The following is a 141,260-nucleotide window of genomic DNA, read 5'->3' on the forward strand; positions in this document are numbered from 1 at the left end:
CTCTCTCCCTCCTAAAAAAAAAACAAGTAGGAGAGGAGAGGGTGAAAAAAACAGCAGTGACGGAAAAGAGAGGAAGAAATGTGAGTGAACCTGAAGGATAGCAAAGACGGAGGAAGAGAGAGAATGAAGTTTTAAGATGATGGAGGGATGCAGGATGAGAGAATAATGAATGAAGGGTAATGAGAGAACATTCTGTCTTGATTCTCTCTCTCTCCGTTCGTCTGTCTCTCAGTCTCTGCACATCACGCTCCGGCAGTTTTCATGAATGGAACGTGATGCAGAGCAGCCGCAAAAAATCAGTCTGAGCTCATTTCATTTGCTTTGCTCGTTTATCACGAAGCTCTCGGACTTTCTCTGCTCGACAGTTTGACCACGAAAACATCCGGAGCTCGACATCCACTGACTCACCTGCTCCTGCAGCTTCGGACCCGATCACAGGCGTCATCGACATTTGTCAGCTGCTGTTTCCAAGGTTAAAAGTTACCGTTTGAAGATGAAATATCATTAAGGGGGAGAAAGGCTGGATTTTCGTTAGCGGCTCCATTTTTATACGACATCAAAATGACTTAAATCTGACAAATACATTCGTGTTCATTTGTTTTTAGGGTTTAATCCTGAAAACAGTCTGAACAGTTGCCAAGCTAAGAAAATAATCTGATTTTAAACCTGTTGTATGTTTTTTGGACGAGGTCCAGTCCGACCCATCATCTGCCATCTTGAAAACCTCCCTGCTGACAGCCAGGCCGTGAATCTGCTGAAGACCTGGTGATGAATGAATCATCGTCTCTCGGCTGAAGGCTGCTGATGGTTGAAATAGTGTCCATTATTTATGGCGGCAGGGAGCAACACAAAGCCTCTCGGCATCCAGACAGCGGCCGATCGGAGCAGAGGCCGATCGAGGAGGAGAGTAACGATCTGCAGGAGTGACGGGACGTTAACGTGACTCGTGGACGCGTTTGCTGCCCGAGAGCGTGAGCGTCAAACTGTCGTATTTAGGAAGGAAGTTATATTTAGCGCCGACGGCTGAGTCACAGCTTGGTCTTCTGATAGATGGTTTCAGATGTTCTCGGCCCAAAGGCTCTTATTTATTCATGCTCGGTGGGGAACGGCCTTTGACTGACACTCGGTGAATGAGCTAAACACACAGATGATTGACTGAGGAGGATTCTGTGCTGGAGAGATGGAGATGGAAAGAGGCAGGTGTTCAGCGAGAGGAGCAGAGAACATCTCCACAGGGTTCTCACTACAACCTGTAGCCAGGAAATCAGATTTCTGACCCAGACTCTGTTCATGAAGTTAGTCTAGTTATAGTTGGTTTCAATAATCAATAAAGTATAAGTTCCTGTTCATTAACTCTTAATGTAGCTGAGCAAAGTAAAACTGTATATTTAGGGTCTTTCTCTGAATATCACTTCCTAATAATCAATGCATATTGTTTGAAAATCAATCAAAACTGCTGCAAAAAGATGCAAAATGTCCACAGAGTCACAAAACTAACAAAGTGAAGCGAAATGAAAACAAAAAGACGACTTCATATAACAACTACGGAGACGATAAACAACTATAATTGAGCCAAAGAGTCACAAAGAGACTCCCAGATGCAGAAAGGCCTCAAAGAGAAACAACCATTTAGAACTTTTCTCTGCTTAATGGGACCAAATTCAACAACAGCGAAATAACATAATAACATTATTACCACATTCAGTTGCTCAAATTCTGCCTCGCTCTTCGAGACCCATTGTGAAAATAAAACCCCAAATTGCACCATTTGGCTCAATTAGCTCTTTGCACAGCGAACATTCAGAGGCTGTTATCACGTCTGGTCGTCAGTGTCTCTCTTTGCTCTTCGGTCGCTCAGCCAGATCCATCATTTGTGTGTTTGTGTTGTTGATGTATAATTAATTCGAGCCACAGCAGGAGGGACACGACGGGAGACAACATGGACGCAGGACAGGAGGAGACATTTGGGACAAAGAGCTCACGAGAGGAAACAAACACAGAGACGCAGACGGACAGATGGTGAACGACTGTGTTTGTCTTTGATTTTTAAATTGCTGCATCGGTTTGTTCTCCACAAAACAAAAACAAGTAGTTATTGAGTTTGACGACAGAAAAGCCGCCCGTCATCGACTCTGTCTGTACGACGAAACACTTTCCTTTTGTTTAACGCTGCTTCTGTTTGTTTGTCGATCAATTGGATTCATTTCCCGTTTTGACTCATTGATTTTTTGGGAGTTAGTGTTTTGCATCTGTCAGATTTAATACCTCTCTCAATGACATCACTCTGCGGGCGGAGATAAAGTTTATCAGTAACCTGCATCTTTATGGACTGTGGCTATAAAACATGGCTGACGGCGTCAAAACAGAAGCTGAGCCGCAGGTCGCTGAGGAAGTCGAGTGGGAACCTGCTGCCTCCGATGACTCACTGGATTAACGCCGTCCCAGACGAGACATCAGAAGGACAGGAAGTCCAACAGAGCAGCAGGCTGTACGTCACTCTGGATTAAAACATGACGGCAGAAGATGTAAAACATAAACACGAAGGCTTCTCGTGACAGCAAAAGCTCTTCAAGCTGAGGTGAACTCTCGTTAGCGAGCGCTGTGAGATCTGTGGATTTAATGGTTCTGCTCATATTCAGGTCGATCATTTAGATTTGACTGGAGAAGGTTTAAGTGCTCTTATGTTCAGAAAACACATAACTGTCCTCGTAGTGTCCGTGGCTGCAGCTCCTCTTGTCAGCCTCTGTCTCAAAGCTCCTGTTGTGATTGGTCAACCACTTCCAGCATCGAACCTTTTACAAACAAACAAAAAAATCCATATAACCCACTGAAGAAAAGTAAAACTGAAAAACCATCATATGTCTCCGTTAAATAAACTTCGAGTATAAGAACCAGCATGATGAGAAACCCAGAAACCATTAAGACTGTGGTTCCGTAAATTGCTGGTACTCACCAACTCTCCCGGTGCTTTAAACGAGGGGTCTCAAACCATCGGTTAGGGACCACCCTCGCTCCTCAAAGCGTTTTAATATTCATGGAGTGGAAACATGCATTGTGTTGAAATTAGCACCAGCAGTTTAGTGGAGTTCATTTCAACCCTCCTGGGAGTTTCTTTCCCATTTTTTTTTATAGCCGCATTTATTAGCAAGCGGCCTTAATTTGTTCATTCTCACTTTGCCCCCTGGCTTTAATTTGAGTATTACACTAACAATGGAGGAATTTGTGGCTCTATGACAGAGTGGGGAAGTGAAAGTGGAGAAGTGTATGGAGGTGAAGGCGGAGAAACGGGGTAATATTTAATTTGTTATGTAAGAATTAAAGCAAAATGTGAAAACATCGTCCTTTACTGAGTTTTTGACTGAACTTCTTCTGTCACTTTTACTGAGCAACAGCGCCCCCTGCAGCCACTGGTGGTGATCAAGCTGCTGGTTTCGGGTCAAAAGAGTGATGCTCTCAGAAACTGGATTCCAGTCACATTGAGTTTCCTGCATGTGAAGTAGAAGAAGTCTTCTCTTCCTCTTGCTGACCTCCCTGTTGTTGTTCTTCCTCTCCTCCAGGTGAGGGAGGAGGAGGAGGAGGAGGAGGAGGGAAATTCCACGGCGTCGACCTCCTCCAGCACTCCCCGTCCCCGTCTCCGTCTCCAGGCGACCCCTTCCCCCACCAGCCCCACTCCCTGGAGCCTGTCACGGACACCCCCCACCAGAGCCTCCCCCTGAGGAAGACGCACTCTGACCTCGACACAACCTTACCTGCAGGTGTGTGTGCGGAAAGACTCCGACCCTCCCCCGGTGTTGTTTCTCTTAAATCCAGTTTCCTCTCGTGTTCCCCGGGTGGAGATCTCGTTACAGCTCACGTGAACTGTGCTTCACCTTCAGCCAGAGACAGACACGAGGGACCAGGAGGGACGTTTGCTGTTTGAGAAGATGCTAGGGGAACGTTTTGTACATTCCTGCACATTTTGAAACGAGTTTGAAATATATTTCACCTGCATTTTCCTGTGTGTTTGTGTTTAATCCCACATTTGAAGGACTCACTCTCTCTATCTACTTTCCACCCACCTGTTTTTATTTCAACAAAAGCTCCACACAGATTAATGAGGTGCTAATCACTTCCATCCCTCGTGTTTACCTGGTTCTCTCAGTGAAAGGTGGAGTTGGTGGTAGGCAGGATCTTTCCATGGCTCATTGATTTATTCACTGCTAGGGTTGCAAAATTCCAGGAATTTTCAAAGTTGGAAACTTTCCATCGGAATTAACGGGAATTAACGGGAATATACGGGAATATACGGGAATTAACGGGAATTAACGTGAATTAATGGGAATAAACTGGAAATGTTGTGGGTAATTTATTCTAACTGTATTTACCTTTTCATATACAGACATAAATATAAACATTTTGTTGTGTCTTAGGCTGATTTGAGCCCTAAAGGAAACTTTGGGCACTTGACTATATGCTTCTGCATCGTTGTGTCATTCTTAACATAGGTCTTTGCACAGTATTTGTAAATGTACACAGCCTTTCCTTCTACATTGGATGGGGTGAAATGTCTCCACACATGAGATAGTGCACGTGGCATTGTTCTGTAGAATAAGATGAGAAAAAAGTTTGTAAAAAAACACTAATGCAATGCCAGAGATATAAATAGTTAGCCAAACAATTGGAATCGTCTGTAAAAATATTTTACAATTGATGGATAAATTATAATGGAAATAGGCTAGATGAACAGATGAACAATCCTCAATCAGCATGCTAATATATTTTCCCAGTAATATCATGGAAACTTACCTGACTAGTCCTGCACACTACAACAGGCCTCAGTAGCCCTGCTGTAGAGTGAAGGATGCTGGGAGTTATCTGTGCGTGTGATGGAAGAATGCACAGTGGAGGGTTGAAATTCAACATGCAGCTTGTGCTGCATTCCATACATCTTTAAAATAGAGTTTTGAATGATGTTTTTATTGCTCAGCGTTTAATTTGCATAGTTTTTTTTTTTTTCAAAATTCCCGTGCTTAATATTCCCGTGGAAAGTTTCCGGAAAGTTTCCGGAAATTTACCGGAAACTTTCCACCCCTTTGCAACCCTATTCACTGCAACAAGAACAGTTTTTAAGTATGAATCGTTCACACAAACAGTTTAACCTGAACAAGGCCTCACGTGCAGAAGAAGCAGAAACTAAAACTGTAGAAGATAAGCTCAGACTTTTGTCAGGCTACAGGAATGCCAGCTTCTCTGAAAAGGCTTTTTGTTTCGAGAGTCTGGTCGTAAAAGCTGTTTTCTAAATAATCTCTACCTTCCCTTCTCCTTCACAGATAAAGCTGTAGAGCACCGTGTCTCCAACCAGCTCCACCCAGGCATTATGGACCACTCTGGTCTCCTGTGCTCAAACACACCCTCGGCTTCCTGGAACGGACCAAAGGGCTCCACCTTTTCTCCCGGGGCGTGGAACGAGCCGTACAACTACAGCATGAGCAAAGGCCCGGCGGTCCCGCCCAAGCAGCACAGCGTCATCGGCCACGCCGGCGGAGGGCTGCAGGACGGCGTGATGCTGGTGAGCTCGGGACAGTCCATGAGCTCGCACGCCAGCTCCTTCACGTCTGTGACGGACTCTTCGGGGAGAGGAGGGAATATCGTGCCGGGGATTTCACTGGTGACGCCGTCGATGGGGAAGCGGAGCGAGACGGAAGGAGCGGCGGCGGACGGAGGGAGACACGCTGGGGGAGGGGGAGCTGGGGAGGCTGGGAGAGGGAGGGAGAGGTCGGCGCGTTCCATAGCAGCACAGAAAGCCTTCAAGTTCCGGGAGCGTTCCCTGTCCACACCCACGGAATCTGGCTCCTTCACCTTTGCCGAGGGTGGAGTGGGCCAGCCGGACGGGAACCTCATGTCCACTGGGAACGGAAATGCTTTGGCAATAACAGACCACCAACAACAGCACCACCACTTCCTCGGTTTGAGCGAGAACTACGCCCTCCTCTACCCGAGAGGCAGCTCCGAAGACAGCACCAGTACCACCGATACGATATCCGTCACGGCGTCGGACTACAGCGCGGACGGCCGCCTGCGTCTACGCTCCCGCTCCATCTCGCTTAAGAAATCCAAGCGCAAGCCGCCGCCTCCAGTGAGGAGTGTCTCTTTAATGAAGAACCTCGGAGAAGCCCAGGGACGAATCCACCATGAAGGTGGCCTTTATCGGGACGGACGCCCAAAGAGCTTGCATATCCCGAGGGATCACTTCCCGGACTTCCAGCCGGATTTCCTCCTGCCCAGCTCCTCCTGCTCCTCCAGACCCAGTGTCGGTGAGAGGGAGCTGGGACATGGAGGCAGCGACGGACCCCCGAGCCTGGAGGTTCAGCCCCCAGAGAGGGAGGGAGAGACAGAACTGACCTTTCCTACTCACTGGCAGCTAGGGGACTGGAAGAATGACCCCTACAGGTAGAAAATAAAACTACACTTGTTATGTTACGTCAAGTATACATCTTTATACTTTGTTAAAAATACACTGTTCTGTTTTTCAGGTCTCTCTCAGGCTCCAGCACAGCGACTGGTACCACAGTGATTGAATGTATGAAAGTCCGAAGCAGCTCCGAGTCACTTCTTGACTCTCCCTCCACATCCAGAGGCCCCTCCCCCTCGCAGCTCTCCATGGAAACTGAAATCAAGGCATCCTCGCCCTTCAAACCCCCGGGACTTATGTCACCATCGAGTGGCTATTCCAGCCAATCAGAGACTCCCACTTCAACTGTTCCACTCAGCCATGTGGGCGGTCAGGGGACACTCGGGACGTTGGGGTGTAAGTTGCGCCCAAAGATTCCAGAAAGGAAATCGTCCCTTCCTTCACCCAAGGACCCGTCTGCCAGATCCAGATTGTCCTTTGAGATGCCGGGGAATGCACATCTGGAGCTGTGTTCCATCAAGCCCAAGCAGAAGGCCAGCAGACGGCATTCTGACACCTCCACAGCAGCCAAACCAGGGAAGGTCAGCCCGAGCTCTTCACACACTTTGCCTGTCGTCACCCAGAACGAGCTGAAGACTATTCGGCTTCGCTCTGTCTCTCGCGGAGACCTGGAGGACTGTCCCGATGGTGCGTCTGACACCATTGAAGAAGAGCAGCACGGCCGAGACTTCTGTGAATTCCCCAGTCCTCCGCCCACTCTACCAAAACCCAAACCACCCGTCGCTGTCAAGCCCCCTTTGCCCAAACGACCAATAAACCTCCTCATCAAGGCTCCTTCCCCCTCCTCTACGTCCCCTCTTGCCCTGGACTCACCACCCGGCTCACCCGTGGACCGGCCTGTACCCTTGGGCAACATCTACAAAGTCATGAGAAGACCCAAACCCAAAAAACCTCCTCCTCAAACTTTATCGAGTCCTTCTGGTCTCCCAGATTCAAATTTCCCTTCCAACACACAAACTGGTTATGATCATCCCTTCCTCCACCACTCCCAGTCCCTCTTCGATCTCCCTCCGCTCCCGGATCCTCAGCCTCTCCTGGAGGACCCGGTGTTAGAGCCTGAATTTGAATCCGACCACGAGATCCGGCTTGGGCCTGAAGACGGAGGTTCACTCCCTTCTCCGTGCAGTAATCAGGAGGTCCAGGAGCTCCCGGACAAGAGCAAGACACTCCCCTCCAGGATGACCATCTCCTGTCTGTCAGAGCTGTCGGACAAAAAGAAACCCAAGGTGAGAATGATCCCTCATCATCCAGGGACCAACAATGTAGATGTTCATCACTGCTGCAGAGAGGTGATGTTAAAACATTCAAATCTCTTCCCCAGGTTCCTCCTCCAGTCCCCAAGAAGCCCAGTGTTCTTCTTCTCCCCACGTCGGTCCACTCCTCCTCTAATGGCAGCGCCGAGCGACAGCCGCCGCAGGCCGACAGCCCCGTGGGCCTTCGGTCTCCGGTTGGAACTTTCCCACCGGACTATCTGTCCAGCGTTCCCTGTGTTCCAGATATGCCAGAGCTAGATGAGAACCACTTGGAACCAGACGAGGAGAGTTCCAAAGAGTCGTCACTTCAGTCCACCGTGCAGGATTCCTCTTTCACTGAGCTCGAGGGGAAGATGGCCGCCACTGGGATCGGAGCAGGTAGGTTTATCGTACCCTAAGAAGTTATCTATCGCCTCTAAATGGCTTGACTAGCAACAGTGAGTTCATTTAACCAACCCCTGGAGCACTTCTTTATCTGCATTTAAACATGAATCATAATTTTCACATTTAAGCACAGAACCTTTGGAGCTCCTCACCTCTTCCTTATCTCTCTGTGTGCATGAGTTTAATGATAACCGGCCTCGGCAGATTCATTTGATTCTTTCCCGCTGAGTTTGATGCTTCCGCTCCTGATTCTGCCAGAAGACGTTTCCCAGGATTTTAAGCGAATCAAACTCGATCTCTTTAAAGTTGAACCAAATCAAAACACAGTAGTTGTACACTGTTTTGCAAAGTCAGCTGGGATCTGCACATTTTAATTTGTCGTAGAAAATACATCATGCAATTTAACATTTGAATATGATTTCTCCGTCGTGTTCAGATGACTCCGAGGAGAAGACTGTGCTCCACATCGCCGAGGAGACGGATGACGACCTGCCGGCCACACCGACATCGCACACCACCGAAGACCTTTTCACTATAATACACAGGTTTGCACATGAACACACGCACGTTCACCCAATACATATTTCATTCTGGTATTTATAGACACAGATATTACAGCTGAGGGCTTTCTTTAAAAAAACTGTGGGAAAGGTAAAGAGAGAAATTGCCTAGGAAGTTATTTTTACTGCACAAATGTTCTCAGCCATTACCGAGCTTTGCCTGCCGGCTCATTATAGCCGAGAGCCGAGTTGTCTTGTTGAAAGGATTTGAGGCGGACAGACCAAAAGGTTCCCTAGCAACGACTTCACGTACAGAGGATTACTGGATGACCAGCAGCACACACACACACACACACACACACACACACACACACAAGCATATATGCAAGCACACACAGAGAACCACAAGAAAGCTTGTCTCTAAGCAACTAGTGTTCATGATGTTACCTGAAATTATGCTGAAAATAGTTTGAAGGCAGAGTTATCGAGAGTCAGTGTTTTCATTTCTAACAAGACAGAATGGAATCCCTTCGGTTGTGACGAGTTAAGATTTCTATCGACTAAAGTGAGAGATCTTAATCGTCTGAATTGATCTGGACTCCTCCCCTTTTCTTCAGGTCCAAGCGAAGGGTTCTGGGTCGCAAGGAGCCGACCGACTCCTTCGGCAGCCGGCAGAGCCTGGTGTCCCCCGTGAAGCACAGCGCCGGCAGCACCGACCTCCGGACCATGACCTTGGGCAGCACTCAGAGGTCGAGCTCCCGCAACGACAACTTCATGGCCCTGCTTCAGAAGAAAGGCAGCAAGACTTCCAGCGGAGGGGCCAGAGTTTCCGCCATGGAGCTTCTCAAAAGCACAAACCCTCTGGCACGCCGGGTCACCGAGTTCTCCACCGCCACGTCCACGTCCGCGGAGGGAGAAGAGGCGGCGCCTGGGAACGGCCAGGCCAGCGACCAGTGAATGGAAGTATCATTAGAACCAGGTCCGATTGCTGATGACAAAGCTACTAAACAACTCTACAATGCGCCGCCCTCTGCAGGTGGGACCCTCTGACCAACCAGATCGCTCCAACTACTGATCGACCATTTGCACTGTCCAATCAGAGTGGAGCACAGTTTTGGACGAAATGGTCTCTTCCATGGTTGGAGCGCTGCGGTCATCTGTCAAAACCGGTCCCCTGTTGGAGAGAGAGGACGTTGTGGAGAACGATTCAGGTTCTCACAATATTGAAAAGGTGGCGGCTGTGAGGTTGTGTCTCGACATGTGAACCCTGTTCTCCTCACTGGGAGTTGTCTCAGTGTGGAGGTCGGATGGATTAACGAGTTCGTGGAGCAGACGTTGGGGATTATGTGGTTCTACCGTGGATCTATTCACTCCTGGCTCCTTCTGGATGACGAGTGTCCCCGATGAAGACAGTGGTTAATGAATCTTTAACCAGTCGGACTGATCCGCAGATGATCAGTCATGAAATATATCCAACAAACAAATGGAATAACAGACAGAAGACTTCAACATTCTTCTTCTTGGAACTTGAACTTTCCAGCCAGTAGCACCACAGCAGCGACACCTGTGGACTTACATGGAACAGAAGGGTAGGTTCCTCATGGGCGTGACGAGGCACCTGAGAAAGAAAATGTTCTCAACACCTCGGACATCATTGAGAAGATGAAGCGGAGGATTTACAAAGAGAGACCACCAGGGGGCTTTTCTCCAGCGAGGATGAGACACGAGCATGTCACGTGTTCTGCTCCTCGGGCTCTGGACCTGGACCTGGACCTGAACCTGGACGTGGACCTTCACTAAACATTCCACGGAGGCAAACGGACGCAAGCACTTTTTTTCTTCTCGTTAGCGTTGGAGCTCGTTTACACGGTGCAGCCTTTGCATCGCCACGTTTTCTCCTTGAGATCCTCCTCAATCATTATTTTTTAAAGTCTTTGTTTCGATTTTTTTCTTTTTGCATATATTTTGTTTTGCTAGATTTTTGCCATAAACTGTACAAGTTCGGTTGGATTGTACTTTGTGTATCGTGTACAAAGACCAGAGTCGCTCATCTATCAGTCGTTTGCATTCAAAGATCATGTACAGACAAACTGCCCACGGAGGGAAAACACACACAGACTCAAGAGGGAAACGCCTCGGAGAGCTACACAAGTGTGTGTCTGTACGAGTGTGTGTGTTTGTACGAGTGTGTGTGTGCAGATGAGATCTTGCCTGTTGATTTTCTGATCGGAGAGCATGACGCAGGCCTGGTTATTCAACAGGGTTTTTATTCTTGTTTCGGTCTCTGGTGACGGGACCAAAGGACTGTTAGAAAAACTACAAACAGACCAGAGGGGACCGAGTTGTGCATATGTGTGTGTCTGCACTCGTCTTTGTGTGTCTGTGTCCGTGTGTGTGTGTGTGTGTGTGTGTAGAGGGAAATGCCAAGAACAAGGAGGGAGGGAGTGCATGAACGTATGTCTCCAACATGTGTGCGTATTCTGGCTTGTGTGTGTTTGTGTGTCTGCAGTTCCAGAGTGATGTCACAGGGTCGTTCCTTTTTGTTTTGTCCTCCGTCTCTATCGTCTCAGAGAGGAGATGGTGGCCTGCACCGCCCTCCTTCTCCTCCTCTTCCTCCTCTTCCTCCTCCTCGCCGCTCGCTCCTCGCCTCCTTTCATCACTGCTGGTGCCTCTCTGCAATTAGCATCATCTCTCTCTCTCTCTCTCCCTCCTGCAATCTCTCGCTCTCTCTCTTCACCGACGAATAGCAGCTCTCTGTAAGCGCCGCCTCCATTTTGCTCAATCCTTATCTTCCTCTTCCTTCCTCTCCCCACCTCTTTTGACCCTCTCCCACTTTCCTTTAACCTTCTCTTGTCTCTCCCGTCCTCTTTCCTCTCGTCCTCTCTTCCTCCCCTTCACCTCTCTTTGGATTCAGTCTTTGCATCCGAGCTCGACAGACGACAACGACACCGGATGAATGTCAATGAACGACTGTTACGGACGTAGACGCTGTGCTTCGCTTGATGGTGCATGAGACGTATTTCTATCAGTGCTTATCTTCTGCCTTCTCTTGCTCTTGCTCTATGAGTTTTTATATGTTTTTTTTTACCTTTTCCTTCACACGATCCACAGACAATGGAATGAACGTGGATGAATGAGTGAGAGAGAGAGAGAGAGAGAGAGACAGGATCTGTGCACAAACAGACTTTGGGACTGTGGACAGAACGCCCTGTGCTCCTCACTCCTGGACGACCCTCGGTTCTGGATCAGTGATTGGACGCTTCCATCAGTTGCTCAGCTCTAAAATCAAGACCTACCCCCCCCACCCTGCATGAACGGACCCCCGTAGAGAGAGGGGAGGGCAACCTGTCGTCTCGTGACTCCCCCCTGGCAGCAAAACTATCCCTTGGTGCTATTGAGTCAGAGCTCCCCCTATTGGATGGAAATGTACACAACAACAGCAGCAGAGTTAAAAAAATAAACTGTCACACACATCCTTCAGGTAAACAATCATCCTGAAAAAAGATTTTAAAAACTGAAGAAATGAGGACTCGTCGAGTGACGCTTGTTTTAAATATTTAGTGAATGAAAAAAAAGAAGAACCTATAAAACTCTGTGTCTGTTTGCCTTGTGAACTGAATTATGGGCGTGTTGCTGCGGCGCCTCGTGTTGTTTCTTTATGTTACATTTTAATTTTTTTTATTTCAGCTGCCTTGATGGTACACACACAAACACAACTTTCTCTAAATCAGGCCAAAATAACGTTTTGAAAGTAAGAATCTGGTGATTGGGACGTTTCAAAGCAACACTACGCAGCTTTTGAAAATGAGTTTGATGGTTGAGTGGCTGTGAATCAGGAGAAAGTTTCCTCCTTCTTTCCCTGAGCGTCTGTTCTGTGTAACTCTGGTGAATGGGTTCCGTCTCCTGTGAGAAGAACTGACTGAGAGTCACAAACTGTCACAAGCAGCTGCAGCTGAAGAGTGAAGCTGAACTGAAATAAGTTAAAAACACTCTGAAGTTATTAAAAACCAGAGTTTATCTCCAATATTCAGCCGTTATTACATCGTATATGATGTTTTTCACTCGGACAGGGAAGTGGCCAGAGTAAGTCAAACTTTTATTCGAACACACATGTGATCATGAAACCGTTGTGTTGCTTTATTTTGTGAACACAACGAAAACAAGGGTGTTTATCTCTTCTGTTGAGATACTTTCGTTCTTTGCAAATATTTCTCAGGCTCTGAGCGGCTACAGAGGCAGAAATAATCCCGTCATTATCAATGGGCGGAGCAACCCAAAATATAAGTCCCGCCAAATTTGTGCCATATTATTGCATTGTTTTTCTAAAATGCAACTAACGACAAATTCAGAGACAATAGGAGCGATATGTTAATGTCCCTCATGTGATCATCTGGTTGCTCCACGTTGAGTTTAACTAAGCTCGGCCTCCAAGAGATTTCTGTAATGCAAAACGTCCGGCCTCTGAAACATGCTGACGGTATATCACATTGAAAATGTCATTTCTATAAAGTCTGAGGGTGAGAGCCGGCAAAAGGAAGATATTGAATATTTAATCCATTATCCCGTCTTTGGGAGGACGAAGTGGGGAAAGAGAGAGAGGAAGGAGGGGAGGATGAGGTGTTCGGCTGGATTCTGCTGAATGTGAGGATTACCACGCCGGAATTTATACGTTTCTATTCCTTCACCTCCTCTCTCCCCCCCCCCCCCCGTCGTCTGAGGAGTAATCACGTTAAGAGCTTTCCCCTCTCTCTCTCTCTCTCTCTCTCTTCCTCTTCCCCTGCTTGGCGATAAAAGGTGCAGGGAAGCAGATCAAGCAATCGCCGGGTAATTAATTCCGGTTTAATTTTGCAGTCGGCGTTGAGCCACCTGTTGCTAAGAGACACAAATGTACAGTTGAAGGTTAAGTTGGAGACTTGGCAGAGATTATTTTCAGAGACGCCGACAGAAAGAGCAAAGTTTATCTGAAGAAGATGTGTGTGTGTGTGTGTGTGTTTGTAAGGTTTAATGAGTAAAGCTTCTATAATGAGACCAAATGGCAGAAGAGCAAAGACAAATCAAACGTCCCCTCAGACTTAAGAGTCCAGAACAAAGTCAAGTACCAGTAAGGACGTTTAAATATTATATCGGCAAACAGCTATGATGATAAAAAAAGCTATTATTTTTATGACTGTATAGAGAAATCTGCCCCAACAGCTTTAAAATAAATGCAATGGTTCATATTTTGCAAAAGCACCAGAGCAGATAACGGAGCTGAGAAGACAACTGCACTTTTAAAGAGTTTAGGTCGTTTTTACTGCGGGATATTCCCCCCCCCCCCCGGCATAAACCACTGAACTATGAAATTCACAAATCTGCATTTTGAATTACAACTGAACAGGTGAAGCATCAGTTCACGGTACAAAAAAAAGAGTTTCAGGTCCCGGCAGAGCTCAACCGCAAACAACGACTCTATTTTTTGCCGAGCACTATTTCCAGCCAACGTGCAGCCACCTCCTGACGAAACCCCGAGTTATCATGAATAATCATAACGTTATATTTGGATGTTTTATTCCTATTGTTCTGGCACTTTTGGGGGGAAACAACAGATGAGATTCACTGGCTCTGTGCACATCACACATCCAGGTGTTTGAAGCCGGGCGGGTGAAACCGGGTGAATGGTCAACAGAGATTTAGATTTGGGCCAAAGAGCATCTTTGACGGGTGAGGTTTACTGTAACTGTACATTTCATGAGTACTGTGGAGGAATGGAAAAAACTGAAAAGCTGGTAAACTCCACCCTCCTGCCACGCCAAGGGGAGTAAAACAAAGGCCCTCGTTTGTCGGGGGGGGGGGGGGCTGTACAGTCGGTGTATAAAGACTTAGAGAGAGAGAGACACGGACGAGTTATTGGAATTATTCTATTTTTGTTATTCCTCATTGACAAAGACATATTTAAAGGAATATTCCGTGTATGTATTGAATAACCTTTGTGTCCCCCCCCCCCTTCCTGTGGCGTCACACACAAACGCTTCCCCATCCGCAGCTCTGCAATGCCAATGTGATGAAATGATTATATCATTATGAATAAATTATTTTCTTGCTTAAAAAGAGCTGTTATGGTTTGTTGTTGTTTGTGCCCGGACACGTCTCCCAGTGAGAATCTGGACTAACGAGTTTCCCCGGAGTTAATTGGATGTTTGTATTGACGCAGTGAAGCAGGAAGTGGAAACTAAAAACTCTTCATGCAAAGTTTAATCACGATTTACTCGTTTAGATCGAACGTGTTCAAAGAGCAGAAGCTGATTCATGACAGGAAACTATTAGATTTGTGTTTCCACGTGACAGGAACCGGCTCGGATTCTGGATTAATGAACTTTAATCGTTCCATAGACATAAGATAAGATAAGTACAGAATAGATAGATAGATAGATAGATAGATAGATAGATAGATAGATAGATAGATAAATAGATAGATAGATAGATAGATAGATAGATAGATAGATAGATAGATAGATAGATAGATAGATAGATAGATAGATAGATAGATAGATAGATAGATAGATAGATAGATAGATAGATAGATAGATAGATAGATAGATAGATAGATAGATAGATAGATAGATAGATAGATAGATAGATAGATAGATAGATAGATAGATAGATAGATAGATAGATAGATAGATAGATAGATAGATAGATAGATAGATAGATAGATAGAAAGATAGGCCTTGGTATCCAGGTCTTAGCAATACAGGTGCTTGACCAATGAAGAATCAGTGTCAGATGTCAATCATATCTGTTTTTGTATCATAAAAGAAAGAAGACACATTTTCTCTAGATCATATTTCTTCTTGATCTCCCTGGTCCATCTCTGAGACTCAGTGTATGTTTGTGTGTTTGTTTGTGTATGAATAGGAAGGAGGTTATTAACTGAGAGGATGTCATTACAGAGCTGGAACATCCCTGATCGAGCACCTGAATCCACACAAGCACTTGTTGACTTCTGACTGTACGTGAGTCACGATTCGTCTCCAGAACTAAAACCACGATTCATCCACTGGAACCAGCTCAAGCTTTAGAAAGATAATTTATATTCTTTATAGATAATAAACTTTACAAGGCAAGTTTGTCCCTACAAAGATAGAAATATGTTCTGTTTCTGTTTTCTTGTGGGGATCTACCTCCATCTAGTGGCTGATTCATGTCAGTGCAAACACTTTATTTAACTGTAATCTATCAAACTGCTGTTGAAGTTTAATATTTTTACATCATGAGCAGAACGAGCAGAATGTGATTAAATGCAAACAAAGACAAACGGATCCATCACACAGATTATCATATCATATTCAAACTGACCATGTGATAGTGTTCACATATAGAAATTAGAAAAGGTCATGAACTGTAAGCACTTTAGAGTGTGTTTGTGTGTGTGTGTGTGTGTTTGTGTGTGTGTGTGTGTGTGTGCGGTTTGTGTGTGTGTGAAAGCTTGTTCCGCAAAGTGATTACTGTAACAGCTTTGTAATAAAAAGCTTGAGTTTAATTACATTTCTTTAGCTTGCTGCTGGCCCACATGTACACACACACACAGACACACACAGACACACACACACACACACACACACACACACACACACACACACACACACACACACACACACACACACACACACACACACACACACACACACACACACACACACACACACACACACACACACTAACCCACAGGGGATGACTCTCTCATCGGGGCCAAACCACCAACATCCACTCTTCCTGTTTCTGACAGTGGAGAGCACGACATGTTATCTATGACACACACACACTCACACACACACACAAACCCCCACCCACCCCCACACACGCACACAGACACACACACACACACACACACACACACACACACACACACACGCACACAGACACACACACACAGAATCAACAGTGACAGAACGTTTTAGATGGAAAAGAAGAAATTCATTTGCTCTGGAAGAAGAGAGGGAAAATGAGAGGTAGTGAAACCAAACATAAAAAGGGAGGGATGATGGAGTGAATTCATGTGGGGAGGAAAGAGAGAGGGAGAACAGAGGGAGGGGGGAGGGAGGGAGGAGTAACATCAAGTGCAGAGTCAGAAGAGAGGAGGAACATTAGAGAGAAGGAGAAGCAGCAGAAAGAGAAGAAGGAGGAGGAGGAGAAGACGGTGGCTCTTATAAACATCTTGACTGTTTTGGAGTAACTGTGAGGACAAGAACGGACCACACACACACACACACACACACACAGAAACACACACACACACACACACACACACACACACACACACACACACACACACACACACACACACACACACACAACATGGACCAACGCTGCTCACACACACACCTCCAGCTGTGCACAGATCGACCTGTGGGACGAGACATGCACTTCTACTACGTGGTGGGTAACAGATGGTCATGCATGTGTGTGTCTGTGTGTGTGTCTGTGTGTGTGTGTGTGTGTGTCTATACCTGTGCAACCGATGTGATGTAAGCAAGAAAGCAGTGAAAGAAAATAGAAAATGCATTCTTTTTCTGTTGAAACTTGTTAATTTTGGTAAAGAAATGTGTTTTGTTTGGTGACAATAGAGTTAATATTGCTTCACCTATTAAAATTAATAATTCCATATATAGAATAATATATAGCATGTGTGTGTCTGTGTGTGTGCGTGTGTGTGTGTGTGTGTGTGTGTGTGTGTGTGTGTCTTTACCTGTGCAACTGTTGTGATGTAAGCAAGAAAATAGAGAAAGGAAATAGAAAATGCATTCTTTTTCTGTGGAAATTTGTCTATTTTGGTAAAGAAATGTGTTTTGTTCGGTGAGAACAGAGTTAATATTGCTTCACCTATTAAAATTAATAATTCCATATAGAGAATAAGAAGCAGCAACACGAGCCTGTTGTTTAAAATTTTAATTTATTACATTAATCCCATCTTGACTTATTTCCCAGTAATCTTGAATTATTCCCGTGAATAAATATCCAGCTTTACTGTAAAACATGTGAAGACGTCGTTCCTGAGGATCAAAAAGTCAAAACACTTCTTCTTCCTCGGTTTGGTTTGGAAAAGAATAAATCTCCATTTAATGGCAGGAATCCAGTCGGTCTTTCTCTGGCTTTGTGCTTATCCACCGAGTTTCCAGATTCTGAAATGCAAACATGGAAAGGACAAGAATTACAACTGCAGGGGAAAAGGGAGTCGAGCTCCAATTTGTTTCCTCTGCAGCTCTAATAAATTGTGAAAGGTAGGATAACCTCTGAGTTTCCTGATTCTTCCACGTGAAGCTGCAGCCGAGGAACATAAACTGGACGTTTGACAGATTCAGCCTCAGGTGAATTAGATGAGATCATTTTAATAGGAACCATTGTGAGAGTGGCACAGGAACATTTCAGCTCCGATCCACCATTACACAGGAGATCTCAGTTTATCTTGATCATCGTTATCCAGGTTCTCGGAGCTAATGATCAAACTCTGTCACTCTCCATCCGTCATGAGCTTTGTGTTGTTCATGCAGAAACACACAGATTCTTCTCATTGGATTTGATAAACACAGGAGGTGATGGAACAGGAGCCTAGTTTAATTTGGGGAAACTTCGTTATTTGATCAAATAAAAACAGGGAGAACCTCCATGATTGTCGACTGATCTGTGATTCGCCGATTGTGTGATTGTTAATGTGCCGACTCCAGCACGAGGAAGGAATTGGATCTGAGTTGTGTAACTTTATTTACAGTTCATAGTGATCAGGGGTAAATCATCACGCATGTTTCTTATCAGCTTTACGTAACGACAATAAAACAACTTCAAACGATGCTAACGTGGCTCCGTGCTGGTGTTTTGTGTGTGAAACTACTTCATGAGCTCATGTGTGTGGTGTTTACAGCTTGTTGTGTTGTCCTCAAATGGCCCGAAACACTCAACACAAACATTTAAATGCCAAAGGTGCAGCAGTCGCCTGGTGCACGCTGTGTGCTGCAGCTGAATGAAACATGGAGGTTTTCCACGAGGGGGGGGGGCAGACACACACACACATGTTTTATCACCTCGTTACACTTTGTGAGTCTCGGCTGTTCCTCTTGGACTTTATAGAGTTGTTGTGCGAGGCCGAGATCAAAGTTTAATCGATGATGCAACACTTGTGATGTGTGTTCTCAGATCAGTCTTCCTTCCTCTGTTCATCCCTCTCTCTCACACTTGTCCTTTTCCTCTCTCTCTCCCTCTCTCTTTCCCTCTCTCTCTCCGTCACGGTTTCGTTCTGCCTGCACAGTCATGTTTCTCGCTTGTCTTCTTGCTTCATGAATCTGGGTCTGAAGGGTTATTTAGCTTCATTAAAGAGGATGAATCCAATAACTAGATCCTATTTTACATGCATCTTTGAGTCTTTGGTGATTTGAATGGATCAGAAGCTCAGGCGCAGAAGAACCAACATCCAATAATATCCTCAAGTCCCACTGAGGAGGATTCAAACATGTTTTTAACTTAATTTACGTGAACTGACCCTTTAATCACTTCTCAAAACTAAACTTGACTCCTGTTCAATCACATGTTTCCGTCCTTCAACGTCCTATTGGTTTAAAATCCAAGAGGTAACGACCTCCTGCTTCACTTCAGCCAATCAGGTGTCTCTAATGCACTCAGGAGCCAATCAGAACCTGTCTCCTCAACATAATGAGCTGCAGGGGTTGAGCAGCTTTGACAAACATTTCACCTCCGACTCCTTCTTGAATCCATCTTGATTCCTGAAGTAGATGAATGTTCACAACAACATGGAAACACAGATTAAAAGAGAGAAGGAGAATAAAGAGGAAACAGTTTCTTCACATTTCTCTTCTGCTCAAAACACACAAATTAAAACTCTCCAGAAAACCAGAGGACAACAGTGACTCTGGTAAGAGTTTTTATTTTAGAGTATATTAATGTGAACATAATCAGGATTTAATGAAGGTTTACAAGTTACATATTGTGTCCAAACAACTTTCATAAGAAATAAGATTGTTTTGTGAACAGTTTAAGAACAAAATGATGAGTTAATGACCTAAAATTAACTAAAAAGTATCTTGATTCAATTCTAAATTAAAGAACTAATATCATTTCATGTTTAAATATTTCCTTTTCTCATGTAGTGCAGTAAAAAGACAATTTAAATGATCTGCAGTTTGTGTCTGGAATCTTGTTTGTGTTTGATGGTTCTGCTGGTTCTGCTTGGTGACGTGATTTTAATGTGAATATAATCAGGATTTAATGAAGGTTTACAAGTTAAATATTGTGTCCAAACAACTTTCATAAGAAAATAAGATTGTTTTGTGAACAGTGAAGAACAAAATTATGAACTCGAATGTGAACTAAAAAGTATGTTGGTAGAATTCTAAATTAAAGAATTAATATAATTTCATGTTTTAATATTGTCTGCAGTGTTGTTCTGGAGTCTTGTTTGTGTTCGATGGTTCTGCTGCTGAGGATTCTGCTTTAACGTCTTTATGAAAAGCCAAATGTGTTGAAGATGGTGACGTGTGAATGTTGTTGACGTGAGACCACAGATGAAACCTGAGGAGAAACGTGACTCGCTCAGAGATGATGTTTTTTTGCTTTCGACCTCCGGCTTCGACCACCTCGACCTCCTCGTCCTCTCGGGTGTCTCCTCCCGTTCCTCTCAGGTTTCTTCTGGGTCAGAAACTTGAAACTTCTGTGTCAGATAGAAAACCAGGGAGCTAAATCTAAATATCTGCGCTCAGTGAAACTCTGTATTCATGCAAATCTGGAGTTAATTTCTTATTTTTATAGAAACCATATGATAGTTATTTTATTTTCCACAACACCTTCAATCAATTTCCTCTTTTCCAGGAGAATGTTTGCTTTTCTCCTGAGTTTTGTGAAAAACCATGACTTCATTTCGAAGCCACTTATTCATTATTGTTCTGAGAATAATCCAGAGTTTATTTCTGTCTTCACTCGTTCTGGCTCAGCTCCACCGGCTCCGTGTGGAAGATGTTCCACAGCCACTCAGATCCCAGGATGAATTTATTTGTGGATGTTCTTGTTTCCCTTCAGAGAAGTTGAGGAAAGGTTATTAATTCTGGCGGAGTGTTGAAAACTGGTAAATAATTCTGCTGCTACTCATCTTCTCCGTCTCTTTAGGGTTTTTTTCTGATGAATTGCACAGGAAAGTTGTTGAATAACAGCTTGGCTCATAAATATTTTAAAGGCTCCAGAAACATTAATCCAGCATTAAAAGATAAGTTATCGATTATGATGATGATTATAGATTAATTGTGGCAGCTTGTTATATCACAGACTTCATTGAACCTGATTATGGGTCAAACATTAACGTACATTAAGTGTTGAGTGAATTTAGTAGAATCATAAAGTTGATATAGATAAACATTAATATTTTAATTATCAACCGCTACACGAATCAATTCTCTCCTGTCTGCTCTGCTTCTCTCTCTGGTGAAGTCTTCAGTGAGTTTCTGTGCATTCGGTGGGTTTAGTCGACTGTGTGTGTCGGTGAGTGTGTGTGTGTGTGTGTGTGTGTGTGTCTGTGTGTGTCAGTGCCTTCAGGGTGTCCTCATAAACAGCCTGTAATCTCTCATCAGCTTTGAGTTATGTAACCAGCGCTCAGTGGCCACTTCCAGCTGCAGGTCCAGTCTCCACTGCACCAATAAGAGATATGAGGAAAATCTGAACTGGGTTAGTCTGAGGAGCTGGGACCTGATGATTTTAATGTTCATACCAGGAAAGAAAATAATTTGATCATAAAGTCAGGGTTGGATATTTTTGAGTTCTTTAATCTTAGTGAAATCTCTTAATCTTCTATATTATATTCTCTATCTACTATGTTTTGTGAAGAAACCATTAATAATTCACTGTGCTATTTAACCAGTTGGGCTCCAGATGTTTGATAGAAAGATCAATACTAGGGCTGGGCAAGTTAACTCGTTTTAATCGAGTTAACTCAAGTGATGAGTTAACTCGATTGTTTATCCGCCAATTATTTTCCTTTTTCCTGTTCTGCAGCAGTCGGCAACAGACTTTCACAAAATAAAAGCCTGACTTTCACAATAAAACAAATAATCAAACCTGAGTTAATGCGAGATAAAATAATTAATCGAGTTAACTCATCACTTGAGTTAACTCGATTGAAACGAGTTAACTTGCCCAGCGCTAATCAAAACCTATTAACAAACTATCACACCAGTTTTATTCGTGTGTCTGTGGTTCCGGAGGCAGAGCGAGTCGTCCATTAACCAGTCAGGTGTTCGATTCCCGGCTCCTTCAGTTCGCTTGGGTTGGATGTTGTCGTCTGTAACGATGTCTAAGAATACGTGGGTCACATGTTGTATAGATTAAAAAAGCTTTTAGGTAGATCAGTGATATCCGGCTAAAACTGACGTGACGTTAAAGTTTGGAGCAGCTTGTTAATCAGCAGCTGAGCAGACGTGTATTTCTGCTCGGGTCAGGAAATGATAGATAACATCTGTGTGTGTGTCTGTGTGTGTGTGACGTGTGCATTGTGGAAGCACGTCAAAAGAAACACTTCCATGATCGCAGAGGTGTGTGTGGTTTGTGTGCACATTCCTCTGTTTGTGTGTGTGTGTGTGGAGAGCTGTTCTTGAGTTATGACAGGAGAACCACAGGATTCCCTCTTCTCAGTGTTTGGTCTCCCTCTAAAATCTGAGGTGAGGAGCAGACACCAAACATCACTGGAAAATAAGGAAACCGTTTCCATCTTTCCCTCCATCTGTGTGTTGATGTGGTGTGAAGTGAGTCAGAAATCCTCTCTCAGCACAGATCCATCTCCACGTGTCTGAGCCAGCTCTGTGTGCGCGTCGGGGTTGTGACTTTGTGACGGATGGCGTGCTGCTCCACAGAGAACGTCAGCCGGGGTCTGAGTTACTGAGGCGTGAGGCCGGAGGATCCTTCTCCACCTCGGCTCACACGCCAGGCGGGAGCAGAGCCATGCTGCTTCGGGGATCTGGTCCCAGGTCTGGGCTTCAGGCTGAATGTGAAGGAAAAGAGATGAAACTGGAAAGAATGCATTCTGAAGGAGAATTCCTCTGAAATGCTCTGAAGCGTTTTCGGTTTCAACTGTGAAATATTAAGCCTCAACTTTATTTCTTCTTCATACGGTTTCAATAACATCATTATCGGCTAATGTCAGTGTTGTTGCTTTTTTTATTTCTGTTTATTATTTAAATGGAATTAGACAAGAACCATGTTACTAGAGTCCACTTCATGAAATCGTGTGTTTGGATCCAGTCTTTACTAATCTGCGCCGTGAGCAGTTTGCTTGGTTTTAAGAGGATTTGCTGTGATCGCAGTCGTTCTAATGAAGTTAATGTTCTCTGTGGAGAAATCCTCTTCTTAACGTGACTTAGTCGAGTTACACAAGCTGCAGGCAACTGGTCAAAGACGATAAAAGTGTCACTTTCCATGAATTCAGTCTAAGACGGGATGAGGAGTTGTCGTTTTCTGGGAGATTTGGTGCAGAAGTTGTTGTTTTGCGTTGTCAAGAGGCATTCTGGGAAATGTAGTCAATCGCTCTCAGCAGCAGATGAAGTAATTGCACCGGTTGAAGAAGTTATATGAGAAATAACCAAACGGTGAATTGATCCCATGACGGTGTCGGCTCAGAGGAGACAGAGCGGCTCCATCTTCAAAGCCCTGGTCCACGTTTACCACATTTCCTGGTTATTCCCTGTAGAGGAATCCCTGCCTGCCCCAAAATGGCGTCCACATCCCAACACGGCTCTCATCCTGTGAGATGGATGGTCATGTCCGGGGGTTGATCTGGTCGGAGACACTTCCTGTGACCTCGTATTGATTCCTCATGACATAGGGGGAGGAGCTTTCTCTGCCACTCGTATAGTTTGATTTTGAATACATCAATGAAATGAAACACACAATCTGCACAGGTGTCACTAACACACGTTTGCGTGGCTGCTTTTATTCATGTTGTGTGTTTTATATTTCTTTTGTCGTATTTTCATGCCTCAGCTGTGAGGTGAACAAGTGAAAATATCTCAATTCAAGGTGAACTTGCACTTTGTAGCGGCGGTGTTGAGTTTCCATGGAGACACACACTCGACCAATCAGGAGTCAGCCTCGATCAGCATTAATTAACCAATTAAATTAGTGATAGAGGCTGTTTCTATCTCTGATATCAAATTACCTTCGTATCAGATCGAGGCTTTATTGAAAGTCTGGTTTCAACCAAATTGAGATTTTATTTCCGATGCATTATTCCTGAACAGCCTCGCTTCTTGTTCTCCTCTCCCCACTTCTCCTCTGCTTCATATCACTGTCGCAATAAATAAAACAAACTTGGGGAAAAAGCATAGAGGATAAAGGGAAGGGGGGGGTGGTGAAACTCAAGCCTCATATGAACTTCCAGCGAGTAAATTCTGTCTGACGGAAATAAAACGCTGCTCGCGAGCGACTCAGTTTCATGTCAACAAGCCGTGTATTTCTAAGTTTGTAATTTGAAATGAATGCTCGGAGAAGTCTGGTTTTGATTGAGGCTGTAGGATTAGTGGCATCTAGTGGTGAAGCTGCGTATTGCAACATAACCTCCTCGCCTCATCTAAATGTGTAGCAGAACCTAGAGTGATGATCAGGTTAGATAAAAACATGGCATTAGAGTCCAAGGACTTTTTACTTTCACAGATTAGAGAGTGAAAGATGAAACTATGAGGCCTGAGTGTCGAAGTGGATGCTAACAACTTTAAGATGCTAAATTTGCACACAAGCTATTCAATGCAGCAAGCGGACAAAACAGTTTTCCTCTGAAATGCAAAGCGGAAAATCTCAGGTCACAGGCCGGTGACCTTTAGTAATTCTTTACAAGTGAGACGTTCTTCCTCTTATCGCATTTTTCACAGTATTTAAGCATAAAATCCGTAATGATGATAGATTCTGAGGTATTTCTGAGCTAGCCTTGCTTGGAGTTTTGATGTTTATCTAAAAAAGATTAAATGTCATCAGCATTCTGACCTTCTGTCTGTGAATCGTTGTCTCTGTGTCCTGGTCACAGTCGAATCTAGATTCTCCGACCGTCTCATTTGGGTTTAATTTGGTGGAATTCAGCAAAGTGCTCGAGCAGGACCAACGTGTCAGAGTCGCTTCGATCTCACATCTGAAACTTTAAGACTCGAAGTCGGTGCCAAGCTCCTTTTGGATTTTACTCCTGACAAACAAACGCGTATTATTAGTGTTTGGAAACTGACGTCATCTCAAATGTTGTGGTTTGAGAGTCAGAAACAAAAACAGATGCTTTATCTGAGCATCTCATCAAACAGGAATCTGTAGAACACTCTGAACAAGACGCTCACGGGAACAATCTGTCCGCTGTACGTTAAACTGTAAAAGTATTTACAGGGACATTTTTGTGGCAGTACGTTTTTTGGAGTCACATAAAGGCTCTTTGATCGAAAGCAGAAGTGTTGAATCAAAACATCAGAAAAGAAAAACACATTATTCACATTGTGCCGTTTCCTTTCTGGGAGAACAGCCTGTGACTACTGGATATTTACTCTGCCTGAGCCAGAGTCTCCGTCCAAGTGAGATCACGTCTCCAGAGGGTTTTTTTGCAACAGGCAGAAAATATGATCCACGTTTTTCAATGTTTATCAACTTGAATTTTCCTCTTTATTCTGTTCGTCTTAAATCTGTCTGTAAATTCTTTCTCCTGACGAGTTTCTTTAAAGTGTTGCACAGACATTCTGAGCAGGTCTTTGGTTTCTATAGCACCAATTAACTAATTAAAACGAAACTAATGAGAGAAAGTGATCTCTGGAACATCAGTGTGTCCATATCTGCTAACATGGAGGAGGCAGGGTTAATGAGCTCTACTGCCACCAACCACCAGGGGGCGATTAAGATTTGGCTTCACTCTTTCGTAACTTTAACTCCGGTCGTTGCATCAAACTCGTTGAACCTCAACACTAAATAGAGCTAATGGAGAGTTGACGTCATCATAGACTAAACTGTCGACTGGTTTCCTCTCTCAGCAGGAAGCCATTCACTCGTTATCGGAACACAAATTAAGAGAGGAGGATGGTTTCAGGAAGTTGTCAGAGAGCGTTGACGAGGGGTGTGGACGTGGACGTCCTGTTTGGAGACGGAATGAGAAACACTCGTTATCGATGTCCACGCTGGAATGTTGTTTCCTCTCTAGATGTTGGCGTTTCCTCTTTTCCTCTTTTTCAAAAGCTCTGAAGAACAAACACAGAAAGAGGGAGACACCAGACGATGGAGGGAGGACGGAGAGGGAAGTGTAACGTGCTGATTGTAGAGACTCAACAAGGCAAAGGAGGAAACTCAAACAGAAACATGGCGCCAAGTCCAAGTCTGTGTCCAGTTCATTACAAATTCCTGAAGTTAAAGACCCGTATAGAGTAATAATTTTCCTTTTTCCCACAGATTTCCCTGTTGTTTACTAACTGATGCTTGTGATATTCATGATAAAGCTTGAAATTACTAATGCAGTGCTGTTTAAAAACTGGAATCTCCCAGTTGCCCACTAGCAGATGTTTCTATTAGCCAGTTAACAGATGTTGGTGGTGATGATTGTAATCTAATGAACCCAAAATGCTCTGTTAACTCCAGGTGTAAATCACATATCAGACATCGTGTCCTTCAGGGAATCTGTTGATCTGTGAAACGCCGCCTGAACGCCGTCACATGACCTGGACTCAGCCAATCTGACTGTAATAATGAGTCAATGCTTCCTTATCTAACCCGAACTCGGCGACCTTCCAAATAACCCGTCTGCAGAAAGAAGGTGTTATCTGCCATCGGGTGCATTACAGGAAATCACTTGTGTTCTTGGGCCGAGCTGCTGAAAGCCATAAAGTGATAATGATCAACCGGCCGGGGGGGGGGGGGACGTGGTCAGAAGAATGGAACAGAGGCGTGGAAGCAAGAGCGAGAACGTTCCTCAGCTCGTTCCTCAGCTCGTTCCTCCTCAGTGGGTTCGCTTGTTCGGATGCTCGGTCACGTCTCAGCGTGAGAACAGGGACACTTAGGGTTTCGCTGCTATAAATATCCCTGTACCTGGTGTGTGTGTGTGTCTGTGTGTGTCTGTGTGTGTGTCTGTGTGTGTCTGTAGCGTCACACCTCAGTGCACATGAAGTCCTCTGCTCCTGTTCCTCTAATGAGCAGCTTGTCCACAGTCTCAGGAACCGAAGCTGTGGACTGTGTCCTCTCAGACGTCTGGGAAATCAAAGTTGCATCACATTCAAACAATGTTTTACTTTAACACTTTCACCTGGAATCCAGTTTTACAGTTTGTACTTTAAACTCCAGGTCTATTAAACATCTTTAATGTGGCGGCACAAGCTGCTGTAATCAACATTCATTTCAACAGTGGTTGATAATGTGAACGGGTTGCAGGACTTGACAGCACATGTCGATAAGGGTCTCAGGTGATTCTAAATAAAGATGGATGACGTGTACAATAATCAATCCAAAATATCCCGAATACGTTTGCTGTGAAGTTCTGATCTCTTCTTGGAGAACACGTGCACAACTTAAGCTTTAATTTCCTTTTCAGACTCTTCTAAAGAAGCTGGGAAAAGACCAGAAACTAATTCTGAGTCGTGTTGTGGTTGTGAAAACATGTTCTACTTCTTTCTGCTGACGAGGTTAACGAGTCGAGGAGGAAATCCACCTCCTGTCTTATGGGCTTTTCTTTCTTTTCATTCCTGGAACGTTCACATCTTGATTAGTTTGACACTAATTGGATTTAGGACCACAGGGATGATTTTCTGTGCATCTTTTCCTGTTTTTAGTTTGAATGTTTGGATCCTGTGGTCTGGTTGTACTCGTGTTTGGACACTAGGGGGCAGTGCAGTCAGTGAAGTTCCACATGCTGCCCTGTCAGGGATTTCCGGCCTCGTCGCCTCTTCATCATCCATCCTGTTTTTTAAGGACAGTCGGAGTCAGCACATGAGTTTGAGGACGAGATGTGCGACTCGACGCGTGACCTTTGACCCGTGCACGCATGGCGCCCTAGCAGGAAGTGGACAGGATCAAAGGCGGTCGGGTAGAAGCCGGAAGAGGAGGCGGAGAATGAGCTGACACACAAAACACAGAGACTCTGACCGAGGTGTGATATCCATGAGCTCAATGGAAAAGGACGGGGCAGGGGTCAGAGGTCAAGATGGGTTTCTACTGTAATAAGCAGATTTCTATGCAGCAGCTTGATGCTCCTGGTATTATTATACTGATCAGTTTAAGACATTTTCTTCAAAGACAGATAACAGATTTTATTTTGTTATTTCTATGGACTGGAAGGAACCAAATTAATTGATTTATTGACCACAAATATAAAAGCATGTCCACAAACATCACGGTGTGTTCAAAGTCTTTGGATCCAATCAGAAAATCTATAAAAGAAGTAAAAGCAAAGTTTAAATGCTCAGGAAAGTGTAAAAAAATAACACAGCTTCAAGAAATGTTTGATCTTTCGCCAAAAGCACGTTGGTGATATTAATTATCTCGTTCTATCTCAATATTTCTTTCAAAGGTTCCTGCTTCTGGTTCTTGTTTGTGTCCTCAGGTCGTTAATGTCCCCATGAGACAGAAATATCCAGGACATGACCGAGTCGTTCCCTGGAGTAACTTCACTCACCGGAGGCTTAAAAGCATTTTATTGTTTAGAGAAACCAGTTGGTGAAAGGTTGATGGTTCAATCCCGGCTCCTCCAGTCTGACTCACGACTCTGTGACAGTAAATGATTCCGGGTCCTTGAGTTAATTGTGTTAGAAATCGATACCAGTGACAAAGAAATACGACGAAATAAAAGAAGTCTAAGTCCAAATCCCTAAAAGATCCAGAAGCTGTTTAGACTATAAATATGAAACTGATCTGGGAGGTCTGAGTGATTTATTTGGCAGCTGAAGTGAGGTTTAGAAACGAGAAGGAACTCGTTGTCTGGGTTTGAATTCGTCTGATCTGAAGCTTCTCTGATTCTCATTTGTTTTTTGTTGAGTCTCCGTGTGTGAGCTCGACGTTGTGTTTGTTTTGTGAGACTTCCTCTCGTGCTGTGTGTTGTTTTAAAGTTAGTTGATTAGTTTATTAGACAACGATGAAATCTGTGGTCTGTAGGGGGGGGGGCCTGAGCTGAGCCGAGAGGTCACCAGGTCGCGGTGTCGTTCCATTTCTGTTGTTTTGGGTCGCACAGCTGCACTGCTGACGGACACTTTCCAGGCTTGTTGTGACACGTGCACACACACACACACACACACGCACTCTGTGGCAGTGGGTCTGAAAGATGCTTTTATTTTGTAGTCTCACAAAATCCTGTGTGCTCTTTTTCCCACCGACTTGTGAATATGAGAAAGAGAAAGTGTCGTTCTCACATGAAGCTTTACTCCAGTTGTTGGTGTGAGAATCAGGATGAGGAGCAGCAGATCTACTAGGAAATTCACTTCTCTCCTTTTTCTTTCCTCCTCCTTTCTTTCTCCTCTTCTTCCTCCTCCTCCTCCTCTCTTCTCTTCACCTGCTCGTCTGTCCTTTTTATAGAGCTTTTATTTTGGTCCTGTTTTAATCCTCCTCCTGCTCCCTCCCTCCCTCCTTACCTCTGCTCCCTCCCTCTCTCCCCCAAACCACCTCCTTCTCATCCTTTCTTCTGCTCTTTCTTTTTCTTCTACTTTTTCTCCTCCCTACCTCTTCTCTCCTTTGTCAAATCCTTACCTCCTTTTCCTCATCTACTTTTTGCCTCCTCTCCTTCTCCAGTCCCGTATTAAATCATTTTCTTACTCCTTACTCCCTAAATTCTCCTTCTCTCCTTCCTACCTGTTTCTCTACTTCCACTCCCCTCTTTCCTTTTTCATATCTTGTTACACCTCCTTTGTCTTCCGTCTCTTTGCTTCCACACCCCCCCCCCCATTAATTCCCTCTCATTCTTTCCTTCACTTCCTCATCTTTCATCCTATCTCATCCTCTTCCCTCCTTTCTCTCCTCCCATCTTTCTTTTGTTTATGTTGCCAGGTCCTAATGTGGAGCCTAAACACTGCTGCTCCTCCTCCTCCTCCTCCTCTTCCTCCTCCTCCTCTCTTAATCTAACTCGCCTACCAGCCTGACCCAACCTCCCCCCCCCTCTCTTTTACTCCCTGTCTCTCTCTACCTCTCTAACTCGCTCACTCACTACTTCTCCTGCGACTCTGCTCTTTCAGCTCAGTGTTGATTTGTGTCTTTGAGCAAAGTCTGGATACACGGAGCCGAGGAATCTGCAGGAACTTTAACTGAGAGTAAGTGACGACCTGTGTGTGTGTGTCTGTCTGTGTGTGTGTGTGTCTGTGTGTGTCTGTGTGTGTGTGTGTGTGTGTGTCTGTGTGTGACTAAACCTGACCTAACTGATGAGCTTTAAATGTTGCAGACTGTCAGTGATGTCTTACAATGAGATTTATCAGTAAGTCCTTTTTTATTATTATAAATTAACTGAGGTAAAAAGCTGAATCTCCTTCAGGGGTAAGAATTAAAGGATCAGTTCTTCTCTTAGAATCTTTCCAGTTGTTTCTCATTTTTTCAATAACTCCTTCCTTTACAATGTGGTTAACTCAATGTAGAAGATATAAGAATGTGGAAAATTTAAATGTAGAATATATATAGTCTGATTCTGAGCAAAACTTTATATATTTAAACATGAACCTTCTCATTACATAGCACAACACTGAGATGCATGCACAAGCAAACACACACACACACACACACACACACACACACTCGCACATAAACACCACACTTGCACATAAATAAGCATTTGGCATCATCCCACTAATCCGCTCCTATTAGCATTCATCTGACCTAACGTTGAAGTCCAAACAGCAGAGTGTGTGATGCCCGAAAGTGTGTGTCTGTGTGTGTGTGTGTGTGTGTGTGTGCACGTTGCCAGTTTAGTCAGAACTGACACAATACCTCTGCTGTGTGGACGTGAGACTTGTTTCTGTGGCTCAGCCTGAAGTGTTTAGCGCTGCCAAGGGGCCTATTAGTGCTGCCTGTCTGTGTGTGTGTGTGTGTGTGTGTGTGTGTGTGAGATTGTGTGTTATTTCTGCTCAGTATTGGCGTGAATATAGGAACGCACCTTTGCATACTAATGCATTTGAGGCTCAGTTGTGATGTGTTTTGTGAGAACGATTTAATGAATAATGACAAAACACTGTTATCTCATTATAGAAACAATCTTTCAGGAGAACAGAACATTATTCATGTGACCATCACGTGAAATATGAAAGGGGAGGAAAGATAAAATATAATTATGTTGTCAGGGACAATGTTTTTTTCAAAGATGCGTGCTTGTCTTGTTGAGATAATGTTTATCACATGTGTATTATATCTGAACAGGCTCAATTCATGTGTCCTCTGCACAGCACATGTACATTTGACCAGGCAGCTCTGCAGTTTCCCTTTAGTTCTGGGGAAACAGGTCAGTTTATTATAGATTTGAAAGATGGAGCCTATATAATAAATCTATTGTCCATCACCCATGAAGCAGCAGAACCCTGAGGCCAGAACAGGAGACGCACAAGTGGGATCGTATGTAAAGTGTTAACTGGAATGAACTGGGAAACACAACCGGTTCATTTCTTACACAAGATCGGAAACAGATGGTTTAAGGAGTTTGTTGTGATACGTTTTTTAACATAAATACAAGGATGCAATGTGTTTAATTAACTTGTCCATGATTGGGTCGTACAAACTTATCAGAAACAAACACGTGATAGTGATGAGAACTTCACCCATCAGCTAACATGGAGGAGGCAGGAGGCAATCGAGATGTTCTGCCCCGAGGATCCAGTTCCCGAAAGCGATGGTGAAAAACCACAGTTATGTTAATTGTAATGACGACAATTAAACCTTTTCCATTTATTCAGGGAAAAACAAATTGCCTCATGAAAGACAATGAGTTGCATTTCCAATTATGGCTCATTTGCACAATCATTGCCCAGAAGTGGGAACATGTTGTCCGGGTTTAATGATGAGCAGAATAGAGACTGAGAACAGGGGATGGAGGAGAGATGGAGATTTTAAATACAACATCTGTTAGCGATCACACTTTAGCAGCCGAGGGGAAAACAAAAACACACAAACACACAAACAATAGCTCGATCTGAAAATATGCCTCTAATCACAAACACACAATTTCTTACACGTTTCGCCTCGTAACTTGTTTTTAATGCAGAGTTTGGACACAGTGAGTTTAACAGGTGCAGATTTGTGTTGGACAAATCGCTTCTCTCTGGATTTTGAACGTGAGCTTGTCGCCATAACACAATCTAGAAAATTGTGTTCACCTTGATCTGTGAGCTAGAACATCCAGAAATGTGAAAGAACAACAGTTTGTAATATCAACATTGTCTTCATGTTAAAGAACTTCACGTTAACATCTGGCAAAACTGAAATAGTGACTCATCAGTTAACTCTCTTTTCTGGAGCATGTGTTTCTGTGCAGAGATGTTTGGGTGAAGTGTAGTTTTCCTTCATTCCTCCGTCTTCCTGTGTGGTTTCTCCGTCATGTGGTTTGAATCCTCTCTCTTCTTCGGGTCCTGCAGTTGGACAGAAAGCAGGCGGCCGGGAGCAGGACTTAAATTGTCTAATCTTCTCGTCAGATCTCTGAAAGTCGACCCCCGAACTTCGAAGAACCACATCAGTGTAAAGAATCTCAAACACGCAGTTGATCCCTTGGAATTTGGGTTTTTATTTTCTCCTGAATATTCAACAAATATCACCTCAAAATCCCACGTGAGAGTTTCCTGGTCTGTGTTCTGGTTTATTGGAATGTTTTTGTATTAAATTACCGTCTGTTGAAATATGATTCTGCACCGCAAACAAACAAAAGAGCCAAACAACAATGTAGCGTCTAGACTTTTCATTGACCTTTCTTTGCAGAATGACCTGAAGGATAATCTGTTACATTTTGGATCAGATCTAGGATTAATTTTCCACTTTTCTTTAAACATGGCAAGTTGGGATCAGATCAGCTTTTGCGGGGTTATGACCTCTGAGTGGTCTCCTCCTTTTATAATCATCTCCTCTGTATTAAAGGTAATATCACGGTTATGAGGAAGTTTGAATCTCAGGACATTCAATACGCTGAAGGACAAAACAAATTGATTATCTCCCAGAAACACACAGAGGTTTGAATAACTTGCTTAAATAAACCCGTTAGTTAAGGTTAAGTTATGTTCAGCCACAGACGTAACCCGACTCTGGAAATGGAAAAACCCTGTTGTGAGTTAGAATAACTACTCATAACTAATCGTCATGCAGCTGTGACGTTGGAAAACTCCATGAACTAATAAACTGTGTCCTGCTCGAGTGATTCATGTTTGAATTTTCACCACAAGGAACGAACGAGGTCTCAGTGACGCTCGACAGAATCTGGGCTCTGATAGAACATCACCTCAAATATTCTGTTACCTAAGAAAGAAGACGAATATATCAAAACGATAACAGAAGCCTAATTTAGTTTTTAGAATCTTTTGAATGCTGCACAGACTTCAAAATAAAAGCAAACTCACTTCCTGCCTTAAATATATACCAGTGACAACCAGGCGGTTTATTCTGAAGGTCGATTCTTCCCTTAGACACCAAACCAAATCTGTGCATTTTTCTTTTTACACGCGTGACGATGTCGACCTCTGAACCAACGCACAAGTTCACCGTCTCTAAAAAAAGCCCGAGCGTGAGTCGTGACACTTTCCCTAAAGGTCACGACTAACCGACGACCTTTCACAGCAGAAACCATCGTTCCCACAGCTTCGTTTACAGCTGAACCACTTTGTCACTTTTTAACAGACGACCTCTGTGGTTCACCCACTTTCACCACAGTCTGCTTGTCTGGTTACGTTTAGCATTTAGGGCCGAGGCAATTTTCCCCAATCAGGCTGAGCTGTGGGCTGAGACCCCCCCCCCCCCCGCAATTACAGACATAAGACAGTCACACAGATGTATACGATCACATAATTGAAGAAGAGGAGGATGAGACTGAACTTCAATGAAGATAAAGTGAAGTAGAGAATAACCCTGGAAACGAGACTTTTTGAGGAGTAGCGTTAAATCGATACAAACATAATTAAGACCTACTTTAACTCATTTAAGTTCTAGTTCGTAATATTTCAACATATTTAAGACCCTCAGAAATTCGGGTTATGAAACTTTTCCTGCTGCGTTGGTTCATTTAAATCTAAAGTTCCTTCTGCCTGAGTTCCCGTCCTCAGCAGTTTCCCGTGTGTATCGAGGTCATATAGATTAGTCAAAGATTAGAATAAGAACTCTTATAGTCGGGAAATGTTTCCGTCAGGGTTTTAAAACTCACATGTGTGTGACTCCAGCTTTGTGAGTAAAGACAGAATCCAACAATTAAAAGCTTTTCAGCGATGATGAAACTCGTTCCACACGTTTCAGCGTTTCAGCTTCATTCCTCAATCAGTCGCATCTTAATCCTCGTTACGTAAGACGAGTTCGAGCGGTCGCTCCCGGCGCCGTTCATCAAAAGAGACTCTGTGGCTGAACGGCAACGAATGATGTCATCACCCTGATCCTCACTCACACGTGGGAACTCGGCTAATTTCACACAGAAGGCTCTGTCTTCTATTTAGGACGAGTAGGAATGTGTGAAAACAGATGTGACTGTTATTTAATAACACAAACAAATAAGACGGATATCATCCCCATCTGTTTCTTAGATCGGATCTCTATGGAGTTTCACCATATTTTGAATATACAGTCAAATGCAAATTAATTTTAAATCCTTTGTGCATGAACATGAGTCTGTAAAAAGCCTGTTTCCCTTCAACTCCAGTATATTCCACTCTGGTATCGATTAGTTGGTTCTGGCTCCTCATTGAGATCTTTGTCGTGTTGCAGAGTTAGATTTTCATTTTCTTTGGTTCTTTTACGTTTAGAACTCTGTGTTCAACAACCTTCTAATTAACATCGAGCCGCCCACGTTGAATTCCTTCTCTGTTTTGATTTAGATGCTTTTGAGCAAAACTCCTCAGATTCAATTAAAAGTTTCTCTGGGTTCACTTTTAGTCTTTATGGTTTTTATCACAAAAACCATAAAAACCCATTTGTTTTGTCTGTTTTGTTGAACATGTTGTGAATCTCTGACCTCAGATCTGGTTTGTGTTTGTCTGGATCTCGTTAACCAGCGGTCCCACACTCTCGCTGCCACTCGACTCCCACACTCTCTCACATTCACTTGTGATTTTTTCTGTTCTTTTGTTTCCACCGTCTCTGTTCAAACCTTTAATATCCTGCTTCACCTCCCAGTTCTTCATTATTCTCTCCGTCATGGCCACAGCTGCTCGTGATGGTCCCGGTCCACCTGCAGTTCAGTGAGGAGCTGGTGGTGAAAGCCTTCAGAATAAAGCTCCATCCACACTAATGCAGATGTTTAGCAGTGTTTTAAAAGAATGATCAGAATATCTGTTCAAAATCGTATCTGTCGTAAAGCTGCAGGAGAAGAAAAAGCCTTAAAACGAATATCCTGAAACATTGTTAGAAGGAGTTCAGTCTGTACGAGATTATTTACTGTTCAGAGGTTTCCACAGAAAAGGAGAAAACTGAATGTTGGTCACTCAATGTGTTTCACGCTTCAGGAAATCAAACCGTCCACCAGAGAGTTTCTACTGTTTTCTGTTCTGGTTGCTTGACCCTGATTTCAATGGTTTTCATTAGACCCCAGAGTCTTGTCCACAATGGAGCATGTTTTTCTTTCACTTCCTTTATTCGAGTCTTTCCCTGGGATTGTGATGTGACTGCTGATGTTGGGGAACGATAGATTTTCCGTCACTGATGCAATAGAAATGTTCTGTTTTCGCCGTTTGAAGCTTTTGTTCCTTTAAGAACTTGATGGTTGATTGATTGTGATTAACGACTCACAGAACCTGTGTTGTACGGTTGCTTGGTCGTCATTTGTCTTTGGAAATCCTCCATCTACCTTTTTTAAAAGTCTTTCCCTGTCCCTGCCTCGCTAACCCGTCGCTCTCGCCCCCCCGCAGGGCGACCACACGTGGGCGACCATGTTGGGTCAGAGCGTGCGGCTGCAGCCGGTGACCATCCAGAGCCTGTCGGAGCTGGAGCGAGCCCGGCTACAGGAAGTGGCCTTGTACCACCTGGAGGAGCGAGACCTGGACTTCAAGATCAGCATCCCTAGAGGTAAGAGAATAAACATAAAGGGCATGATGGGGATTTTGAATTGTTTCCAAATCATATTTATGGTCTATTTGACTCTTAAAGGGACTCTTACCTTTGTTGCATTTTTACACTTTTTGTGGATAAGGTAAAATTGGTATTAATAAGGTAATGACACTCTAAAATGCAAGACAGACCCACCAGGAGTAAAAACAATTATTTCACTCTCATAATATTTAGTGAAAACTTCAACCAATAAAATTCTTCGGACCGAAGGACCTTATTGGCCGACAGACCTGTCTGTTTGCTGCATGGACATGCAGGTTTTCCGTCTGCTTCTTGTGGCGCATTCGAGCCCGCGTCATCAAGGCGTATATATATATATATATATCATATATATGTGAATGTAAATGTATATAACTTACCAGTGCTTCTGAATCCGAATCCATTGCTTTGGTAAACAAAAACTCACGTGCGTGCGCGGAGGCAGTAGGTTGTAAGTCTGCTTGTAAATAAAGTTTCTTCAAAAAAACACCGCGGATGGGAACGAGGGGGTGGGGCATTGGAGGAAGGCGGGATGATTTGAATGTGCTGTAATTCTCAAATGCAACAAAGGTAAGAGTCCCTTTAATGGACCATCATTTACTAAATGAAGGCTTGAAACTTGAGATTGAGACATAAGCTCCTGAGGAAAAGTTAGTCATTTTCAACATGGCGTCACTTCCTGGACCCGGAGTCTACGTCCATGTTTATAAGAGGTTAAAACACAGGGGTCGCGACCTCATGATAACGTGGGTGTAATGTCATCAAAGTGAATGTAAATAGTTCGTCCTGCTCACGATGACGAGGTCGACTCGGCGCCAGTTGAAGGATAAACATCCGTCTCAGAGTGAAGTGAGGAAGACTCCGGTGAGAAGCTTGTGCTCAGAGACGACTTCTGTACTGGAGTGAACGAACTGAGGTGTCGATTCTGATTAGAAAAGAGCAAAGATTTGTTTATTTATCTGGAAAATACCTGAACTATCTCTAGAGCTCAGGTCAGTGTTGAGCCTTCTGTTATCTGGGAGGCTGATGAGGACACTTTCTTTAATTTGTGAGGATTAAAAGCAGATATTTGATTTAGTTTTTTTTATTAAAACAGATTTTCAGTGATGTGAAGCTTCTTTAAACTCCAGAATCAGTGTTGATGCTTCTCTGGTTTGGATGAAATGATATAAATTCTCCTTCACATGATCTCATCTGTTTTTACTTTGATAAGGACACATTTTAATCTCATGGAGTTAAAACAACTACAACTCAGTACCATTAAAGGAAAGAACAGTGATGAAGGACGAGGACGTTCCAAAGATAACATGAGGAACATGATGATAACACGTTAATCTGAATAATTCAATCCGACATGTATCACGGAGTAAGGGGAATAATTCATGCACTAGAAGTGTCCTATTTTCGGAGATTGGATTCATAAACAATCAGGATTCCTTCAGGTTTACTACACATCCAGTATTTCTTCTAAACTCTGGCTCAAGCTGTTATTTATAATCTTTAGTGACCTTGTTTTAGTCTTAGGAGAAACTTCCATCTTACATTTCAGCAGAACTTTATTATCTGAGACGTGACATTCGATTTACAGTCACTGACTCAATCTGTGTTTGTGAATCTCTTTCTCCAAATCGGTTCCGGCTCACAGATCTGTTCCGACGGCAAAAAACCAGAATCACAGGATCGATGTTGACTTGTTTGTTTGTGAGAACGGAGCTTTGAGGCTAAACTCCCACTGACCTTTGACCTTGCATTGATTTTAAAGAGGATTTTTTTTGAGTTTATCTGTCTGGTTTTGAAGACATTAACTTGTCTTTGTCCATCTGAACTCTGAAGCACTAAATAGATCCAATGAAGCGAGAGAGAATCACCAGGAAACCGTGAATCTGTCAAACACCTCAAACGACTGGAGAGACCCCGAGGGTTTCACTCGTGTTTATCGGGGGTGAAGGTCACAGGGGTCACAGTGTAGAGGCAGATTCAAGAAGCTGATTGTCGGAGTGTGTGTGTGTGTGTGTGTGTGTGTGTGTGTGTGTGTGTGCCAGCAGCTTTCTCTTGTGAGACAGTTGGTATGTAAACCTCTTTTCTCAGACTCTACCGCTCTCTCTCTCTCTCTCTCTCTCTCCCTCTCCCATGCTGTTGTTCTCTCTCAGGATGATTAACCTTTGACCTGCTCTGACCACGTTGCTCTTTCAGACAGCGCCGCTCGGTTATAACCTCCTCGGTCGTCCCAGCGACTGTAAACAATCAAACCGAGCGTGACGGCTGCAGAGTTTCAGTTTTTACAGTTGAATAATAATTTCCACATCAGTGCCTGGTCTGTTCCTTCAGATCCGTTTTTCTAAGTGTGGGAATCGTCCTCCTCGGTGTCTCCCCTGAGGTCGAATCTCCGCGGTCCACTCAGAGTCTGTCACGGCCTCATCCTCACCCCCTTCCCCCCCCACCACCACCACCACCACCACCACCACGCCGCCCGCTCCTCGCTCCTCTCCTCTCTTCCCGCTTCTCTCCATCCCACAGATCTTTCTTTAGATCCTCCTCCTCCTCCGTCTTGTTCACTTTCCTCTTGAGGAATCTGCGCAATTAAATCCTCTTGGGGGTGGGGGGGGGGGGGTTTACTAGCATATTTATGTCCTGCACATGCATGGCCTCACGCGCTGGTATTTTAATAAACGGTACGTGTGCATGAGTGTGTGACTGCTGTGTGTTTCCTTGCTGACAGGTCGGTGGTTGTGAGACGTATTAGTTGTGGTGAAGAGTTCGTTCTCATGCCCCTGGTCCTCTGGTTCTCTACTGGGACCAGCTCCCTCTCCCAGTGATCCCAATTCTAACTCAATACATATTAATAGCCAGATGCAGAATGATGGATTCAGGTGACTGGAAACCAGTTCATCACCCATGATGCATTTCACCAAAACCTTCTGCCAAGAACGAACAATGATGCAGGAGAAATCTATTTGAGTCTGTTTTCATTGGACGCTCTGCACCGGCCTGTTCTCCTTCATCCTCTCTGCATGTGTGTGAGTGTGTGTGTGTGTGTGTGTGTGTGTGTGTGTGTGTGTGTGTGTGTGTGTGTGTGTGTGTGTGCGTCACGTCATCGCACTTTGTTCATACATGTGTACAAACACCCGTCGGCTGGAGGTGGCGTGTGTGTGGAGGGAGGGGCCAAGCGCTTTGGAAATAAACCTCAATTTCCTGCAGTCATGGGAATTTGACCCCTTTTTATCCCGATGGAACACACACACACAGACACACACAGACACACACAGACACACACACACACACACACACAGACACACACAATCGGTTCTGACTTTCCCTGTGATTGCATCAGTATCACACGTCTTCCAGGACGAGCAGGGAACTCCGATCCGCCCTTAATAAGGAGAAGACCCAACTGTTGGATCATTGATTTCCAAACAGCAGCTTCACGAATCCAAACAATGGCTCCTTCCACGTAAACCCGGACCGAGGAGGATGCAGGGCTCGTAAAGAGAAAAGAAAAGAGAGAGGGCTGTAAACACAGACTCACACTGAGCTGCTATAACAAATGTCTGACACACAAACACTTACTGCTATAAAACGTGACTGTTGCCGAGCTGGAAAAGGTCTCCAGTTATTTATAGAAATGCCAAACACGGAGAAATGCAGTTTAATGTTTACATTGCAGCGTACATGTCTCCTTTTATAAATCAGTGTCCTATTTAGATTCATATTGTTTTTCTACGTCAACACAGGAATTCTCTTCAAGTGGCCGATCAAAGCATTAACATCCCAAATGTTAACTTTACATTTTCCTTTACTTTCTTGCCCGTAAACATAGGTTTTCACTGTTTATTCCCCTTCTTCTTTGGACTTTCCTCATCACGTGCACAAATAATCACACACACACACACACACACACACACACACACACACACACAGACACACACACTCCAAATCCCTTTGTCTCTCACGGCTGTTCAAACAAACTCCGAGGTCTCGTCCATTGTGGCGGCTCGACTCTATTCTTAGGAGCGAGAGAGAGAGAGGAGCAGAAAGATAATAACTGAAGGAGAAAAGGTCGTAATGAGGTCTGTGTGTATTCTAGAGAAAGAGGGGGATGTTAATAAAAGAACGAGGTTCCGTTGTATAGATGAGTATTTGTGTAGTGATCCTGCATTAGTGGGCGATACACATGGAAGAACTTGTGCTTGTGTGTATATATACACACTTAATAGCTAAATAAATAAGACAGGAGACCAAATAGAAAACAGTTGAATCATCGTAGACAGAAACAAATGATCTCTGGGATATTTTAGTCTTATTTTTGTACAACGGGAGCAAAATGGATAATATCAGATCTTCTGGGAGAAACCAAGATGGCAGAACTCTCATTTGAAATGTTCTAACTTCATATTGAGGCGATGGGAGGAGGTGGAAAGGTGTCGTCCATCTTTTGTTTACATTCTAATCTTGTCTTTTCTCCACAGAAATCCACAAACGGAGAAAATCCCTGCGCCGGAAGTTCGACTCCTTCTCGAAGGAGAAGAAGGAGCGAGGTGAGTTTCACACGTAAACACAGACGTGTGGTTTGTCTGCTTCTGATCATCTAGGTTCCCATGTGACTGTGTTGTTCTTCCATAAAGCTGCTCTATGACCCGACCCTGTTTCCTCCCAGTGAGAATCGGTCACAGGACAAAGTCTCTTCTGTCGCCTGGACCGGTTTCACCACCATCGCTGACGTCCACTGGGTTTCTTCTTTCCCACTAACGGTCTCACACACACTTGAAACGCTGTGTTTATGCAGCTCGAGAGGTTTGAGTCTGACTCTGACTCACGCTGGGTTCACTCAGTCCTGCTCCACTTCCATTGTTCCCATCGTCTCTCCTGCGTCGTTACACACAAACCGAACAAAGAACGAAAAACAAACAACCGCTGATTCAGAAGAGTTTAATGTGGTTCCTGGAATAAACAAGCTCCTGGTAAAATACGTTATTTATCACTCCTACACAGATTAAAGGTTCCTGTGCCTGTTTTGCATCTGAGGTAGTTGATTAAAGTTTGTTTTATCGTCTGTATTTTAGTGATGAAACAAGCGACGGCCTCTTGATTTATTGGATTCAAGGTTTTGGGGAAATCAAAGGCACAAATCATGAGCTGGATGATTGTGCCTTTGTTCATTTGTGTGTTTATTTTACATGGAAATTTGTGGAGTCACATTTAGGAGACTGATATCGAGTAATCGCGCTGGAGAATACAACTTTATTCTTGAAATCTCAGTTATACTTAGGCTTGCAAATAGGCGGAAAGTTTCCGGTAAATTTCCGGAAACTGTCCATGGGAAGTTTAGCACGGGAATTTTGACAAAAAAAAATATACGCAAATTAAACGCTGAGCAATAAAAACATCATTCAAAACTCTATTTTAAAGCTGTATGAAATGCAGCACACACTGTAGGTTGAGTTCCAACCCTCCACTGTGCATTCTTCCATCACATGCACAGATAACTCCCAGCATCCTTCACTCTACAGCAGGGCTGTTGAGGCCTGTTGTAGAGTGAAGGACTAGTCAGGTAAGTTTCCATGATATTACTGGAGAAAATATATTAGCATGCTGATTGAGGATTGTTCATCTGTTCATCTAGCCTATTTCCATACATTTATCTATCAATTGTAAAATATGTTTACAGACGATTCTAATTGTTTCGCTAACTATTTATATCTCTGGCATTGCATTAAGGCTTTTTTATAAACTTTTTTCTCATCTTATTCTACAGAACAATGCCACGTGCACTCTCTCATGTGTGGAGACATTTCACCCCATCCAATGTAGAAGGAAAGGCTGTGTACATTTGCAAATACTGTGCAAAGACCTATGTTAAGAATGACACAACGATGCAGAAGCATATAGTCAAGTGCCCAAAGTTTCCTCAGGGCTCAAATCAGCCTATGACAAAACAAAATGTTTATATTTATGTCTGTATATGACAAGGTAAATACAGTTAGTATAAATTACCCACAACATTTCCTGTTTATTCCCGTTTATTCCCATATATTCCCGTTAATTCCCGTTAATTCCCATGGAAAGTTTCCAACTTTGAATATTCCCGGAATTTTGCAACCCTAGTTATACTATATATTATTTGTACTTTCAAATGAAAGAAAAACCAGAAATCTCATCTTTCCTACGAGCCCAAAACAAACCGCCTCCACAAACCGTCTCCGTCTCGCTTCACGCAGATTACAGTTCCCACGGTGTAATCCCCTCACATGTAATCTGCTACCTGCCGACCCCTGGGGGTCACGCAGCCGCGGCCTGGTAGTGGAGGAGCGGCGCCAGCAGGAGCGGCGCCAGGTCCCGATGTTCTGAGTTTTGATTAGCAGGGTTAGCTGCAGCTAAGAGGCTGGAGGCAGGATTTACAGACATCCTGGGAATGTGTTTGTGTGTCTGTGTGCATTGGCTCCTTTTCTGACCTGCCGGAGGTAATCGCCTGAGAATCGAGAACATCTCTTTATTAGAGGTTTGGGGAAACATTGGCAGATGATTCCCTGCATGTGTCTCTCACTAAGAGGAGAGGTAAAGAATAAAGGAGATGGAGAATAAACCGGAGCAACATATCAGGGCTGATATCAACATTAATAAGATCCTCTGTGTTTCTCAATTTGTTTTATATAGATCATGAAACGCTCCTGACTCCTTGTTACTTAGAGCTGAACTCATGAATCTTGTGTTTGGGAAACTCCTGTGACGTCAGACACGTGAGTTCCAGACGCACGGATTCCTCAGCTTCTCCGTGCCTCACCTTCTCCTCTTTCTAACACAACACAGTTTTCCCTGCAGCCTTACGACCGTTCCTCTGCTTCCTGTAAAGTCGCTGCTTTGTTTTCCCGCATGTTTCCCTGGAGTTTACCTAGAGGACAGGCCGTGTTAACCAAACACCAGCTTTTTAAAAGCATTGATCCCCGGAGGAGCAATTTCCGCGTCCAGCTGCTTCTGTGGAGACAGACGGAGACGAGCGAGTGCTGAGCAGCTTCTAAATTTATCTCCTCCATGTCTTCCAGGAACAGACAATGAGCTGCAGGGGAACAATCAGACGTGAACTTTTCACTCACGTGCAGCTGCTTCCCTGTCGGACGTTTAGTATTTACTGTCCCGGTCACTCAGGACATGCATGTGTAAACCATGTAGCTTCAGAGACATGATCTGAAGTTGTACATGTGTGTGTGAGCAACTGGACCTGCTTGTGTTTCCTGAAGATGTTTCACTTCTCGTCCAAGAGGCTTCTTCAGATCTCACCAACTTATATCTTTATTTATCTGTCGACAGAAATAGATTTTTATCAATCAACACAAAGACGTTCATTGTGCTACAATAAGGTTTTGGTGGAAAAGTCACTTTGTGTTTTAATACCATCATTAATTAATAAAGCATTTCCAATATCGATATATTGACTTTTTAAAAGATTTGAAACATAAGATATCGTTATCAAACCCTCATGAAAAATACATTAAATTAAGGATTGAAAGTGATATTGATATTAACCATAAGCTTAATTGTTAATAACTGACATTAAAGGAGATAACATAAATCTGCGAAAGGCTTATTTGCTTGATCTTAATCGGCCAATAAGGCATAAAGTGGTCTGGCTCTATTCCTAATTTCTGAACTAAAGGAAGTCATATATAATAAAAAATCTAAGCAGTTTCATGATGATTTTACAGAAGAAAGTTGCCAGTAAACTTTGAGCATAAGATAAGCATAAAAATTAAACAGAATAAATTTGGAAACATGTAAAGCTACGATTTAGACAAATATTCATCTCCTGAAACTAAATAGTGTAAAACTCCACTGAGAAACTAGAACCATTGAGTTTCTGCACCGCTGCTAAAGAAAAGAACGAATCAGATCAAAATCCCCTAATGAACTTTGTGTAATTGAAAGATTTGTTAAGTGAGAACTTGTCCTTTGTGTCCTGAACATGTGAAGCTCGTCCTGACGCTTGTTTCCACTTTAACTCTCTGTTGAATTTATCAAACTAATGAAAAGAGGATCAAATCTCCGGCCAACATTTCTCTACCTCTGCACTCACAGACGTCCTGACTCTGAGAAGTGAACACGTCCACGCCGCTGCAGCCGTTTATTAAATCCTCAACCGTTCATTTCCAACGCGTCCAGCAGGAGCTGAGCTGCCGCTGCCAACAGACGTCAGGCCTGAGGAATAATCACCAGCTTACTGATCAAACAAGGCCATCAAGTGCAGCTGGAGATACATTAACCTGTGACATGAGCCCGGCGCCTTGGCAGGACCGAGTGTCTCCTGGGGACCGCAGGAACAAAACATCTTCCAGCCAAGTTGAAGACAAACGGATCCATCAGAGATCAGAGCAAATCAATCTGCTTTAAGACAGATAGATAGATAGATAGATAGATAGATAGATAGATAGATAGATAGATAGATAGATAGATAGATAGATAGATAGATAGATAGATAGATAGATAGATAGATAGATAGATAGATAGATAGATAGATAGATAGATAGATAGATAGATAGATAGATAGATAGATAGATAGATTACTTTATTCATCCCTGAAGGGAAATTAAGTTTAATAGCAGCTGGTATATTTGAATACAATAAAATACAATAGAATAAAATAAAAAATATTGAGGTAGAAAGAATAAAAAACAGAAACACAAGATAAATAGGTAGATAAGGTGCAGTGGCAAGATGATGGTAATAGTACTGATGATATGATGGTAATGTTATTGTTAGACAGTATATAAAAATAGTACAGTATATATAGTATAAAATATAACATAATATAACATAATATATATTTATATATGATAGTAATTATACCAATATAATAGCAGTATATAGTAATAATGGCAGCAACAGTATATATAATTAATATAGTATATATATTTAATAAAGAATCGCTGATATTAAAGCTCAGAACATGAAGGGGAAGTGACGTCCGTCATAAAGGACAAAGGTGCAATCCCTGCATCGTCCTGCAGGGTTCGTTCCACCTGACCCAGGAACCACTGAGAACAAATCTGAGTTTCTACCAAGGAACCAAGGAACCGAGGTTTCTCTGCTCTGACCTCAGAATGCTGTAATTTATTCATCTTTTCATAGAGAAACAAGATATTGCATCTATCGCTTTATTTAATGTCACAAACCATCAGGCCCTAGCACTGATCAAAGGTCAGGTGAGGCCCTATTGAAATTGTAAGGATTATTAATATTCAGGCAAATGAATTGGCTTTTTGAGGGCTTTACCATGCTCAACTTCTTACCAACATTTGCAGAAAGTTAAAAAGTGGTAAAAATGTACGTATTCTGAAGGAATTTTCAATGGGCGTCGCAAAATGGCTCAACGGTGCCCCCCCGAGACCCCTGGAACGTGTTCACATTGACCGATCTTCACAAAAATTAATTTTACTTATATTTCCTCAGTTCTCTGAGTTGTTCCCGTGTCACGTTCTGATCTAAGTCTTTGTTGTGGTGCTACCTCACCTCTCTCTGGACTCTTACTGATCAGGAAGTGCGTTCGCTTGTTGTGGTCATGTGACGCACCCGAGCGAAGGGATTCCCGGGGGTTTTGGGCGAACTCCTGCAGCGGCGGCGGCCGGCGACCTCGCTCGTGTCGCGGGTCGCTGGCGCCGCGGTTAAGCCCGTATCAGTCTGAGTGCGATGTCTGCTCTGTGGCCGCGGCGGCTCTAACGGGATTAACCTGTTGATCGCCCGCTTACCCGCTCGCTCCGGCCACGCTGTCTATTCTTACACCGCTCGGCCACCTGACCCGGGAATCCCTGTGTGAAAGGTCAATGAGGTCTTTGTAGTAATAACGTCTTTCTGTTTTGAAAGGAGGCGATTAAATATCCTTCCATGATGTCAGAGGTTTTAAATGTCCTCTTTCTAACATCGTGTCCCTTCTCTCTCTCTCTCTCCTTCCATCAGAATCGGCTCAGAAGGCGTTCGGCATCCCGCTCTCCCAGGTCATCGCCAACGACCGGGCCTACAAGCGGCAGCAGGACGCCCTGAAGGAGAGCCGGCGGGACTGCCTGGACCTGGAGGCCAGCGTGCTGCGCTTCCGGGCCGAGAAGCGTCAGTTCTTCAACGGGAGCAAACCGCTGGTCGGCGCCTCGGCCATCACGGGCGGCGGCGGCGGCGTCCCCGGGTCGCCCTCCACCAACTCCGTGGCCCCGGCGCCCATCTTCGAAAACCAGAACAAACCGATGTCGCCCACGTTTCTGGATAACAGCGGCCGGGGGCAGAGGAGGGTGAGACCACACACACACACAGACACACACAGACACACAAAGTGAAAGTGATGCAGAAGGAGGTTTTGACCTTTTCACTTCACGAGGTTCAGTCCCTGGTTTGTTTTTTAAATTCCTGATTTAATCGTTCAGTGTTTTTCTTTTTCCTTTGTTTGGTTTTTTGTGGTTTTTGTAAGAGATTCAAATTCTCTTATCGGTGAAATGAAAACTGGCAGCACTGTTGTTCCTCTTTGCCAACTGTGTGTGTGTCTGTGTGTGTGTGTGTGTGTGTGTGTGTGTGTGTGTGTGTGTGTGTGTGTGTGTGTGTGTGCGTTCTGTAATGAAGGTTTCCAGTTCAGCCAGTTAATCTCTGGCTTCATCTCCAGCTGTAAACATTTTCACAACCAATTCCTCAGTTTCCAAAGTTGTGTGTTTGTGTTGTGGTGCTGTGTGTGTGTGTGTATTTTTACCTTTTCTGCACTGATGTGAAAGCAGTGGTTACGTTGAGCCTGTAATAAGTGTCATTACAGCCTCATAGCATCTTAATGGAACCTGAAGCAGCCGTGAGATGCAGCTCACTGAGGAAAACACACACAGACACACACACAGACACACACACACACACACAGACAGACACACACTTGGCTGGACAGAGTGAAGGATGATGCAGCAGCAGCTCGGTGTCGTTTTGGTTTCTGCAGATTCAAGCTGGAGAATAATGAACCTTTCTGTTAATGATATTTATTTTTATATATATATATATATATTGATATTTGGCCACTTACAGCAACAGAATAATATAATAAAACCCTGAGTTGTGGGTTTTGAGCTTTTGTAGATGATCTCAGACAGAAAAGATGGAACAAATCTTTGTTTTGTTGGCAGACGGAAGATTATTGGGGCCAGGAATACGAAAAAATGAAAGATTAAAGCCAACAAATCTATTTGGAGCCGTGACTTTCATGCTCAGGAGAAAGTCGTCACCACTAGGGTTGCAAAGGGGCAGAAAGTTTCCGGTAAATTTCCGGAAACTTTCCACGGGAATATTAAGCTCGGGTATTTTGGGAATGTTGGAAAAAAAAAATTATACGCAGATTAAACGCTGAGCAATAAAAACATCATTCAAAACTCTATTTTAAAGATGTATGGAACGTTGAGTTTCAACCCTCCACTGTGCATTCTTCCATCACATGCACAGATAACTCCCAGCATGCTTCACTCTACAGCAGGGCTATTGAGGCCTGCTGTAGAGTGAAGGACTAGTCAGGTAAGTTTCCATGATATTACTGGGAAAATATATTAGCATGCTGATTGAGGATTGTTCATCTGTTCATCTAGACTATTTCCATTCATTTATCCATCAATTGTAAAATATGTTTACAGACGATTCCAATTGTTTGGCTAACTATTTATATCTCTGGCATTGCATTAGTGTTTTTTTACAAACTTTTTTCTCATCTTATTCTACAGAACAATGCCACGTGCACTCTCTCATGTGTGGAGACATTTCACCCCATCCAATGTAGAAGGAAAGGCTGTGTACATTTGCAAATACTGTGCAAAGACCTATGTTAAGAATGACACAACGATGCAGAAGCATATAGTCAAGTGCCCAAAGTTTCCTCAGGGCTCAAATCAGCCTATGACACAACAAAATGTTTATATTCATGTCTGTATATGACAAGGTAATACAGTTAGTATAAATTACCCACAACATTTCCAGTTTATTCCCCGTTAATTCCCGTTAATTCCTGTATATTCCCATGGAAAGTTTCCAACTTGGAATATTCCCGGAATTTTGCAACCCTAGTCACCACAGACTTTCTGCTCATTTCTTTTCATTTTGAATAAATCTCTTCTCAGTTCTGAGTTCCACTTGGTTGCTGCTGGAATTTCCTCTGTCGCTCTGCGTTGGAAATGATTTTCAGGTCTCAGACAAGATGATTCATGTTCCTGTGGAATATTAGTTCTCAGCTCCTCTGATATTTATTGGATGGCAGCGTGAAGGATGAGGGATGAAAAAAAAACACGGACATCCATCATAAAACGTTCTTTCCATCTTCTGCTGCCAGTTCATCCATTTGTTTCTCTTCTCTCTCTCCGTCCTGTCGTCTCCATCGTGTCTGTTTTTCAAATGTCCCGTTAATCTCCAGCGTCTCACGTCCACACTTTGTCCTCGTCCATCATCAGGACCTTTAATAAATTCATCTCTCTTGCAGGTGGAGGCACACGTTGCTTATTAGGAATATAAATTCATACCCTGGGTTTTATTCCTTATTTAATGCAATTCTTTTTGTTTATAAAGTCTTTTTCAATTTCGACTTTTTCCATTTCCCTAAAAATTAGAGCACTGTAATGTTTGAAATATGAACTATTTAATGCAATTCGAAATATATGAAAGCAAAAATGTCTGGTATCAGATTTGAATATTAATATCTGAAATGTATAACCTGGTAAATATTTAAATCTTAAACTCACCTCAGGTCCATTTATAAGTTTGTTGTGGATCTTTCAATAAATAAAAATAACTAAGTGAACTTTAAGGTGAAACTTTTTGTTTATAAAGTCTTTTAAATTGAGATTTTTTTCCATTTCCCCAAAAGTAAGAGCACTGCAGTGTTGGAATATGAACTTGTTGCCATCTAGTGGAAAAATTAGTTATTGCATTTAGAGTATCACTTGTATACAGAAATATATTATTTAGTAAAGAATTGACGGCTGGATTCAGAAAGTATCACAAAGTTTATTTAATAAAATGAGAAAATCCGCACATCCAGAAACTCTTTAATTAATCAGAGTTCTCTCCTCCTCCTCCTCCTCCTCCTCCTCCTCCTCCTCCTCCTCCTCCTCCTCCTCCTCCTCCTCCTCCTCCTCCTCCTCCTCCTCCTCCTCCTCCTCCTCCTCCTCCTCCTTCAGGGAGGTCTGTCGGTGGACTCCATCTCCGACCTGGTGGAGTCCCAGTCCCGGCTGCTGGAGGCGCTGCAGCTCTCCCATCCGGCCGAGCTGGAGCTGAAGAAGTCTCAGGCCGGCGGCTCGTCCGAGGGCCGGACCCAGACCAAGCTGAGCCTGAACCCCATCTACAGGCAGGTGCCCCGGGTGCTGGAGCGGTGCTGCAGCCACATCGAGAACCACGGTCAGAAATCAGCCTGTAGAGACTCAAACTGTAGATCCAGATGTGTGGATTCACAGTAAAAGACATGATTCTTAGATTTAATCTGTGTAAATGCACATTAATAAATCGTGGATGTGGATTTTGTCGCCTCAGGTCTTCAGACTGTCGGGATCTTCCGGGTCGGCAGCTCCAAGAAGAGAGTGAGACAGGTGACGAGTTCATTTATTCACAAATACATAAGTAATAAAACACGAGCACGATATAAAACTGACAAAACAACAGAGGAGAAACGTGTGATTTACTTTAAAAGTTTTTATTTTGGAATTGGAGAGAGAGAGAGAGAGAGAGAGAGAGAGAGAGAGAGAGAGAGAGAGAGAGAGAGAGAGAGAGAGAGAGAGAGAGAGAGAGAGAGAGAGAGAGAGAGAGAGAGAGAGAGAGAGAGAGAGAGAGAGAGAGAGAGATTACTTTATTCATCCCGAAGGGAAATTAAGTCATCATAGCAGCCGGTATATTTGAATACAATAAAATACAATACAATAAAATAAAAAATATTGAGGTAGAAAGAATAAAAAACAGAAACACAAGATAAATAGGTAGATAAGGTGCAGTGGCAAGATGATGGTAATAGTACTGATGATATGATGGTAATGTTATTGTTAGACAGTATATAAAAATAGTATAGTATATAATATAACATAATATATATTTATATATGATAGTAATTATACCAATATAATAACAGTATATAGTAATAATGGCAGCAACAGTATATATAATTATAATAGTAGTAATAATATAATAATAATAATTATAATTATAACATACACATGTATAAATATGTGTATATAGACTTATATATACAAAGAAAATAAAGAGAGTATTATATAATATATGATATATAGTAGAGGTATAGATATAAGTATTTGACTATACAATAGGTAATATAATATACTATGACTGTAAGAATATGTAGATAAACAAGTCTTCATAATCTGAGTTACATTATATTCTATCTGATCTATTCCTGTATTATTCCATTTCATTGTAACCTCTTCATCTGTGAAGTGGGTTAATGATGAAGACGATGATGACCTGTAGATGTGTCATCATCACATCATGAGTTCATTTCCCCGTCGTGACGCTCAGGATGAACTCTCCTCTGATTCGCTCTCGTCCAGTTTCCTGTCGACTTCGCTGGAATATCAAAAATAATCCTCAAGTGTCGACGTGTGAGATCCTGTTTTTGAGAAATCGCCTCCGTCAGGGGAAAAGTGGCCTCGGCGTGGGAGTAACGTGTGTGTGTGTGTGTGTGTGTGTGTCTGTGTGTGTGTAGCTGAGGGAGGACTTTGACGTGGGCGTGGACGTCCAGCTGGACGAGGAGCACAGCGTCCATGATGTGGCGGCGCTGCTCAAAGAGTTCCTGAGGGACATGCCCGACCCGCTGCTGCCCCGGGAGCTGTACCCGGCCTTCCTGCACGCCAACCGTACAGAACACCAATCACTACACTTTATATAAATATACATAAAGAACGCTTTATCTTCTATACATAAATCCAAACTTGTGATATGAAGACGTTTGATACATTTCTTAGCAGAGATTTGAAAAGGAACTTGTAAAATCACGTGAACATGTGTGAATTTGTGATGGACGACGTCACAGCTCCACAGGATTGAAGCCAAATCGCCCCCTGGTGGCCGGCTGCAGTTAATCAGTTTAATCTTTATTCTCTTCCTCCTCCTCTTCCTCCTCCTCCTCCTCCTCCTCTTCCTCCTGCAGTGCTGAGAGGAGCCGACCAGCTCCAGTACCTGCAGCACCTCCTCTACCTGCTCCCGCCCTGTAACTGTGACACTCTGCACCGCCTCCTCACCTTGTTACAGACGGTGCAGAGCTTCGCCCAGGACACCGTCGGGACCCAGGACGAGGAGGTAACACTTCATCATTCATCATCATGTCAATGGGGAAAAGCACTTTGTATTATTTATTATAATAAAAAGCTGGAATGCTCCTTTAAAGGACCATATTTGTTTTTTTAGGTTTAAACTCAGATATCTCACATTATCACCTCTCAACTTCTGAAAGGTCAATTCACACATATCTCCTTCCTCCTCCTCCTCCTCCTCCTCTCCCTTCCTCCCTCTTCCTTCCTCCTCCTCCTCTTCCCTCTCGTCCTCCTCCTCCTCCTCATCGTCCCCTCCTCCTGCTCCTCCTCCTCCTCCTTCCTCCTTCCTCCTCTCACCCTTCTCCTCAACCTCTCACCCTCTTCCTCCTCCTCCTCCTCCCTCCTCTCACCCTCCTCCTCCTCCTTCCTCCTCCCTCCTCCTTCCTCCTTCCTCCTCCTCCCTCCTCTCACCCTCCTCCTCCTCCTTCCTCCTCCCTCCTCCTTCCTCCTTCCTCCTCTCACCCTCCTCCTCCTCCCTGTCCTCCTTCCTCCTCCCTCCTCCTCCTCCTTCCTCCTCCTCTCACCCTCCTCCTCCTCCCTCCTCCTCCTTCCTCCTCCTCCCTCCTCCTCTCACCCTCCTCCTCCTCCCTCTCCTTTTCCTCCCTCCTTTCTCCTCTCACCCTCCTCCTCCTACTCCTCCTCCTCCTCCTCCTCCTTCTCCTCCTCCTTCTCCTCCTCCTCCTCTCCTCCTCCTCCTCCTTCCTCCTCCTCCTCCTCCTCCTCCTCCTCCTCCTCCTCCTCCTCCTCCTCCTCCTTCCTCCTCCTCCTCTCCTCAGATCCCGGGGAACAAGATGACAGCAGCGAACCTGGCTGTGATCTTCGGGCCGAACCTCCTCCAGAGGGAGGGGGGGGGGGAGGTGAGTCCTCACTCCATGGGGATCGAGGACAGCTCGGCCGTCATCAGCGTCACGCTGCTGCTCGTCCAGAACCACAGGAGACTCCTCACGGTACGACCAGACATATTATATATATATATATATATATATTATAGTCTTATGATCATATCTGTTATTGATAGACATGAACACGAGTGGATCTACTTGCAGAAATGTGTCATTTATTAAAGTTTCAATTCTCTCAAATCATAGAAAAACTTTTAATTTAAATTTAATCGTGCAGATTTAAAGGTTTTGATGTTGTGCACTTTGGTATTTTTCTTATTCTGGCAATTTTTTAATAGTTTTAATAAGGGCTGGGCAAGTTAACTCGTTTTACTCGAGTTACCTCAAGTGATGAGTTAACTCGATTAATTATTTTATCTCACATTAACTCAGGTTTGATTATTTATTGTTTTATTGTGAAAGTCAGGCTTTTATTTTGTGAAAGTCTGTTGCTGACTGCTGCAGAACAGGAAAAAAGAAAATAATTGGCGGATAAACAATCGAGTTAACTCATCACTTGAGTTAACTCGATTAAAACGAGTTAACTTGCCCAGCCCTAGTTTTAAAGCAACACTATGGAACTTTTACTGAGCAACAGCGCCCCCTGCAGTAGCACTAAGTGTGTGTCTGTCTCTGTGTGTGTGTGTGTGTGTGTGTCTCTCTCTCTCCAGGTGTCTGCCGAGGTGCAGCAGGAGGTCCTGATGAGTCTGATCCAAACCGACCCGGACATCATCGACTACCTGCTGCGCCGGAAACTCAGGTAACCATGACAACCAGTCCCTCATTATAATAATAACCGCCAGCTCTGGCTCCGCCCCCTGTCCTGACTGGTTCCTGTGTCTCTCCCACCGTTCAGCAGCAGCCACCTGACAGTAGAGGGCGGCAGTGAGTCCGGAGGGCGCCGGGACACAGGGGCGTCTCTGGACTCTGTGGGGGGCGGGGCGTCCAGCGGGAGTCTGTCCCCCCTGGAGCCCCCCTCGCCCCTGTTCCCCCCCGACGGCAGCGGCGGCGAGGGCAGCCTGACCAGCGAGGTGTTCCTCAACGTGCTGAAGCTGAGCCAGACCCGGAAGCGGCAGGAGACCCGATTCGGTACCTGGATTTACTGGAGTCCATATTGTTTTGAATCTTTTGTTTAACAATTAGGGTTGCAAAATTCCGGGAATATTTAAAGTTGGAAACTTTCCATGGGAATTAACGGGAATTAACGGGAATTAACGGGAATTAACGGGAATTAACGGGAATTAACGGGAATATACGGGAATTAACGGGAATTAACGGGAATTAAAGGGAATAAACTGGAAATGTTGTGGGTAATTTATACTAACTGTATTTACCTTGTCGTATACAGACATAAATATAAACATTTTGTTTTGTCATAGGCTGATTTGAGTCCTGAGGAAACTTTGGGCACTTGACTATATGCTTCTGCATCGTTGTGTCATTCTTAACATAGGTCTTTGCACAGTATTTGCAAATGTACCTTTCCTTCTACATTGGATGGGGTGAAATGTCTCCACACATGAGAGAGTGCACGTGGCATTGTTCTGTAGAATAAGATGAGAAAAAAGTTTGTAAAAAAACACTAATGCAATGCCAGAGATATAAATAGTTAGCCAAACAATTGGAATCGTCTGTAAACATATTTTACAATTGATGGATAAATGAATGGAAATAGTCTAGATGAACAGATGAACAATCCTCAATCAGCATGCTAATATATTTTCTCCAGTAATATCATGGAAACTTAACTGACTAGTCCTGCACTCTACAGCAGGCCTCAATAGCCCTGCTGTAGAGTGAAGGATGCTGGGAGTTATCTGTGCATGTGATGTAAGAATGCACAGTGGAGGGTTGAAACTCAACGTTCCATACATCTTTAAAATAGAGTTTTGAATGATGTTTTTATTGCTCAGCGTTTAATTTGCATTGTTTTTTTTCAAAATTCCCAAAATTCCAGAGCTTAAAATTCCCGTGGAAACTTTCCAGAAACTTTCCGCCCCTTTGCAACCCTATTAACAATAGGAATCAGTACAAATGTTGCTTCAGCACCGAGGATGTAAAACTCTCCCGTCTCCTTCCCACCAGGTGACGTCCCAGCAGCTAAATCCATCAGCCACATTCGCCAGTTCCACTCCCACCACAACCTGCTGAGCCTGGCCCACTCCTCCCACCACTCCTCCTCTTCCTCGGACCCTCACGACCGCCGGGGTCCGCTGGGCGCCGCCCTCAGCTTCTCCCTCGGCGGCGGCGGCAGCTGCTCCAGCCTCAGCGGCTCCAGCGACAGCAGCATCTGGGTGAGGCAGGCGGCGCCGCACGACGACAGCAAGCCGTCGCCCGCCGCCAACTTCTGGGACTTCTTCACCGGGAAAGGGTCGAGCTCGGAGACGATGGTATGATGAAGGGCGGGAGGAAGAGGAGGGGAAGAGGGGAGAGGAGGTGTGTAAGAGGTCAGAGGTCAGAGGGAAAATGGTCCTGTGACATTTGCAGAAAAGGAAAAGTATATTTTCAGGATTCAAAATGCGTCTCAGTCACATCAGACGTCTCAATTTTGATGAGAATGCTCCTTGTTGGAAGTTCTCTCTCCTCTGACCTCATTCCTGAACGAAGAACATCAACAAGGGAAGAAGGAAAATGTCTGAAAAACACTCGAAACATTTTTTAAAGACAGTTTGAGGCCAAACATTTGAAGCACGAGTTGCTCGGACCAGGACCAGGACCAGGACCAGGACCAGGACCAGGACCAGGACCAGGAAAAAGAGATTCAATAAAAACCACCATGAGATCATCAGGAAGTGGATTGCAGTACTAATGTAATACAATGTGTATATATAATGTGTACATGATGTATTCCTAAGTTTACAAACCTTTTGTCTTTACTATACGTAGACGTGTGTAACTGTAGCTTCACCTGTAACCATTTCAGCTCCAGAGGAAGATTTCAACCTTCAGACGATTCATTGTCAATAAAACCGATCAAACACAAACTATATTAAAAGAAACAATATATTTTAACTGCGTCTCTTTCCTGTTTGTTTGTTGGTCTGCAAGATTTTCTCAAAACTTGGTGTAAAGCTGTGATACGAGTCAATTCTATTTTTCTATATCAAGGTTTCAGGATCCACAGCTTTCCTTATAAATCCTCCTATGATCAAAAAGCAATTAATACTTTATATTTCATTATAAGGTTAAGATTTAAATCAGGTTTGTGTGACCTGATGTCTGAGAAGCTTTCAAGCTTCTTCCAGCTCCTAGAAATAAATGTTTGAGGCTTCCAGGAGTGCATTGGCTTCGTTCCGCCACAAGAGGGAGACATTCACCACGTTAGCTCACTTTGCTCCTGAACACTTTTTGATAAGCATGTTTATGTTTTGGGGGGAAAAAGCCAAACAGCTGAAACTGAACCGATGTTTATGTCTGGAGTCTATATCGTTTACAGTTGAGTAACTTCAGGCCCTGTCCTCAGAGCATAGTGGGAGTATAAAGTTTGAAATGCACAAATTGAACTTTGTCTGGAAACATCTGTAAAATAAAGCACAGCAGAGGATTTCACACAAATTAATCCTGAGAATCCACAGCAGAGAAACACACGAGAAGACTCTTTAAAACCAGTTTGTGTTTTATTTCAAACGCCATCAGAAACCAGTCGTCTGAACCTCAGCTGCACAGACACAAACTCACAGGAGACCAGGATCCACTTTGAATCCAGACTCTCACAATCCTCACTTCATTTAACAAGATACTAAATCAAGAAGTTTTCTCTTTCTTCCTTGGTTAACTTTGGTGTAAATAAGTTGTTTCCTGGTGTGTGTCTGTGAAGCTGTTGTGTTAACGACTCGTTCTCGTCCGTCACATGATTCAAACATTTACATTCTCGTCTTTAAAAGAGGAAGTGATGTGAAGTCCAGACATTTCAGAGGAAACAAAGTTCAACTGTTAAAGGAAAAATCCATCTGCGCTTTTTTTATCCAATGACTTTGTGGCTAAATGTTGGTGTTGACAATTTACTACATTTCCCATCATGCCTTTCTACAAACATCTCATATTTCCTTCGTCCTTACGTCATTTTGAAGAACAGAGATATTCTCTCTCTTTGCAGATGACAACTTATTTTAAATGAGAAACAATAGTTTTTCTCGACCCTTTAGAATTTCTAATTTGTTGAATTGTCGTTAACAAAATCTAATTTGTATGAAAAGTTTTGCAAAGAAAGTTATTAAACCAGATATTTGGAAGCAATACTGAACTGTTAAGGCTGAATCAAAACATTTTGATAAAACATCCATTTGACATTTAACATTTCAAGTAAATTTTTGATTAACCTCCGACTAAATATTTTACTGTTTCTAAACAAATCTTTGGAATGTCTTTGCTGTAACTGTTGATAAATCAGCTATAAACTAATTTAAGTTCTATTAATTATTGATCAAACTAATTATAATACAAGTCTGTTTATAACTTAAAGTGGATTTTTCCTTTAACACAGTGATTCTCTTGACAGTTTTCGGTCAGTTTCTTATAAAACGTCTCTTCTTCTTTCTCGTTACAATACTTCGACCAATCAGTTTTATCTGGGGCTGTTTGTTTTAGTATCCTTGTGATGCCACATGGGTGGGGCTTATCATTTGTTATAATTAAGCCCCAGACATATTCATTCAATTAAAAGTAGAGACAAAAACATCCATTAACATTTTCCATCTAGGGTCAGTTGATTATTTCCAGCAAGCAATTAATTATATTCCAATAATTACATCTGTATTTATGTACACGTCAAAACAAAATAAATCATCAAAACATCCGGAGCTGCCTACACAAGAATGGTAGACTGTTAAAATTAGTAGAATATATCAAAATCAAGAGAAACATCTAAGAAAATAAGAAGTTAATATAAACATTCATATTTATTAATAATATTTAAATAAAAAGTTACTATTTTGGGCGCCGACGACTTCCGTGAACGGTTTTATTTCCTCGTCCGACTGAATTCTGAGGACTTCATCTCAAACGAGATCTTTTTGTGCTTGTTACTGTTCTTTTACATCACGAGAGCGAAGGAAACTTTCTTTTAAAAGGTTTAAATTCAACTTCATTTTTGGAGACTTCGCAAAGTAGATCAAACCCAAAAACTTTGCAGGAAATAGCAGCGCAGGAAAGAAGGTAAATAGTGTCGAACCTGACAGAGTTCGGGACGAGACGTCTGAAGTCGCCTTCTCTCCTTCTGAAATTCTCTGATTTAAGCTGAGGGAGATTTGGATCCACGACTTTCATACGACGCATGGAACTGGAACATTTCAGTCGCTTAACGAGATATAATCTAGTTTTATCGTGTGAAAACACAAACTGACCAGAGGATTAGTTAAAAGATAAAAACATGAGGCAGTTTAACAGCACTCAAACTCTTCCATCCCCTTGGGCAGAAACTTTTTTCCCACGTGTAGTTTGCTACAGGAACTAAATTTAGTTTGTGCTTCCTCTCGTCAAAACCCAAAATAAACCTCGGGCTCGTCGGGTCAGAACAAATACGCCCGTCATCCTACGAGTTTCTGCTTTGAACATTCTTCCCGTCACGACTTTAACAAGCAGCTCGGTGACTGAACTGTCGGAGTTCCGTGGAAATCGAGGCGACGTGAATCCAAACGATGTTTCTGGCCTCAGAAGGAGAGAGAGCGAGCGACTCGAGGGTCGAGAGACAAACTCAAAACCCAAACTGAGTTTCTCCAGGTCGAGCAGCGGCAGCCCTGGTTTCATTTCACTGTACATTTGAACATTCAGATAATACTTGAGCCACCGCCCGGACACTCAGCCGCCGTGGAATATAAACAAGCTAAAACGCTGCAGAGAGAGAGAAAGTCTCCATTCGCTTTCCATCTGCTGTAGAGGCGGGGGGGGGGGCTTGCTTGTTAAACCAGGACAGCCCAGTCGGGTGGAGCTTTGTGAGCTCAGCAGTGTGAAACTAGAGATGTTCCGATGCCAATAACAGCAAATCAGTGAATACACGTCCTTAAAAGTGTTAGTTTCAGTCAAACCTGCAATTTTATTTTCCCAGAAATCACTTCTTCTTCTTCTTCGCAACTCAAACAGAAGTTGTGCTGTTCTGCCACGAGCGGGAACTGATTTTGGGGCAGCGAAGAAGAAGAAGGGATTGTGCGTTAGCCGGAGAGAGGTAACATGTAAAGTAAAAAGAATAAAATTGAGAATAAAATACGTTAAACAAGTTTTTATCCTTGTTAATCACACGAGAAATTGGCATCGGAACATTTTGACGTAAATCAAACTTCAAAGAACGAGACGAAACCGAGAAGTAAAGTAAAAGGTTGAAATGTTTCCTGTTTCTCATGAATTCAAATAAAACTTTACGTGTTAATGAAGCGATTTGCGGAGTTTGAACAAACACTGACTGGTTGATAAAAGCTTCACTTCAGTCAGATGAGTCAGCAGTGAATCAGAAGCTGTGACCTTCCTGAACTCGTTGCCTTTGAGCCGAATTGGATCCGATACCGAGCAGAGGAAACTGTTCTAACCACAACAACAGGCATGAGGCCGTCTCATCACATCCAGCGAGTCGGGGAGCGACTGTGGGCGAGCGGCACGCCAGCCGAGCGCCGCCGACGTCACCGAGAGGAAAACATGTTATGTAAAAGCTCCGAGCTGCAGCTGCACAAACCGGAGCTGATCTGTGCCAGCGGCTGATTGGCTGCTGACGCTCTGCCAGCTTCCAGCGAGGTGCGTGCACGGAGGAGTGAAGGGTTCGCTGTCGATGAGTAAAGCTTTAAAACAAAAAGGGAACTGAACATTCACAGGCTTCATGTAGTGTCTGTCAGAGGTGAAAGGAAAGAACCGGTCTCTTTGTGTTTGAGCCTTAAAAATGACATTTGAAGGAGTGTTTAAAAAGCAAACTGCAGAAAGGGACTCTGGGTAAATATCTGAACAGGAAGTGCCTGCTTCAAAAGGTTTAACTAACCACCTGACCGCTCGTCCTCTAGGGTTTGTGGCCCGGAATATGACAACACACCAGGAACTCAAATACTTCCACTTAGATCTCAACTTTCTATGCGGCAGCCAATCGAATTGTGTTAATCTGAAAGAGGAGGAGGAGGAGACGGGTGTATTTTCCCGCGTGGTTCTCTTTAGCATTGACAGCTAGCACGACAGCTTAGCATTAAACTGTGAGTGTTTGAGTCCTGGGAACAGGAAGTGAAGATAATAGAGGACAAACCTTGTAAATAATCAATACAAAATATAAACGGTTAAATTACACCAACCGTTAAATGGTATTTCGGTCAAATTTTCAGAATTCAAATATGAAAAATGAGGCAAAATTTTCAGTCAGAGACGTTACTGGTGTAACACGTAATGTTGTTAGCACCGCTTCATGAACACTGCGAACTAGCAACAGAACTCGATCACGTTGTGCGATGAGGAAACGTTGTGTCGGTGGTTGTGTTGTTGTGACACGATGTTTGTGTGTTTGTGGATGTGTGTGTTAGCGTGAAGCGAAGGAGAAGCTTCACGGTGGAAAGCGAATTGAGCTCAGAATCACACGCAGGCTAAAAGAAGACATGATGACACCGACGGTAACCATGACGACGAGGATGATTGGCAGCCTCTGGTGTCGCCTCCTGATTGGTCGTTCTGCGTCGTCCCCCCCAGTCTCTGCAGCGGTTACCTCGGCGATGGAACCGGCGTGCACACGGTGATGTCAGCCTCTTGGATTGGCGTCGGCCATCTTGTTTTGGTCGTGGCGCTCGCTGCAGTGTGGGCTCGGGGGGTTTGAACGGGGGGGGGGCGGTAATCCAGGAAGCTGCCATGCGACCTGCGCACGGCTCCACCGATCCCAGGGGGCGCTCCGGTGCAAATCTCCGCCCACAAGGGAATAAAGCCCGGGGTACTTGTGTGAGCGTAGTGGGCGGAGCCGCTAGCAGCTGTAAGCCCCTCCCCCTCTGTTGAGTGACAGTCTGTGGGGGTTTGAGTGGCGGCTGGGTCAGTCTCTGGACTGGTAGAACAGGATGTATCCTGACTCAGAGTTCTTGGAAATGTCCGACGTGAGGCCGTAGAACTCCTCGATCGCCTGGGCGTCGATTTTCTACAAAGAGAGAAGAAGAAGAGAAGACGGAGGTTGAGTTTGTGACGTAAGAGAAGAGTTCGTTATTTAAGTTCAGATCTTATCTCCAAACTCCACCTCGGGCTAAACCTCCTCCGTCATCTTACATCAACATTCCAACATGTTAAAGAGACTTAAACTAAGGTCAGAACTTCACATTTACTTCCAACTTTTTCACAAGTTTATATAAAACATTCTTTTCTATTTCAAATCAAACAAAATCTGCACTGAAAATGATAAAAGTTATTACAAGGAAACCACCACAGTTGCAAAAGCTTAGTATCATGATAGAAACCACTTTGTTTGTTTTATGTACATGTGACCTGGTTTCTGTCTTAGAATCAAAGTTAGTAGAAAAGGAAAGATGTTATTCCCAGTTTCCTAAGAACACAACACAGACGTTTTAGGAACTCATATCTTCTTTGAGTCTTTGAGTCTTTGAGTCTGAGAGACAAACCCGAGCTGTTGCTGCAGAGATCAGGACGCTTTGTTGTTATTAGAACTGAAAGCGGGAGAATTGATCTGTGAGCAGCTGCTCTTCACTTTGCTTAACACCAGCAAATCGTTTTTGAACATTAGTTTCCACTTATTCTCCAGACACGAAAACCAGACGTGTGTTTTATTTGCATGAACACAAGGACGACTGGTCTTTGAACTTCTCATCATTTCTGTGTGTTGTTCCGCTCGGTTGTGTAACTGTTTCACGACAGGGTTCCTACAGGTTTTAACAAGATAAATTTAAGACTTTTTAAGACCACTTTGAATAGAATTTAAGACCTATTTTATGACCATACTGGCAAAAAGTATGAAGGAAAATTACTATGAAAGAAGAAATAAGTCACAGAATTACTTACAAAGTACATTTATACCCATTCACCATAAGAACAATAACAATACACAAGTCAAACAAGCTTTAAACATGCTTTAAACATGCATTAAACATGCTGAAATAAATTGAAATAAAAGGATGTTCCATCAAACATGTCCAGAGAAGGAAATTAAACATCCCATCGAACACTACAAAACCTCTAACTTCTCAGCTCTGGCCGAATCAAATTTAAGACCTTTTTAAGACTTTTTATGGCCTAAAATTTCGATTATTAAATTTAAGACCTTTTAAGACTTTTTAAGACCCCGCGGGAACCCTGCACCAGCTTTTCTTTTCATTTGGTCACAAATCTCCATTTCAATGTGAGCACGCCGACGCCTGTTTCTCATTTGCTGGAGCGGCTCTCGGTCCAGGAAGTGGATGAGGCTGAAAACTAACTTTTAATAAACATATTTGTTGATCGGTGGTGAAAGGGAACTGGCTGCGAGATCAGAAAGATCCACAGAGCTCAACAAGGAGAACAAGACAGATCAAACTGAGGAAAAAGGGTGGAAGCTAAAATACAAAGCAGACAGGACGAGTAGATCCATTAAAAAGAAGAAGAAAGTTTGAGTTTCAGCTTTGCAAACTCAGCCAGTTTGTGTCGACTGGACCAGATGTTCCAGGAGGATTCTTCACCATCCAAGTGGAAAAACACACGGCTGCCATCAGCTCTGAACATCCGTCCCTGGAGACTGTGCCTGAGCAGCAGGGGAACCTCCAGATCTAAAGTAAAATAAACTTCTCTAATTAGCTAAAAGTTCCCAAAGACTCGAGTCCAGTGCAGGTTTCAAGTCTATTTAAGGCAAAAGTAGCTCGTGGATGAAGTGGAACTGGATGAGAAACGATGAAAAACATTCTGTCTCTTAATATGAAGAATGTAAAAGACGGGCCGGTGTGGAAAGCTTTAGAAAACCAGTGTAGCCAGTGCAGTCTGGATTCATTTATGGTCATTTGACCACGATAATCTGATCAGCTCATCTTTGCAGAGTTTTCTTCAAGGTGTTCTGGACGTGTGGACGAATCGAACAAAAAACAAAAAGCCTCTGGCCGCCGGCTTTCGCAGGTTCAGAAGCATGAACACAACCGAACGTTGGACATTACCAGGGTTCCTACAGGTTTTAACAAGATAAATTTAAGACTTTTTAAGACCACTTTGAATAGAGTTTAAGACCTATTTCACGACCATACTGGCAAAAAGTATGAAGGAAAATTACTATGAAAGAAGAAATAAGTCACAGAATTACTTACAAAGTAAATTTATACCCATTCAACATAAGAACAATAACAATACACAAGTCAAACAAGCTTTAAACATGCTTTAAACATGCATTAAACATGCTGAAATAATTTAAAATAAAAGGATGTTCCATAAAACATGACCAGAGAAGGAAATTAAACATCCCATCGAACACTACAAAACCTCTAACTTCTCAGCTCTGGCCGAATCAAATTTAAGACCTTTTAAGACTTTTTAAGACCCCGCGGGAACCCTGATTACCCACAATCCCCAGCAACTTAAAACCATCTCTTTACGCTCCTCTTTGACGCAGACTGAACTTGAACTAACCCTGAAATGTTTAACTGCTCAGTCACTTGACTCCTGATCACTTGATTGCTGCAGCATGTCGTCTTTTTTTGGCTCCGACCACGAAGAAGAACAAAGTGAAAGGTTACGTCGCTGCAGATAAAACACGTCGGCACGCCGAGGCTCCAGCCGGGCACAGCTGCACTCGTTAAGCTTTACTGCATTTTGAACTTCACACGCTGCCGGCGTGGATTTCCCTCCTCGGACTCAATAATCATCACATCACCTTCATCCGTTGTTATGCAAACAAACTGTTAATAATTTGATAAATTCTCAGTTAAGAGGAAAGTAGAAGGAGAAGCGAGGGATAAAGAGCAGATGAGATGAAAAGAGGAAAGAGCAGGAACACATTATTCCCATTCCAGGTCTTGTCCTCAGGTATTTCATCTGATCCTGCTCTCTGATCTAAAGCACGTATTCACATTCTCCCGATCGCTAAAACACGTTTTCAGCTCCTCGTTCTTCAGCTAAAAGTTTGAAGTATGTAAGTCGAGCCGACGTAGGAAATCCAAACACAACACGGGGAAGCGCCAGGATCTGCAGCGTGAAGCTGTTTGAGATTCCTGTCTGGTTGAGATGAGACAGGAAACCTCCGAATGAGGATTTCGTGGTCTGGAAGTTAAAATCGTAACGCTGTGGTTTCCTAATTTGACCTTAAGTGATGGTTGTTCACTCCATTTGAAACTGAAAAACCAGAAACCCTCTCCGGCCACCGGCTGTCCCCAGAGCACGAGCACGAAGACGAGAGGAAAGAGAGAGAATCGTTCTCACCTCCACGATGTCGTCATCGAACAGCAGCCAGAAGCCGTGGCTCTTCACGATGGTGATGTAGTGTCCTCGGTTGGGACCGCTGCCGAGACGGAGAAGACGAGACAGACACGGGAGACATTAGACAGTTTCAAACGTCATATATCAACTCGAGATGTTGTTGCAGTTGTAATAAAGAACATTAAGACATTTAAATTGCAGCTTCAGCCAGAAAACTGAGAATCAGAATCAGAATTATTTTAATTGCCAAGTATATTTGCACACTCTGTCTACATATTCTTAGACTCATAGTATATTATATTACCTATTGTATAGTCAATTACTTTTATTCATAGTCATACCTCTACTATATATCATATCATACTCTCTGTACATTCTTTGTATATATAAGTCTATATACACATATTTATACATGTGTACATGTTATAATTACTATTATTATATCACCATTATTATTATATATACTGTTGCTGCCATTACCATATACTGCTTTTATATTGGTTTAATTACTATCATATATAAATATATATTATGTTATATTATATACTATATATACTGTACTATTCTTATATACTGTCTAACAATACCATTTCCATCATATCATCAGTATCTACCTATTTTATTGTATTTTATCTTGTGCTTCTGTTTTTTTATTCTTTCTACCTCAATATTTTTTATTTTATTTTATTTTATTGTATTGTATTTTATTGTATTCAAATATACCGGCTGCTATGACAACTTAATTTCCCTTCGGGGATGAATAAAGTACTCTATCTATCTATCATACAGGAAATTGCCTTGGTGTGGTTGGTGCACATAAATAAGAATTAGACGTTAAACAACAATATATATATATAAATATATATAAAACAATATAAAACAATATAAAACTAAACAATATATACAGTGAGAGAGTTATGGGCACGTACAGTGCTAAGGTGCAGAGATTTTCTGGAATAGGCGCTGACCGTTAATATTCATTAACAAGGAAAACAGCTGTGTGTGTGTGTGTTGTTGTGTGTAAAAGTAACTCTGGTGACTTGTCAACTGAGGTTAAACTAAGTTAACCTCTTAGTAAACTGAACAGTTGCATATATTGGAAATATTTGAAAATGCCACTGTACATAAAAACAAAACAACAATATATACAGTAATAACAACAAACTAAAGCCGAACTAAAGCGGAGGACCGACCTGCCGCAGTGCACCACCACCGCCACCAGGTCGTACATGCGGTCCGGGTTGGTGGCGTCCCCGGACGTGTTGAAGAGGCGGAGCTCCAGCGGGAAGACGACGCGATAGGACAGCTTGGTGTAGCGGTGCAGCTGGTCCATGTATTTAAAGCGCTTCAGGTGGAGGGCGAGAATCATCGGGAGCTTCTTCACCCGCATCCTGACGCAGAGACAGAGGTTTAATGGAGTCATGTCGTTTATTCATTCAGTCGCTGAACTCAACATGAAGTAGGAAGACTGCAAAAGTATGTTTAAAGTTGTTTTAAATCCCGACGAAAATTGAAAAATAAAGTGCAGAGTTTAAAAAGGTCAGTGGAAATAAACCACAGACACAAAGTGCTGCGACCGGCTATTCAGAAACCGCTGTGGTTCACAGGAAGACTTTAAAAACACCGATGATGAACTTTTGCAACAGGAAGTCCCCCTGACTGGTTGCCGTAGCAACACCAGATGTGGGTTCAGGGGTTTCTTTCTAATAGAACAAATCAGACGGACGGAAAAAGCCAGAAGCTGCTGTCACTCACCTCTTCTGTGCTTCCTGTTTGCTGCGACACTGCTCACAGTAATACTTGTATTCACTGCATAGTGTCTCCGTGTTGCTGAAGCCCCTGTACACAACACAAACACACACACAGACAGACACACACAGCTTGAGATAAACTGTGATCATCATCGTCTTTTCCTCCATCACATGAGCGTGTAGTTACCTCAGACAGTGTGTGATGGACGTGTTCTGCTCCACGTCCACCGACAGGTCCAGGAAGTCCTCGTCTTTACTGCTGACCTGAACACAGGTGAAGAGTCGGGATCATTTAGTCCAGGCAAAGTAGCCCATTTTGGAGCAAAAAATAGAAGTAATTGTAAAATAATTTTTTTCAGCATAGATCATTTCTATGAGGTGTCCAGAACAACATACTAAAAGTCCTAAGAAATCCTAGTTGAGGAAATATGTTTAATTCTCATCAATGTGCCAATAAGGCAACAATACACCCAAAAGGGCAATTTTCTTCCTTTACTCCAATCAAAATAAAACTTTACACAATGAAAGTAACCATGAAACGTAACATTTTTTGTATTACAAGTTTCTTTGAAAATGAATTTTTTAGGGCTGGGCAAGTTAACTCGTTTTAATCGAGTTAACTCAAGTGATGAGTTAACTCGATTGTTTATCCGCCAATTATTTTCTTTTTTCCTGTTCTGCAGCAGTCAGCAACAGACTTTCACAAAATAAAAGCCTGACTTTCACAATAAAACAATAAATAATCAAACCTGAGTTAATGCGAGATAAAATAATTAATCGAGTTAACTCATCACTTGAGTTAACTCGATTCAAACGAGTTAACTTGCCCAGCCCTAGAAATTTTTATATGCAAGTGAGCTATACACTAATCGAATATGCCCAAAATACACCCAAATAGGCTTAATATTTTCCTTCACTCCTACCACAATAAAACTTTACATGGTAAAAGTATACATGAAAAGTAACTTTTTTTGTATTACAAGTTTATTTTGAAATGAATTTGAATATGTACATATGTATTGTCTCTCCCCACATCTCGTATTGATGAGAATTAAACATATTTCCTCAACTAGGATTTCTTAGGACTTTTAGTCAGGGTTCCTACAGGTTTTAACAAGATAAATTTAAGACTTTTTAAGACCTTTTTAAGACCACTTTGAATAGAGTTTAAGACCTATTTCACGACCATACTGGCAAAAAGTATGAAGGAAAATTACTATGAAAGAAGAAATAAGTCACAGAATTACTTACAAAGTAAATTTATACCCATTCAACATAAGAACAATAACAATACACAAGTCAACCAAGCTTTAAACATGCTTTAAACATGCTGACATAAATTGAAATAAAAGGATGTTCCATAAAACATGTCCAGAGAAGGAAATTAAACATCCCATCGAACACTACAAAACCTCTATCTTCTCAGCTCTGGCCGAATCAAATTTAAGACCTTTTTAAGACTTTTTAAGGCCTAAAATTTTGATTATTAAATTTAAGACCTTTTAAGACTTTTTAAGACCCCGCGGGAACCCTGTTAGTGTGTTGTTCTGGACACCTCATAGAAATAATCTATGCTGAACAAAATTATTTTACAATTAGTCGGTCGTAAAACGCTACTTTGCCTGGACTACATTATCTCACCGCCCGGTGGTCAACTGGTGAAAACACAACACGGGAACCGACACTTACGGCTTCACAGTTCAGACACCGCGTCTCGTTGGTCAGCGTTCCCTGGAAGATCTCGTGGACCCACGTCTGCTGCGTCTCCTTTGCTCCTTCACCTTCACCTCCTCCCTCACTTCCTCCACCTGTACTTCCTCCTCCTCCTCCACCTCCTCCTCCTCCGTTCTGCACCAGCTTCCCATTCTGCTGTCGCTCCTGGCTCTTCTCCTCCTGGAGCAGGTCTGCGATGGTGTTGAGGAGGTAGTTGAGGAACTCGTGGGCGTCCTGCTGCATGTAGTTGTCAAACAGCTCTGAGGGGGAGAGAGAGAGAAATATGGCAGATGGGGGAGGAAGAGAGGAAGGAAGAGAGGAAGTAGACATTAACGAGGGGAGATTAGCTCATTAAGATTGATTCTTCTCCATCATCTGCTTCTCATTCCTGGATCTGTCTGATGACTCTGTTTCCTCAGCTGTGAGATTAACTTCTCTGACCTCTTCATTTCATCTTCTCCAAACAATCAAGTGACTCAGCTGTGTCCCTCATGGTGAGAGAGAGTTTAAATAAAAGACAAAGAGACAGAACACCTGCACATTAGAAACTTTAAAGAGAGGAAAGAACACATCTCAGTCTCACTACCGTTCTCTTTTCTCAGCCGCGAGATGAACTTCTTGGGCGGGATGACTCCGACCTTCTTCTTCTGCGTGGCGATGCTGTTGAAGAGGTCGGACAGACACGTGAGGAGCGACTCCTTACGCCGCGGCTGCACCTGGAGAGGAGGAGGAGGAGGAAGAGGACACACCTGTCACATCATAGAAGAAGGAAACAACCCAGTGAACCAGCCTTTGTAATAAATCATATAAACTAAATGTCTCTTACCTTGTACGCCAGCACCTTCTCCCTGAACGGCCGACAGAAGTACAGCGCCTGCAGCACCGAGTTACAGTAGCACGTGTTGCCAAACTACAAGAAGGAGAAGAAGAAGAAGAAGAAGAAGAAGAAGAAGAAGAAGAAGAAGAAGAAGAAGAAGAAGAAGAAGAAGAAGAAGAAGAAGAAGAAGAAGAAGAAGAAGAAGAAGAAGACAGAGGGAAGGAAACGCACAGTGAGCTGAGGGTGTGTTTGTTACAGTCGACAAAGTGCTGCTCATCTTGAGAACTGTTGTGTTTCTCTTTTATTTTGAAGGTCTGGGCCTTGAGAGAACTTGAGATAATGAACAACAGTGAACTTAACACACGATGTGCAGCTGTGTGTGATTGTCGGACACTCACGTTGACCAATCCGAAGTAGTGTTCGTTCACGGGAAACTGTTCCGGTCCGATCTCCTTTTCCAAGGCTGAGGCATTGGCGCCCTGAAAGAGGCGGAGCAAAGGGTCACGATGACATACAACTGTGGCATAAACATTGTTCCTCAGACATTTGTTCTTCGTTATCATAATTTCCTTGACACTGTAATAAAATTAACCGAGAGAGAAACTTCCTTTTTCCTTTCTCTTCATTGTTTTCCTCTGAACCATCTGTTTGCTGCAGCTGGGTTTCCTGCTTCACATCCTCTCTTTCCTCTGCACAGGCTCATTATGTGTTTGTCTATTATCTTACACAAATGAAAAAGCACCTTTCTCGTGTAAATCTTTCATTACTTGGACGATTCCTTTCATATATTGGCTCAAAACACCTCGTTTTTAGTTTGAGAAGCTGTTTGAAAGTCTGCATTTTTACACATACGTTAAAAAGAAGCTGTTAAGAGACAGGTTCATACACATTTTGACCAATGGATTTCCATGACTTTAACAACTTTAAACCAAATTTCCATGTCCAAACATTTTTGCTAAATCTCGGTGTATACATGAAAAAGTGACAAAATGTAGTATTTAAACTAGCAATGAGAATTCCAAGGCATACAGTATACCTTACCTTGCTTATATTTTGAGCGTATTTCTTTAAAAGCATATGAATTATTTAAAATTCAGCGTAAATGAACGACATGAAAATATGAATATAACAAATTTCCATGACTTTTCCAAAACTTTTGGGATTTTATTTTTTTCCATGACTTTTCCAGGCCTGGAAATACACATTTTACAATTCCATTCTACATCAAGTTGATGTAGAATATTGCTCTGTTCACTTATTCGTTTTACCTGGTCCAATATTTTAGATAATCCTATTGTGAGAACTTTCCCGAAAGACCATATGTAATTGAGTAATCTGTCTGGCAGCTTGTTTTTATTTTTGTTGTTTGTTTTTGGTGTGTGATTTTACCCTATGTTTTGTTTTTGTTTGTAAATTTGTATTATGTATTGTCAACACTTTGTTATATATCTGAAAATTGTAAATAAAGTATTAAAAAAAAAAACAATTCCATGACTTTTCCAGGTTTTTCATGACCGTAGGAACCCTGAGAGTGTAGCTCGGGTTGGAATTTGTGTTCAGGCGTTTGGTTTGTGTGTCTTGTTCAGGCAGCACGATGAGGAAAGAGGATCCTCACACTAACCATGACGCAGCTTTTCCTACGAGTGAAGCTGACGACCCCGGTGGCGCCATTACTCATCCTCACGCTGTGTGATGTCAACAACAACAACAACAACAGGCCGACTGAGGTTATCTATCGAACAATCGCGACCTCGGAGCGACACAAACACAAACACGCTCTGTCACGTCAGGCGATCGCACAAAGGGACAGATACATAAAGTGCCTGAGGGAAGGAAACGATTTATTCAGGACGAGCTGTAAAACAAACTGTGTGATTTATGTTTTCAGCGTCAACAGAAACTGGATTATAAAACAGACTGGTCGTTCTGTTTAGTTGCTGCATCAGTCTGGGCTGAGCCGGACAGGAAGTTTAAATTCTTGAGATATTTGGACATTTTCCTGCTCTATTCTCGGATATTTTCCAGAATTTTTGCAGGAAAAGTTCCAGAAAATGTCCAAAGCAACAGACTCTGATATTTAACGTTCTCATATAAACATCTCTATTCTTCAGTGTTGGTCTGGAAGTCGTCCAACATTCCATGAGATGTTCTGATCCTTATCGTTTGAAATGTAGTGAAACAGCCCGACCGAGTCTAAATGCTAAATGTTACAAGTTATGATCACAAGTTGTTGCTCTGAGACAGACATCTGTATCACTGTCGTCTCCACATTCACATCAAATCGTCAATATCCGTCCCCGAGAAGAGACAGACACAACTCAGAGGGGACAACGATATGGACATTCACGCTTTCACGAGCCAAATTGATTTTCACACAATTAAATAACACAAAACAAAACCTTGTCGGCTCACAAAGCTGCAAACGGACCAAACAAACCTGCCAACCTCAGCTTTGTTTGTGTTTAAATGGGGTGGCCCGGTGCGTGTGTGTGTGTGTGCACGGTCTTTAACAACGTGCACGTGCCACAAACACACAAACAGACACACACAGACACACACCATCAGAAGCACCAGCGGCCAACAGACTCTTCGGTGGCATCTGCCTAAGTTTCAGTCACAAGTTAATCTTGCAGCTTTAAGCTTTGTGTGTTTGTGTGTGTGTGTGTCTGTGTATTTGTGTGTGTGTGTCGTGTGTGTCTCTACCACAACACGAACACACAACCCACAGTTGCAATGGCTCCATTTCAAAACCTTTTAATTTGCTTATTATAAAGAAAGAAAAGCTGAAACTATTGATCATCAGAGAGAAACTCAGCAGCAGAATCTAAATGTAGTTTTACAGCTCGACCTTTGACCCCTGACTCTGCAGAATATCAGCCCAGGGATCAGGAGGTTCCAGGATTTCATAACCTTTAGAGTAGCTTGGTTTTAAAGGTTTTAATGTCCTGGAACTTGCAGAAGAATCAGTAAGTTCACAAATATTAAAACCTGTAAAATACACTGGTTTGAAATCCTGCAACTTTATGGATCCTGGTAATTCAGATCATAAATCAGACTGAAGCTCAAGCAGGTTAGAAACAGCTGGTAAAGATGATGAAGATGAGGATGATAGTGATGAAGGATGATTTATTAAACCTCACAAACACCAGCAGCTGGTTGAACATTAGCAGAGATGGAAGGTTTCAGGCTCGAGTCCCATGACAGGAAACACTGGTTTTCTCCGGATCAGCTGTGGGAGGTGATCACATCCACTGGTTCCCACTGTAAACCAGTTCACTGAGTGTGTAACTGGTTTGATTCCAGTAGAAACCAGCTGTGATCTACTGGTTTCCATGGTCACCAGTTCACTGTGTGTGTTACTGGTTTGATTCCAGTAGAAACCAGCTGTGATCTACTGGTTCTCCATGGTCACCAGTTCACTGAGTGTGTAACTGGTTTGATTCCAGTAGAAACCAGCTGTGATCCACTGGTCCACCATGGTCACCAGTTCACTGTGTGTGTAACTGGTTTGATTCCAGTAGAAACCAGCTGTGATCCACTGGTTCCCACTGTAAACCAGTTCACTGAGTGTGTAACTGGTTTGATTCCAGTAGAAACCTGCTGTGATCTACTGGTTCCCACTGTAAACCAGTTCACTGAGTGTGTAACTGGTTTGATTCCAGTAGAAACCAGCTGTGATCTACTGGTTCCCACTGTAAACCAGTTCACTGTGTGTGTAACTGGTTTGATTCCAGTAGAAACCAGCTGCGATCTACTGGTTCCCACTGTAAACCAGTTCCCTGAGTGTGTAACTGGTTTGATTCCAGTAGAAACCAGCTGTGATCCACTGGTTCCCACTGTAAACCAGTTCACTGTGTGTGTAACTGGTTTGATTCCAGTAGAAACCAGCTGTGATCTACTGGTCCACCATGGTCACCAGTTCACTGAGTGTGTAACTGGTTTGATTCCAGTAGAAACCAGCTGTGATCTACTGGTTCTCCATGGTCACCAGTTCACTGAGTGTGTAACTGGTTTGATTCCAGTAGAAACCAGCTGTGATCTACTGGTTTCCATGTGGACCAGCACTGAGTAAACAACTCCTCAACTCAGCGTTATGCTAGCACGCTAAGCTAAGCTAAGCTAACCTGGACCTCACTGCCCTTCCCGGGGGTAAACACACTGAAACCCGGGTAAATAACGGGAGGGACACCGCCCTGACTCCCACACGGAGCCGGGATCCCTCCACTGAACCCCGGTGCACACGGAGCTAACACCACCGGGCTGAGCTCCACAGCTCCCCGGGTTATCATCCTGCTGCTAGCCGAGCAGCTAGCTTAGCATCCCCGGCTCCACTCGCCCGGGCAGAGGTTCGAGCCGCCGCGGGGGAAAGAGGCTCGATCCGCCGCAGGGCTGGAGCCGGATCCTCGGCTTCTTACCATCGTACAAATCGAGGCGATCTTCCGGACTGTCATCAGTATTTCCATCCGCAAGCCGCCGCCATGCTGGACCGAGCCCCGCGATGAGATGAGAGAGGAGCCGCTGAGGCTGCTCGGTTCCGGGGGAGGGAGAGTCTCCTGCCCCGGTGTCCGAGTGCTGTCAGCCCGCAGAGCGCAGACGGCACTTCCGCTCCGGAGCCTTCAACATAATCATAGTAATATATTATTATTATCATTATTATTAGTAGTAGTATTAGTATTGCTGTGAGTTTTATTTCAGTGATGAAACAATTGCTTGTTGCAGCCTTGCACTGTCATTGTATCTTAATTCTGCTGTTGTTTATATTATATTATATTATATTATATTATATTATATTATATTATATTATATTATATTATATTATATTATATTATATTATATTATATTATATCATATTATATTAAATTATATTATATTGTAGTGTAGTGTATTCTATTATATTATATTATGTTGTATTGTATTGTATTATATTATAATATATTATATTATATTATATTATATTATATTATATTATATTATATTATATTATATTATATTATATTATATTATATTATATTATATTATATTATATTATATTATATTTAGGGCTGGGCAAGTTAACTCGTTTTAATCGAGTGATGAGTTAACTCGATTGAAACGAGTTAACTTGCCCAGCCCTAATTATATTATACCATATTATATGATATTATATGATATTATAATATATTGTATCATATTGTATTATATCATATTACATCATATCATATTACCATCCATCCATGATCTTTATCACATGTCCAGTGATTTCTGTACGTGTCACATATTATATGATATATGTACAGGTAGTATGTATTACTATTATTTAGGGCTGGGCAACGATTAAAAGTTTTAATCGCGATTAATAGCATGATTTCCCTGATTAATCACGATTAATCGCATTTGTATATGCAAAATCCAATAATGAATTAAAAAGTAGTGTATAGCGCAATTATTTAATTTTTTCCGGTTCCGCAGCAGTCAGCAACAGACTTTCACAAAATAAAAGCCTGACTTTCACAATAAAACAATAAATAATCTAACCTGATTTAATGCGAGATAAAATAATTGTCTGAGTTAAATAAGTGATGAGTTAACTCGATTTTATACTATCATTATGATAGTAGTAACCATGTTTACTCTTATTATTATAAGTAGTAGTAGTAGTAGTAGTAGTAGGCTAGAAGTAGTATTAGCATTGTTAGTATTATTAGTATGATGTGTAATACATGATAATAACGGTTATATTGTTCAGATTGAGTGTTTGCTTTACTTTGAAAGTAAAATGAATTGACTTCCTGTATCACTCGGGGTGTGTCTGTCTGACTTCACGCTTCCTGTCGTCCAGCCTGACGGAGCGCTTGTTAGTGTGATTCTGAACACAGGGGACGGAAGAGGCGGGCGGTGCTTGGTGTCGATCCTCAATTTACAGTTTTACGCAATAAAGTAAAACAAGCGATTCATGATGTTCTGGGAAGTTGTGACATATTTTAACTATTCGTACTTGACTGATTAATTTAATTTATTTGTTAAATATTAATTATTTAATATTAAAACAAAATAAACTCTTCATTATTTGCAGTTTGGCTGATTTGACCTTTAACACTAATCCTGTCAAACTAAATATAATAAATATAATATAATAATATAATAAAAAAGTTCCTCCATTAGGATCCATTTGTTTCACTGGTTTATTTCCACAACCCCTGTAGTTTCCTCGCTGGACCAGAGGAGGTTAATGGTGTCTGGGTCCGGGCTGGAAACTGGATCCCAGTCTGGTCCCATGGGAGCATTATGGGATGGTTCTCAGTGCACATCCCTCCCTCTCCTTACGCACGGTGCGCGGGCACGTCGCTGCTCACACGCCCGGGAGGAACTCGCTCCTTCAGGAGGAAGAACTTTCAGGAACTATCTGGGATTTATTTATCGTTTCTCCCGGAATGAAGCTGCAGGAGTCCGGGATTCCTCTGGAGCTCTGATGGGATTATTATGGGATATTATGGGAATATTGGAGTGATTGTTTCTGGGATCCTTCCCCCCCCACTGAGGAGCAGGAGGCGGAGAGGAGCTCGATGCGTCTGACTGGAGAATCTGCACCGAGAACCATGAGCTGCGGGTCCGGCAACTTCCTGCTGGTTCCCATCCCGGAGTACCCGCTGCTGGACTGCGCCCCCCCCACCCGGACCGTGAAGATCGTGGTGCTGGGGGCGAGCAACGTGGGCAAGACCGGTACGAACCACAAGATTTACCCTTAAATTAACCTAATATCTATATGTGCATTAAAACAGTTATTAGTTCAAACAGTGGAGGCTGAGATTTCATTCACCACAACATCATCATGTAGCTTGGGATCACCTTTGTGTTTTTATTTGCACAATAGAAGCAGGAATATAAATTTATATACATGAAATATAAATATGAATGTCTGCTGGTTAGGATGATGGAGATGTAATACCCATCCTGGACAACAGAGGGAGACATTTCACCTTCTACGCATTGACATTGTAAAACAACGTTTTTTAGTATTAAATCTTTCATAAATGTACACAAAGGTAGAATATGAAAATACTCCATTTATAATTGTACCCGATTAAAAGTAGTATTTGTTTATGATAAATATTTAAAGCCCTCTTGATACTTCGCTAAAAGGGAAGCCAAAGTGTCTCAATCGCCCCCTTGTGGCTGGTTGCAGGACAGGCAATTAATCCCACCTCCTCCATGTTAGCTAGTGAGACATGTTTCTGATGAGGATGTTTTGGCCTCATTTCTGGTCAATGGAGACGTGTCGTCCATCTTTGTTCTTCTATGGTTTAGCCCCATTCACTCCATTTCAAGGACTAACCCACTACTGCCCCCTAGGGATCAGTAGGAAGTGGACACGTCTCCGGCTGTGGTTTTACAAACTGGAGTCTTGGGGATAAAGAGGAATGAGTGTTTATGGGGCAGTAGGGGTCTGTAATAAAGTTGTTATCAGGTTGCATGATGGGAATTCTCTTTTATTGGAGCTTCACAATCAAGAAATTTGGTCCTTTTCTGCTGAAGTTCTGACCATCTTCCATTTTCTTTAAGAAAATGCAACACTTCCTGAGGCTGTAATATGTGAAACCAGCAGAAATCCACCGATTAGACGAAACTCAGAGAAACAAAACTCTGCAGAAAACCTTGAATCCAAACAAACAAGCGATAAATGAGTCACTGATTCACCAGCAGGACCAGATGACGCAGGGAGGATTGCGACACCGGATTCTGTTTGTTCGGCTCATCTCTCGGCCGTGAAACTCTCTGAAATCAAAAACCGTTCGTCAGGGAAACGGGAAATTCCAGTGTCAGTCGCGAGCAGCAAATATTTAACGCTCATGTAGGTCAGTGGGTTTGAATCTGGGAGAATTCATCTTTCTACTCCGAGCTCGGCCCAGATTTCCTATCATGCAAACACACACACACACACACACACACACACACACACACACACACACACACACACACACACACACACACACACACACACACACACACACACACACACACACACACACACACACACACACACACACACACACGTGATCCTCATCCATGTTTCCTCTTGTCTCCTCTTCCCTCTCCTCTTGTCTCCTCTTCCCTCTCCTCTTGTCTCCTCTTCCCTCTCCTCTTGTCTCCTCTTCCCTCTCCTCTTGTCTCCTCTCCTCTTGTCTCCTCTTTCCTCCTCTTGTCTCCTCTTCCCTCTCCTCTTGTCTCCTCTTCTCTCCTCTGTCTCCTCTTCCCTCTCCTCTTGTCTCCTCTTCCCTCTCCTCTTGTCTCCTCTTGTCTCCTCTCCTCTTGTCTCCTCTTCACTCCTCTTGTCTCCTCTTCCCTCTCCTCTTGTCTCCTCTTCACTCCTCTTGTCTCCTCTTCCCTCTCCTCTTGTCTCCTCTTCACTCCTCTTGTCTCCTCTCCTCTTGTCTCCTTAGCTCTGATCGTCCGGTTCCTCACCAAGAGGTTCATCGGGGATTATGAAGCAAACACGGGTGAGTTTCAGCCTCTGAAATATTAAATATTTAGCAGCGTAAGCAGAATACCTCCGTCCGTCCACTCACTCATTCATCCACCCCTCCCTCCCCTCTCCATCCACAGGGGCGCTCTACTCCCGAAAGGTCACCATGGACGGGGAGGAGGTGTCGCTTCAGATCCAGGACACGCCCTGCGTCGCCCTCCAGGTAAACACAGAGGAGGAGGTCGACATGTCTCCACAGCTTCAATGAACACAGAGAATGAACTTTCCTATTGTAACTTTCCTTTCAGTTTAAAAGACAACAGGTGATAGAGAAGTTTGAATCATGTCAGGTCATCAGCAGTGATATAATAAATTCATAAATAGATTCAAATCTGGTGCATTTGGTGAAAAAGTGTAAACACGTCCCTCGGAGGCCGTCGACAGGAAAAGAAAAACTTCCGTTTCTATCTCAAAGCAATTTGAGGAAATGTATTTGAAGGAAAAGGAAGTGGCCGTCTCTGGACTCCTGATGAGGATAATGAGTGAGACGTGCCTGGCAGCCCCCCCCCCCCCCCCCCCCCCCCCCCACACACCAGGCCTCAGAGCTGCTCATTTCCTACACAAGAGGGGGGGGGCAGATAACGGAGGGGTGAGGACGTGGTGCGATGGAGGAGGAGGAAGGTGGTGGAGTAGTTTGCAGAGATTAGGAGGAAATGATGAGCTGTGTGGAGTCAGGAGGAGTCGAGAAGTTAAAGAAGTTAGAGAAGTTAGAGAAGTTAGAGAAGTTAGAGAAGTTAGAGAAGTTAGAGAAGTTAGATAAGTTAGAGAAGTTAAAGAAGTTAGAGAAGTTAGAGAAGTTAGAGAAGTTAAAGAAGTTAGAGAAGTAAGAGAAGTTAAAGAAGTTAGAGAAGTTAGAGAAGTTAGAGAAGTTAGAGAAGTTAGAGAAGTTAGAGAAGTTAGAGAAGTTCATTCTGAGCTGCAGAGTTTCCACAGTGAGAAACAACCACGAGTAGAAACTTCAACCTGAAAATCATGAACTTTCTCTTTTAACTCCTGATGAGAGAAAGTTTGATTTTTAGAGTAAATATGTGGAAAAGTGAGAGGAGGACTGGGTGGTCCCTGTCGGGTCAGGAGGGGCCAGAGGTTCCTTCTGTGAACCAGCTGGTGTGTGTCCATAAACAGACTCCTCCTCCTCCTCCTCCTCCTCCTCCTCCTCCTCATGAAAATGTGTTATTCAGAAGGAATAAAACAAACAAGGACTGTAAATAAAGATGGACGAGCAGGTTCTGCATCAGAATTTTATTTTGACGGATTCGACCATTTACCACTTTTTCCTGAAACATCACATTAATTACTTAACAAGATAAATAGTACAAATAATCAACAGTTTCATCGATAATCTTGACTATTAAGTTATTTACCCGTCTGTGTGTTTCCTGCAGGACGATCCAGAAGGTCTGTACTGTCAGGAGCAGATCAACAGGTCAGACCTTCACTTGAATGACTAACACCTTGTGAGAACTGAATAATGATTTATCACCAGATATAATAACTGGTTCCTAACTGGTCTCCAGGTCGATCTACTGGGCCGACGGCTACGTGCTGGTTTTCTCCATCACCGACCACAGCAGCTTCCGAACCATCCAGCCTCTCTACCAGCACGTCCGGCGCATCCACCCGTCTGGGAACATCCCAGTGATACTGGTCAGTGAGAGCCGCCTCTCATAACCACAGATTATTGATTATCATAGATCAGTGATGTTCTCAGGAAGCTTCAGACCAGAGGAGCAGCAGCAGTCACCCACTGACCCTAATCCCTGTAATCTGCTCTGTAATCTGAAATCTATCGCAGGTTGGAAACAAGAGCGACCTGCTCCGAGCGCGACAGGTGCCAGCTGACGAGGGCGAGTCGTTAGCTGCTTCGCTAGGTGAGACCTCCTCCTCTTCCTCCTCCTCCTCCTCTTCCTCTTCCTCCTGCAGCTTCAGCTTCCTCCTCTTCCTCCTCTTCCTCCTGCAGCTTCAGCTTCCTCCACTTCCTTCTGCAGCTTCTGCTTCCTCCTCTTCCTCCTCTTCCTCCTCTTCCTCCTGCAGCGTCTGCTTCCTCTGCTTCCTCCTCTTCCTCCTCTTCCTCCTGCAGCCTCAGCTTCCTCCTCTTCCTCCTGCAGCTTCTGCTTCTTCCTCTTCCTCCTGCAGCTTCTGCTTCCTCCTCTTCCTTCTGCAGCTTCTGCTTCCTCCTGCAGCTTCTGCTTCCTACTCTTCCTCCTGCAGCTTCTGCTTCCTCGTGCAGCTTCTGCTTCCTCCTCTTCCTCCTGCAGCTTCTGCTTCCTCCTCTTCCTCCTCTTCCTTCTGCTTCCTCCTCTTCCTCCTGCAGCTTCTGCTTCCTCCTCTTCCTCCTGCAGCTGCTGCTTCCTCCTCTTCCTCCTGCAGCTTCAGCTTCCTCCTCTTCCTCCTGCAGCTTCTGCTTCCTCCTCTTCCTCCTGCAGCTTCAGCTTCCTCCTCTTCCTCCTGCAGCGTCTGCTTCCTCCTCTTCCTCCTGCAGCTGCTGCTACCTCCTCTTCCTCCTGCAGCTTCTACTTCCTCATGCAGCTTCTGCTTCCTCCTCTTCCTCTTGCAGCTGCTGCTTCCTACTCTTCCTCCTGTGGCTGCTGCTTCCTCCTCTTCCTCTTGCAGCTGCTGCTTCCTCCTCTTCCTCCTGCAGCGTCTGCTTCCTCCTCTTCCTCGTGCAGCTTCAGCTTCCTCCTTTTCCTTGTGCAGCTTCTGCTTCCTCCTCTTCCTCCTCTTCCTTCTGCTTCCTCCTCTTCCTCCTGCAGCTTCTGCTTCCTCCTCTTCCTCCTGCAGCTGCTGCTTCCTCCTCTTCCTCCTGCAGCTTCAGCTTCCTCCTCTTCCTCCTGCAGCTTCTGCTTCCTCCTCTTCCTCCTGCAGCTTCAGCTTCCTCCTCTTCCTCCTGCAGCGTCTGCTTCCTCCTCTTCCTCCTGCAGCTGCTGCTACCTCCTCTTCCTCCTGCAGCTTCTACTTCCTCATGCAGCTTCTACTTCCTCCTCTTCCTCCTGCAGCGTCTGCTTCCTCCTCTTCCTCCTGCAGCTTCAGCTTCCTCCTCTTCCTCTTGCAGCTTCTGCTTCCTCCTCTTCCTCCTGCAGCTTCAGCTTCCTCCTCTTCCTCCTGCAGCTGCTGCTTCCTCCTCTTCCTCCTGCAGCTTCTGCTTCCTCCTCTTCCTCCTGCAGCTTCAGCTTCCTCCTCTTCCTCCTGCAGCTGCTGCTTCCTCCTCTTCCTCCTGCAGCTTCTGCTTCCTCCTCTTCCTCCTGCAGCTTCTGCTTCCTCCTCTTCCTCCTGCAGCTGCTGCTTCCTCCTCTTCCTCCTTCAGCTTCGTTAGGTGAGACCTCCTCCTCTTCCTCCTCTTCCTCCTGCAGCTTCTGCTTCCTCCTCTTCCTCCCGCATCTTCAGCTTCCTCCTCTTCCTCCTGCAGCTGCTGCTTCCTCCTCTTCCTCCTGCAGCGTCTGCTTCCTCCTCTTCCTTCTGAAGCTTCTGCTTCCTCCTCTTCCTCCTGCAGCTTCTGCTTCCTCCTCTTCCTCTTGCAGCTTCTGCTTCCTCCTCTTCCTCCTGCAGCTTCTGCTTCCTCCTCTTCCTCCTGCAGCTTCAGCTTCCTCCTCTCCCTCCTGCAGCTTCTACTTCCTCCTCTTCCTCCTGCAGCTTCTACTTCCTCATGCAGCTTCTGCTTCCTCCTCTTCCTCCTGCAGCTTCTGCTTCCTCCTCTCCCTCCTGCAGCTTCTGCTTCCTCCTCTTCCTCCTGAAGCTTCTGCTTCCTCCTCTTCCTCCTGCAGCTTCTACTTCCTCCTCTTCCTCCGGCAGCTTCTGCTTCCTCCTCTTCCTCCTCTTCCTCCTGCAGCTGCTGCTTCCTCCTCTTCCTCCTGCAGTTTCTGCTTTCTCCTCTTCCTCCTGCAGCTTCTGCTTCCTCCTCTTCCTCCGGCAGCTTCTGCTTCCTCCTCTTCCTCCTCTTCCTCCTGCAGTTGCTGCTTCCTCCTCTTCCTCCTGCAGTTCCTGCTTCCTCCTTTTCCTCCTGCAGCTTCTGCTTCCTCCTCTTCCTCCTGCAGCTTCTGCTTCCTCCTCTTCCTCCTGCAGCTGCTGCTTCCTCCTCTTCCTCCTCTTCCTCTTCTTCCTCCTGCAGCTTCAGCTTCCTCCTCTTCCTCCTGCAGCTTCTGCTTCCTCGTGCAGCTTCAGCTTCCTCCACTTCCTCCTGCAGCTTCTGCTTCCTCCTCTTCCTCTTGCAGCTTCTGCTTCCTCCTCTTCCTCCTGCAGCTTCTACTTCCTCCTCTTCCTCCTGCAGCTTCTGCTTCCTCCTCTTCCTCCTGCAGCTGCTGCTTCCTCCTCTTCCTCCTGCAGCTTCAGCTTCCTCCACTTCCTTCTGCAGCTTCAGCTTCCTCCTTTTCCTTGTGCAGCTTCTGCTTCCTCCTCTTCCTCTTGCAGCTTCTGCTTCCTCCTCTTCCTCCTCTTCCTCCTGCAGCTTCAGCTTCCTCCTTTTCCTCCTGCAGCTTCAGCTTCCTCCTCTTCCTCCTGCAGCGTCTGCTTCCTCGTCTTTCTCCTGCAGCTGCTGCTTCCTCCTCTTCCTCCTGCAGCTTCTGCTTCCTCCTCTTCCTCCTGCAGCTTCTACTTCCTCGTGCAGCTTCTGCTTCCTCCTCTTCCTCCTGCAGCTTCTGCTTCCTCCTCTTCCTCCTGCAGCTTCTGCTTCCTCCTCTTCCTCCTGCAGCTGCTGCTTCCTCCTCTTCCTTCTGCAGCTTCTGCTTCCTCCTCTTCCTCTTGCAGCTTCTGCTTCCTCCTCTTCCTCCTGCAGCTTCAGCTTCCTCCTCTTCCTCCTGCAGCTTCTGCTTCCTCCTCTTCCTCCTGCAGCTTCTGCTTCCTCCTCTTCCTCCTGCATCATCTGCTTCCTCCTCTTCTTCCAGTCATGATCTCATGCTCTTTGTCTGTGGAAACCATTTAAAACGAGATCCGTGCTTCCTCCCACCAAGACTCATGTCATCTGTTCAATAACCAAACTTATGAAACCACACTTAAATTACCTAGATCCAGATTTTTGTTTGGCTGAGACAAGAGCAAAGTTAAATCTGAATCTTAAATTCATATTAAATCAACCTCAAGTTGAGGAGAAAAAGGCGAAGGAGAGATTTGATCGGATTTTTCCTCTGAGTCTCGGTCAAACATCACTTTTCAAACAACTCTTTTGTTTTGTTGTTTTAGAGAAATTCCACCAGTTGAACCACTTTTCTCCTCAGCTCTGAATTTTCCGCACTCGCTCTAATCACGATTGACCAATCACAGCGGTCCGTTTCCCTCCCTGCTCCCGTGCACGTGAACTGTATCTTGCATGCCGTCTAATGAGCGTGGAATGCCGAGCGCTATCTGGAAGATAAGTTCTGATCCTCTGTTCACAGGAGGAGTTTACTTCGAGGCCTCGGCCCGGGAGAACCACGAAGGAGTCCACGGCGCCTTCCTCCATCTCTGCCAGGAGGTGGGACTCGTCTGTTGTTGCTAGAGATGCTTGTCGATGTGCAGAATCTATATCAGCATAGATCTGGTGGAGTAATGGGAGATGAAGCCCAGAGGATCATTTTATCTGAGTGTGTTTATCCTGTGTGTTTCCTCTGTGGTATTTAAAGCAGCAGATTCCTGTTTGATGTCAGAGGCTTTGAACTAATGAGGCTGTGTTCACTTTTAAACACGTAGAAAAGAAAAATAATGATAATTTGATCCTTAAATCATTTATTGGACATTCTGGATTGGTTGTAACAAATCAAAATATCCCTCTGAGACCCTGAGGTGTTTAACTCGGTCCCGACCTCTCGTCCTCCAGGTGATCCGAGCTCTGGGAGGAGGAAACGGCGAGAAGAGGCGAGGCGGCCTCCACCTGGCTCGACCCAAATCTCCCAACATGCAGGAGCTGAAGAGGAGGTTCAGGCAGGTCCTCTCCTCCAAGGTCAAGTCGGCCACAACTCTCTGATCTCAGCCGGACAAAATGATCTGAAGCAAGATCCCGACAGAGACAGAGACAGCTTCATCGGAAGATCAGAGTCGTGCATTGTTCTTTGAAGGAGAATTACAAGATGTGTTAACGGCAGGAAGACGCACAGATGAACTTCAGGAGAGAAGAAGATGTCGTCTGAAGAGATGAATAAAGACAAAGACTGAATCTCTCAGGCAGCTGAGCTCGTCTGATGATCAGAGCCGAGGCACAGACTGAGAATCCAACATGGCGTGTTTTTAACGTGATGGATATCGAGCTTCTGTGAAAACACGTGAGGATCCCGATCCTCCGAACGCCGACGTCATCGTGTCTCAGTTTCCTTCAAGCTGAAAAGTAAATTTAATCCATCAAGTCAATAAAGAATTACTGAATTCAACCAATCAGATCTCAAGGAAATAGCAAATGTTGCTCAAGACTTTATTTCAGGCTAAGTTCTTCATTTATATTTTCATGTTTTTTAGAAAATTGAGAATCTTTTGGTCTTTCTTTATAGAAATAAATAATTCCTAAGATAAATCAATGCCTCATCTGACACTTGACTGAATTAGAATCAGTAAAAACTAATTTCACTTTACACAATTACTCTCAAATAAAAGATTGGATTACATTTATTTGACTTATTTAGTTTAATTTAAATTTAGCTCGGCCTAAAGAATCTAAACTGAAGTTGTGTTCGCTGCTTTAATATTATATTATATATATTATATGTTTAATTTCTATTGTTTTAAAGGGGACAAAGGTTTTAGTCTCGTGTGGAGTTAATGTAGCTGATCAGGCTTTTTCTTTCCAACAAGAGGAACAATCTGGACCAGTCGCAACAACGTGTGTGTTTCTGTGTGTGTGTGTGTCCGTGTGTGTGTCCGTGTGTGTGTGTCTGTGTGTGTGTGTGTGTGTGTTGTGCCGTTCTCATGACCTCTCTCTTATACTGAGACACACACACAAAAAAATTCCCAGTGAAGACAAATTCCACAGCATCTGGAATTTCTTTCATGGTCCCTGAACCGCCACTCAGACCCTTTCTACACACACACACACAGACACACACAGACACACACAGACACACACAGACACACACTTTAAAAAAAACGTCTGCTGACCCTGACTCGGGACCTTTTGACCTTTGACCTGTAAAAAGCAGCAGGACTCCATCAGAGTCTGGAACAGAAGATAAGATGAAGCCGATCGTCTGCTGATGGAATTTTTGATAAATGGCAAAACAAAATACAAGCGAGGGAAAAAATATATGTTTCTTATTTTCTGCCACTTTATGTTCAATTTCCTTGTGTTTTCTTTTGAAATTCAACACACCATGTGTCTCTTAAACACCTCCTTCCTGTGGGCCACTGGAACAAGTGCTCCTACATCTCAACATCACGACCCACCTCCCTTTTCTTCTCCTCCAGCCAGCAGCCGTCTCATAACAAGCTTCCAATGAGACTTTATTTGATAGACGAAGAAGTAATGTGACATTTATGAGGCTGCATTTAGAAAACGCAGCCTCGGCCAAACGTTCCCTTTTTGGGTCACGACTGCGAACGCTCAGGTTTCTGGTCTCGGCTTCGGACGTTTAGGAAAACACAGAAATCAAAATACCTGATAATGTCACAGAATTCTAATCAAACATAATCCTGCTCCACAGACACTGAGAGGATCTTTGTGAGGCTGAAGCCAAAAACATCAAATCGTCCAAACGTTGTGTTCAATCACACAGATTCCTTGTTTTAATTTGGAGGAAATGTTTGACTCTCAGAGCTTCTCATGATGCCAGATAGAGAACGTCTGTGTTCATTCATGCACGTGCACAAGGGAAATGCAGCGCACGTGATATATGTATGGTCTTGTTTCAGAAACTCAGGATAATCAGTCTGAAGACCGGGGGAGATTTGGGGAATCTGAGCAGGGACTTTTTTGGAGGGTTAAAAGATTTCCTGGAACTTAAGTTGATTTGATCCCTGGAGTTTCAGCGAAGGTTCCTGGTTCCTGCAGGAAAGTTCCTGTGGTGAAGAAACAGAGAAAAGCAGCTAAACACGAGCGTATCGGTGTTCGTGTTCTGTGGGAAAGCACTTCAGCAGCAGCGTGGAAGACATTAACCAGCTGTGTGTGTGTTCCTGTGTGTGTCTGTGTGTCTGTGTTCCTGTGTGTGTCTGTGTGTGTCTGTGTGTGTGTGTGTTAATGCCCCAGTGCCCTGGTCTGTTATCTGTAGGAGGCGGCAGGAAGTTACGGTCCCGTCTGGGATGAAAACAAGGCCCTGAACCCAGAGAGAGAGAGAGAGAGAGAGAGAGAGAGAGAGAGAGAGAGAGAGAGAGAGAGAGAGAGAGAGAATCTAAGTCCAAGGAAATAAAATCGTTAAAGAGACAGAGAGTTGACAGAACACAGGGAGGAAGAGGAGGAAGAGGAAGAAGAAAAGGAGGAGAGAGGATATCAGGTGATGAAGTCCGACAGATAAACATGAGACAGAACATCAGAGACTCTTCAGCTCGTTTGTGGAGACGTGAAACAAACCGTCATGTCGTCTTTCAGCAGGAGACGAGATCTCCGAGTGACGGATGAATGTCGGAGGGAAAGACCCACGCTGCCTTTTCACAATAAAAGTCCAGACATCATCGCTCGCAGATTCTAACTCGCCAAGTTTTTAAAATAACGTCTCAAACAAACCAAAGTACAAGATGGCCGAGCCTGTATCCAAGTGTCTTGGCTTCAGTTTTGCATCATCCATATTTGTTAACAGTCTGAAGGGCAGCACTCGTACTTATCTGATTCTTAAAGATGAAAACAAATATTAGAAATACTTCAGTGAGGTCATGAGGTCACCACATCTAGAGAGAGGGAGATTTGAGATAGATGGTAGAGTGGACGCCCCGTGTCCGGACACTTGAGTCCTCCTGCAGCAGATGCAGGTTCGAGTCCATCCTCACTCATCTTTATATACAGTCCTTGGTCTTAGTTCTTTGTCGTTTTCTCCAGAGTTCATGCAAGAACATTATCTGAGGTCTGCTCTCTCTATTTTTAGCTCCGGTTCCCAGTGGGAAGCTCGTTTACTCATTTCCTTTCCTCTTCCTCTTCTCGGGACTTAACAGGTCAAACCACGAACTGAACCACAGCTGAATCCTGGTCGTGTTCTAAAGCTGCAGTTTTATTTCCAACCTCCTGCCTCTCGCTCACTGGCTTCAAGATAATGATTTTAAAAAGGTTTTGATTAATCACCAGAAAGTCTGTGTAGCAGCAACGGCCGGGAACCTTTTCCAGATAAGAACCTCGAGGATTCTGTTCTTTGACATTAAGTGGGAAGGTGATCGATGGATTTCTGCAGCTCGTGAAATAACTGGTGGATAAAAGATCCTCAAGTTTCCACAACAAATAAACAGCAACTACAGTGTGTGTGTGTGTGTGTGTGTGTGTGTGTGTGTGTGTGTGTGTGTGTGTGTGTGTGTGTGTGTGTGTGTGTGTGTGTCTGTGCGCCTGCTGCTTTCTGATGTTGTGATAAAGCTTCGTGAGCCAAAGAAAGTCGACCTTCGCAGCGAAGGGGAACGAAAAACAGACACAAAGTGCGTTTGAGGCGCAAACACAAATGTTGTGTTATCTGTCTAAGTGTGTGTGTGTTTGGGAGTTTACCAGTTTGTCTTCTCCAGTGTGTGAGTCTGTCCGACACGCCTCGGCCTCTCGCTCGCTCCAACACAAACAAGGCGGAGGGGAGTTAGAGCGAAGTCAGTGGATGAGTCATGCTGATTTCTCAAACCCATCGTGGGGAGGAAATCCTCGACTCTGTGAAACTCACGTTACACAACTCACGCTACACAACTCATTTGTCCGGATGAGGCTTTAGCGCCGCTGAGCCTCGTGAGACTCGTTTATATTATATTATATATGACACGTCGGTTCCGGCTGCTTCTGGGTGGCACCAGGGTTTCATTCGTCCTTATTCTTCATGTCAATGCGCTTTCCTGCATTTCTGACTCCTCACGGCTCCGGCCTTTGATGCACGGTCACATTTCAGGCCACATCAGATAAGAGAGACTTTTTTTAGCCGGACCTGAGGTGGAGGAGAACGGCTCTGAGTGGAAGTTTCAACACACGACAATGTGCAACCGGCTAAGCTTTAAAAACCGTCTGTGTTGAAAAAGAAGTCAAGGAAACTCAGTGGGAATCAGGATCCAGAGCTTGTTACAACTTATAAATCACAATAAGTGTTTACCAAGTTCAGATTTCAGTTGCACGTTAAGTTAATCGCAAGCACCAAGTGTAGCCAGGCTAGCTGTTTCCCCCTGCTTCAAGTCTTTATGCTAAGCTAAGCTAATTAACGTGAATAAACCTCAGAATTGGGACATTTGACGAAAAGGTTAAAGCACATCTTTAAAAACTGAAATCATGATCAGAATCAGAATCAGAATCAGCATTCTTTTAATTGCCAGGTATGTTTGCACATACAGGAAATTCTCTTGGTGTCATTGGTGCACTGAACATAAAACAACAATATAAAAACAACAATATATAACAAAATAGAATAAAATAGAATAAAATATATACAGTAACAGAGTTATGGGCACGTGCTGTGCTAAGGTGCAGAGATTGGTGATAGTGCCAATAATATATAAATTATAAATTATGCCTCATTCTAACCAAGACGTCTTTAATGTTTTGAATCTGACCAAGTCGTAAACAGATTATTAATATTTCTGTTTCTAAAAGCACATGAGAAATAGATTTGAACTCTTAAAGGCTGTGGTTCATTCAGAATGTGGTGCCGCCCGGTGGAGCCCTGTACGCTGCTGCTGCTGTCACCGGTGATGTAATGTGGAAACTTGTTGTGTCCCGTCCGGGGCCCCTGGTGGTCCGGCCCCCCGCCCCTCACCCCCTAACCCCCCCGAGGTGCCGGTCAGTCTTGAGCTGGAGGGGCCCTTCGTCTGCGACCGCCAAGCGACTGCGTTTCATAAAGATAAGTGGCGTTCGGAAAAAAAAGAATGAGCACATGATCAATTCAAAGAGTCGCCTGGCAGAGACTGTCATCACCTGGATATAAGGGGGGGGGGGGGGGGTACAGTAACCTGTGGGTGAACTCTGCCTCAGTCAGCATGAACAGAAATCTATTAAATATCTGTTTAACAATTAAAATCTAATCATGAGATTCACAGAGATTATTTGCTTTTTGTTAGAACGTGAAACACTTTTGTGAATAAAGTTTTTTCTTGACTGCTTGTTTATCTTGTATCAGTTAAAGTGGGTTTGGTTTGAGGAGGGATTTTATATGTTTATATTAATATGTGTTTGTTTTAATGTATTTAAAACATGACTCCTGTGTCCTAGTGACTGTTGTGGAACAGTTGAAAGACTTTTCTAATTTTCAGTTTGTATGTTTGGACTTTGTTTTGTGTGTTTGGACAATCAGCCTCGGCATTGAGATCATTTTAAGGATAAAAATCTTTTGATTGTGATGTGAATGTTTCTCACAGTTAATCTGTGTTTGTTGTGTATCTCAGTGTCTTCACTGTTCATCTCGCTCAGGGAAACGACCACATTCCAGATCCATGAGTTCTCTCTGTTTTCTTCTAACTGGATTGTTTGACCCCTGGAGAGACTCCTGGCCGACTGGGTCACTTTCCAAAGTCACCGCCTTTAACTCAATTTGGTTTTAGATTTAAAACACAAACCCAGTGGTGTATAAAGTACTTTAAAGCCATACTTGAGTAAAAGTACAGATATCTTACCTGAAAGTGACTTCGGTAAAAGTGAAATTCACCCGTCAGAAAATGACTTGAGTAAAAGTCTTAAAGTAGCTCATATTAAAAGTACTTAAGTATCAAAAGTAACTGGTGTTGAAATATACTTAAGTATCAAAAGTAAAAGTACAAGTACCAAAATTAAAAATGCAAAGTGCTTTTTATAGTAGTCCTATACAGACACAAGCAATCCAAATTGCTTCTCCTCAAGATTTATCTCAACTAACTGAAAAATTATAACAACAATATGAATATAATGTATGTAATGTATAATTTTACAAATTTTGAACCTTAGATGAGAGAGAGAGAGAGAGAGAGAGAGAGAGAGAGAGAGAGAGAGAGAGAGAGAGAGAGAGAGAGAGAGCTGCGTCGACCTTTGCCGCTCAAGTAACGAGTCAGTTTGAGAATGTAGTAGAAATTACACATATTTTTGTTCAAATGTAACAAGTAAAAGTAAAAAGTCGTCAGGAAAATAAATACTCAAGTAAAGTACAGATATGTGAAAAATCTACTTAAGTACAGTAACAAAGTATTTCTACTTTGTTACTTCCCACCACTGCACAAACCAAACATCGCACATCACGGCCTCCATCACGGGTTGAATCCAAACTTGAAACAGTGAAACACGGTGCAGTTACAGGACGTTAGAGTACCATAGGTCTGAATGTTTGAGTTAATGGAGTCACCGGGTTCATCTGGCAGGATTAGACCTTCACATCTGGACGGATTCGTCTCGGTTTGGACATAAAGATATAATAATCTTGTCCAAACAGTTTGGAACGTTGCCTTTAGCGTCCACTCGTGAAAACATTCTGTAGTTTGCCGCCGCTTGTTTGTAATTTTGGGGGGAAAATTCAATCAACCGTGAGTTTGAGCCGGGGGAGAGAAACGGGCGATTCACTTTATCAGCATGAATCCATCGGGCCTGCAGACGTGTGCAGCTGGTTCTGCCACATTGTGCAACGCCTGCTAACGGGTTTATCACCTCAGTGGGACGAGAGCAAAGTAAACTCGGCTCCATGTTGACACAAAGTTGAAACCTCTTTATTTCCAGGAACTTCCACCACAGGACGTTTTTCTTTCTGTCCGGGAACACAGAGGCTGGTCGGTGTGTTTCTGTGTCGCTGCCGCCCCCTAGCGGCCAGAGAAGCGTCCTGCTGTTTGGTGAAATGGGATTTTCCATCAGTTTGTTTGTCAGCAGGATTTTCCGCTTCCTCAGAACTGCATCGTCACTTCTTCCAGGGAATAATTCATAGATCTTTATTTACAAATTAGACATATTTATAAGGCTGATATAAATCAACGGTTTTGTTAAATTCAGTGTAGATCAGGGCCGGGTCTAGGCAGGGGCAAGAGAGGGCCTGGCCCCCTCAAATAAATGTTGTGCCCCCTCAAACTAAATCCCAATTTAAAATAATAATAATATAATAAAGCACAATGCCCCCTCAAGATTTGTGGCTGCCTACATGCCTGTCTAGACCCGGCCCTGGTGTAGATCCAAAGTTGTCATTTATTTATAATCTTAATACACATGATAGATTAAAGTTGTCACATTTGTACTTTGCACAAGGTCAAATTTCCATTCTCTGACTTCTTATCTATTATATTTGTTACAAAATTACAGAAAGTAAATATAGATGTTGAGGAAAAAAGTCAGATGAGTCACTAGTGATAATATTTGGACTCGTGACGAGATGTGAAACAACTACATCTTCATATTGTTGGTTAATATTCATGATCATTTCACTTCTCGGTCTACGTGGCTTAAACCTGCAAAGGATTTGGATCTGATATAATCTGACAGGACAGGTCGCACACTTGTTCTAGGTCACACACACACACACACACACACACACACACACACACACACACACACACACACACACACAGCCTGTGTCTGCTCCTGAACGTGAGGAGGTTATCCAGGAGGTCTTCCTCAGACCTTCCTCCTCCTGGTTCCTCTGAGCTCTGGAGATGCGACACCAGCACCGAGCTTTCATCTCAACACCTCACACATGGCGGACAGATCTACACCAGACAAACCTGCTGCTCCTCTCTTCTCCTCTCCTCCTCCACGCCATCCATCCCTCCGTGGCCTCCTGAGGTTCCTCCTGGTTCTCCTGGGTTCGCTCCCCCACCCGGCTCAGTCAGCCTGGTTCAAGGTGGGGGTGGTGGGGCCGTGGGGATGTGACCCCCTGTTCGCCAAGGCCCTTCCCAACGTGGCGGCGCAGCTCGCCGTCAACCGCATCAACAAGGACCCGTCTCTGTCCCACGCTGCCACCTTTGATTTCACCGTGCTGCAGGTAGGCTGCTGACCTGACTGCCCGATTCATTCACTAACCTGATGAAATGACTTGTTGGAACTTCCTCTTCAGGAGCCGTGTGAGACGTCCAGAGCGCTGGAGGCGTTCGTGGGTTTCCAGGCCAAGGCCTCTGGGTACATCGGGCCGGTGAACCCCGGCTACTGTGACGCTGCTTCGATGCTGAGCAAAGGCTGGAACAAGGTAGGTGTGGAAGGTAGATTACAGATAGACAGTGGTGGAGGAAGTACTGAAGTTTAGTACTTAAGTAAAAGTACAAGTACCCAGGAAAATATATACTTAAGTAAAAGTAAAAGTTAGGGCTGGGCAAGTTAACTCGTTTTAATCGAGTTAACTCAAGTGATGAGTTAACTCGATTGTTTATCCGCCAATTATTTTCTTTTTTCCTGTTCTGCAGCAGTCAGCAACAGACTTTCACAAAATAAAAGCCTGACTTTCACAATAAAACAATAAATAATCAAACCTGAGTTAATGCGAGATAAAATAATTAATCGAGTTAACTCATCACTTGAGTTAACTCGATTGAAACGAGTTAACTTGCCCAGCCCTAGTAAAAGTACTACATCAACAATCCTACTTAAGTAAAAGTAAAAAGTACTTACTTTTAAATTTACTTTAAGTATTAAAAGTAAAAGTACTCAAGCAATGGGTTGTCTCTCAATGTCTAGGCTGTGCTATTTTGATAAAGAATTCAGATATAGCTACTGGTAATACTCATGCCTCTACAGATGTCACTACTAGGAATAATTATAAGCAACAACATTTGTTTATTGGAAAGGTTGTTGTACTTATTGTGCTTACCCTCTGTGATACTGTTCACACTCTATCTGACAATTCTGCGGATGACAAGTTATCTACCAGATAGATATCCTGTCTTCTCCTGCTTGGACAGATCCGATTAGATCTCTTCTTTGCTCCTCCAGGCTTTGTTCCCTTGGGGTTGTGATGGCTACGAGGTGGACGACGTCCGGAGCCACCCGACCTTCGCCCGCTCCATGGCCAGGCCCACGTGGGTGCTGCTCAGCCTCATGCGTTACTTCAGGTGGGCGCACGTCGCCATCATCTCCTCCTCGGACGGCGTCTGGATGGAGACGGCCACCAAGGTTTGGATTTGCTTTGATTTCTGACGCTGACAAAGAGAAACTGCTGCCGACAGAGGAATCCAAACTCTCCCTTGGTTGTCTCTGTCCATGTTCAGGTCGCTGAGTCGCTGAGAAGCCACGGCCTGCCGGTCAGACTGGTCAGTTTCATGGAGAACACCCCTCACGCCATCAGGAGAACTCTGGCCAAGGTTCGGAAGATGAGTGAAATACGAGGTAGGAACTGATATCAAATAACGCTTGAGATCTTGGACACTTCTCAAGGACACAGTGTTTAAATCTGGGTATCTTGTCTCGTCCTAGTCGTGGTCCTGTGCATGCACTCGGCGCTGATTGGCGGCTCCGTCCAGAAGCTCCTCCTGGAAACAGCCTACGACATGCAGATGATCGACGGCTCTCTGGTCTTTGTGCCGTACGACACGTTGCTCTACAGCCTGCCCTACCGCAACGTGACCTACCCGGCTCTGCAGAGCAACAGCAAGCTGCTGCGGGCCTACGACGCCGTGCTGACAGTCACCATCGAGTCGCCCCGGACGTCCTTCTACGAGGCCTACAGAGACGCCATGGAGACCGGGGAGGTGGCCAGGACGCTGGAGCCTCAGCAGGTGATGCATGGAGCTGGAGACGAGTCACGTGTGCTGCTGGTAGTACTGGAGTCTGTCTGAGCTGACCTCTGTGACCTGCAGGTGTCTCCTCTCTTCGGGACCATCTACAGCTCCGTCCTCTTCATGGCTCACGCCGTGCATCGGGTTCGCCGGTCGGGGGAGTGGATGTCTGGCGGCAACCTGGCGAGACACACCCACAATCTGACCTTTCAGGTACTGAGACGACTTTGAGACTGGAACAAGTTTGTCCATTTGTCCCATTTGTCTATAAAGATGAGAAATGTGTCTTTTGAATTTAATGACATACAATTAAATATTGCTGGACTGAAAATAAACATTAAAAAGACGAATTTTTGTAGTTTTTTCATGCAGTATCTTGTTAACGTTTCAGGGGTTCAGTCACCAAATTAAAACCAACGACTCCGGAGCGGCTCTGCTGGAATATCTCATCCTGGACACAGACGGTCTCTCCTGGGAGCTGAAGCCGGTCTACAGGTACCAGAGCGATGATTTAGTTAATATACAAGGTGAGAAGATTCATATAAGAGGGTTGTGTCAGCGGTGGCATTAATAACGATCATATGGACTGATGACAGGATCGACATGGAGGGCGGGATGGTTCGATTCCTGGGTCGGGACATCCACTTCCCCCGAGGCTCCGGACCCAGGAGAGACGCCTCCTGCTGGTTCACTCCTGGAGTCATCTGCTCGGGAGGTGAGAGCTTCACTCTGGACAATCTTTCTTTATAGTCTTATTTATTCAAGGTCCTTGGAAATGTTGATTTCAATTTTTAATGTTTTTACATTTTCATAATTTTCAAATCTTCTGTTCCAGGTGTGGATCTGCTCACGACCATCAGGATGTTCCTCGGAGCGATCGTCTTCTCTGTCGTCTCCGTGGCGTTGATTTACTGCGTCAGGTACAAATCTATGTCCAGCCTTAAAAGTCTCGAGTATCAATACAGACCAGAATTATTATTTTTCCATGTAAGAACTAGAGAAGTTTGATGCTATTGTCGAGTTTCACATGTCTCCTCCTGCTCTCTTGTTGCCTAGGCGACGCATCAATCAGATTCTCCTGGTCAAGGGTCCAAACAAGATCTTACTGACGCTGGCAGATGTCACATTCATAAACCCGTCGCTTAGCAACAAGGTCAGTCTCTGCTGGACATCCCCTTTAGATTCCAACTTTTGACTTGTCTCCTGTGATGGATTGATTTGTAACGCTGGTGTTGCTGTTAAATTTTTTGAAATCACACAACAAACCTCACACCCTGAACTCACACAGAAGCTGAGTCGGGACGACAGCCGAGCGAGTGGCATGAGGAGCGTGTCGGACCGAAGTGTCGTCTCACCGGTGTCCACCATGACGCCGGCCACGTATGAGAACTCCAACGTTGTCATTTACGAGGTGATGCCAGTTTAATGTTTGACAACATCCCACAGAGTTTACCTGTGAAAGTGAAAATATGTCAAATATTGGGAGAACCAGATTAATTTAGCGACTTGAAAAGACAAGAAGAAGCTGTTTCCTGTTTCCCTCAGGGTGACTGGGCTTGGCTGAAGAGACTCCCTGATGGGACGTTCAGCAGAATCAACCCCAAAACCAGTGACGTGTTTGAACTGGTACGTCATGTTGTTGCTGTGAAACAAAGAGGAATTCATTACTTAAAAATTTTAATTAATTCAACAAAGTTTGCAGATGAAGGACATGCGTCACGAGAACGTGAATACCTTCCTGGGCTTCTTCCACGACTGTGGCGTGTTCGCCATCGTGACGGAGTTCTGCTCCAGAGGAAGCTTGGAGGACCTGCTGCTGAACGAAGACGTGAAGCTGGACTGGATGTTCAAGTCCTCTCTGCTGCTGGATCTCATCAAGGTCCATATAAAGTAGATGAAGATGCCCTTTGGAAACTCAAGGCTACTTGACCAGGTATATGACTCTATCCCTCAGGGTATGAAGTACCTCCACCACCGCGGAGTGTCCCACGCTCGTCTGAAGTCCGGGAACTGTGTGGTGGACGGACGCTTTGTCCTGAAGATCACAGACTTCGGTTACAACGAGGTTCTGGAGTCTCAGAGGTTCCCTTACATCGAACCCCCGGCAGAGGGTGAGCGAGCAGATCAGGATCATGTTCCCTTTGTCCAAGTGGAGACATGTGTACGTTTCCACAAACCGAACCAAGGTGATACGGTTCTTTGTGTTCCAGAGCTGCTGTGGACGGCTCCAGAGATCCTGAGGAGCGGACAACCGGGGCTTCATGGGACTCTGACCGGTGACGTGTTCAGCTTCGCCATCATCATGCAGGAGGTGGTGATCAGAGGACCTCCCTTCTGCATGCTGGACCTCTCGGCTGCAGGTCACTGAACTGCGTCCGGATTCTGAAAAGAGCCACCATGGTTAGAACAACGACAGCTGATGATTCTCTGTGTTTCAGACATCGTAGAGAAGCTCTGTAAGCCTCCTCCTCTGTGCCGCCCGGTGGTCAGTCCGGACTACGCTCCATTAGAATGCATCCAGCTGATGAAGCGCTGCTGGAACGAGCAGCCGGAGAAGAGGCCCAGCTTCGAGGAGATCTTTGACCAGGTAGTTGAGCAAAATGTCTGCATCTAAACAAGTAAAACTAAATGCAGGAGTTAAATACCTGTCGTTGGTTAATCAGGTAAAGTTTGACTTGTGTCTTGTCCTTCTTGCCCTTATCTAAGTTTAAAGACATCAACAAGGGGAAGAAGACCAACATCATTGACTCCATGCTGCGGATGCTGGAGCAGTATTCTTCTAACCTGGAGGAGCTGATCCGAGAGCGAACGGAGGAGCTGGAGATCGAGAAGCAGAAGACGGAGAAGCTGCTGACCCAGATGCTTCCTCCGTGAGTTGAACTCCTACACAACACAAACGTCATTACACTTTATCCTGATCAATGGTTTAAATATAATTCAACCCACATTTTAACCTTGTGTTCTTCTTCTTCGCTTCAGATCTGTGGCAGAAGTTTTGAAAGTGGGCGGCACAGTGGAACCAGAGCACTTTGACCACGTGACGCTTTACTTCAGCGACATCGTTGGGTTCACGACCATCTCAGCCAACAGCGAGCCCATCGAGGTGGTGGACCTGCTCAACGACCTCTACACCATCTTCGACGCCATCATAGGAAACCACGACGTCTACAAGGTGGCCTCAGCCTCTGTTCGCTCAATCGAATCCCTTTGAATCCCTGGTTTGCTCATTGTGTTGTGTTGTCGTCCAGGTGGAGACGATAGGTGATGCCTACATGGTGGCGTCGGGACTTCCCGTCCCTAACGACAACCGTCACGCTGCTGAGATAGCAAACATGGCTCTGGACATCCTGAGCGCGGTGGGAACCTTCAAAATGAGACACATGCCTGATGTTCCCGTCCGGATACGAATCGGACTGCACACAGGTGAGTGTCGGACGTTAGCTAGCTTACATTTAATCCTTGGATCCAAACCCTTTCACAAAGCTTGTCTGTGTTGTAGGTCCGTGTGTAGCCGGGGTGGTGGGTCTGACCATGCCTCGCTACTGTCTGTTCGGAGACACGGTGACCACTGCCTCTCGGATGGAGTCCAGCGGGTTGCGTAAGTCACAGACCGACAAAAAACATGGGACTGAAAGTTTGTGTATAAAATAACCAAGCGGTAATTATTAGTTTCTTCACTAAAGCCTGCAGGATCCATGTCCACGAGAGCACCGTGAAGGTCCTGCAGGATCTAAAGCTCGGCTACAAGTGGGAATTAAGAGGAAAGATAGAAGTCAAGGTACGACTTTGTTTATCAGGGACAAGATTTCAACACAATACAGCATCTCAACACCTTTCTTTGTGTTTCTTCTCAGGGGAAAGTTGCGGAGAAGACCTTCTGGCTCTTGGGGAGAGATGGGTTCACCAAACCTCTGCCTGTTCCTCCAGAAGTCAAAACTGGGTAGAAATGACTTCTTCTTGGCAACGTGGCGTTTCGTGTGTTTGTGAGTGCAAGCTGTGTTTACAATGTTGACTTTGACCCAACAGGCAAATGGCTCACGGGCTGCAGATGGCCGAGATCGCCCAGTACAAGAAACGGAAAGCCGAGAAACTGCAACAGGAACAACTCGCAAAGGAGAAACACTGAGATAACGTTATGCATTGTTTGTCTTTATTCATTTTTATTTAACAGACACAATATAGCTGTTGTGTAGCAGCTGACGTTCTCCCATCTTGTGTTGATGTTGTGTTCGTCTTCTCTCCCCTTCTCATCCATCTCCCTCTGGAATCAGCGTCGCAGCAGAGGAGTCCAGGGACAGGGAGCAGGTGTTTCACGAGGCTGTGAGGAAGATCTCTCACGTCCGCGCCGTGACGAAGGTCAACGCAGCCGAAGACGAAGATAACGTCATGATGTCCACAACTGACTGACCTGTGGGTCACATGTTCAACTGGACGGGACCCGAACACGCAACTTTACGTCAGGACTTTGAAAGAGAGAACTCTGACAGAGATCATCCTCTGAGAAGAGTTAGCAGCAGCAGGAGTGTGTGTGTCTGTGTGTGTTGTTTGTGTGTCTGTGTGTTGAAGTGACGCGATGAAGTCGTGTCTGGAGCTATGTATAGAGGCGGTGACTCAGCAAAGCAGGGATCTGCAGAATTTGCCCGTCAGCAGCAGAGAAACGACGCTAATCTTCAGTTCATTTCCTCCTCCTCCACTTCCCTGTTTCTCTCCGTCTGAAGGGGGGAGGAAACGAGGAAATGAGAGAGGAGGGAAGTGAACTGAGGAGAGAAGGAGAGGTGAGAGGAAGGAGGGTAAAGGAGGATAAATGACCATCTCATGCTTTCACCACCTTGTCTTTGCTCTTCATCCTCCATCCATGAATCTGGCTGAAGGGATCTGATAATCTAATCTAAACACATGCTCCATACTGGTTGACTATAGCTATATAATTATATATAATTGTTATTCCTAAATCTCCTAAATCTGAATCTCGTGTAGTTCAGCTGTAAAGGCGAATTCATTCACTATTGAGTGATTACAGCTCTGTTTTAATGGTTTTATCTTTATCTGTGTTGATATAAATGACTCACTTACTTAATATCATCCGTTTTACTTAAAAAGCATTGAAATGGCTTAATTTTTCCAAAATGTTTGATTGAAGAAGATTTAAATTTGACATAAAAGGTTTCTCCTCCAATTTTATAATCTGATCCGATTTTAAAACAACCCCTTGACGCCCTCTAGTGGTGAAATACAACATAATCTCCGATTTATTCAAACTACAGATGGCAACCTGGAAACTCCGCGGGATTATCCATGCTGATCCTGTGTGTGTGTGTGTGTGTGTGTGTGTGTGTGTGTGTGTGTGTGTGTGTGTGTGTGTGTGTGTGTTTGTGTGTGTGTGTGTGTGTGTGTGTGTGTGTGTGTGTGTGTGTGTGTGTGTGTGTGTGTGTCCATTGAAAATCCTTAAACTGACAGGGAGTTTACCACACTCTCTCACTGTGGAGATAACGGACTCATACTCTCATCTCCAACAAAACTTTACATGTAACCTGATTAACTCTATAATTTATGTGTAACTAAAATGATCTTTTCATTCATTTCTCAAACTGTTACATTAAAATTATTTACTGTGGCGTTACACTTATACACAGATGTTTCATTAAGCCCTTTACAACAATGAAAGGGTTGTTGGGTTTTAATTGACAATTCTTAATAATTAACTAGCTAATCAACCAATTAATATGAATTAGTTTGCAGGCTTGTTTTAATCTGCAGTTCCTGAAAGGTCAATGGTAAAAACAACAATAACACACAAATAACGAAAATTTAAAGTCAGTGATCTGCACTGAGGATCACAAACAGTGTGAAGGTCAAAGTTCTATTTGTTTGAATGTTAGTGATCATAAAAAACCATGTTGCAATGTGTGTGTGTGTTTTAGTATTTACTTAGTTCATTTGTGTAAATAGAGTGTGTATGTGTGTGTGTGTGCTTGTGTGTGTCTGTCTGTGTGTGTTTAAATTGCAATGTCAACAACACAGTGTGGAAACTGTGCTTGTTGTGAAATCACAGCCCGAGTCAGTGACAAAGGGAAGCTTGTTTCCTTTGTGCTTCCTGTGTGTGTCTTTCTGCTTTGTTGGCTCTGCTCCTTTGTTGCAAGTACAACGGCAGCGCAGGGTTCGAGTGTAGTGCTGAGTGTACACCAGCAGACTGCGCTGTGTCATGGTGCCTGTCAATCAGGAGAAGAGAAGGGAAGAGAAAGATAATGTCATAGTCATAATATAAAAAAAATAAAGGGTTGAAACCAAAATAAAACCAAATTAAGAAAATAGTCTGCATAAATTTGGATTAATGCAAATGAAAATAAGGGACTTTTTACACGGAGCTGTCAGATTTCTGCAGAATCAGATATTCTCTGTTTTCAGAAGCGAGATAGAAACAAGGCAAAAGGTTGAAGACCATGTGACTTTGCACAGATGAAAGGTCTTGGTGGTGGTGGGGGGGGGATCTTTTCGAGGGTTTGTCTGTACCCGCGCCAGATGGAGGTTAGCGGAACCCGACTTCCTTTGAAACTCAGCTGATACTTCCCCGGGGAAGAGTTAGGTTCCCCGGCGGCTCGACTGGTAGCTCGCTGTCCTTGTGAGAGAGATTGGATCCTGGTATTCCGGCTGTCACAATGCTGTCCCCCCTTTTTCCGTAACAAGGGGTTAACGAGGTGAAAGAGTGGGACGGGGGGGGGGCGAATGCAAGAGGGGGAAACTGTTGTGACCTTTTGTGTCAATAAAGTTACTCAAACTACAGGACGACTGGTTCCTTAATGCACAAAATGTCCCCTTTTTGTCCAGAAGAGAAATAAACCAAAGACAGGTTTAGCCTAGCTTAGCACAAATACAATTTTGCTTTCCAGTGGACACAGTCCTGGGTCAATTAGCGTTGAAAGTTTGTTTGTCAACATTGAAAACAGTAGTTGACGACATGAGAAATCCATAAATTCTTCAGACTTATGTGAAAATAACTTCATCTAGAGGAAGGTCATGTGATATGATTGAAAAGCTCCAGAACATATTGATATTGACCTTCTCAATCTTCCACCTGATGACAGGAAAACACATTTCCTCAAAAGTCAATCGCTTTGAGTTTGTGTTGTTGGAAAGAGTTGTATTTATACACAGCAGGCGTGGACAGAGGTATATTACCAATGAACGTTAATTACTCTTTAATTGGGTCTCATTTGCAGTGAGAGTCACAGACAGGTGGTGCAGCATCGCCCCGTGGTTAACACCCTGCCAGAGTCGAGGGTTTGATTCCTGCTGGGACCAGCTGCACTACACATGATCCCGCTCATGATACTGGAAGGTGTTTGGGATGAAAGGGCTCAAGCAAAGTGTTGCATGCAAACTGTGAAAGGTGTTTAGAAAGCAGAGCGGCGTGGAGGATCACCGTGACCTCCCCAGGGCAACGGGGGGGTGCCTTCCTGGACGGCTCCATCTAGGTTTCCTTGGAAAACACGGCGAGGTCCTTGAATCACATGCACGCTCTTCTATGGCCACATGTTTCTGCTACAAGGTTTTTAAAAAACGACCTTATATCACTCGGAGGGATTAGAGGGGGTGTGGTGTGGATGGCAGATGTCGCACATGGCACTGGTACAAACCTGGATTTGATCTGAATTCACCACCTGTGCCAAAGCCCAGTTTGGTTATAGCTTTAGGCGCGGAGGATGCAGGCCGTGTGAGGTCACCGCGGCTGGCTTGACCCTCGCTGACACCGGAGTTGGCCGGGGCCCAAACTCACCAGAGGGTTCTCACATGACCGGAGCAGCACAGGGTTTCAGTAAACCTCCGGCCCGGCAGGCAACAGGTCCAGAGACCGGAGAGATCCTCACATCGGAGGAAGGAAGATTTCAGGAGACAAAACAAGCTTCTCTCCACAGGTGGAAATGAAGAAGGGATGATAAACATATTATTATCATATTCATTACTGCTATTATAACTGATGCAGTAATGCAAAACAAACAAACGTGAAAATCAAAACACAATATTTTGTTAGCTGATTATATTTACCTAAGACGAGGAGGTTATGTTTTCACACTCAAATATGTCCTGAAGAACTGTGATAATATTATGAATAAGTAAATGTATTTGCAGGGCTGATAAAGACATAACTGAACTCTATGTACAATAATAAAAACTATTATTAAGTGTAATACAAGCGTTGGTTTGAAAGAAGATATACTCAGTCTACAGTATTTCCTCAGGCCTATATGTTCCATAGCAACAACAACAACAACAACAACAACAACAACAATACTACTACTACTACTACTACTAAAAACCATAATAATACAATCAAAACAAAGTTTCAAAACACTTCGCTAATACAAGACAAGTAAAAATTCATAAAACATTATATTATAAAGTAAATAAAATAATAAAAACACTGAAATTGCAGCATGACCATGCAATACAATAATAAAAGCTAGAATTGAATAAAATACAATAAAAGGAAGGAAGCTAAATATTAAAAACAACACTTTATTGTGAGGTTGTGAATGTAAATATATAACAAACTCTATGTACGATAATACAAATGTGAATCCAGGTATGTAATAAGATAAACATTGGTTTAAAAGAAGATATTCCCTTAGTCTACAGTATTTACTCAGGCATATATATGTCCCATAGCAACAACAACAACACTAACAACACTAATAATAATAATAACAATAATAACCATTATAATATAATCAAAACAAAGTTACACAGCACTTCGCTAATAAAAGACAAGTAAAAATACATAAAACATAACATTAAAACGTAAATAAAAGAATAAAAAACACTGAAATTGCAGCGTGACCATGCATTACAATAATAAAAGCTAGAATTGAATAAAACACGATAAAAGGAAGGAAGCTAAATATTAAAAACATGACTTTATTGTGAGGTTGTGATTGTAAATATATAACGAACTCTATGTACGATAATACAAATGTGAATCCAGGTATGTAATAAGATAAGCGTTGGTTTAAAAGAAGATATTCCCTTAGTCTACAGTATTTACTCAGGCATATATATGTCCCATAGCAACAACAACAACACTAACAACACTAATAATAATAATAATAATAATAATAATAATAATAATAATAATAATAATAATAATAATAATAATAATAATAACCATTATAATATAATCAAAACAAAGTTACACAGCACTTCGCTAATAAAAAACAAGTAAAAATACACAAAACATAACATTAAAACGTAAATAAAAGAATAAAAAACACTGAAATTGCAGCATGACCATGCATTACAATAATAAAAGCTAGAATTGAATAAAACACGATAAAAGAAGGAAGATAAATAATAAAAACATTGCTTTATTGTAATGTTGTGAATGTGAATATATAAGGTGTGTGGCTCGGCCCACAGAGACAGTGGCAGGCCCTGGTCTCCGCTCTACTCTCCACAGATCTAGGATCAGTTTCCTTGTGTAAACAGGGGGGGGGGAACCAGATCCACAGACCCCAGACAAGCCTCACACGGTCACCGCCTATTTTTAACCTCGGTAACAATCCCTGCCTTGCGATTGGTCCGAGCCATTGACGCAGGGCTAATGTCCGGCTCTGATTGGCCGCGGCGCCTGTCACCGCCCGTCAGTCAAACGGCTCAGCCAATGGGCAGCCTCGCTCGGGTCTTTGTTCCTCCCGCTGGCTGTGACGCAGCGGGTCATGTGTTGTTTGTGCTCTATGTGTTCAGGCGGAGCAGCGATGCTAATGCTAACACAAGCTAGCTTCGTCCTGCCGAGCACCGGAGCACCGAGCGTGGGCATGTCGCACACGGTAGGCGGCGTTTGGTGATTAAAAGCCCGCACCGGAGCCTCCAGCCTCTCCGCGGAACCGGGAGAAGGGAACCGGGTAGCTCGGCCCCTGTGGCGGGATAACGGCGCCGGTGTACGGTGGGGTGGGGAGGGAGGGAGGCGGGGGGGGAGTCTACGTTAGCTGGCCTAGCCCGGACTCGGGAGCTCGTCTCCCAAAACAAGAATGGGGTCTGGGTCCGCTCGGGTCCGCTCGGGTTAGCTCGGGTTAGCTCGCTGCTGGAGTGACCTTTGATTCGAGCTCCGATGGCGAATTTCAGCAACTACCAGGAAGGCAAGGCAGCGATGTTGATGGTGGAGCCGCAGCCGAGGGACGTGGGCTCGAAGCCCGCGGCGGCGGCAGCGAACGGGGACGGCCCGGCCGGGGAACCCCCTTCCCCGGGAATCAACATCAGCGGAGGCGGCGGCTCTCGCTTCCATCTACCGCCCTCCAACCACCTCCACCACCACCCGCACCACCCGCCGAAGGACCAGCACCACTACCAGCTGGCCCCGCAGCAGCAGCAGCATCTTTCCGGGGAGAACATCGCGGAGTCCCCGGGCAGGAAAGCCTCCTCCTCCTCCGAGGACCCGTCCGCCAGCAGCGGGAGCAGCAGCCATGTCTACCCGGCGGTGAGTGTCTCCCACCCCGCGGACTCTGTGGACGATATCCGCAAATGTGGCTACCTGAGGAAGCAGAAGCACGGACACAAGCGGTTCTTCGTGCTGCGGGCGGCCAGCCACCTCGGCCCCAGCCGCCTGGAGTACTACGACAGCGAGAAGAAGTTCCGGAGCAGCCTGCGCTCCGCCGCGGCGGCCGTGGCCAGCGGCGGGCCGGCGGCGCCGTCGCCCCCGAAGCGGGTGATCTACCTCTACCAGTGCTTCACGGTGAACAAGCGGGCGGACTCCAAGAACAAACACCTCATCGCTCTCTACACCAAGGACGAGTACTTCGCCATCGTGGCGGAGAACGAGCCGGAGCAGGAGGACTGGTACGTGGCCGTGAGCGAGCTGATGAGCGAGGGCAAGAAGGGCCACCAGGACCCGGACGAGCTGGACGACGGGTACGGGACCGTGACTCCCGGGACCGTGTTCAAGGAGGTGTGGCAGGTGAATGTGAAGCCTAAAGGACTGGGTCAGACCAAGAACCTCACAGGTGTTTACCGGCTCTGCCTCTCAACGAAAACCATCCACCTGGTCAAGCTGAACTCCGAGACCCCCTGTGTGAACCTGCAGCTGATGAACATCCGGCGCTGTGGGCATTCGGAGAGCTTCTTCTTCATCGAGGTGGGCCGCTCCTCCTCCATCGGGCCCGGGGAGATCTGGATGCAGGTGGACGATTCCGTCGTGGCCCAGAACATGCACGAGACCATCCTGGAGACCATGAAGTCGCTGAAGGCGTTCGCGGAGTTTCGGCCGAGGAGTAAGAGCCAGTCCTCGGGCTCCAACCCCATGCCGTTCATCACCACCCGGCGCCACCTGGGCAACCTGCCGCCGAGTCAGACCGGGCTGCAGCGGCGGTCGAGAACCGAGTCGGTCGTGGGAACGCCGCCTTCCAGTAAGAGCTCCGGGGCGAGTGGTTATCGTTTCCGCACGTCCAGTGAGGGCGAGGGGACGATGAACCGGCCGTTCCGCTCCGCCACAGGAAGTCTGGTTCACCTCAACTCGGCGAGGGCCCATCACGGTCGTCAGGAGGGCGTCGGAGGCGGCAGCGGTGGGGTCGCCACGGGAAACGCTGGCACGAGCACCGGCGCTGGACGCTACGTCAGAGCCATCCCGGGGACGTCAGCCAACTACCACGCCCGCTCCGCCTCCCTCCCGGTCTCCCACTTCCCCTCCACCACCAGCCCGGTGAGCGTCTCCTCCAGCAGCGGCCACGGCTCCGTGTCCGACACGCTCACACGCCCATCCAGCGCCTCCATATGCGGCTCGCCGTCCGATGGCGGCTTCAACTCCTCGGATGAGTACGGCTCCAGCCCTGGTGACTTCAGATACTTCCGGGTGCGGAGCAACACGCCAGACTCCCTGGGCAACACCCCTCCAATCAGAGAGGAGAACTGTCTAAACGACTACATGGCCATGGGCTGGAACCGGGAGGTGTTTGGCACCGGTGCAGGTTCTGGAAACAACAGTGGGGGGGACACGCCTCGGGATGAGGGCTCATCAGCGGCGGAGGAAGATCGTTTCTCCTCATCGTCGTCGCTGAGGAGGCGGACTCATTCGTTCACCAGACCTGCAGGCGGAGCAACCGGTGGTTCTGGAGTCGCCGTTTACCAGAAAATGACCCAGACCAACTTTTCATTGGACGAGGAGTCAGACATTGTGTTGCCGTTTGGCAGCGGGCTTCTCCGCGGCGGGCCGTCCTCCTCCTCTTCCTCGCTGCGCTCTGACTACAGCTCCTGCTCCGAGCACAGCCAGCAGAGCCGGCCCTCCACGCTGTCCCGGACGGAGGCCGGCGGCGAGCGCCCTCCTCTTTCCTCCTCTGCCAAGGAAGACAGCGGTTACATGCCCATGCTGTGCGGCGTCGCTGCCTCAACGCGGGACACGCCCCCCGACTACATGCCTATGCAACCCGGCTCCTACTCCCACCACGTCTCCCACTCCCCTCAGTTTCACAGCCCGGCTCTATCTGCCCGCTCGGCCCACCACCAGCTCCAGCCTCAGTCCTCCGCAGACTCCCACGGTTACATGATGATGCTCCCCGGCGGCGGCGGCAGCGGCAGCTCCCCCTCCCCGGTGCAGGCCTCCCCCAGCCCTCACAGTAGCTCCGGTGTGGCAGGTGCCAGTGACAGTATAGCAGAGAGACCTGAGAACGGGGAGTACATGGACATGTCGTACAGCAGCAGCGGCGGCGGGCGCAAGCTCTCGAACGAAGGGAGCGGTGGGTATCTAACACCGGACAGCACCCCGAAGTCTTACAGCCCGTACTTCTCCCTCCCTCGCTCCTACAAAGCGCCCACAAGAGAGAGGGATGAGAACGAGTGTGGGGACTATGTTCCTATGAGTTCTCCTGCCAAGCCAGTCTTCTCATCAGTTGCCACCGCCTCAATGTCAACACCGGAGAAGAGGGTCGGGGGAGGAAGTAGCACCTCGACCCCGTCTCATCCACCGCCGCCTTACGGAGCTCATCACACGACCGCAGCGATGGCCGACAGACGCGTGGTGAGGCCCAACCGCCTCCCGCTAGGTAGGAGGAGCTTCCACGGCCCGCTGCGGGTCAGTGAGCCCTCCGCAGCGTCTTCAGGAACCTCAACGTCAGTCCCTGCCGCCGCTGGCTCATCCGAACGGCCTTCCAGTCCCGGAGAATATATCAACATAGAGTTCGGGGATCACTACCCGCACCAACAGCAGCCGCCTGCCTATCCTCTCTCTGCTGATGAAGCGCCTTCCCTGGGATCCGCCGACCACCGCCACTCTCCCTCACAGCCCCAGGTTCACCAGGACTACATGAGTGTGGAGGTGGAGGCGGATCAGCAGGACAGTGCCGGGTGTCTGGGTAAAAAACAGTCTCCCAGACCCAGCCTGGTCGCCCCCTGGAACCCGCCCAGCTACATCCGACCCCTGGCGAGCAACCCAGGGGCACTGGCCTCCCCTGGGGTCCCCGCTGCAGGTCACTGGAGGTCGAAAGGTGACGACTATACAGACATGACATTTAACCTCAGCAGAGGTGACAGGACGCAAACCAGCCCCACCGCCATGCTGCAGCACCTCTGTGTAATAGAGGGACGCTACGGCCCCTCCCCCTCATCCACCCCCCCTCCTCTCCCCCCGTCGAGTCCAGGTAGGACGCCAACACAGCAGCAGGAGCCTAAGGTGGTCCGAGCTGACCCGCAGGGCCGGAGGAGACACAGCTCAGAGACATTCTCCTCCACTTCCTCCTCTAACTCAACGCCCCCCGGAGGAGGACTCGGACCCTCATCCTCAGCCGCGCACCCCACCGCCAACCCCACCGCCTCTAATGGATCATACCTCGCCGAGGGTCAAGCTTCCAGATGGGCCAGCTCGGCGTCTTTCGACAGCGTGTGGATGTCGGTGGAGGGCGTCGGAGACTCGCCGGCTCACCACGCTCCGACAAGAGCCACGGAACCGGGGACGACGGCCGGGACCTCGGCCTCGGCCTCCTCCTCGGGAGCTGTACCCGGGAGGATGTGCAGAAACATGTCCGTCGGCTACCAGAACGGCCTGAACTACATCGCCCTGGAGCTGAGGGAGGACGGGACTACCGGAGGAGCCGCGGCGTCGGGAGGTGGCGGCAGCAACGGGAGCTCGGCGACAGCAGCAGCAATGGGGACTGTGTCTCCGCCGGAGAACGGCGCCTACGCCAGCATAGACTTCACCAAATCTGACGGGGTCTCCACGACAACCAAGGGTGAGTTAACACAACTGTGTGTGTGTGTGTGTGCCACCCACAGCTCAGTGATGCTAACATTTGTTTGCCTGCTCTGACAGCCATTGTTTAAATTCTCCTTTTCTACTTTCATAATCATATTTGGCAGGAAAATCGGTGACACAGCCGCGGCAGACAGCCGGCGTGTGAAGAGAAAAACATAGTCTCTCTCTTTGTGTGTGTGTGCATAAGAAGGAGCTTTCATGTGCGAGTGAAAGAGAACGAGCGTCGGGATACTTTCTTTCCTCAGCGAAATCCAAAATAACCCCGAGTGCTGTACGCTATTATTAGTCGCATTGTATCAATTTGCAGCTTCTCTAGTGAATCTATTTTGGATCGAGTCTGTGTGATGTTGACGAGCGCGTGGAGCAGCCAGCCGTTGTCTTTGAAGGCGTCTGTCCCGGGAGCCCAAGTCTCGCCTCGAACAGCGCCGGTACAGGAAGTGGCACCAGTATGCGGTTCATCTCGGGGTCTGTGTGTGGTGTTGTGTTGTGTTGTGTGTGTGTGTGTGTGTGTGCCAGCCGGCTGGTAGACGATTAGCTCGCTGAGTGAACGGAGGTTTATCTGAGGTCAAGTGTTGGACTGAATCGCCCCAAAACAAGGCCCCGACTTCCCGTCTTTGTAGCCGCGGGTGCCTCCTGGAGCCTGTCTGAGCTTGTGCCGCTGGTTCTCTTTGTGTCAGCATGTACTGTAGTCGGAGTGAACTCATCTGTGGGTGTTTGTGTGTTTTAAGGCTGTCACTTGAGACACTTTTGTACATCTTTTGAAAGATTTATTTATGCAAAACATGGAGGAATCCAGCGCAGTGTGACGGCAAAACACCTGAAACGATGCAGGAAGCTGACGGTGGGTTAGTGAAGCTTTTAGTGTTGACTTTGTGTTGTGAGGCTGTGATTTGTCGGGATTGTTTTCATTATTGATTCGTTCTTTAGCTTTGTGTTTTTACAGTAGATTCATGTCCTAAACCTTTTGAAACAAGGGACTAAGAAGCAGACAATGTTTAAGTTTTAATGTTGACGGCTCCTGAATAACTTAGATTTAAGGGTTTTGACAAGTGTTGCACTTTCCCACACAGCTAAGTCTTCAGATTCCTTGTTTATTCGAAGCAACTGTCCAGATTTCTTAATATTCAGCAAATCTTCATTATGTAAAAATACACCCGAGTCGGGAGGAAGATGCAAAGGGTCTGAAGCCCTTTAGTCTTTAACATGTGGTAGAAACTTTCTCTCACATATGACAAACGCTTAAATACTGTATCACAACTATGTGTGAATCCTTGTTTTGGACGTCACAAGTTTATAAAACAATAACATTTGATCTTATCATGATGTGATATTGAAAATAGTCACTGCACAGAATCTAGAATGTTGTTTTTCTCTTGAGGTTTTATCTAAAGACGCCACTTTCTGACGTGTGTGAATTCAGACCAAACAATATACAGATTTCCTGTTTTTAGCTCCTCGTCTCTTCATGTTTCTCGTTAACATTCCATAGTTTAGGCCTTTTTCCCTTCATCTGTCCATTTATCTGTTCTAACACGAAGGCTCGGATGTTGACGTAGATGCACAGTGGGTGTCTAGTCCTCCGTTTGCATCGAGTTAAAAACAGCTGTTACTGTTGTGTTGTGATGACGTTCAGGCATTGGAGGTCGATGAGGAGAAGGCTCGCTGCCGTGGTCAGGTCGTAGACGGCGTGAACGAGGACAAAAAGACGATGTTTTGACTCCTTTTTTAAGTCTTTCACTTTCTCTCTCATCATCCTTCCCCCCGCCGAATCTGTTTCTTGCTGCGTGTGTGTGTGTCTGTGCATGAGCATGAGTCAGGATTCTCTGCAAGCAGCGACTGACTCATTTGTTTACCACTGAACGGAGATGCAGTAACGTGTGTGTGTGTGTTAATCTACAGTGCTGAATGTGTGTGTGTGTGACACTCAAAGCGCTGAAGCACATCCTATTGTTGTGTTTGTTGTTGTGTTGTTCATGCAATCCAAGGTAACGTTCGGAAATGCAGACCCACACTCGCACAGTTTGACGATGGGACCACGATCAGTCCCCGTCTGTGTGCGTGTTGGTGTGTCTGCAGTGTGTTTACAGTCTCTAGGTGTGTGTGTGTGTGTGTAGCGAGTGTGTGTGTGTAGCGAGTGTGCGAGCGCTTGTACGTACTGAGTCATGGCAGGCTGCCTTTGATGTGGCTCTGTAATTGCGGCGGCGGCGTGTCAAGGCACACAGCGGGGCCGGGAGGAAACGCATCATCATCACTCAGGAATGCACTTCCTGTCAGCTGCGGCGTGGAGCCGAGCGACGCACACCTGGATCCTTGACCCGGAGGAGGGAGAGCCCGGCCTTCTGTCCAGCTGTCAGGGGAACTGTGTGTTTGAACTGCTCGTATGAAATATTAATATCCATGTTACACTCTGGTGCCTGGGTGGTGATGCACAGTCAGAGATATCGGCTGCTGTGAATGCAAATCAATATCTACGAGCAGTCTGTCCTGAGCTTTGTGTTTTTATTGTAGAATCATGTCTTAACCTTTTAAAACAAGGGACTAAGAAGCAAACAATCTTTACATTTTAATGTTGACTGCTCCTTCATAACTTAGATTTTAGGACTGCAACAAGTGATTGTTTTCATTATGGATTAGATAGATAGATAGATAGATAGATAGATAGATAGATAGATAGATAGATAGATAACTTTATTCATCCCCGAAGGGAAATTAAGTCGTCATAGCAGTCGGTATATTTGAATACAATAAAATACAATACAATAGAATTAAATAAAAAATATTGAGGTAGAAAGAATAAAAAAACAGAAACACAAGATAAATAGGTAGATAAGGTGCAGTGGCAAGATGATGGTAATAGTACTGATGATATGATGGTAATGTTATTGTTAGAAAGTATATAAAAATAGTACAGTATATATAGTATATAATATAACATAATATATATTTATATATGATAGTAATATACCAATATAATAGCAGTATATAGTAATAATGGCAGCAACAGTATATATAATAATAATAGTAATATATTAATAATAATTATAACATGTACACATGTATAAATATGTGTATATAGACTTATGTATACAAAGAATATACAGAGAGTATGATATAATATATGATATATAGTAGAGGTATGAATATAAGTATTTGACTATACAATAGATAATATAATGTACTATGAGTGTAAGAATAAGAATAAGAATATGAGAATAGGAATAAACTGCACATTTGATTAATTGTATTGACAAGTGTTGCACTTTCCCACACAGCTAAGTCTCCAGATTCCTTGTTTATTCGAAGCAACTGTCCAGATTTATTAATATTCAGCAAATCTTCATTATCTAAAAATACACCCGAGTCGGGAGGAAGATGCAAAGGGTCAGGTGCATATCAGCTGGTTCAGGGGGGGGTTGTGGAGTTGAAGTGACCACGGTGGGAACCTGCCCTTTTCCTCCCTGTCCCTCCCTCCCCCCCGATGTCCTGGCCAAGTGGCGATGGGGTGGTAACGGGTGAGCCACAGTGCGATGCCGGGTTATCAGCCTCAGAGTGAAGACGGTACACGGCTGCCCTTTCCTCTCTCGTTCCCACCTCCGCCACCGGGCCCTTCTATATTTACACTTCTATTTCTAGACTGACATGAATTTATGGGCCGATCTGAGGCATGCGCTGCTCGTAACAGGATCCTGGTTCTGTGTGTGTGTGTGTGTGTGTGTGTGTGTGTGTGTGTGTGTGTGTGTGTGTGTGTGTGTGTGTGTGTGTGTGTGTGTGTGTGTGTGTGTGTGTGTGTGTGTGTGTGTGTGTGTGTGTGTGTGTGTGTGTGTGTGTGTGTTGCATGTACAGCTCCATCTCCCTCTTAAATAACCAGATATATACGCCCACAGATGTTACAATGATTAACCATCATGCATGTACACAAAGCAACTTTGGTTTGAAGGTTTTCCTGCAGAGCCCAGTCCAGTGTCCAATTTATCAAATAGATAATCTTATAATAACTTTGAGCACCTTGATTCTCAGCTCTGATAAATGCCCAAAGCGTGGGTGGCCGGCGCTGAGAAGCCTGGGAGTGTTGGTGTCCGTCGAGCTAAACGGAGAATTGAAACCTCTAACCTCGGGCGTGTTGGCGCCAGCAGGGTTCCCATTGGCCGTTGGATTCTTGGAGTACTACAGAATTGAAGGAGGTGTTTCTCAGAGCATTAGGTTTAGGGTGATTAGTGACGTCAAAGATGAATTAACCGGATTGTTTAGAGTTGTAGTGAAATGGAAACGATTGCTTGATGGTTAGAAAATACATTTGGGGAGTTTGAGAGTTTTATTGCACCATTAACTAAATGTTTTAAGTGTAGATTCCCGACTTAATCCCCATTATCTCAGTGACACATCGGGTTCTATCTCAATTAAAGTAAGAACCAAAGCTTTGCTCCACTATCCTGCTTTGTGGAAGTAGAACTCATATTTGGGTAGTTGACAAATAAGGGTGCAACAGTATTTTTTAAAATAAAGATTAATGAGGATTACAGTTGTATGAAATTATAATTTTCAAATGCTGAATTTTTTTAAACTGCTAGTGTTCCATGGACGTGCCTTCACACCACAGGACGAGATGAGACATTTGAGACATTGTATGAACTTTATTGGTAAAATGTATTAAGAACTTTTGTAACAACCAAACCCATTTGCATTTTATAAGTTAACATTCATCAAAATAATTTCAAATATTGTTTCTTCTTAGAGCATGAATTAATAATGCACCCAGCTCATGTGCTTGTCAAATTCATTTCAAAAGAAACTTGTAATACAAAAAAAGTTACTTTTCATAAATACTTTTACTATGTAAAGTTTTATTGTGGTAGGAGTAAAGGAAAGAATTAAGCCTATTTGGGTGTATTTGGGGCATAGTCGATTAGTGTATAGCTCATTTGCATATTCAAATTCATTTTCAAAGAAACTTGTAATACAAAAAATGTTACGTTTCATGGTTACTTTCATTGTGTAAAGTTTTATTTTGATAAGAGTAAACGAAAAAAATAGTCTTTTTGGGGTGTATTGTTGCTGGGCCTTATTGGCACATTGATGAGAATTAAAAATATTTCCTCAACTAGGATTTCTTAGGACTTTTAGTATGTTGTTCTGGACACCTCATAGAAATGATCTATGCTGAAAAAAATTATTTTACAATTAGTCGGTCGGAAAACGCTACTTTGCCTGGACTAATACTGAATAATCAACATATTAGATGCATCACTTCTAAATTCCCAGCTCTGGAATGTTGTTTTGTGTCTGGTCTGTCGTTCCATCTCTTCTGTTTGATAAGTCTGAATAAACAAGAGCCAGGTCGTGCAGATTAAATGAAGTCACGGGCTGTGATTGGCGTGCACGGGACCAACGCGCTGCGTGATGGACGTCCTGCCGAGCTCGGTCAAAGGGAGACGACGTGTCTCGTCAGTAACAAACCGACTCGAACACGGTGGGCCACTGTGCGTCTGTCACTCCCAGGGTTCAGTTACTCTGAGGGTAGATTTCATAGGTGGTCCTGAGTGTCACTCAGCTAGAGAGGCGACTGTTAGTCTCCAACATGCTGAAGCTTCCATTTCTCCTTCTCTTCTACTCGTTTCTCTCTCTCTCTCTCTCTCCGTCTCGCTGCCTCCCTCAGACACACGTTAATGATAAAGCAGGTTTTTTTACTAGGGCACCCCCCAACCTACTGGAATGTGACGTTAGATAACTTTATTGGACAAAGTCTGAATGTGTTGTTCTTTGAGTCATGGCTGTCCTGTGAGAGTTTGACATGTTTTCAAAGATGTTTCTTTAATTTTACATATGTCTGCTTAAAAAGTGATCAAAATAAGTCAAAAGAAAAGTGAAATATAAGAAAACTATAGATCTTTTGATGTTAAAAGTTAACATATCTAAATAACTTGAATTTCAGGAGCATGATGATTATAAATCCCTTTTTAATTGCTGGTTATATAATATATTATTTATTGTAACAGAGTCGAATGTGACCATTGATCTTAGTGCACTTGTTAGGGCGTAAACAGGGTTCCCGCGGGGTCTTAAAAAGTCTTAAAAGGTCTTAAATTTAATAATCGAAATTTTAGGCCTTAAAAAGTCTTAAAAAGGTCTTAAATTTGATTCGGCCAGAGCTGAGAAGTTAGAGGTTTTGTAGTGTTCGATGGGATGTTTAATTTCCTTCTCTAGACATGTTTTATGGAACATCCTTTTATTTCAATTTATTTCAGCATGTTTAAAGCATGTTTAATGCATGTTTAAAGCTTGTTTGACTTGTGTATTGTTATTGTTCTTATGTTGAATGGGTATAAATTTACTTTGTAAGTAATTCTGTGACTTATTTCTTCTTTCATAGTAATTTTCCTTCATACTTTTTGCCAGTATGGTCGTGAAATAGGTCTTAAACTCTATTCAAAGTGGTCTTAAAAAGGTCTTAAAAAGTCTTAAATTTATCTTGTTAAAACCTGTAGGAACCCTGGTAAAGGAACGGAAAAAAAAAAGATCTAAATCAGTCTCTGTTGCCGTCGGAAACTCAAACCCAGAATCTGTGGAAATATGGAAAAAAAAAAGTTTAAAAAAATGCTGAACCGCAACTTTGAGAAAGGGAATCGAGCGGCCGATCAAATTTCCGTTCCTCGGTGTGCGGTGAAGAGGAGGCCGTCGCCCCCCCCCCCCCCGCTGCCGCGCCAGCTCGTGTCAGGTCAACACGCTACGCTGTGCCTTTCATCTGTTGTCCCAGCTGGGTGAATGGGGTTTAGGGACGGTCAAAGAGAGATGGGCAGCGGTCAGGGAGGGCAGATCGAATTAGAGAGAGAGAGAGACAGAGAGAGAGAGAGAGAGAGAGAGACAGGGAGAGAGAGGGAGACAGTCTGAACACCTGCTGGTGTTGCAATGACACCACAAGCTGTTAGTTAATGCAGGTGTTTGGCAAACGGTGCTTTTATAACCTGATTTAGTCTGTGTGTGTCTGTCTGTGTGTGTGTGTGTGTCTGTGTGTGTGTGTGTGTGTGTGTCTGTGTGTGTGTGTGTGTGTGTCTCTCTGTGTGTGTCTGTGTGTGTCTGTGCTTAACTGAGGTCAGTTCAGGTCAGTCGGGCCTCTGTCCTAAGAGCGTTGTTTTGATCAAAGTCCTGGACTGCAGAGAAACCCAGAGACCTCAGACTACACACACACTCACACACACACACACACAAACTCACAGACACACACACCCTCCCTCACACAGACACACACTCTCTCTTCCTCTCATTCTCTTTTTCCGTCTGTCTCACTTTCACACAACTTAAAGTCTGCGTTATTGTCCCGACCATAACTAAGTACAGTTTTTCCAGATCCTTTCCATTTATGTGTGTGTGTTTGTGTGTGTGTGTGTGTACTGGCTGATTTATTAACACAAAGTCCTTTCAACATCAGCCTTCAAACATCCATATTTGTCGTGATACAATCTTTTTAATAACTAGGTTTTTAAGGTAATTGCCATTTATACATGTGTCTCTGCTCTCTTCACATAAACACCTTGTACGTGATGAGTTTCTCTCTCGTCTCTTCTCTCCGGGGACATTTGGACGTGTCATTGTAGGAGGAGCCACAGGTGTTGGCTGATAACGTGAACCACGGCTCCGTTCAGGTCAAGTGTCCCGGCGTGACCGCGTGACACGGAGCCGGCGTGCAGAATCCCAGCGCCCTGAAACTGAAGGAGCTGAATGGAATGCAGCCGTCATTCATTTTGTTATTTACACCCGGGCTTCTCCTAATGTGACATGTCAGAAAGAGAGGCCTGTGTACAACACTGTATAGAAGTGGTCACCACTCGTCTACAGGCCAGGATCAGTCGTATTTGGAACAATTTAATGACACAAAGTTTAATCTGTGAATGAAATGAAACGTTCCGGTGATTTGGTGAAAAGAAATCTAATATGAAACCACTGGAATGGCTGATGATGTAAAAACGGGTTGAAACACCACGACTGAAAGCTGATACTGACTCGTGAGGGGTCGAGTGTGTTTATCGGTGACACCTCGATACTGTGACTCCGACTCTGTCTCCGGCGTATTAGGCGTCATGTTTTTTACATTTGGAGGAAGTAGAGATTCGTCTTCCATCTTTATTTACAGTCCTTGTGTCCCCTGGTGTCAATGTTGTTGTTCCTCAGTCTGTATTCCGTCGCCTCAGCCACTTTGTTCCCGTCTGTTGATTTCCAAGCGAAGTTTACGTGGAGTGAAACCGATGTCTGGTTGTTTTCCTTTGGTCGGATGCGATATCGTGGTCAGGCTCCTCCTCCTCCTCCTCTCTGTGCTCCCGTCTTTCTATCAATCCGTCCCGCTCGTCCATCCCTCTGTAACGTGGCTGACACACAGAGGAGCAGCATTCCAGCAGTGCCCCCTGTCAAAGCATCTGTATTGAGGCGTGCTGCTCACATTGTTGTGTCGGACAAAGCCTGGCTCTCAGCGGAATAACCCAGCTGGGCGCCGGCCATCGCCCGGGTCAGCCGGGGACGCCGTGCCAAACTCGCCAAAACAGCCAAGCTGACAGTCCTGGGCCCGGCCTCCGTAGCAGGGCAGGAAACAAACTTTGTGTAGTCTGTGTGTGTGTATTGTGTGTCTGCTGGAAGCGAGCTGAATCCAAAGTTCACCGGCCACGCTCACTTATTTACCAGACAAACAGATCTGTGGTGCGAGCCAAGCCGCCCACGCGGTCAGAGACGTCTTACATCTGGGCTGCGTCTCTGAAAAAGCTTTCACACACTCGGCAGCAAGTTGTACCGACGCCAGCAGACTCCAGAGTTCACTGTGGTTATAACATCCACTGCTGCCAGGGAAGCCGCGGCCCGACTCTATCATTTCACCCACATTTTATCGCTGCGTTAAGCGACCTTTAAGAAAACCGATTCTGTCTTTGCCACAGCGGCTGCAACCGTTCACAGATCGGTTTATCCATGTAGTGAAGGGAAGCTACACTAAACTGTCAGGTGGGGAAACGTCACGGCTCCAGCATGAGGTTTGATCAAGTTTCAGGATCTAGAAAATCTCTGAGAGTTGTGAGAAGTGAGGTTTTCACGCTTTTGAAAAGACAGAATCCCGAAGCCAGATTCCAGTCGAAATGAGTCAGGCCCACCACCAGGCTTCCAAATGTCCAAAAACAACTAATATTGTGAGTCCAAAACCACTGTCAGCGAAGCAGCCACATTCCTCACTGTGTGTGAGTGTGTGTCTGAGTGTGTGTATCTCTGTGTGTGTGTGTGTGTGTGTGTGTGTCAGGCAAATAGAAAACAACAGTTTTTCCGTGGGTCACTTCTCTGAAAGCTTCCTGTTTTCACTGCTGCTGCAACTCTGGATTTTCATTATCTGTCCATTGTTTTCATGACTGTTTGCACTTAATTTGTACAATTTATTTCTAATTATTCTTTTTTTGCTCACCATAAAAGTTAAGATAAAGAAAAACCAAAGGTTTAACTACTCTCATTAATGTCTTTTCATGTTATAGATACTCTTTTGACAGAAAGCTTTGTTTTTCTAAACTAATAAATATTCTGCTTCAGGATATATTCTGTGATATTTAGTGAAATATAAAAGTTCTAATAGCAAACACAGACTTTGATAGATTAGGGGTTTCATCTTTTGACAAAAAACTTTTTCTAACTCTTGTATTCGTGTTCCACAACTTCCAATAATTCCTATTTACAGGAACGAAACCTGATAACAAGCTGATGTTTATTGAAGACGAGTTTCTCACTATCGTGTCTCTCTCTCTCTTCTCTCTCAGACTGAACGAGGACGTCAGAGGTTCCCCTCCCTCCTCCTCTTCCTCCTCCTCCTCCTCTTCGTCCTCATCTCTCCGCTCGTGGCACTTGACTCTGCCTGTGACCTTTTGGCCTCCCACACCAGTGACCTCTGACCTCCACCCTGACAGAGAAGCCGCTCCTTTCTGGACCCAGAAAACAACAAACAACATCACAACAGATGACGCTTGCAGTTTTATTTCTAAGTGTATTTCATCTTTTATTTTTTATATATGCACATATATCGAAACATATATGCATATTTTTGCTTTGTCATTTTTTTAAATCAGCCCCTCCCCTCTGAATCAATGCTGTTCAGTGAACTTTGACCTTGGGGGCGTCCACTGGTCCTCATGGTTCTGATTCTGCGTACGGTATAAATAAAGGGAGGCTGGAATGCTAAGCTAAGGCATTATGGTACAGACTTGGAAACTTTTATGTTGCATTGAACTTAAATATTATTTTTTATCTTTTGTTATTATTCAACCTTTTTTCTTTTCTTTTTTTTTTTTTTACCCCAAACATAATCCATCCTAAATACGGTACCGTGCAGTTATTAAGCTGTGGACAAAGTTGTGGTTTTTTATTATTATCCCTCAGAAGATACGGACGGTACCGGGCGACCTTTGGGTTACCATGGTTACCACGATATTCGTGGCGTTCGCACACAGCGCCACGGTTAGCTCGCGTTGCCTCAGCGTTCCAGCTCCTCGAGCTGCGGTACTTTGCTTGTGCACAAAATTCAACGGGATAAACCTTAAAGCATTACTCTCTTCATATTCTGTAGCACATATTATTTATTCGTTGCAATAGGTTCAGATATTTCATACGTTTACTTGTTTTGTGACACCGCTGGTACTCAGCAGGGCGGGGAAATGACATCAGCTTCCAATCAAATGCTGGAAAATGTTGTGCTTCTTAAATTCATTCTCCGGTACGACCCAGCGGATATGGCTAGCTCAAATTTAGCTAGCTAAAATATTTTATCTTGTTCGTTTAATCGAATTCTTTGACTGAAGTTTTGTGCCGACAGCTTTTACATTTCAGATATATTGTTTAATGAGTGAGCTTCAAAAAAAGCCAGGGGTAGCTGTTCTCCAATTTCCACGCTTTATGCTAAGCTAAGCTAAGAAACTAATAGTTTAAAATGAAAAATCGTAAGTATCTTGCGGAGGTTTTCCCGTCCTGCTGCCGCTGCTCTGCTCATCGTACTCAGCTTCCTGCTCCAGGAGCTGTCGAGCGGAGCAGGTGTTTGGAGGTGTTCTACATTTTCAGTTTTACCTCATATGGTCCGTAGCACAGTTCAGGTTAGAGAGGGAGAGTGACGCACACACACAAACACACACACACACACAGACACACAAAACGCTGTGAAAGGTAAAAGCACAATTTACAGACGTCGACACTGGGATGCAAACACTAAATCTCTGCAAGTGAACCGTATACTGTTGAAGCAGTGGCATGTAACACACACACACACACGCACAGACACACACGCCTGTACGTCATGAAGACACATGCCATGGTCATGCGGTGTCAACCATACCTGCTCTCATACGCACACACAGTGGTCATGCAGCCCTATTTAGGCGAAGAGAAGTCACTGTGCCCCCGATTCGACTTTTTGTCACCGGCTCCCGATGACGTCCGGGATTTTTTTCGCTCACACACACATAGACACACACACACATAGACACACACACACACACACATAGACACACACACACACACATAGACACACACACACACACACACAAGCTGGGGAGTTGGTCATTGGCTGCGGGTGACGAGGTTTCCAGTAATCTGAGCCCCGGCCCCAGGTGCAACACGCTGGACATACTTACCCTGTTACAACCACACACAACCACACAACCCCACACACACACACACACACACAGACACACACATGGTCAGGCAGTGAACACATCAATCACAGTCTCAGCCGGAGCTCGTTGCCTCCTCTCTCTCACACGGACACACCGATAGGCCCATATTTAGCATTTCAACTCGCGCTACTCTCCCGTGACTTTCACCCACGCAGCAGTTTCCATCGAGAGAGAAACTGGTGTTAACCACAAAAACTTGACAGTCCACGGAATTTCACTTTTCTTTGTGATCAGTATTCACTCATCTAATGCAACCTTCACCCTGTTTCTGATTTTACTTCTTTTAAATGTTTCTGGCTGATTGTCGTCCTGGTAGCATCCGGCTGACCAGCGAGGGGGGGGGCATGTTTTAGTCTAAAGTTCGACTGACTGCAGGGAGTGGTCTCACAGTAAAGGTCAGCTCGCTGTGACTGACAGAGCTCCTGATGCGTTGTGAGCTGCACAGGTGCCGTGAACTCTGCACATCTGGTGATTCAGGTTCATATAAAAACCACAGTTAACCCTTTTTTTTAATATCAGTACTTAAGTCATCGCTATCTTGGATAATAGTGCAATGCTCGTTCTATGGCTGCGCTCATTTTTTATTTACTGTACGATAAATTGACCCAGATCCCAAATCCCATGATTCTGAACATACAATCTGCACAAATACAAAGTTAATGTAAAGATTCATAAATTGCCACGCCACCTTTTCAGTGTTGGTGTTAAAAACCTGCTGAAATACAGAGATAATTTGACTTAACATGTTGTGCCATGGTGTCTTATTTGCACAATATATATAGAGTTGGTGGATTTGTGGGTCAGGAAGCAGAGGAGCCGTTGTGTTTCAGTTCAGTGAGCGGGACGAAGAAGTCACAACTCCTGCTTTGTTAGAGTAAAAGTTCCATTGTGTTGCTTTAAAAAAAATTGTCATGCATGAACAAAATAAACAAATTTCTAGCGCCTTGCTTTCCCTTCAGATGGAGCACAAGGTTATAGATCTGCAACCTAACAATTATTGTTAGAATCGAAAAATCTGATTATTTGAACGTAAAGTCTGAAACACGGCAGACCAACAGTTTTCAATACAAATCCCAAAGATAATACTTTTCCAGTGATATAAAAAGAGTGGAATCTGTCATCGTTGGAACCAGATGTGTTGAGTTCACTGCATCAGGACATTTCACTTAATTCATCTCTAAAGTTTAAACAAAAACCAGAGGAAATGTCCACAACTTCCTGTCCCTCCTTCGCGTCTCAGCCTTTTTTAAAACTCCAGTGACGACAGCTAAAAAAGAGAAGAGCATCTTTTAAAAAGATGTGAATCATGTCAGAAGCAGAAGAGATGAAGAAGAAGCAGTTTTCCTGAGTGTGGAAGTTAATTCTCACAACGTCGGTACAGAAATAGAAAATCAGAACCAGAGAAATCCCCCTTTTTTTTCATCCTCAGCACGTTCTTGTTTTAAATGTTCTGATCTCATAAACTGAACTTCCCCCAAAATGCTGTTGAACGATTTTAAGCCTCGTGTGTGTACGTTATGAACAATGTGAGATTTTCCTTTTCCCACTGTTGAGCGAACAAATGATTGAATATAAGAATATTCAGGCTGCGGCGGCCCACGACAAAATAGAAGATTTAGTTTTTTACTTTCTGAAAAAATGTTTTGTGTACTTCTTATGCTGCGGCGATGTTTTGCTTTCGGGTTTTTAACGCTACGGCAAAACAAAGTGTTAGAGCTAGATTTTGGGAGGATTTTGGAATAATTCCCCCTTAATTTATTGGAAAATTTATGTTGTTCACGTCTGATTGCCTTCATGTCGAACTTTACCCCCCCACTCACGTTTAATTCTTTGTCATATCTGAATAAATTCACACAGAATCTGTGTTTATTTTGGCAACAATTCAACCTCAAAACTCTCCATGTTACTGATTCTGATGTTGGAAAATCAGCTGTTGTGAATTGTTCATGTTCGGGGCGGAGAAATTAGACCTACATAATATAATATAAATATATATATATGAATATATATAATCCTCGCAGAGAAGACGTAGGGTACTGCATCATTATGCAAACTTTTCTTTTTCCTCTTATCCTTTTTGATTTATTTTGTATTCTAGTTTACAGAGGGGAAAAAAATAATCATCTTATTTTTGGTTGTTTTGTTGTATTGGGAGGGGGGGGGGCTCTTATTTCTCTGAAGACTAAGTGATACAAGGCTAGTATTTTTTTTAAGAGTACTTAGGCATTTTTGCAGTTATTTGTATAAATACGTGGGTTACAACCTCCGCCTAATGTTTATTTTTTGTAACTATATTACAGTTTATTTGCTGCTGTTTAGTACAGTTAACAGTTGGAGATGCTGACCATCGCCATGACGACGATGAGGACGATGGTCACTGCCCTGCTAACAGGCGCGGGTCGATCGGGGGGGGGGGGGGGGGGGGCGGCGAATCTACCGAATCCCCGGCTACTCGTGCTCTTATTTTCCCGAGTTGAATGCTGTTGTTTATTAGCTTTACAGGAAAGAGAAAGAGTTAAAAAAAAAAAGAAAAGAAGAGATAGTGAGGAGGTGTATGTGCATTATTTTTCAGCGACGTACGTCCTATATACGAAAAAGAAGAAAAACGAGTAAAAAAAAAACAAACAAAGGAAGAAGAGGAAACTGGTGGAAATGGAAATCCTTCTGTAAATAAGGAAAAACTCAAGTTGTCGCTTTTTTCATGTTATGATCGGCGCCTTGCGAGGTGCCCGCCCCCCTCTCTCTCTTTTTGTTTTTGTTTCCTTTCCTTCTCTCTTCTCTCGTTTTTTTTTTTCCTTGTGGAGGGAAAGGGGCGGGGGGGGGGGGGGGGTAGGAGGAGGAGGTACTCAGAGGCGATTTGAGCATCGGCATAGTGTTTATATTTATCAAAACTCTTTTGCTTTCGATAGAGCTATTGCAATAAAAATGTGTTCATGTAACTGCTGTGGTCTCGGCTGTCTTTATTTATTTTGACTTTATTTTGAAATCATTTGTGTTAGGTAAAAGTAGCTGTCTTTACTTTTATGATCTGATCGTGATAGTTTGAGTTATGATCTCTCCAAATATTAAAATAACTGCACAGGTAAATTCCTGATGAAGTTATGAAGCTCGTACTTCCATCAAGGCAGAATCTGGTCACTACTTCCTAAATTAGAAATATATTATATATAATAATATATATTACAAATCTGTGGAGCTGCTTCTGTGATATTTTCGTGATAGTATGAGTTATGATCTCCACATATTCAAGTAACTGCACAGGTAAATTCCTGATGAAGTTATGAAGCTCGTACTTCCATCAAGGCAGAATCTGGTCACTACTTCCTAAATTAGAAATATATTATATATAATAATATATATTACAAATCTGTGGAGCTGCTTCTGTGATATTTTCGTGCTAGTATGAGTTATGATCTCCACATATTAAAGTAACTGCACAGGTAAATTCCTGATGAAGTTATGTAGCTCGTTCCATCAATGCAGAATCTGTTATCTACTTCTTAATATTATAAATATTAGAAGAAGGAGGAAGTGGTCTGATGAACCTCACTGATTGATTTGTCCTAAAACTAAACAGAAATCCTGCATTTGCTTCTTAATCTGAATCCAGATCCGTGTGTCGTGTTCCTCTGAGGCCTAATCCCTTTGAGTTTGGTGGAAATTGGTTTAGTAGTTTCGTGCAAACAAGTGAAGGAGCAGCCGGGTGTGACCTCCTTCGTGGAGCCGGTGAATGAAAACACACGTTTGAGTTTGTTCTCTGATTCCTTTTGCTCAGCTGAACTGATGAGTCGTGTGTTTTATTGACCCTTTGACCTTTGAGCCCTGTTAAAAGAAAGGGTGTCAATAAGAAATCCAGTATTTGTTTCCTCACTCCTGATGCTCCGTTTTGCGGATGCGGTGTTTTCCAGCGTTGTCACGCAGTGTTGATCCGGCTCAGGAGCCCGGCGTCCTAAAGTCCAGCTGTCAAAACAAGCTAAAGTCCACTTTGGTCATGAGGCGTCAGCTGAGAGGAGAGTTCTGATCCACCGCACGAGCACCAGCGCCGGCTTGGTCTGATTCCTCGTGTGAGTCGATAACTGATCGGCTCTTCTACATCTGTTTGTTCTACGGAGGAAATGTACGATAGCAAAGATCTCCAACAAATGAAATGAGATTTATTTTATTGAGTTTCTTTGAAGCCGACGGCATTAAGGTGCTTTACCACCGTCCACTGGTTGGTGGTACTGCACCTTTCAAACAAAATAGCATTTAAGATCAAATATGAATGCATGAATATTAATTAATTGTAAGGATTCCAGATATTAGAACACTTTCAGGTTCTTGAAGACCCAAACACACACTGTAGTGATCTGATGATGAGCAACAGGAAGTCAATGGTTCTGTTTTTCCATGGGCAAAAAATTTAGATTGTATAAATAGACATCTGATTTATTAATTCTTTCGTTTAGACACTTCTCTCGTCCGAGTTGAACCAGAGTCGCCTAACCTCTTTTCAAAACTCGGTTTCAGCTTCTGTCCCTTCAGCCTCTAGGTCTGTTTGTGTTATTAAAGAACATGGTGACAAAAATATCAACTTAAATGTCAATTAGAGACGACTGGTTTCAAACCAGTCGTCACAAAGTGAGGGAAACAATAAGCAGGCAAAACATAATTTAAGATCAAATATGAATGCATGAATATTAATTAATTATAAGGATTCCAGACATTAGAACACTTTCAGGTTCTTGAAAACCCAAATACAGACTAGTGATCTGATGATTGATAACCTTGTGAAGTCAATGGTTCTGTTTTTCCATGGGAAAACTAGACGTCTGATTTCTTAATTCTGCCGTTTAGACACTTCTCTCGTCCGATATGAACCCAGGTCACTCTTAGCCTGCGGGTCTGTTTTTGTTATTAAAAAATATCAACTTAAATGTCAATTAGTGCTGAGAATTTCCCCTGCAACCGGCTCGGCAGGAAATATTTAATAAATGATATGTCCTCATAGCTACAGTATTTGTGACGTGTTCGAGGATATCAAAACATCTGAGAGTTTGTGGTGAGAAGAGCTGATGATGGAAACATGATCACGTGATCTCTGAGGCGGATTTAATAAAATGTGAAATGCCAAAAAAGAGTTCATCACTTATATTTACTTTCTGGTGAACGCTTTAATACGGTTTCCAAAATGGCGCTGAACAAATATGGCAAAAATGGCCGTCGCCTTCCTGCTGACTGACACACTTCTAGACTGATGGCTCCAGATAACTGTGTGTGTCTGTGTGTGTGTGTGATGAGCACCAGGCCAGTGGACCAAGCGGCGGGGGGGCATTTCAACACCAGCATGTGACCCGCTGGAGTTTCATTACTGATGGACGAACCAGTGAGACCACTGGGGATGTAGACTGGTGCTAGAGTTTCAAAACAACAGCCTGTGTGTGTGTGTGTGAGTGTGTGTGTGTGTGTGTGTGTGTGTGTGTTTACGTGCATGAAGCTTAACCAGTGTAATGAGCAGATCAGATGTTCACAGCTCTTCAACTATTAGTTTGACTATTAGCATCTTCGTCAGACACACAAACAAGGGGGTGCGTCAGAGTTTCAGTGAACTGTGTCTTATTTCCACGTCTCACAGCAGGGGGCCTGAACCCATTGACTCAACAGCACCCCCCCCCGGGTCTCAGATCGATCAGCTGCTTTTCTCATCCTCACTCGTCGAGTCTGAGATGAAACTTTGAGATGTAACACGTTTCCTCTCAGATTCTGTTCAGATCCGTCAACTCGTCTTTTCCCCTGAAAACATAAAAAAAACCATGGCAGCGGCGTTGGCTCTGTAGCCATGGCGACACACCGGAGCTGTTGTTGAACGCAAACAAGATGATCACATGATACGATGAACTTTCTTGATCCCATGTCGGAGGTGGGTGGGGGGGGATCGACCTGTTCCAGCAGCAGATGGTCGAAACGAGGTCGACGAGACAACACGTGGAAGTGGAAAAACAGAATAAAATCAAAAGTATTAAATTACACTGATGATAAACACCTTTAACTGGATGATTGCACGAGGATGTCGCTGTGTTTATGTATTACATGGAAGGAGGTATTGAAATAAAACCATCAGACTTCTTTCCACTTGGTAAAGAAGTACGATCAGAAGAATTAGACCCGTTCTGAATGAGGAGCAGTAAAGGAGACAGAAGGATGAAGATGCAGGAAGAGGATTGTCATGATTCTCAATTGTGTTCAATTAGATTTAAGTGTAACTGTTCACGCACGTGTGGCCGATGCTCTCGGACTGATTCCAGCCGAGGAGGGATTCCACATCTCGCTTAAGGACGCTCTGGCAGGACACCTGGGCCTTTTTAGCTCAGGGAACATCTAATCCCGTTTTTAGTAATGGGATGGGCTCTCTTAAGCACCGGGGGAGCCGCCCGGCCAGCCGCCGGCCGTGTGATGTGCTGCTTTGTGTTCTGTTGTGGGTCCAAAACTTACCTTTGTGCACATGTAGACCCATGGAAGCTGGAGGGCAGGGGAGGGAGGGTGGGTGGGGGGGGGGGTAAACCTGCTCAGACAAACAGATCAGCGTGTGTTTCCGGGAACCAGCAGGCAGCGGTGGCTCTAAACAGCTTAAAGAGCCGAGACAACAGGCCTGCGTACAAACACACAGACCCCCCCCCCCACGTCCGATCCTCTCTTGTCTCCGCGGCTCAGCCGGGACGACGCAGGAAGTAGATTAGCCGAGAAAGCCTGTTGCCTCAACCGGCTTATGAAACCGAAACAATAGCTGCAGCTCCGGCATTAAGACGGACATTTACCCCTTCTGCCCCTGGGCGTGAACCTCTACTGTTCTTTATGATTATTAATATATTATAAACACAAGGTTTCCTGCGTATGAAGAAGAAAGCAGTGCCTGTTGTTGACCTGCCTGTGTAGAAAGTTGTGTTCATCCTACCTGGTTTATCTGCAGTGAAGATTTCTATAGTCAAGTGTCAATAGAAACTGAAACTTCATCACTGTTCACATGAATGGTTTATATATAAGTTTGAATCATTTACTGAGCTGCTGTTATTTATTCATAAATGTCGGATATTTCAGAGTCTGTTAAACAACCGACACAATCCTAAACACCAATTTACCAATTTTTCAAAATAAAAGTCTGTAACTCAGAGATTCTGCAACAAAGAAACATTTCCAGGAGACAACACTTTGGACATCGTATTTATTTCAGTCTTAAAAGTTTATAACAACTTCTGGATAACATAACATGGAAACAAAACAGAAAAAAAAAACATTAATACACATTTTTTTAATCTCAACCCAGTTTTGATAAAATTAGAATTCATAAAAGCAGTTTTGAAAAAATAAAAATAACAAAAAAAAATCACAGGAAAATATTTCTCCCCCCCCCTCTCATCTCAAACAGCTCTCGCAGACTTACAGTACATCAGGGTCGTGGCGCCCGGTGCGAGGGAAACGTCCGCGTCACGTTAACACCTGATTCAAAATGACGCCTGCGGTTCAACCAGTTTTGGAGAAAAGGCTCAAAGTCAGCCGAAGTGGATTTGAAGGTTTTGGGTGTAAAACAAGGATCCTGAGAAGAAACCCAGACCCTCGGTTCTACAGCAAAGCCCAGCACCTGGAAATGTCTTTTAAAGAAAAGTCAAAAACAAAACAAATCCCACGTTTTCTTTCTCCCGGTGAAGGAGCCAAAAAGCGACATTTGAATCCTTTCTCGCAAAAAAATATCGGTAACATTCCCCAAATCATTAGACTAACCTACAAGCAAATCCCCTTTATTTCAGTTCAACATTTATTAATTCTACAAATTGAATACAAAAGGTTTAAGCGATTGGCAATCGTTAATATCATACAAAAAAATAATGTTTGAGGGAAAATGGCTCCGTCTGTGCTCAGTAGTTAAGCTTTACTTTCCGGTGAAATGCGAGACCTCGGTTGAAAACGGTGAACAATCTCCCCACAGCCAAATAAAGTTTATATACCTTTGAATCCTCTTTTTTTCAAATATATATTTATTATATATATATAAAATACTGTTTTCTTTCATAAAAGCCTTTGTACAATATCTGAGTTGTTGTGTGTGTCTGTGTGAGCGTAGACGTGTGTGAATATATGTGTGTTTGTATGTGAATGCGTGAGTGTGTGTGTTTGTGCGCTAAAAAGAACCTGGAAAATTGATAACAAACGGACCGACTGAAGACCTAACACGCTAACAACAAAAGGTGTTTTACACAATATACACATTTCATTACTTACAAAAAGGTTAAGAGAAGGAAGGTGTTGACGGTTAGCATGCGCGCCATCGCAGGGTTCGACCCGCCGAATGTAACGAAACGCGTCAGGACGACGACAGAGAAAGAGAGAAAGGAAAGAGGCGGAGTCAGTCAGTCACGCGAAAGGAAAGCTAGCGTCAGTGCATCTCATCGTGGAAGTCCCGAAGTCACAAAGTGCCGATTTGGTAACCGTCCAGTCCTCATCGGTAAGAAATAATAATAAAGCACTTCTGTCTGGAAACCGATGAACAGCGTCTCGTGTGTTTGTGTTGCACCAACGTCGTAAAGTAATTTGTTCTTTTTAATAAAAAAAACGTCAAAGAGAACAATGAACGCTTTTCTTGTCGCACATCCATCTAGCACCACGTCGTGGGTTTGTGTCTGCTTTCATTCTGAGGTACTTCTTAAGAAAAACAAAGACTGAATGTAAGATTTATTTACGTCAGTTTTCTCTTTTTTTTTTTTTGTCTCAAGCTGTGTCGCACAGTAGCACCATTGTTTAAGTTGAAGTTTTTTTGTTGTTTTTGTGTTGTTGTTTTTTTTAACCGGAAGACAACGCACCATTGGAAATCCCACCATGTCGCCACGGTGACCACCCCCCTCCCGCTACTTGTCCCCCCCATCATCCAATCATCTCTTGCTAACGATTGGGCGCCCCCCCCCCGGCAGCGGTGGGCTCGTTGTGTGGGATGTTACGTCCTCTTCATGCAGACCACGCAACGGCTGACGCGCGTCCGTAGGTTCCCGGCCTTCAGGGTCTCCGACTGTGGCTTCCTGTCAGGGTCAAAGGTGAAAGGCCTTTAATACGGATGGATTAATACACTGTGGGAAATGATATTTAATCTGATAGAAACATCTGGAGTCAAAAGGATCTAAGGCGCCTCAGAGACCGTTTTCTCCCAGCTTCTCACACGTACCTGAACATCTCAGACTGCTCCACGGTGGCCAGCCAGAAGGAGTAGGAGTTGCCGTAGTAGTTGCAGGTGCCGCTGCCGTGGCACTCGATGAAGGGAGCGCTGCGGAACTCCTCCAGGCAGGAGCCGGGGGAGGCCAGGGCCTGACCGGAGCCCTCTGCACCGGCACTGGTGTGCTGCGGGGGGGTGGGAGGGAGGGTTAGGCACTGAACTGTGTAGACAAAGTGTTTAGACGTGTGGTGTTTCCTGTCGTACCATCATGAAGGAGTATCCGATCCACAGAGCCTCCCACCGGGCCGGGCAGGCCGGGATCTGGATCGTCTGACTGTGAACAGCGATCACCATCGCTGGAGCTTCACACACCGAACACCTACACACACAGAGACGGCAAGTTAAGACTCCTCCCTCCTCCAAACTCCTCCTCCTTCCTCCGTCATCTTCCTCCTTCATCTTCCTCCTTCCTCCTCCCAACTCCTCCCTCCTCCCAACTCCTCCTCCCTCCTCCCTCCTCCCAACTCCTCCTCCTTCCTCTATCATCTTCCTCCTTCCTCCATCATCTTCCTCCTTCCTCCCTCCTCCTTCCTCCATCCTTCATCCTCCTTCCTCCATCCTCCTCCCAACTCCTCCCAACTCCTCCTTCCTCCTCCCAACTCCTCCCTCCTCCTTCCTCCTTCCTCCTTCCTCCTCCCAACTCCTCCCTCCTCCTTCCTCCTTCATCTTCCTCCTCCCAACTCCTCCTCCCTCCTCCCAACTCCTCCTCCTTCATCTTCCTCCTTCCTCCTCCCAACTCCTCCCTTCTTCCTCCTTCATATTCCTCCTTCCTCCTCCCAACTCCTCCCTCCTCATTCCTCCTCCTCCCTCCTCCCAACTCCTCCTCCCTCCTTCCGCTTTCATCTTCCTCCCTCCTCCTTCCTCCTCCTTCCTCCTTCATCTTCCTCCTTCCTCCTCCCAACTCCTCCCTCCTCCTTTCTCCTTCATCTTCCTCCTTCCTCCTTCATCTTCCTCCTTCCTCCTCCCAACTCCTCCCTCCTCCTTTCTCCTTCATCTTCCTTCTTCCTTCTTCATCTTCCTCCTCTCAACTCCTCCCTCCTCCTTCATCTTCCTCCTTCCTCCTTCCGCCTTCATCTTCCTTCTTCCTTCTTCCTTCTTCATCTTCCTCCCTCCTCCTTCCTCCCTTATCTTCCTCCCTTATCTTCCTCCTTCCACCTCCCAACTCCTCCCTCCTCATTCCTCCTCCTTCCTCCTTCATCTTCCTCCTTCCTCCTCCCAACTCCTCCCTCCTCCTTTCTCCTTCATCTTCCTCCTCCCAACTCCTCCCTCCTCATTACTCCTCCTTCATCTTCCTCCTTCCTACTCCCTCCTCCTTCATCTTCCTCCTTCCTCCTCCCAACTCCTCCCTCCTCATTCCTCCTCCTTCCTCCTTCCTCCTTCCTCCCTCCTCCTTAGTCCTCCCTCCTCCCAACTCCTCCCTTCTCCCTCTTCCTTCCTCCCTCCTCCCTCCTCCTCCCTCCTCCCTCTTCCTCCCTGTGGGCGGTCCTACCTGCTGATGAACGGCTTGATGCCCTCCCCCCGGAGCGGGTCCATGGACATGGGCATGGGCTCGGGCGTGGACAGCCAGTAGGAGTAGTCGTTCCTGGAGGCGAAGTTGCAGACGTTGTTGATGTTGCAGAACATGAAGGGCATGGTGCTGAACCTGCGGAGACAGCTGCCCGCCGTGCCTGGAAGACGGAGAGAGGACACGAGAGTAAATCAGGACCGTAGCGTCTTCGGGTTCCTGCTGAAGTCGGAAAGGAAAGATGGCTCGTACCCAGGTCCTGGCCGTGCGCCCTCTCGTTGCCCTGCACGTACAGCAGCGAGTAGCCGTCGTAGATGACGCTGGTGCCGTCCGGGCAGATGGGAACCTCGGTACCCTGGCTGTGACGGGTGATCAGGAATCCGTGGGCTGCAGAGGCCGTTCCCGGGGTACCAGGCTGACCCTGTGGACCGTCTGAACCCGGAGGACCAGGGTAACCACGCTGACCTGAGACCACAGGGAGGACACGTTAGAGACGGGAGAGGATTTGTGGAAAGTTCAGCCAATCTCTTGTTTTGTCATGAAATAAATTTGATTTCTCCTTCTTTGGGTGAGAACCACCAGGGTTGATAACCTGAGCTTCACGTACCAGGTGAACCGGCGGGTCCGGTGTCTCCTTTCCTGCCGGGCGGGCCGCTGAAGCCAGGGGGACCGTCTGTACCCGGATCTCCAGGGTTACCAGGTTGACCTGACAACAGTTTGGGAATGAGGTTGTGATTTATGAAACTAGTGGTAATATCATTGGTGCAAGAAATATGATCAAAGAGTCCAGCTTGACCCACCTGGGAGCCCGTCACGTCCAGGAGAACCAGGCTGTCCTAAGCCGCCAGGCTGACCGCGAGATCCAGGGGGTCCTGGTTCTCCCTTCACTACGATAGGCCGAGCTGTGCCAGGTTCACCGGGGGGGCCTGGAGATCAAAGGTTGCAGAGGGAAATTATTTTAGTCAAAAATAGTCATTTTTGTAAACACAGATTCTGTTTTGCTGTGACGCCACGTGTGTTCACCCACCGGTAAACCCAATCTCTCCAGGATCTCCAGGAAGACCATTACCACCGGAGATTCCTGGGTCTCCCTTGGATCCTGTCAAAAGACAAGAGACAGACTTTGTTTATGATTAAGATTAAGAATTAACTGGATTTTGAGGATTTTGAGGATTGTTGCCTAACCAGGGAATCCAGGAACACCAGGCAGACCGATGTCTCCCTTTATACCGCTGCCGCCAGGAAGACCAGAGGAACCCTGGGAAGAGAGAAGAGCAGACGGTTACATCACATCTCTCTCGCTAAGATCCTTCAGAAATGTAATCATTAAAAACAAAAAAGAAATGTAAGGTAATGATCTTACCGGGAATCCTGGAGTACCAGCTTCTCCCTTCTGTCCAGGGAAGCCGTTCTGACCAGGAGCGCCGGAGATACCCGTCTCTCCCTTGACGCCGCCACTTCCTGCCGGTCCGCGTGGACCCTGCGGGCCGCTTGAACCTTCAGACGCACACGCCAAAGGGTCAAAGGTCAAGTACAGTATCATTTAATAAATTAATAATTCCGTCCATCAGTAAAAAACATGGATTTTTGGACTTTAAAACACGATTCCAACAATTCCACTAAAATATTTCATTTGATCGGAAAGGATGAAAATTCTTCTTTTGCCTCCACTTGTGGTTTCGTTTTTGTTTTTAGAATTTACATAAATAAATATACATCTTTATAAAGCCGTGAATGGAAGACGAACTGATCCCGGCTTCTTTACAATCATTGACACACACATGAAACACGACAAATACACAACAAAGGACATTCAGTTGTCATATATGTTAAATCACCAGCCTGTAAAAAGCACCAGAACGCATATTAAAATAATTACACATCACATGATTCATTATCAGGCAATAAAATCTCTGTAAATTCATTTCACACTCATTTTTCCGAACCCGATACGAGACACATCACATTCCGCACAATTGAAGAGCCTGAGTCATAAAAGATCAAGCATCACACCAGTGGAGTCTAACCTGGAGGACCTAGAGTTCCCAGAATTCCCGGGTAAAGCGGAGGCGGGTTGAGGGCATGAGGCAAAAAAACAGAAGAGCTGGTTTAGACAGAAACATTCACAGAAACTTCACACAGATCTGTGGCTGTTTTAAATTATAGATCTCTAACCTTAACAGTGAGGAGCTGGTGAAATAACACAAACCTGCCTCTGTCTTTATTCCAAATTAGCTGTTAATAAAATATCCAAAGATGGCTACAGTGTTAAAAAAGTATTTTACAAAATATCACTCAAACAGGTGAGGGGGTATTCAGCTGCAATTATGCAACTTCACCACTAGATGGCACTAAATTCTCCACACTGAATCTTCTAATTATAATATTCCAAAAATATTTTACGATTACGTACAAACAAAATGTAAATAAGATCCAGCTCAAATGAAAAGAGACGTAAAACAACGATGACTTCCTGCTTCAGGTGAGTTAGTTCTAAGTGTGTGTTCTTGAACTATTAAACAATCTGTGTTGGACTCGTATTTACACAAGTGATTCACAGAACATGCTGATTGTGACCATTTTCAAATTTTGGGTGTGTTATATATATATATATAAATATATATATAAATATTTTTCTTTCATTATAAAACAGAGGAGTTCTTTCAGAAGGTGCTTACTTGTTAACAGTGCGTTACACTAGCGTCAGTGTGCGTGAAAAGTGAGAAGACGACAGTTATTCAGGGTGAGAAACGAAGGAAAATGCATTTTTCAGGTGAAATTTTCTTCCCAGCTGATCAGATTGTGAGATTAAACTCGTGCAGGAAGAGTCTGGACGCCGTTCATCTGACCTGAGGGACCTGCGGCCGCCGGACGCACGAGTCATCACGCCAAGAGGCGGGGCCACACCACGTGTGGGTGGGACCAAGCCACAGGAAACAGATATTTCATAGCATCAACATTCATTAACCCGACAGCCACAATAACACGAGTGGTTGTTTTTCAAAGCGTGACACAGCGCCATCATGTGGTCGGAGCTGACACTGATTATTTGATTTGTGACTCAGCTCTGATTTGATTGTAAATATTATAATTTGAAAGCGTGTTTATCAGCCAAATTTCGATTTTTGTATTATTGTACATTCTTATTCATTTGTTTGTTACCTGATGAAATTGCCTGTGCTTAAGAAGAGATTTCTTTTTTTGTGTATTTCCAATTTCCAACACTGTGTCAGCTTGTTCTCAGTGTGTGTGTGTGTGTGTTTGTGTGTGTGTGTGTGTGTGTGTGTTTGTGCTGGGACAAACAGTGCCCATGCAGGTGACTGATGATGATTGGTGGGTGAACAAAAATAAAACACACACACGGTCAGGACAGCAAAGCCAGACACAAACTCACAATACTCACAACTAGACGCTAAAATGATTGTCCTCTTAATCATCAAAGGTTTGTCAACATCTTGGATGTTTTGACTCGTGCTAAATTAAATAATAAAAATATAATATTCATGACTTCAGTAAGTTTAAGACGAAGCCGAGAGGTCGACTCACATCTTGTCGACTTTTCATGTGATTCGCTAACGATGATAAAAATATGGAAAACACACGCCTGACCCATTAAAATGAAGTTTTGCGAGTTTGTCTCTGTCACGGCTGTTTCACATCAGCTTTCTTTTCAAAATGATCTCACGCTACCACAAACACTGGACACACAACGTCAAAGAGCGACAACAGTTACACACAGACACACAACATCAGGGCTGTGGAGAGATGACTTGATTACAGCCTCCCAGGGCGAAGGGGTGAGGACACGTGAGGACGGTGGATGAAAACACATGAACGAGGAACTCATGCTCTCTTTGGGTTGTGGTCGAACCCCCCCCCCCCCAGTGACAAACAATGATTTGTGGGTGAGGAGCACGCCCCCAACATTTCCTCCGGAGAGGGGGAGCTTGGGGGGGGGGTGCATGAAGGTGCTCAGGTACCAGACAGGTGCTCTTACAGCGATCGGTTCCATGCAAATCAACAACCGGCGCAGAGATGAAAGCATTTACGTTTAAAAGTGCATTTTCCACCATTTTGCTGCCTGGTTTTCACAATATCATCGATAATGTTTATCCTATAAATTAAGAATACAACCGTCCGGTGGTTTTGAATGTTGTGGAAAATGGAAATCAAACCATTACTCTGCCTACAGATCAGATCGAGTCTATCACAAAACCAGGCAGCAACCTCCGGCGGTACACGTGAGGGCATGCATCCATGTGCTTTACCTGCTCGTCCTGGGGGTCCGGGGGGACCAGTGAGTCCTTTGGGACCCTGCACAGCCAGTCCAGAGGGGCCAGGGGGGCCGCTGAGTCCTGAAGGCCCAGGGTTACCAGGGAAGCCAGCATCTCCTTTAGGGCCGGGGAAACCGGAGCTGCCAGTGGGGCCGGGAAGACCTGGGTCTCCCTTTGACCCTGAACATAAAGTGAGGGTAGAGATCGTTAGTGCACGGACAGTGATGGTAATAGAGTGCACAAAGGGGTGGGAACTCACCTGGCAACCCTGGAAGCCCAGAGGCACCGGGGCCGCCGAAACCAGGAAGTCCTGCAGAAGAACGGCATCAGAGGTGAGATGAATCAAATCAAAAATATAAAACGTTAAATTAATTTTATTCCGAACAACATGGCGGGTGCCTTACCGGGCTCTCCTTTGACTCCAGCCGGTCCTGGGATTCCATCCCGACCTGCCTGACCCTTATCCCCTGAAAAACCTGGTCCTCCAGGTCGGCCAGACTCTCCTGGTCTACCTGGTGCTCCGTTGAGACCTGGGGAGCCAGGACCCCCGTCAAGACCCTTAGGACCTTGGACACCAGGAGAACCTGACAGGGAGAGGTGGACATCGCATGAGTCAATGTTGTCAGAGTCTAGAACTTCTCCATAACTTCCATGTAGCTCTGAACATGGCTCCAAGCCCTCAAAGTCGACTTCCTTCATGAATTGTTGGTGGAAGTTGTTTGAAGTGTCTTTCTTCAATGTACGTCAACTTCTGAGTATCTCTTTTAAACCTACCTTGGAATCCTGGGAGGCCGGGATCACCTTTGGAACCTGGACCTCCAGGTAAACCTGGGAGACCGGGTGTTCCTGGAGTTCCTTTGAGTCCTGGACTTCCAGGGTACCCGGACTGACCTGGCTCACCCTACGAGAAACATGAAAGAAGCAAAGCTTGAATCTGCACTTCTGCACTTCGATGTTTTTCTGTATGAGAAAACTTTCATTAGCTGAGTTTTGTACCTTGAATCCACCTGGTCCAGGTGGTCCAACTCCGGCAGAACCTGGTTCACCTTTGGCTCCGGGGAAACCAGGTCCTCCGGGCTGTCCCGGGGTTCCTGACCGACCTGACAGACCGGGTAGACCCTTCTGTCCTCCTGGTCCTGATGAACACAGAGCAACAACAGCATTTATGACATTGTTCTTTGAGTATTTCAACATTTAATCCTGATTTAGGAATAACTTTTTGCAAAACAAAGACTTGACAAAGAGCTGTGAGACATTTAAACTCACCAGGGAATCCCATTTCTCCCATGGCGCCTTTCGCTCCTGGACCTCCAGGTCCTCCCGGGCCTCCTGAGAGTCCTGGATCTCCCTTGGGACCTGCACACCATGGAAGTGGCACGTAAGAGATCGATTTGCATGAGCATGTGTGAGTATATGTGTCTCTGTGTGTATGTGTTGGAAGTCCAAACTATACCTGGTGGTCCGGAGACTCCAGGGCGACCATCTGATCCTGGGAGTCCTGGGTCTCCCGGGAGACCACTGATACCTTTCTGACCTGGATAACCTGATCCACCTGTGGAGCGCAAAAAAAAACATATAATAATACAGTGACTAGAAATGTGTGTTATATATTGAATTATAACTCATGACATAAGATTTAATGACTAAAGAGGCAGTGGAGGTGTCTTCAGCCCTACCTGGAATTCCTGGCTCTCCTTTGTTTCCTTTGTGTGCCTCTGGGGGGGCGCTGACACCCGGGGGTCCTGTGAGACCGGTATCACCCCGATCTCCTTTAATGCCAGAACCACCAGGACCACCGTCTCTGCCTGAGAACCCAGGTTCACCTGCAGAAAGAACAGTTTAATGTCGCTGCTTTAATTTAACTGTCACCAAATCTTAAATAAATTATAGAAATAAAGTAGCATTTAGTCAAATTAGGAGGTTGTGCACAATACTTTAAAGATGCATTTCATATTCTACCTCGTGGCTGAGAGACTATGAACCAGTGTTCAGAATGACATACTCAGTTAAAGTTATATAATGTATAAAATCCTTTATAAACTCTGTGTGTGCTTAATACCTTTAGGTCCAGAAGCACCAGGTCCTCCTGGGCCTCCTGGTCCTCCGGAGGGTCCTGGGGCTCCCATGGAACCCATGTCACCTTTCGAACCTGCAGCCAATCAGAGAGGAGCGTTAACACCAAGAACTGATAAATAGTAAGTCAGCAAGGAAAGTAAATGACTATTTAATTGTCAGTCAGCTTGAGACAAAAGCAAGTCTGTGACTTGACTAAATTAAGCAACAACAGTGCTAAGTAGGTTTTGATCAGCCCCACTTAATCTGATTGATGTGATTTATTTGATATGAAGATAGATTTCACCTGGGAATCCAGGCAGGCCATCTCGTCCAGGCCCTCCAGGAGGTCCTGGGGTTCCAGCTGGTCCTGCAGAACCTGGGAAACCGGGACTTCCTCTGTCTCCTGGCAAACCGGGGATGTCGAGACCTGGAGGGCCGGGGTCACCCTTCCCTCCGTTTGATCCAGGGAATCCTGTAACAGTGACAGAGAGTTAGTAAAATTCAAAATGAAAAACTTTCAAATCTGTGGTCATCTCACGGTAAAATCTAACCTGGTGGTCCCATTGGGCCCTGAAGTCCAGGGGCGCCTGGGGCTCCAGTTGTGCCACCGGACAGGGGTCCGGGGGGGCCGCGAGCTCCAGGGATACCAGATGAACCGGGCTCGCCTGGAAAGGAAGAAGAGGATTCAGCTTGGTTGTGCTGATGACCAGTTCAGAACTGTCACATGAAAAACAGAACTATAGAATACCTTTGGCTCCTGGGCCGCCATCAAATCCAGATCTTCCTGGTGAACCAGGTCCACCGGGGAAACCAGCATCTCCCTTTGGTCCAAAGAAACCTTTAGATCCGGGTATTCCAGGTACACCAGGTGGGCCGGGAAGTCCGAAGCCAGGGTCACCCTGTCACATACACAAAGATAACATTTAGTCTCTTATAGAGAATATAATCCTAGTTTCAGGTCAGGTTCTCTGAGATTTTAATTTAATTTTGTTTAGTTATATTCTTATCAACCATTTCAAGTTCACTTAATGAATTTCCTATTTTATTCATGTTTTTCTTTAACTTTCATCCATTTGCATTTACCTTGGCTCCAGGAAATCCAGGCTGGCCGGGGATTCCATCTATTCCTGGTCTGCCTGGTCCTCCAGGAGATCCTGGCTGCCCGGAGAGACCTGGGAATCCTGTAGGAGAAAGGAAACAAGGTTGCATGGAGGCAAAATGGGAAGGAAGAAGAGATGTATTGACAGAGCAGGAGGATGAGGAGGGAAGGAGTCTTTACCTTTAGACCCTGGGGATCCAGGGAGTCCGATGCCAGGGTAGCCAGGTTCACCCTTCCCTCCTGGTGAACCAGGGTAACCAGACGATCCGGCGGGACCTGGTTCACCTGAGAACAGAAGATCACAAGAGCAAAGCACATAAGACAACGAATACATGTGAGAACTGCGTGTACAATGCAGGATAAGTCATGACTCTGTACCTTTGAAACCGGCGGGTCCAGGCTCTCCATCCCGTCCGGGGGATCCTGGTGAACCTTTCTCTCCCACCGACCTGCTGGGTTCACCTTTAGCACCTGCATGGTGAGAGAAGGCAGAGGTCGAAGGTCAGAGAATGGATTTGTGTTCATTGGATGGACCCGTTCCTCAAATGGGAATTAATTAATTCAGGCCAATATTTACTTTGAAAGAACAAGTAAGTATCACAATATATGCAACTCCGGTTACATCCCCAAGCGAGCAACTGCCATCCTCACTAAAATGACTCTGAGCAAGGCACTGCCCCTGATCCCCAGTATGAAGGGAAGCAGGAAATCAGCTTCTTATTTGCATCATCACTGTATGAATCTGAAGTGATCCTCTCACCAGCAGAACCGCGTTCTCCAGGTCTTCCCGAGACGCCCTGGTTACCCTTTTCTCCGGAGGGCCCTTGAGCTCCATAGCCGGAGGGACCTGGCGAACCCCTGTCACCTGGAATACCAGGACCACCTGGCTCACCAGGGAGTCCTCGTTCTCCTTTAACCTGCAGTGAGCCCTACAGAACACAGTCACACGCACATATTAGTTATGAAATGAACCACACACTGATTAATGCATCTAAATATTGGAAAGAAAACGGCACCTACAGAAGCTCCTTTGGGCCCCGGGAATCCAGGTTGTCCATTAAGACCAGGTCGCCCGTCCACGCCGGGCAGACCCGGGGAACCGGGGAACCCAGAGTCGCCCTTATCTCCACGCCCACCAGCCACTGCGATGGACTCACCGGGGTCACCCTTGTCTCCGGGGAACCCTGGGGAACCTTGAGGGCCGGGGCCACCCTGGAGGCAAAAGGATGAGAAAATAATTCCATAGGTTGTTGGTATCTTGGATTTTACCTTTTGACTTCTGCCGTGAGATTAAAACTTTGACTAATGGCAAGACACAGAGGAGAGACTTTTTTTTATGTGGACTAGATTTCCAAGGATAGTATTTGATCTTTAAGGGAAGTGAGAACCACTCACAGCAGGGCCAACACCTCCAGGACCTCCTGGATATCCTCTGTCTCCTTTAAATCCTGGGCTGCCGGGAGTTCCTGAAGAAAAGGAACAAGAGAGTTAGTCTCTTCATTTATATCATGACGGCAAGATTACAGAAAAATAAACCACGAGCATCCAGGACAAAACATTCATCTTTAAATAACTGACGGTAAATAATGACATGAAGAGTTTTGTATAAATTCTACGGTGACATTGAGAATCCAGTACTAGTTAGACTCAACTAAACTCAGCTAGCTTCACTGTCTTACTTCCTGTTTTATTTTGAAATGTCTTTGCTTGTGTTGTCTGTGGAGGTTTGACTTCCTGTCATTCCACCTGCAGCTCATGAGTGAATCACTGTTAAAACGTTTTATTTCCTCAGTTTCCACAACATCAGGTTTCCTCTGGTTCCTTGTGTTTTTTCTTCACTCGAAGATTTCTAATTTGTGTTACATCGTCGTGTGTTTGTGTGTTTCTACACAAACGAACCAAGTATTTGAGCATGTGAGTCTGAGTGGTTGCATTAACGTATTATAATAATAATCTCCCTCCTGAACAACAATATTCTAGGGACCCCCTCATGTGTCTCTTGGAGAACTTTGACACACATCTCCTGAGTTATGTGAAAGAACAGTTAAAACAGTAGTAACAGTTAATACATTCCTACACAGAACTGTTAATGTTCTGTGTAACCTTTGTAAATGTTCTGTGTAGGAATGGGGCTTTGGGGTCTTACCTGGGAATCCGGGTGGTCCAGGCGGTCCTTGGACTCCTGGGACCGGGTTGTTGTCACCGCGGCAGTTCACGCAGGTTTCGCCCCTATCACCTGAAACCGCATCAGAGCATCAGGTTGGACCACGTCTGCACAACACTTTCTGATCTGCCATGTTTTTAAACAGCAGCAGGGTCTCACCTTTCTGACCCGATTGTCCAGGGTAACCCGGCTCTCCCTTCACACCGGGAAACCCGGGTGATCCAGGGATGCAGTTTGTTCCAGTGCCTGAAGGTCCAGGAAGCCCCGGTTGTCCCTGGGGACCAGGAGGTCCCGAGCTTCCTGGGGTTCCTGGTTGAGAGTACCCCGGAGAGCCGCTCTCTCCCTTCTGACCTCTCTCTCCGGGGAAACCTGGAGGTCCCGATTGACCGCCGCCGCCGGTGGCTGGACGTCCTGGTGCTCCAGGCGGTCCTACCAAACCTTAAAGTGGACAGGAGGACAATGTTTAACCTGCTATTATTTATATTATCATTAATTTCACTACTTAAATATTCATATGTAGCTGTAAAGATCAAATTTATTCTGTTAACAATTATTCTCAGTTGACAGTTGGAGCTAATACGATCAAATTTCTTATGTTAACAATTATTCTCAATATTAACTTAACTGTCTAATTTCACTATATTTCATGTAAAAACAAGAAAAAACATTTCACATTTGAAATCAAAGAAAATCATCAGAACTTTAGCGGAATTTCCATCGAAAATATGAACAAAAAAACGAATTAACAAAATAATCGATTAATTTTTACTTCTATGGTTCGTGATAAAATCTGTTTGTTATTTTTAGCTCTGTACTGTTTTGCGTGCACTCCTCTGAACGACCTGAATGTCGATTAAGTAATTGAATGTTTCTATGTGAGTTGTGTGTTTTACCTGCTGGTCCTCGATCTCCTTTGAATCCAGGGGAACCGGAGAAACCGGGCTCACCTTTCTGACCAACCCCCCCTCCTGACCCCCCGCCAATCACCTTTTAGTACAGAAAAAAAGATATTAATTTTAATTCTCATAAAAACATAGGTTTTATAACTAGGAATATTTGTATTCGAATATTGACAATATTAAAAACTTTAATCTATTTTGAAAAATCTCATAAAATCTAAATGAGACAGAGAGAAATGGCACCATCTAGTGGTCATGAGAATGTAGTGCAGCAAGACGTCACTGTGTGTGTACATATTAAAACAATATTAAGTACACAAAATACACGTTTCAGACAAATATTTAAGACTTTTACTTAATATACAAATATATGAATTCCAGAGCAAATACTCAAAAGTCCTTTAAATATTTATACTTACATTATTTTAACTTTAATGTCAAAGAAAATAAACGACAGAGAGAAATGTCACCACCAAGCGGTGAAAAGAGTGTAGTGCACTGAGGTGTATTAGGTGAGGAGTATTGACTCTTTATTTCCGGCTGCACATACTTGTGGAGCCGCTTGAGCTCTTTTAATGAAACTGCCTTGCTCAAGAGCGCTCAGGCGATTATACGTTACAAAAGTTAGTTTTTAGATGAAAACATTTGGATGCTGCTCAATTCTCCATTAAAAAAAACAAATGCTTTGGACTTTGAGTTAAATTCATTATGAGTAAAAGACAAAAAACCCACCAGTCCAGGTGGGCCTGCGAATCCACGATCTCCTTTCAGACCCTGAGGAGAAACATTGAGATGATATTTACACAACAATAATGAAATCAATACATCTCAAACGTCTCTATATAAATCATCAAATAGATAATCGATGGATGAAGCCGTACTCTCTCTCCGTCCCTGCCTGCAGGACCTGGCTGGCCGGGTTCTCCTTTGCCTCCCTGAGGGGGAAGAGGAAACAATAGAAAGTTGGACGTGTGAACAACTGACGTGATTTACTTTAACTTTAAATGTTTGAAAAAATCAAATGTAACTCACAGGGAATCCATTAGGACCGGGGTCGCCATCTTTGCCTGGTTTACCCTGTTGAGAGAGGAAAATGAGGAGTCATGGTTTGTCTTCAGAGGGAAATGACAGTGAAGAAGAAAAAATGTGTTTGTGTCAATGTTCATGAAAATATAAAAAGTGGTCGTGATCGAGGGGAAATCCAAACGAGCATTTCTAGATGTACTTTGTTGAAATACACTTATTATGAAGACCCTTTTTCAAGAGTTTTCCAGGCTCGTGATAAGTTTAACGCAGCTGTGAACTTGTGTTTGTGTCGGTACTCACTCGTTTTCCTGCCTCTCCTGCTTCGCCCTTTCCTCCTTTCTGTCCACCCGAGGGGCCCTGACATCACAACACACGAGTCAGTCGCTGATTCAACGTGGACCGATCATCAATAAGTACATTTTCTTATTCGGTTTTTCCTTTTTTTTGTCACAGATACTCACGGGAGGACCTGGATAACCTCGATCTCCTGGAAGGCCGCTCTGTCCCGGGTCGCCCTGAAGAGAGAGAGAACGCACCAAACAAAACGATTAATTCAAAGTTTCCCTTCACGATCGACTGTGGTCACACTGAAGAGTTTAAAGTTCTGGGGAACTTGAAAGCCTTGGTGGCGTCCTGGTAGTTGAATGGTAAATTAAGGACCTATTTACTGCTGTGAATTCCCTTCTTCTCTTTATTTTTCCTGTTTGTCTCCAATGTCAATATCCAATAAGCAAAAGAAAACAGATCATTATAAAACTATTAAACTAAAAACTGTAGGAATACTTAATTAATGTTCAGTTAATTGAAAATCCAATAAACAAAAGAAGAGGAAAAATATAAATAAAGGAATGTGTTGCTTTGAAAATAAACACTGAGAGTTTGTGTTTAGTCTAAAACTTGGTGTAAATATGCAGAGATTGGAATCATTTATGTTCTGCTGCCATCCAGTGGCCAATGTGAGAGTTGCAGCCTTTTCCTCCCGAGCTGTTACTGAGTCACTTGTGGAAAAAAAAACCTTCAAAAGTATGTGTAGTGTTCTTTGTTCATTTGTACATTTTTTATTTTAGCTTTGCTTCTGGCTAGTGTGTTTAAAGTTAGTTCAGTTGCCTGGTGGTGAAAGTTCTGATCTACAGGAACAAGGGGATTGTCCCTGAAGGACGTGAGGAACCGGGTCAGGTTCAGGTCGGTGGCGTCACCTTGTCTCCTCTCTGGATCTCCGTCTCGGGGGTTCTCTTCTGTTCTCCCACCTGACCGGGAGGACCGGCGGGTCCTGGCAAACCTAGTTCTCCCTGCGTTCACACACAAACCCACCAAATCAGATTCAGGAACATTAGACTGAG

General features: G+C 44.5%; 7 protein-coding genes across 7 annotated transcripts in view; 5 read left to right on the forward strand and 2 right to left on the reverse strand.

Moving 5' to 3' along the window:
• nhsl2 (NHS-like 2) overlaps positions 1-9,545 on the forward strand; it is a 72,761-nt gene extending 63,216 nt beyond the window's left edge. Inside the window, exons 5-10 of the mRNA XM_061066616.1 lie at positions 3,558-3,755; positions 5,310-6,429; positions 6,513-7,677; positions 7,773-8,082; positions 8,525-8,633; positions 9,206-9,545. Of these exons, the coding sequence (XP_060922599.1) occupies positions 3,558-3,755; positions 5,310-6,429; positions 6,513-7,677; positions 7,773-8,082; positions 8,525-8,633; positions 9,206-9,545 (3,242 nt within the window). The remainder of the gene's footprint in view (positions 1-3,557; positions 3,756-5,309; positions 6,430-6,512; positions 7,678-7,772; positions 8,083-8,524; positions 8,634-9,205) is intronic.
• A 20,260-nt stretch (positions 9,546-29,805) lies between these two features.
• On the forward strand, positions 29,806-59,737 carry arhgap36 (Rho GTPase activating protein 36). The gene is made up of 13 exons (XM_061066617.1): positions 29,806-29,851; positions 35,609-35,765; positions 40,256-40,324; positions 45,732-46,054; positions 48,950-49,166; positions 49,299-49,354; positions 50,479-50,629; positions 50,923-51,071; positions 51,862-52,032; positions 52,638-52,726; positions 52,823-53,055; positions 54,067-54,356; positions 59,510-59,737. Exons 2-13 carry the CDS (start codon positions 35,630-35,632, stop codon positions 59,735-59,737), a joined length of 2,112 nt encoding a protein of 703 aa, XP_060922600.1. The 5' UTR covers positions 29,806-29,851; positions 35,609-35,629.
• usp12b (ubiquitin specific peptidase 12b) lies at positions 57,967-72,101 on the reverse strand. The gene is made up of 10 exons (XM_061066367.1): positions 71,985-72,101; positions 67,968-68,048; positions 67,579-67,662; positions 67,339-67,468; positions 66,729-67,012; positions 65,227-65,303; positions 65,044-65,127; positions 64,482-64,679; positions 63,292-63,370; positions 57,967-60,046 (listed from the first exon to the last, which is right to left on the reverse strand). The coding sequence occupies exons 1-10, from the start codon at positions 72,030-72,032 to the stop codon at positions 59,945-59,947; spliced, it is 1,167 nt and encodes a 388-aa protein (XP_060922350.1). The 5' UTR covers positions 72,033-72,101; the 3' UTR covers positions 57,967-59,944.
• A 1,724-nt stretch (positions 72,102-73,825) lies between these two features.
• rasl11a (RAS-like, family 11, member A) lies at positions 73,826-82,398 on the forward strand. Its single transcript, XM_061066198.1, has 8 exons — positions 73,826-74,268; positions 75,987-76,043; positions 76,150-76,232; positions 77,452-77,492; positions 77,584-77,713; positions 77,862-77,937; positions 81,433-81,509; positions 81,852-82,398. Exons 1-8 carry the CDS (start codon positions 74,112-74,114, stop codon positions 81,996-81,998), a joined length of 768 nt encoding a protein of 255 aa, XP_060922181.1. The 5' UTR covers positions 73,826-74,111; the 3' UTR covers positions 81,999-82,398.
• A 7,353-nt stretch (positions 82,399-89,751) lies between these two features.
• Positions 89,752-96,680, forward strand: gc2 (guanylyl cyclase 2). Its single transcript, XM_061066618.1, has 24 exons — positions 89,752-90,039; positions 90,112-90,240; positions 90,981-91,160; positions 91,256-91,373; positions 91,461-91,762; positions 91,844-91,975; positions 92,154-92,257; positions 92,359-92,477; positions 92,598-92,682; positions 92,819-92,915; positions 93,054-93,173; positions 93,308-93,388; positions 93,465-93,641; positions 93,717-93,873; positions 93,973-94,122; positions 94,201-94,349; positions 94,469-94,632; positions 94,742-94,934; positions 95,011-95,185; positions 95,262-95,360; positions 95,446-95,540; positions 95,617-95,702; positions 95,789-95,884; positions 96,034-96,680. The coding sequence occupies exons 1-24, from the start codon at positions 89,752-89,754 to the stop codon at positions 96,167-96,169; spliced, it is 3,432 nt and encodes a 1,143-aa protein (XP_060922601.1). The 3' UTR covers positions 96,170-96,680.
• A 5,085-nt stretch (positions 96,681-101,765) lies between these two features.
• LOC132996110 (insulin receptor substrate 2-B) lies at positions 101,766-117,469 on the forward strand. Its single transcript, XM_061066432.1, has 2 exons — positions 101,766-105,966; positions 115,763-117,469. The coding sequence occupies exons 1-2, from the start codon at positions 101,865-101,867 to the stop codon at positions 115,765-115,767; spliced, it is 4,107 nt and encodes a 1,368-aa protein (XP_060922415.1). The 5' UTR covers positions 101,766-101,864; the 3' UTR covers positions 115,768-117,469.
• Positions 117,470-126,600: 9,131 nt separating this feature from the next.
• Positions 126,601-141,260, reverse strand: part of col4a5 (collagen, type IV, alpha 5 (Alport syndrome)) — a 32,728-nt gene continuing 18,068 nt past the window's right edge. The window contains exons 13-51 of the mRNA XM_061066619.1: positions 141,117-141,209; positions 140,382-140,435; positions 140,221-140,277; positions 139,927-139,971; positions 139,776-139,829; positions 139,627-139,668; positions 138,889-138,982; positions 138,155-138,433; positions 137,978-138,067; positions 137,227-137,297; positions 136,852-137,043; positions 136,592-136,760; positions 136,210-136,302; positions 136,012-136,116; positions 135,816-135,913; positions 135,481-135,631; positions 135,284-135,397; positions 135,037-135,204; positions 134,737-134,826; positions 134,354-134,500; positions 134,131-134,229; positions 133,944-134,033; positions 133,674-133,813; positions 133,452-133,578; positions 133,082-133,261; positions 132,937-132,987; positions 132,672-132,857; positions 131,253-131,261; positions 130,431-130,439; positions 129,767-129,900; positions 129,589-129,661; positions 129,431-129,502; positions 129,204-129,329; positions 129,011-129,109; positions 128,656-128,868; positions 128,389-128,566; positions 127,104-127,218; positions 126,852-127,024; positions 126,601-126,708 (exon numbers count right to left, since the gene is read on the reverse strand). Of these exons, the coding sequence (XP_060922602.1) occupies positions 126,627-126,708; positions 126,852-127,024; positions 127,104-127,218; positions 128,389-128,566; positions 128,656-128,868; positions 129,011-129,109; positions 129,204-129,329; positions 129,431-129,502; positions 129,589-129,661; positions 129,767-129,900; positions 130,431-130,439; positions 131,253-131,261; positions 132,672-132,857; positions 132,937-132,987; positions 133,082-133,261; positions 133,452-133,578; positions 133,674-133,813; positions 133,944-134,033; positions 134,131-134,229; positions 134,354-134,500; positions 134,737-134,826; positions 135,037-135,204; positions 135,284-135,397; positions 135,481-135,631; positions 135,816-135,913; positions 136,012-136,116; positions 136,210-136,302; positions 136,592-136,760; positions 136,852-137,043; positions 137,227-137,297; positions 137,978-138,067; positions 138,155-138,433; positions 138,889-138,982; positions 139,627-139,668; positions 139,776-139,829; positions 139,927-139,971; positions 140,221-140,277; positions 140,382-140,435; positions 141,117-141,209 (4,362 nt within the window). The 3' untranslated portion in view covers positions 126,601-126,626. The remainder of the gene's footprint in view (positions 126,709-126,851; positions 127,025-127,103; positions 127,219-128,388; positions 128,567-128,655; positions 128,869-129,010; positions 129,110-129,203; positions 129,330-129,430; positions 129,503-129,588; positions 129,662-129,766; positions 129,901-130,430; positions 130,440-131,252; positions 131,262-132,671; positions 132,858-132,936; positions 132,988-133,081; positions 133,262-133,451; positions 133,579-133,673; positions 133,814-133,943; positions 134,034-134,130; positions 134,230-134,353; positions 134,501-134,736; positions 134,827-135,036; positions 135,205-135,283; positions 135,398-135,480; positions 135,632-135,815; positions 135,914-136,011; positions 136,117-136,209; positions 136,303-136,591; positions 136,761-136,851; positions 137,044-137,226; positions 137,298-137,977; positions 138,068-138,154; positions 138,434-138,888; positions 138,983-139,626; positions 139,669-139,775; positions 139,830-139,926; positions 139,972-140,220; positions 140,278-140,381; positions 140,436-141,116; positions 141,210-141,260) is intronic.

Source organism: Limanda limanda, chromosome 22, assembly GCF_963576545.1.
Source record: "Limanda limanda chromosome 22, fLimLim1.1, whole genome shotgun sequence".
Classification (NCBI taxonomy): Eukaryota; Metazoa; Chordata; class Actinopteri; order Pleuronectiformes; family Pleuronectidae; genus Limanda; species Limanda limanda.

Bases quoted from the DNA above. Each gene is read 5' to 3' on its own strand.
- arhgap36 (XM_061066617.1), top strand. From the start codon at position 35,630: ATGTTGGGTCAGAGCGTGCGGCTGCAGCCGGTGACCATCCAGAGCCTG. The intron at 35,766-40,255 runs GTAAGAGAATAA...TTTTCTCCACAG, and splicing joins CAAGATCAGCATCCCTAGAG to AAATCCACAAACGGAGAAAA. The intron at 49,167-49,298 runs GTCAGAAATCAG...TTGTCGCCTCAG, and splicing joins CAGCCACATCGAGAACCACG to GTCTTCAGACTGTCGGGATC.
- usp12b (XM_061066367.1), bottom strand. From the start codon at position 72,032: ATGGAAATACTGATGACAGTCCGGAAGATCGCCTCGATTTGTACGATG. The intron at 65,304-66,728 runs GTAAGTGTCGGT...ACCTGTGTTCAG, and splicing joins GGTGTCTGAACTGTGAAGCC to GTCAGCAGTAAAGACGAGGA. The intron at 63,371-64,481 runs GTCGGTCCTCCG...CCGTCTCGGCAG, and splicing joins GTGGTGGTGCACTGCGGCAG to CGGTCCCAACCGAGGACACT.
- rasl11a (XM_061066198.1), top strand. From the start codon at position 74,112: ATGCGTCTGACTGGAGAATCTGCACCGAGAACCATGAGCTGCGGGTCC. The intron at 77,493-77,583 runs GTCAGACCTTCA...ACTGGTCTCCAG, and splicing joins TGTCAGGAGCAGATCAACAG to GTCGATCTACTGGGCCGACG. The intron at 81,510-81,851 runs GTGGGACTCGTC...CTCGTCCTCCAG, and splicing joins TCCTCCATCTCTGCCAGGAG to GTGATCCGAGCTCTGGGAGG.
- gc2 (XM_061066618.1), top strand. From the start codon at position 89,752: ATGGCGGACAGATCTACACCAGACAAACCTGCTGCTCCTCTCTTCTCC. The intron at 91,374-91,460 runs GTAGGAACTGAT...GTCTCGTCCTAG, and splicing joins GAAGATGAGTGAAATACGAG to TCGTGGTCCTGTGCATGCAC. The intron at 95,361-95,445 runs GTAAGTCACAGA...TCTTCACTAAAG, and splicing joins GATGGAGTCCAGCGGGTTGC to CCTGCAGGATCCATGTCCAC.
- LOC132996110 (XM_061066432.1), top strand. From the start codon at position 101,865: ATGGCGAATTTCAGCAACTACCAGGAAGGCAAGGCAGCGATGTTGATG.